The sequence below is a fragment of the Oncorhynchus nerka genome, linkage group LG23 (assembly GCF_034236695.1).
Source record: "Oncorhynchus nerka isolate Pitt River linkage group LG23, Oner_Uvic_2.0, whole genome shotgun sequence".
Taxonomy (NCBI): domain Eukaryota; kingdom Metazoa; phylum Chordata; class Actinopteri; order Salmoniformes; family Salmonidae; genus Oncorhynchus; species Oncorhynchus nerka.
The window spans coordinates 9,428,320-9,538,230 of NC_088418.1; the positions used below are offsets into that span (position 1 = coordinate 9,428,320).

The 109,911-nt window shown below is 46.6% G+C and overlaps 2 protein-coding genes across 2 annotated transcripts; both read right to left on the minus strand.

The window, feature by feature from the left end:
- Window positions 1-36,732: 36,732 nt before the first annotated feature.
- On the minus strand, window positions 36,733-38,286 carry prr18 (proline rich 18). The gene has a single exon (XM_029654711.2). The coding sequence runs from the start codon at window positions 38,077-38,079 to the stop codon at window positions 37,330-37,332; it is 750 nt and encodes a 249-aa protein (XP_029510571.1). The 5' UTR covers window positions 38,080-38,286; the 3' UTR covers window positions 36,733-37,329.
- A 4,934-nt stretch (window positions 38,287-43,220) lies between these two features.
- sft2d1 (SFT2 domain containing 1) lies at window positions 43,221-105,619 on the minus strand. Its single transcript, XM_065007828.1, has 8 exons — window positions 105,419-105,619; window positions 103,073-103,159; window positions 98,865-98,947; window positions 75,580-75,661; window positions 69,930-69,965; window positions 69,547-69,605; window positions 57,905-57,934; window positions 43,221-44,158 (listed from the first exon to the last, which is right to left on the minus strand). Exons 1-8 carry the CDS (start codon window positions 105,482-105,484, stop codon window positions 44,119-44,121), a joined length of 483 nt encoding a protein of 160 aa, XP_064863900.1. The 5' UTR covers window positions 105,485-105,619; the 3' UTR covers window positions 43,221-44,118.
- Window positions 105,620-109,911: the final 4,292 nt, after the last annotated feature.

Sequence of the window (109,911 nt, forward strand, 5' to 3'; positions counted from 1 at the left end):
ACGTGAATTCTAGCGGTCTGTCCTGACATCTCCTGCTGGCTCCAACCCCATCCCGCTGACATCACATCAGGTGCGGAGCGGCTGCCAATCACTGTCAAGACCATATAGCACATCAAGATCACAGTCTCAAATGTCACCCTATTCCCTATATAGTGCACTACTTTTGACCAGAACCATATGGCACCTTATTCCCTATATCAGGTGTTCCCAAACTGGGGTGCGCGCAATGCCGTCGGGGGTACACCAAATAAAAATGTGATTCACATTTTTAAAAAATAATAATAATGTTTCTTCACATTTTCAAACAGTCCATTTAGTAAGGCCCACACTCAAATTGAGTCTATGATTAATAAGTTGGAGCTCTTCTCTGTCTGCATTAACAAGAACAACACACAGGTCTTTCCATCATTGTATGATTTTTTATGTGTGCAAATGAACTCAAGCTTACGGACAAAAGCGAAGCACCTGAGTGACTTGGGTGAGGATTACGCAGGTACTTTCCCGAAACGGATGACACAAACATCTGGATTCGTTATCCCTTTCATGCCCTGCCTCCAGTCCACTTACCGATATCTGAACAAGAGAGCGTCATTTCTGGATAAGGCTGCGCTCAGAGTATCCTGCCTTGGCAAATCGCGCTGTTAGGACACTGATGCCCTTTGCAACCACGTACCTATGTGAGAGTGGATTCTCAGCCCTGATATGAAAACTAAATCCCTGACCAGACTGTGTGTGGAAAATGATTTAAGATTGAGACTCTCTCCAATACAACCAAACATTGCAGAGTTATGTGCATCCTTTCAAGCACACTCTTTGCATTAACCTGTGGTGAGTTATTCTCAATTTTAGATGAACAAATAGGGTTTTATATGTAAGATGGTTAAATAAAGAGCAAAATTACTGATTATTATTATATTATTATTTGTGCCCTGGTCCTATAAGAGCTCTTTGTCACTTCCCACAAGCCGCGTTGTGACAAAAACTCACACTCATTCTTATGTTTAGTAAATGTATTGTATAGTGTGTGTGTGGCAGGCTTAACATGATGGCAAAAAACAACATTTGAGAATGTGCTGACCCTGGGGCTAGAGGGGGTACAGCTGACCCTGGGGCTAGAGGGGGTACAGCTGACCCTGGGGCTAGAGGGGGTAAAGATGACCCTGGTGCTAGAGGGGGTACAGCTGACCCTGGAGCTAGAGGGGGTACAGCTGACCCTGGGGCTAGAGGGGGTACAGCTGACCCTGGGGCTAGAGGGGGTACAGATGACCCTGGAGCTAGAGGGGGTACAGCTGACCCTGGGGCTAGAGGGGGTACAGATGACCCTGGTGCTAGAGGGGGTACAGCTGACCCTGGGGCTAGAGGGGGCAGCTGACCCTGGTGCTAGAGGGGGTACAGCTGACCCTGGTGCAGAGGGGCACAGCTGACCCCTGGGGCTAGAGGGGGTACAGATGAGCTGACCCTGACCCTGGTGCTAGAGGGGGTACAGCTGACCCTGGTGCTAGAGGGGGTACAGCTGACCCTGGTGCTAGAGGGGGTACAGCTGACCCTGGTGCTAGAGGGGGTACAGCTGACCCTGGTGCTAGAGGGGGTACAGCTGACCCTGGTGCTAGACCAGCTGACCCTGGTGCTAGAGGGGTACAGCTGAGAGGGGTACAGCTGACCCCTGGACCCTGGGGCTGGGGGTAAAGATGACCCTGGTGCTAGAGGGGTACAGCTGACCCTGGAGCTAGAGGGGCACAGCTGACCCTGGGGCTAGAGGGGTACAGCTGACCCTGGGGCTAGAGGGGGTACAGATGACCCTGGAGCTAGAGGGGTACAGCTGACCCTGGGGCTAGAGGGGGTACAGATGACCCTGGTGCTAGAGGGGTACAGCTGACCCTGGGGCTAGACAGCTGACCCTGGTGCTAGAGGGGGTACAGCTGACCCTGGTGCTAGAGGGGTACAGCTGACCCCTGTACAGATGACCCTGGTAGAGGGGTACAGCTGACCCTGGTGCTAGAGGGGTACAGCTGACCCTGGTGCTAGAGGGGTACAGCTGACCCTGGTGCTAGAGGGGGTACAGCTGACCCTGGTGCTAGAGGGGGTACAGCTGACTCTGGTGCTAGAGGGGGTACAGCTGACCCTGGTGCTAGAGGGGGTACAGCTGACCCTGGTGCTAGAGGGGGTACAGCTGACCCTGGAGCTAGAGGGGGTACAGCTGACCCTGGTGCTAGAGGGGGTACAGCTGACCCTGAGGCTAGAGGGGGTACTGCTGACCCTGGTGCTAGAGGGGGTACACAGGTGGAGGTTGAATGTTTGAAGGGGTACGGGACTATAAAAAGTTTGGGAACCACTGCCCTATATAGTGTACTACTTTTGACCAGAGCCCTATGGCAACCTATTCCCTATATCATACACTACTTTTGACTAATAGCACACAAGATCATCTTTCATCCATTGCCCAAGCTTTTCGAGAAACGAACCACTTTCCCGTTACAATGTTGACAACGAAGATAACAAGATGAGAACTCAACTCCTCTTCCTGATCTCCTGTAGTGTTCTCTGCAGCTGGATTGGACCACGGTTGTGGTGGTGGTGGTGGTTAACCATAAAACAGAAGTCCTCTTGGTCCTGGAGGGTCTTCAGACAACCATGCCGAGACAACTGGTTCTGAAGGCCCAAGATCTCAGAGTGGAGATAGAGATATAGAAGAGACAGAGATAGAAAAGAGATAGATAGATAGATAGATAGATAGATAGATAGATAGATAGATAGATAGATAGATAGATAGATAGATAGAGAGAAAATATAGAAAAAGAGAGATAGAGAAGAGATAGATAAAGAGGTAGAGATAGAGAAGAGATAGATAGAGAGATAGATAAAGAGAAGAAATAGGGAAGTGATAGAGAAGAGATATAGGTAGAGATAGCGATAGAGATAGAGAAGACATAGACATAATGTACATTAACCATTTGCACATTGTTACCACACTGTATATATACATAATATGACATTTGTAATGTTTTTATTCTTTTGAAACTTCTGTGAGTGTAATGTTTACTGTACATTTTATTGTTTATTTCACTTTTGTATATTATCTACTCCACTTGCTTTGGCAATGTTAACATATGTTTCCCATGCCAATAAAGCCCCTTTATTTGAATTGAATTGATTGAGAAGAGATAGAGATAAAGATATATATAGATAAGTGATAGAGATAGAGAGGAGAAATAGGAGAGATAGAGAAGATATAGAGATAGAGATAGAGGTAGAGATGAGACAGAGATAGAGATAAGATAGAGACGAGATGGAGACATAGAAGGGACGGAGATAGAGAAGAGATAGGGATAGAGAAGAGAAGAGATAGGGATAGAGAAGAGATAGAGATAGAGAAGAGATAGGGATAGAGAAGAGATAGGGATAGAGAAGAGATAGGGATAGAGAAGAGATAGAGATAGAGAAGAGATAGGGATAGAGAAGAGATAGGGATAGAGAAGAGATAGGGATAGAGAAGAGATAGAGATAGAGAAGAGATAGGGATAGAGAAGAGATAGGGATAGAGAAGAGATAGGGATAGAGAAGAGAGAGGGATAGAGAAGAGAGAGGGATAGAGAAGAGATAGGGATAGAGAAGAGATAGGGATAGAGAAGAGATAGAGATAGAGAAGAGATAGGGATAGAGAAGAGATAGAGATATAAATCAATACAGAGATAAAGATAGCGATAGAGATAGAGAAGAGCTATAGATAAAGATAGAGATTGAGATAGAGAAGAGATAGAGAAGAGATAGAGATAGAGAATAGATATCGAAGAGATAGAGAAGATATAGAGATAGAGAAGAGATAGAGATAGAGAAAAGATGGAGAAGAGATGGAGATATAGAAGTGATAGAGAATAGATAGCTAGAGATAAAGAAGAGATACAGAAGTGATAGAGGTAGAGGTAGAGAATTGGGACAATGTGATGGCATTGGGTTGGAGGGCTACGCTAAGCAATTCAGCTAGTATTCTATGCTAGCTATATAAACTGCCAAAGAGCATCAATATCTTATAAACATTACATTATTTAACTTTTTTTTTTAACTAGTCTTATTATCTAATAACTAATGATCATCACGGGCATCATACTGTATGTGTGAGGCTTACCAGGTAGTAGCTGGTTTGAGGAAGAGACCTCAGGTATGTGTTGTCATGGGAGAGAGTAGAACAGGTCAGCTTCCTCAGTTTCTGAGAAAATATACAGATGTAGGACCTTAATTTGAACCAGTTTTCTATAGAAATAAAATGATCCTGCAGCAAAAGGAAATGTGAATTATTATGTGGTTTATCATTAATGGACATTTTTATAGGAGTATATACATTTTTCGTAACTGGAAATATTAAACTTCAGAGTTAAAAACCTACAGGAGGGTATCTCTCCAGGAACAGGGTTGGAGTTAAAACCTTACAGGAGGGTGTCTCTCCAGGAACAGGGTTGGAGTTAAAACCTACAGGAGGGTATCTCTCCAGGAACAGGGTTGGAGTTAAAACCTTACAGGAGGGTGTCTCTCCAGGAACAGGGTTGGAGTTAAAACCTACAGGAGGGTATCTCTCCAGGAACAGGGTTGGAGTTAAAACCTACAGGATGCAGGGTTCGATACCGCAATCAAAAGAGTTGCATTTGCGACCGTTTGACTTGGCAGTGCATCACACATTTTATATTGGTAGCAAGAGTGCCAGTGAATTTATTTTTTAAACTGGTCACGTTAGATTTTGGTTCATAATTTCTTTTTTTATTATCATGATTTATTCAAACAGTAATGTGCAATTGACCAAAAATAAACCACCTTTCTGAGGGGAAATCTATGTGTGTGATTGATGCGCATAAGGCCAACAGTACAGTGCCTTGCAAAAGTATTCATCCCCCTTGGTGTTTTGCCTATTTTGTTGCTTTACAACATTTAAATTGATTTTGTATTTGGATCTCATGTAACGGACAGAAACAAAATAGTCTAAACTGGTGAAGTGAAATGAAAAAAATTACTTGTTTGAAAAAATTATAATAAATAAAAAACGGAAAAGTGGTGCGTGCATATGTATTCACCTCATTTGCATATGTATTCACCCCCTTTGCATTTGTATTCATCTCCTGTGCATATGTATTCACTCCCTTTGCATATGTATTCACCGCCTTTGCATATGTATTCGCCTCATTTGCATATGTATTCACCTCATTTGCACATATATTTACTCCCTTTGCATATGTATTCACCTCATTTGCATATGTAGTCACCTCCTGTGCATATGTATTCACCCCATTTGCATATGTATTCACCTCATTTGCATATGTATTCACTCCTTTGCATATGTATTCACCTCCTGTGCATATGTATTCACCCCATTTGCATATGTATTCACCTCATTTGCATATGTATTCACTCCCTTTGCATATGTATTCACTCCTTTGCATATGTATTCACCCCCTTTGCATATGTATTCACTCCCTTTGCATATGTATTCACTCCCTTTGCATATGTATTCACTCCCTTTGCATATGTATTCACTCCCTTTGCATATGTATTCACACCCTTTGCATATGTATTCACTCCCTTTGCATATGTATTCACCCCCTTTGCATATGTATTCACCCCCTTTGCATATGTATTCACTCACTTTGCATATGTATTCACTCCCTTTGCATATGTATTCACTCCCTTTGCATATGTATTCACCCCCTTTGCATATGTATTCACTCCCTTTGCATATGTATTCACACCCTTTGCATATGTATTCACTCCCTTTGCATATGTATTCACTCCCTTTGCATATGTATTCACCCCCTTTGCATATGTATTCACTCCCTTTGCATATGTATTCACTCCCTTTGCATATGTATTCACTCCCTTTGCATATGTATTCACCCCCTTTGCATATGTATTCACTCCCTTTGCATATGTATTCACTCCTTTGCATATGTATTCACCCCCTTTGCATATGTATTCACTCCCTTTGCATATGTATTCACCCCCTTTGCATATGTATTCACCCCCTTTGCATATGTATTCACTCACTTTGCATATGTATTCACTCCCTTTGCATATGTATTCACTCCCTTTGCATATGTATTCACTCCCTTTGCATATGTATTCACTCCCTTTGCATATGTATTCACTCCCTTTGCATATGTATTCACTCCCTTTGCATATGTATTCACCCCCTTTGCATATGTATTCACTCCTTTGCATATGTATTCACTCCTTTGCATATGTATTCACCCCCTTTGCATATGTATTCACTCCCTTTGCATATGTATTCACCCTCTTTGCATATGTATTCACCCTCTTTGCATATGTATTCACTCCCTTTGCATATGTATTCACCCTCTTTGCATATGTATTCACTCCCTTTGCATATGTATTCACTCCCTTTGCATATGTATTCACTCCCTTTGCATATGTATTCACTCCCCTTAATAAGATATGGTGCAACCAATTACCTCCAGAAGTCACATAATTAGTTAAATGAAGCAAGCTGCAAAGATCCACAGCGGAGATTGAGTATCTGTCCATAGGATCACTTTAAGCCGGACACTCCACAGAGCTGGGCTTTATGGAAGAGTGGCCAGAAAAAAAGCTCTTGCTTATAGAAAAAAATAAGCAAACATTTTGGTGTTTGCCAAAAGGTATGTGGGAGACTCCCTAAACATATGAAAGAAAGTACTCTGGTCAGACTAAATTTGAGCTTTTTGGCCATCAAGGAAAACGCTATGTCCGGCGCAAACCCAACACCTCCCATCACCACCAGAATACCATCCCCACAGTGAAGCATGGTGGTGGCAGCATCATGCTGTGGGGATGTTTTTCATCGGCAGGGACTGGGAAACTGGTCAAAATTGAAGGAATGATGGATGGCACTAAATACAGGGAAATTCTTGAGGGAAACCTGTTTTAGTCTTTCGGAGATTTGAGACTGGGACGGAGGTTCACCTTCCAACAGGACAATGACCCCAAGCATACTGCTAAAGCAACAATTGAGTGGTTTAAGGAGAAACATTTAAATGTCTTGGAATGGCCTTGTCAAAGCCCAGACTTCAATCCAATTGAGAATATGTGGTATGATTTAAATATTGCTGTACACCAGCAGAACCCATCCAACTTGAAGGAGCTGGAGAAGTTTTGCCTTGAAGAATGGGCAAAAATCCCAGTGGCTAGATGTGCCAAGCTTATAGAGACATTCCCCAAGAGACTTGCAGCTGTAATTGCTGCAAAAGGTGCCTCTAAGAAGTATTGGCTTTGGGGGATGAATAGTTATGCACGCTCAAATTCAGTTTTTTCAGTTTTTCTTCAAAGTGGTAGGCATGTTGTTTAAATCAAATGATACAAAGCCCCCAAAAATACATTTTAACTCCAGGTTGTAAGGCAACAAAATAGGAAAAATGCCAAGGGGGGTGAATACTTCGCAAGCCACTGTATATGGCTGTATATGATAATGATAGCCTAAGGGTCTTTGGGTAGATTGAAAGGCAATTGAAAGGTAACTACCAGGCCTTGAATTTCCCGGCTGCCCCCTTGTGTTGCCATAGCCCCCCTTGTGTTGCCATAGCCCCCCTTGTGTTGCCATCACCCCCCACCCCCTTGTGTTGCCATAGCCCCCCTTGTGTTGCCATAGCCCCCTTGTGTTGCCATAGCCCCCCTTGTGTTGCCACCCCCACCCTTGTGTTGCCATACCCCCCTTGTGTTGCCATAGCCCCCCTTGTGTTGCCATCGCCCCCTTGTGTTGCCATAGCCCCCCTTGTGTTGCCATCGCCCCCCTTGTGTTGCCATAGCCCCCCTTGTGTTGCCATAGTCCCCCCCACAAAAAAATCCATGCTTTGTGGATTGGACAGAATATGCACTGAACAAAAAAATAAACGCGTCATGCAACAATTTCAAAGATTTACAGTTCATATAAGGAAATTAGTCAATTGAAATAGATTAATTTGGTCCTAATCTATGGATTTCACATGACTGGGAATACAGATATGAATGTGTTAGTCACAGATAGGTGAAGGTAGGGGTGTGGATAAAAGAAACGGTCAGTATCTGGTGTGACCATCTGCCTCATGCAGAAAGACACTTCTCCTTCTCATAGAGTTGATCAGGCTGTTGATTGTGGCCTGTGGAATGTTGTCCCAATCCTCTTCAATGGCTGTGGGAAGTTGTTGGATATTGGCAGGAACTGGAACAAGCTGTCGTACATGTCGATCCAGAGCATCCCAAACATGCTCAATGGGTGACATGTCTGGTGAGTATGGAGGCCATGGAAGAACTGGGACATTCCAGTTTCCAGGAATTGTGTACAGATCCTTGCGACATGGGACCGTGCATTATTATGCTGAAACATGAGGTGATGAAGGCAGATGAATGGCACCACAATGGGCCTCAGGATCTCATCACAGTATCTCTGTGCATTCAAATTGCCATCGATAAAATGCAATTGTGTTCGTTGTCCGTAGCTTATGCCTGCTCATACCATAACCCCACCGACACCATGGGGCACTCTGTTCACAACGTTGACATCAGCAAACCACTCGCCCACACGACGCCATACACTCTGTCTGCCATCTGCCCGGTACAGTTGAAACTGGGATTGATCTGTGAAGAACACACTTCTCCAGCGTGACAGTGGCCATGGAACGTGAGCATTTGCCCACTTAAGTCAGTTACGACGCCGAACTGCAGTCAAGTCAAGACCCTGTTGAGGACGACGAGCACGCAGATGAGCTTCCCTGATACGGTTTCTGACAGTTTGTGCAGAAATTCTCAGGTTGTGCAAATCCAAATTGTCAAAAAAATGTTGGAGACGGCTTATGGTAGATAAATTAACATACAGTTCTCTGTCAACAGCTCTGGTGGACATTCCTGCAATCAGCATTCCAATCGCATACTGACTCAAAACTTGAGCTGTCTATTGCATTGTGTTGTGTGGCAAAACTGAACATTTTAAGTCGGCCTTTTATTGTCCCCAGCACAAGGTGCACCTGTGTAATGATCATGCTGTTTAATCCGCTTCTTGATATGCCACACTTGTCAGGTGGATGGATTATCTTGGCAAAGGAGAAATGCTCACCAACAGTGATGTAAACAAATTTGTGCACAAAATTGGAGAGAAATAAGCTTTTTTTTGTGCATATGGAAAATGTCTGTGAGCTCATGAAACATTGAACCTTCTCCCGGCTGCCAATCGTCGTTCTTCGAAGCACCTCTCACTCACATGGCTCTCTCCGAAATCTAAATTATTATTAGCCAATACCCGTCACGTGATCGGGTCCTTCTCACAGGCCTTGCAGCTCCGAAGTAGGTCAACAAGTAATGAAGACAGACACATAGGGGAATCAACAGCGTGCTTCCCTTGTGGAATTCTGAGGCACACTTTGAATTCCGAGGCACACTTTGAATTCCGAGGCACACTTTGAATTCCGAGGCACACTTTGAATTCCGAGGCACACTTTGAATTCCGAGGCACACTTTGAATTCCGAGGCACACTTGGAATTCCGAGGCACACTTTGAATTCCGAGGCACACTTTGAATATGTTAGTCTACGTTTACTTTCCCTCAGCCAACAAGACCAGTAACAAACAGCAAAATCACTAGACTGTGTCAATCTACTATCCCCTCATAGTGGATACGTTTACCTATTCTACTGGTCAGATTGTTGTTCTCTCCGATAAATAAATATTCCAAACAGACTCTGGGACAGTTGTGGGATGATAGATCCCAAAATTCATACAATCAAATCAAAAAACTTGAAAAACCAATGAGTCTGATGCAACAGATCAGAATGTTTAACTTAAAATGTTGATAAACTATTATTTATTCATATTATAAGCTCAGCAATGCGCACATGGCAGTAGGCTATACCCACAAATGTTCCATAATGCAATTAGCTGAAAATATCATTCTCAAAAGCTCTGACAGATGGCCTGACAGATGGCCTTAGTACCCTGACAGATTTCCTTGGTACCCTGACAGATGGCCTTAGTACCCTGACAGATGGCCTGACAGATGGCCTTAGTACCCTGACAGATTTCCTTGGTACCCTGACAGATGGCCTTAGTACCCTGACAGATTTCCTTGGTACCCTGACAGATGGCCTTGGTGCCCTGACAGATGGCCTTAGTACCCTGACAGATGGCCTTAGTACCCTGACAGATGGCCTTAGTACCCTGACAGATGTCCTTAGTACCCTGACAGATGGCCTTAGTACCCTGACAGATGGCCTTGGTACCCTGACAGATGGCCTTGGTACCCTGACAGATGGCCTTGGTATCCTGACAGATGGCATTAGTACCCTGACAGATGGCCTTGGTATCCTGACAGATGGCCTTGGTATCCTGACAGATGGCCTTAGTACCCTGACAGATGGCCTTGGTATCCTGACAGATGGCCTTAGTACCCTGACAGATGGCCTTAGTACAGATGGCCTTAGTACAGATGGCCTTGGTGCCCTGACAGATGGCCTTGGTACAGATGGCCTTAGTACAGATGGCCTTGGTGCCCTGACAGATGGCCTTAGTACAGATGGCCTTAGTACAGATGGCCTTGGTGCCCTGACAGATGGCCTTGGTACAGATGGCCTTAGTACAGATGGCCTTGGTGCCCTGACAGATGGCCTTAGTACAGATGGCCTTAGTACCCTGACAGATGTCGTTAGTACCCTGACAGATGGCCTTGGTACCCTGACAGATGTCATTAGTACCCTGACAGATGGCCTTGGTGCCCTGACAGATGTCATTAGTACCCTGACAGATGGCCTTGGTGCCCTGACAGATGGCCTTAGTACAGATGGCCTTGGTACCCTGACAGATGGCCTTAGTACCCTGACAGATGGCCTTAGTACCCTGACAGATGGCCTTAGTACCCTGACAGATGGCCTTGGTATCCTGACAGACAGATTGGGCACCTCTTGAAGGCCAAATGTCCTTGCCCCTGAAATCACCAAATTCTAGGGTTGGTAACAATAAAGTATTCTATGCCAACCTGGCACAATCATGATTATTTGCATCAATCCAGTGGCCATTTGTTTTGGGAAAAGTGTGCTGGAGATACACCTAGAAACACTGATAGCCAAACACAACAGTCTGGGATGGAGAGCACTGGCATGGTGGTGCTCCAGGGACTGGGATGGAGAGCCCTGGGATGGTAGTGCTCCAGGGACTGGGTTGGAGAGCCCTGGGATGGTAGTGCTCCAGGGACTGGAATGGAGAGCCCTGGGATGGTAGTGCTCCAGGGACTGGGATGAGGAGCCCTGGGATGGTAGTGCTCAAGGGACTGGGGGGAGAGCACTGGGATGGTAGTGCTCCAGGGACTGGGTTGGAGAGCCCTGGGATGGTAGTGCTCCAGGGACTGGAATGGAGAGCCCTGGGATGGTAGTGCTCCAGGGACTGGGATGGAGAGCCCTGGGATGGTAGTACTCCAGGGACTGGGGAGAGCCCTGGGATAGTGCTCCAGGGACTGGGATGGAGAGCCCTGGGATGGTAGTGCTCCAGGGACTGGGATGGTAGAGCCCTGGGATAGTGCTCCAGGGACTGGGGGAGAGCCCTGGGAGTGCTGGGGGGGAGAGCAGGGACTGGGATGGAGAGCCCTGGGATGGTAGTGCTCCAGGGACTGGGGGGGGAGAGCCCTGGGATGGACTGGGATGGTAGTGCTCCAGGGACTCCAGGGGGGGATGGGATGGTAGAGCCCTGGGATGGAGTGCTCCAGGGACTGGGGGAGAGCCCTGGGATAGTGCTCCAGGGACTGGGGGAGAGCCCTGGGATGGTAGTGCTCCAGGGACTGGGGAGCCCTGGATGGTAGTGCCCAGGGACTGGGGGAGAGTGCCCAGGGACTGGGATGGAGAGCCCTGGGATGGTAGTGCTCCAGGGACTGGGACTGGGATGGAGAGCCCTGGGATGGTAGTGCTCCAGGGACTGGGATGGAGAGCCCTGGGATGGTAGTGCTCCAGGGACTGGGATGGAGAGCCCTGGGATGGTAGTGCTCCAGGGACTGGGGGAGAGCCCTGGGATGGTAGTGCTCCAGGGACTGGGGGCCCTGGGATGGAGCCAGGGACTGGGAGAGCCCTGGTAGTGCTCCAGGGACTGGGATGGAGAGCCCTGGGATGGTGCTCCAGTGCCCAGGGACTCCAGGGGGATGGAGAGCCCTGGGATGGAGTGCTCCAGGGACCCTGGAGAGGGATGGTAGTGCTCCAGGGACTGGGATGGAGAGCACTGGGATGGTAGTGCTCCAGGGACTGGGATGGGGAGCCCTGGGGGTAGTGCTCCAGGGACTGGGGGGAGAGCCCTGGGATGGTAGTGCTCCAGGGACTGGGATGGAGAGCCCTGGGATGGTAGTGCCCAGGGACTGGGATGGAGAGCCCTGGGATGGTAGTGCTCCAGGGACTGGGATGGAGAGCCCTGGGATGGTAGTGCTCCAGGGACTGGGGGGGGACTGGGATGGTAGTGCTCCAGGGACTGGGATGGAGAGCCCTGGGATGGTAGTGCTCCAGGGACTGGGATGGAGAGCCCTGGGATGGAGTGCTCCAGGGTGGAGAGCCCTGGGATGGTAGTGGGACTGGGGATGGAGAGCCCTGGGATGGTAGTGCTCCAGGGACTGGGATGGAGAGCCCTGGGATGGTAGTGCTCCAGGGACTGGGGGAGCCCTGGATGGAGCCAGGGACTGGGGAGCCCTGGGATGGTAGTGCTCCAGGGACTGGGATGGAGAGCCCTGGGATGGTAGTGCTCCAGGGACTGGGATGGAGAGACTGGGATGGTAGTGCTCCAGGGACTGGGATGGAGAGCCCTGGGATGGTAGTGCTCCAGGGACTGGGATGGAGTGCTGGGGGATGGTAGTGCCAGGGACTGGGATGGAGAGCACTGGGATGGTAGTGCTCCAGGGACTGGGGGGAGAGCCCTGGGATGGTAGTGCTCCAGGGACTGGGGGAGAGCCCTGGGATGGTAGTGCTCCAGGGACTGGGATGAAGAGCCCTGGGATGGTAGTGCTCCAGGGAGCCCTGGGATGGGGGAGAGCCCTGGGATGGTAGTGCTCCAGGGACTGGGATGGAGAGAGCTCCCTGGGATGGAGCCCTGGGATTGGGCTGGAGAGCCCTGGGATGGTAGTGCTCCAGGGACTGGGATGGAGAGCCCTGGGATGGAGTGCTCCAGGGACTGGGAGCCCTGGGAGTAGTGCTCCCTGGGATGGTAGTGCTCCAGGGACTGGGATGGAGAGCCCTGGGATGGTAGTGCCAGGGACTGGGGGGAGCCCTGGGATGGTAGTGCCAGGGACTGGGGGAGAGCCCTGGATGGTAGTGCTCCAGGGACTGGGGGACTGGGATGGTAGTGCTCCAGGGACTGGGGGAGCCCTGGGATGGTAGTGCTCCAGGGACTGGGGGAGAGCCCTGGGATGGTAGTGCTCCAGGGACTGGGGAGAGCCCTGGGATGGTAGTGCTCCAGGGACTGGGATGGAGAGCCCTGGGATGGTAGTGCTCCAGGGACTGGGGCACTGGAGAGCCCTGGGATGAGCCCTGGGATGGTAGTGCCCAGGGTGCTCCAGTGCTCCAGGGACTGGGGGAGAGCCCTGGGATGGTAGTGCTCCAGGGACTGGGGGGAAGAGCCCTGGGATGGTAGTGCTCAGGGACTGGGAGCCCAGGGATTGGGGGGGGAGGCCCTGGGATGGTAGTGCTCCAGGGACTGGGCCCTGGAGAGCCCTGGGATGGTAGTGCTCCAGGGACTGGGATGGAGTGCTCCAGGGCAGCCCTGGGATGGTAGTGCTCCAGGGACTGGGATGGAGAGCCCTGGGATGGTAGTGCTCCAGGGACTGGGGGAGAGCCCTGGGATGGTAGTGCTCCAGGGACTGGGGGAGAGCCCTGGGATGGTAGTGCTCCAGGGACTGGGATGGAGAGCCCTGGGATGGTAGTGCTCCAGGGACTGGGGGAGAGCCCTGGGATGGTAGTGCTCCAGGGACTGGGAGCCCTGGGAGAGCCCTGGGATGGTAGTGCTCCAGGGACTGTAGTGCTCCAGGGACTGGGATGGAGAGCCCTGGGATGGTAGTGCCAGGGACTGGGATGGGATGGTAGTGCTCCAGGGACTGGGGATGGAGCCCTGGGATGGAGCCCTGGGATGGTAGTGCTCCAGGGACTGGGGGGAGAGCCCTGGGATGGTCCAGGGTGCTCCAGGGACTGGGATGGAGAGCCCTGGGATGGTAGTGCTCCAGGGACTGGGATGGAGAGCCCTGGGATGGTAGTGCTCCAGGGACTGGGAGCCCTGGATGGAGCAGGGACTGGGATGGTAGTGCTCCAGGGACTGGGATGGAGAGCCCTGGGATGGTAGTGCTCCAGGGACTCCAGGGACTGGGGAGAGCCCTGGGATGGTAGTGCTCCAGGGACTGGGATGAAGAGCCCTGGGAATGGTAGTGCTCCAGGGACTGGGGGAGAGCCCTGGGATGGTAGTGCTCCAGGGACTGGGCCACTGGGAGAGCCCTGGGATGGTAGTGCTCAGGGACTGGGGGGAGAGCCCTGGGATGGTAGTGCTCCAGGGACTGGGATGGAGAGCCCTGGGATGGAGGTGCTCCAGGGACTGGGGGAGAGCCCTGGAATGGTAGTGCTCCAGGGACTGGGATGAAGAGCCCTGGGATGGTAGTGCTCCAGGGACTGGGGGAGAGCCCTGGGATGGTAGTGCTCCAGGGACTGGGATGGAGTGAGCCCTGGGATGGTAGTGCTCCAGGGACTGGGGGAGAGCCCTGGGATGGTAGTGCTCCACTGGGGGACTGGGGAGTGCTCCAGGGAGAGCCCTGGGATGGTAGTGCTCCAGGGACTGGGGGAGAGCCCTGGGATGGTAGTGCTCCAGGGACTGGGATGGAGAGCCCTGGGATGGTAGTGCTCCAGGGACTGGGGGAGTGGAGAGCACTGGGATGGTAGTGCTCCAGGGACTGGGGGGATGGATGGAGCCCTGAGGATGGTAGTGCTCCAGGGACTGGGATGGAGAGCCCTGGGATGGTAGTGCTCCAGGGACTGGGGGAGAGCCCTGGGATGGTAGTGCTCCAGGGACTGGGGGGGCCCTGGGAGAGCAGGGACTGGGATGGTAGTGCTCCAGGGACTGGGATGGAGAGCCCTGGGATGGTAGTGCTCCAGGGACTGGGATGGAGAGCACTGGGATGGTAGTGCTCCAGGGACTGGGATGGAGAGCCCTGGGATGGTAGTGCTCCAGGGACTGGGGGAGAGCCCTGGGATGGTAGTGCTCCAGGGACTGGGATGCTCCAGGGAGAGAGCCCTGGAATGGTAGTGCTCCAGGGATTGGGGGAGAGCCCTGGGATGGTAGTGCTCCAGGGACTGGGGGAGAGCCCTGGGATGGTAATGCTCCAGGGACTGGGTTGGAGAGCCCTGGGATGGTAATGCTCCAGGGACTGGGTTGGAGAGCCCTGGGATGGTAGTGCTTCAGGGACTGGGGGAGAGCCCTGGGATTGTAGTGCTCCAGGGACTGGGATGGAGAGCCCTGGGGTGGTAGTGCTGGGGGAGAGCCCAGGGACTGGGGGAGAGCCCTGGAACGGATGGTAGTGCTCCAGGGAGGGACTGGGATGAGGAGCCCTGGGATGGTAGTGCTCCAGGGACTGGGGAGAGCCCTGGGATGGAGTGCTCCAGGGACTGGGGGAGCCCTGGGATGGTAGTGCTCAGGGACTGGGATGGAGAGCCCTGGGATGGTAGTGCTCCAGGGACTGGGGAGAGCACTGGGATGGTAGTGCTCCAGGGACTGGGATGGAGAGCCCTGGGATGGTAGTGCTCTGGGATGGGGAAGAGCCTGGGATGGTAGTGCTCCAGGGACTGGGGTGGAGAGCCCTGGGATGGTAGTGCTCCAGGGACTGGGGGAGAGCCCTGGGATGGTAGTGCCCTGGGATGGTAGTGCTCCACTGGGGGACTGGGCTGGAGAGCCCTGGGATGGTAGTGGTCCAGGGACTGGGGGGGGGCACTGGGATGGTAGTGCTCCAGGGACTGGGATGGAGAGCCCTGGTATGGTAGTGCTCCAGGGACTGGGATGGAGAGCCCTGGGATGGTAGTGCTCCAGGGACTGGGGGAGAGCCCTGGGATGGTAGTGCTCCAGGGACTGGGATGGAGAGCACTGGGATGGTAGTGCTCCAGGGACTGGGATGGAGAGCCCTGGGATGGTAGTGCTCCAGGGATGGGGGGGGCCCTGGGAGAGCCCTGGGATGGTAGTGCTCCAGGGACTGGGGGAGCCCAGGGAGCCCTGGGATGGTAGTGCTCCAGGGACTGGGTTGGAGAGCCCTGGGATGGTAATGCTCCAGGGACTGGGTTGGGGGAGAGCCCTGGGATGGTAGTGCTTCAGGGACTGGGGTAGAGCCCTGGGATTGTAGTGCTCAGGGAGGGACTGGGATGGAGAGCCCTGGGATGGAGGTGCTCCAGGGACTGGGGGAGAGCCCTGGAACGGTAGTGCTCCAGGGACTGGGATGAAGAGCCCTGGGATGGTAGTGCTCCAGGGACTGGGGGAGAGCCCTGGGATGGTAGTGCTCCAGGGACTGGGATGGAGAGCCCTGGGATGGTAGTGCTCCAGGGACTGAGAGGGGAGAGCACTGGGATGGTAGTGCTCCAGGGACTGGGGTGGAGAGCCCTGGGATGGTAGTGCCCTGGGGACTCCAGGGGGGTGGAGAGCCCTGGGATGGTAGTGCTCCAGGGACTGCCCAGGGGGGGGAGAGCCCTGGGATGGTAGTGCTCCCAGGGACTGGGATGAAGAGCCCTGGGATGGTAGTGCTCCAGGGATTGCTCCAGGGACTGGGGGAGAGCCCTGGGATGGTAGTGCTCCAGGGACTGGGGGAGAGCCCTGGGATGGTAGTACTCCAGGGACTCCAGGGGGGAGAGCCCTGGGATGGTAGTGCTCCAGGGACTGGGATGGAGAGCCCTGGGATGGTAGTGCTCCAGGGACTGGGGGGGAGAGCCCTGGGATGGTAGTGCTCCAGGGACTGGGCTGGAGAGCCCTGGGATGGTAGTGCTCCAGGGACTGGGGGGGAGGCACTGGGATGGTAGTGCTCCAGGGACTGGGATGGAGAGCCCTGGTATGGTAGTGCTCCAGGGACTGGGATGGAGAGCCCTGGGATGGTAGTGCTCCAGGGACTGGGGGGGAGAGCCCTGGGATGGTAGTGCTCCAGGGACTGGGATGGAGAGCACTGGGATGGTAGTGCTCCAGGGACTGGGATGGAGAGCCCTGGGATGGTAGTGCTCCAGGGACTGGGATGGAGAGCACTGGGATGGTAGTGCTCCAGGGACTGGGATGGAGAGCCCTGGGATGGTAGTGCTCCAGGGACTGGGGGAGAGCCCTGGGATGGTAGTGCTCCAGGGACTGGGATGCTCCAGGGAAGAGCCCTGGAATGGTAGTGCTCCAGGGATTGGGGGAGAGCCCTGGGATGGTAGTGCTCCAGGGACTGGGGGAGAGCCCTGGGATGGTAATGCTCCAGGGACTGGGTTGGGAGAGCCCTGGGATGGTAATGCTCCAGGGACTGGGTTGGAGAGCCCTGGGATGGTAGTGCTTCAGGGACTGGGGGAGAGCCCTGGGATTGTAGTGCTCCAGGGACTGGGATGGAGAGCCCTGGGATGGAGGTGCTCCAGGGACTGGGGAGAGCCCTGGAACGGTAGTGCTCCAGGGACTGGGATGAGGAGCCCTGGGATGGTAGTGCTCCAGGGACTGGGGGAGAGCCCTGGGATGGTAGTGCTCCAGGGACTGGGATGGAGAGCCCTGGGATGGTAGTGCTCCAGGGACTGGGGGGGGATGAGGGACACTGGGATGGTAGTGCTCCAGGGACTGGGGTGGAGAGCCCAGGGATGGTAGTGCTCCTCCAGGGGGGAGCCCTGGGATGGGGGTGGAGAGCCCTGGGATGGTAGTGCTCCAGGGACTGGGGGAGAGCCCTGGGATGGTAGTGCTCAGGGACAGGGACTGGGAGCCCCTGAGTGCTCCAGGGACTGGGATGAGAGCCCTGGGATGGTAGTGGTCCAGGGACTGGGGGGGGGCACTGGGATGGTAGTGCTCCAGGGACTGGGATGGAGAGCCCTGGTATGGTAGTGCTCCAGGGACTGGGATGGAGAGCCCTGGGATGGTAGTGCTCCAGGGACTGGGGGGGAGAGCCCTGGGATGGTAGTGCTCCAGGGACTGGGATGGAGAGCACTGGGATGGTAGTGCTCCAGGGACTGGGATGGAGAGCCCTGGGATGGTAGTGCTCCAGGGACTGGGGGGAGAGCCCTGGGATGGTAGTGCTCCAGGGACTGGGATGGAGAGCACTGGGATGGTAGTGCTCCAGGGACTGGGATGGAGAGCCCTGGGATGGTAGTGCTCCAGGGACTGGGTTGGAGAGCCCTGGTAGACTAGTTAGTAGCCTGACACTTACCCCTGTTGGCGGCCGACTGGTATTACATAACCTCTCTTACCTACATCTCAGTGTGAAAAACTGAATGAAAGTATTGAAAGCAAGAAACAGAATTACCATGTTTGTAAGGTTGTTTTATTAGTGTTTTATAGGGTATGTTATCAGTCCACTGGGTCATACATAGGGTATGTTATCAGTCCACTGGGTCATACATAGGGTATGTTATCAGTCCACTGGGTCATACATAGGGTATGTTATCAGTCCACTGGGTCATACATAGGGTATGTTATCAGTCCACTGGGTCATACATAGGGTATGTTTTCAGTCCACTGGGTCATACATAGGGTATGTTATCAGTCCACTGGGTCATACATAGGGTATGTTTTCAGTCCACTGGGTCATACATAGGGTATGTTATCAGTCCACTGGGTCATACATAGGATGTGTTATCAGTCCACTGGGTCATACATAGGGTATGTTATCAGTCCACTGGGTCATACATAGGGTTGTACATAAATCCTGGTTGGAGGATTCCGGATTTCCTATTTATTCCATCCTGATCCTGGGAGTCTTCCAACCAGGATTTCTGTAAAACCATGGAATTTTGGGAAGGTTACATAATTTGCGAGCCTAATCCTACATGAATAAGATTTGAAGGTGTTTTACCGGTATGTGTTTATCCTCGGTGACTGTTCCAGCTGCCGCAGCACGTCGCTGTATCTCCTGTCTCTGCGTGTGTATCTTATCTCTGAGCATGGCAGAGTATCGATGGTACAGGATGTCTCTGAGACGGTGCATGTTTCTGTACGCCTCTAGATGGCGCTGATGTCCGAGACAACAACATAATCATATCAGAATCAACACCTACAATACTACTGTGTAGATGAATAGAGAAAATTAAACTTTGTGAGACAGAGACAGAAAGACAACCTCAGGGGTTTCGGTTACATATATTTTCCAGTAACATATTCGTACATCATTCATCGTATTGGTATCCTAGAGACAAATGTATTTAAATGTATACAAACGTATGTATTGATTTATCTATGTGGTATATATGAATGGTATTCACCAAGGCTGTATATCTTGGGGTGCCACCAACCTGATCTAGCAGAGCCTGGCGACTGACGCTGTCTGGGTCACTAGCAGCACTCCCAGGGTGATTCTGACCCCCAGGCCCAGTCTCTCTGCTCTGGGTCAACTTCTTCCTCCGACGCTGAGGCCTGTCTTCATTCTCTGCCTGTCTCAAGTCAAAACACACAGAGGTTTGGATGGAAACAGGGTGACTGAGGGGGACTGTCTGTCTCAAGTCAAAACACACAGAGGTTTGGATGGAAACAGGGAGACTGAGGGGGACTGTCTGTCTCAAGTCAAAACACACAGAGGTTTGGATGGAAACAGGAAGACTGAGGGGGACCGTCTGTCTCAAGTCAAAACACACAGAGGTTTGGATGGAAACAGGGAGACTGAGGGGGACTGTCTGTCTCAAGTCAAAACACACAGATGTTTGGATGGAAACAGGGAGACTGAGGGCGATCGTCTGTCTCAAGTCAAAACACACAGAGGTTTGGATGGAAACAGGGAGACTGAGGGGGACTGTCTGTCTCAAGCCAAAACACACAGAGGTTTGGATGGAAACAGGGAGACTGAGGGGACTGTCTGTCTCAAGTCAAAACACACAGAGGTTTGGATGGAAACAGGGAGACTGAGGGCGATCGTCTGTCTCAAGTCAAAACACACAGAGGTTTGGATGGAAACAGGGAGACTGAGGGGGACTGTCTGTCTCAAGTCAAAACACACAGAGGTTTGGATGGAAACAGGGAGACTGAGGGGGACTGTCTGTCTCAAGTCAAAACACACAGAGGTTTGGATGGATACAGGGGGACTGAGGGGGACTGTCTGTCTCAAGTCAAAACACACAGAGGTTTGGATGGATACAGGGGGACTGAGGGGGACTGTCTGTCTCAAGTCAAAACACACAGAGGTTTGGATGGAAACAGGAAGACTGAGGGTGACCGTCTGTCTGAAAGATTCTGAATTGATTCGCATTGTTGATGACTTTGTTAATATCCTTTCGGATGTTCTTTCTATGGCAGACAGACGTAGACAGACAGCACATCATACACATTACAGACATACAGCTGGATGGAAATCAGGGGTCTATCTGTAGCAAACACAGAAGGAAATAGAACTATGGTGTGTTTATGGAATCTCTATAGTCCCAATGATGCTGGACATATTTAGTCATCAGTTCTGTCTTCCAGTGTAGCTCCCACATAATAACCTTCAGACATTGTGTTCTTCTTCCGGCAATTTCCTGTCAAAACTAATTATCCCTCGTTACCCAACCTCAACCTCAGAGGATTTGCCAGATTGCCCACCACTGTACTGCACACGTGTGCGTGTGTGTGTGTGTGCGTGCTTGCGTGACGTGTGTGTGTGTGTGTGTGTGTGTGTGTGTGTGTGTGTGTGTGTGTGTGTGTGTGTGTGTGTGTGTGTGTGTGTGTGTGTGTGTGTGTGTGTGTGTGTGTGTGTGTGTGAGTGCGTGCGTGCGTGCGTGCGTGCGTGCGTGCGTGCGTGCGTGTGCTGCAGCACAGTAGGAATATCATGCTATGTGGAACACAGTCATATTTTATGTAATTTATCAGATCAAATGTTATTTGTCACATGGTTCACCATCTGAGAGAGATTAAGGGGAATGCTTCACCATCTGAGAGAGATTACGGGGAATGCTTCGCCATCTGAGAGAGATTAAGGGGAATGGTTCACCATCAGAGAGATTAAGGGGAATGCTTCACCATCTGAGAGAGATTAAGGGGAATGCTTCGCCATCTGAGAGAGATTAAGGGGAATGGTTCACCATCTGAGAGAGATTAAGGGGAATGCTTCACCATCTGAGAGAGATTAAGGGGAATGGTTGGCCATCTGAGAGAGATTAAGGGGAATGGTTCACCATCTGAGAGAGATTAAGGGGAATGCTTCACCATCTGAGAGAGATTAAGGGAATGGTTCGCCATCTGAGAGAGATTAAGGGGAATGCTTCACCATCTGAGAGAGATTAATGGGAATGGTTCGCCATCTGAGAGAGATTAAGGGGAAAGTTTCGCCATCTGAGAGAGATTAAGGGGAATGGTTCGCCATCTGAGAGAGATTAAGAGGAATGCTTCGCCATCTGAGAGAGATTAAGCGGAATGCCCTCGCCATCTGAGAGAGATTAAGGGGAATGCTTTGCCATCTGAGAGAGATTAAGCGGAATGCTTCGCCATCTGAGTGAGATTAAGAGGAATGCTCCGCCATCTGAGAGAGATTAAGAGGAATGCTTCGCCATCTGAGAGAGATTAAGCGGAATGCCCTCGCCATCTGAGAGAGATTAAGAGGAATGCTTCGCCATCTGAGAGAGATTAAGGGGAATGGTTGGCCATCTGAGAGAGATTAAGGGGAATGCTTCGGCATCTGAGAGAGATTAAGGGGAATGATTCACCATCTGAGAGAGATTAAGGGGAATGCTTCACCATCTGAGAGAGATTAAGAGGAATGCTTCGCCATCTGAGAGAGATTAAGGGGAATGCTTCGGCATCTGAGAGAGATTACGGGGAATTCTTTTGGATACAAACTAATATGACCCCACTATGGAAAAGGGAGATTCTCATGAACATGATGGTGTTCTCCGTTTTACATTTTATATATTTAACCAATATTTAAATCGGCAAGTCATTTAAGAACAAATTCTTATTTACAATGACGGTCTCAGAACAGAGGGTTAACTGCCTTGTTCAGGGGGCAGAACAACAGATTTATACCTTGTCAGCTCAGGGATTCGAAACCTTCGGTTACTGGCACAACGCTCTAACCACTAGACTACCTGCCGCCCCAAAATTGGACTTGTCTACTGATTACTCCTCCACAACAACAACACCATGTGACACAGTGTACGAGTGAACATGAGGTTCAGAGGTTCAGAGTTTATGTGCCCAGCCTGTTGAGGGAGTTTATGGACCCAGCCTGTTGAGGGAGTTTATGGACCCAGCCTGTTGAGGGAGTTTATGTGCCCAGCCTGTTGAGGGAGTTTATGGACCCAGCCTGTTGAGGGAGTTTATGTGCCCAGCCTGTTGAGGGAGTTTATGGACCCAGCCTGTTGAGGGAGTTTATGTGCCCAGCCTGTTGAGGGAGTTTATGGACCCAGCCTGTTGAGGGAGTTTATGTGCCCAGCCTGTTGAGGGAGTTTATGGACCCAGCCTGTTGAGGGAGTTTATGGACCCAGCCTGTTGAGGGAGTTTATGGGCCCAGCCTGTTGAGGGAGTTTATGTGCACAGCCTGTTGAGGGAGTTTATGGGCCCAGCCTGTTGAGGGAGTTTATGGACCCAGCCTGTTGAGGGAGTTTATGGACCCAGCCTGTTGAGGGAGTTTATGTGCCCAGCCTGTTGAGGAGTTTATGTGCCCAGCCTGTTGAGGGAGTTTATGTGCCCAGCCTGTTGAGGGAGTTTAGCACAGCCTGTTGAGGGAGTTTATGGGCCCAGCCTGTTGAGGGAGTTTATGGACCCAGCCTGTTGAGGGAGTTTATGGACCCAGCCTGTTGAGGGAGTTTATGTGCCCAGCCTGTTGAGGGAGTTTATGTGCCCAGCCTGTTGAGGGAGTTTATGTGCCCAGCCTGTTGAGGGAGTTTATGGACCCAGCCTGTTGAGGGAGTTTATGGACCCAGCCTGTTGAGGAGTTTATGGGCCCAGCCTGTTGAGGAGTTTATGTGCACAGCCTGTTGAGGAGTTTATGGGCCCAGCCTGTTGAGCAGCAGGAGTTTATGGACCAGCCTGTTGAGGGAGCAGCATGGACCCAGCCTGTTGAGGGAGTTTATGTGCCCAGCCTGTTGAGGGAGTTTATGTGCCCAGCCTGTTGAGGGAGTTTATGTGCCCAGCCTGTTGAGGGAGTTTATGTGCCCAGCCTGTTGAGGGAGTTTATGGACCCAGCCTGTTGAGGGAGTTTATGGGCCCAGCCTGTTGAGGGAGTGGCCGCATTGTCTCCCCTCACAAAGGCCATTAGAAAAAGACAGGATTTGTCAGTGTGTGTGTGTGTGTGTGTGTGTGTGTGTGTGTGTGTGTGTGTGTGTGTGTGTGTGTGTGTGTGTGGTGAGCAGAGGGTGAATGATGGGGACAGCAGGGTTCAATGCATCATCCATCTGCTTGTCACTATGAATCAATCAGACATAGACAATACGGCCGTCCAACACCACCCACTCAGATTCCAACCACCGTACATTGATTGTGTGTGTGTGTGTGAATACAGTGTGTGTGTGTGTGTGTGTGTGTGTGTGTGTGTGCAGGTGTTGTGTGTGTGTGTGTGTGTGTGTGTTGTGTGTGTGTGTGTGTGTGCAGGGTTCACATGAATGCGGTGTGAGCAGTAGTCACATCTCTGTGACTAATCCTTATCTTCAAAGAACAAAAAAAGAGATGGATGAACAGAACCAGATGATGGAATATTCTGAAGAGTGAAAAGAAGATGACAGAGTACATGCAGAGAGAGAAAGAGAGAGGGAGAGAGAGAGAGAAAGAGAGAGAGAGTGAGAAAGAAATGAATACAGGAGAGAGAGAGGGGGAGAGAGAGAGAGAGAGAGAGAGAGGAGAGACAGAGAGAAAGAAATAGAGCAGCATACAGAGAGGGACAGAGATAGAGAGGAGAGAGAGAGAGATAGGAGAGAAGAGAGAGAGAGGGGGGGGAGACAAAGAGAGAGAGAGAAAGAGAAAGAGAACACATGGATACAGGTGAGCAGCAGGGTTCACATGAATACAGGTGAGCAGCAGGGTACACATGAATACAGGTGAGCAGCATACAGGTGAGCAGCAGGGTACACATGAATACAGGTGAGCAGCAGGGTTCACATGAATACAGGTGAGCAGTAGGGTTCACATGAATACAGGTGAGCAGCAGGGTTCACATGAATACAGGTGAGCAGCAGGGTACACATGAATACAGGTGAGCAGCAGGGTACACATGAATACAGGTGAGCAGCAGGGTTCACATGAATACAGGTGAGCAGCAGGGTACACATGAATACAGGTGAGCAGCAGGGTTCACATGAATACAGGTGAGCAGCAGGGTTCACATGAATACAGGTGAGCAGCAGGGTTCACATGAATACAGGTGAGCAGCAGGGTACACATGAATACAGGTGAGCAGCAGGGTTCACATGAATACAGGTGAGCAGCAGGGTACACATGAATACAGGTGAGCAGCAGGGTTCACATGAATACAGGTGAGCAGCAGGGTTCACATGAATACAGGTGAGCAGCAGGGTTCACATGAATACAGGTGAGCAGCAGGGTACACATGAATACAGGTGAGCAGCAGGGTTCACATGAATACAGGTGAGCAGCAGGGTTCACATGAATACAGGTGAGCAGCAGGGTTCACATGAATACAGGTGAGCAGCAGGGTTCACATGAATACAGGTGAGCAGTAGGGTTCACATGAATACAGGTGAGCAGCAGGGTACACATGAATACAGGTGAGCAGCATACAGGTGAGCAGTAGGGTTCACATGAATACAGGTGAGCAGCAGGGTACACATGAATACAGGTGAGCAGCAGGGTACACATGAATACAGGTGAGCAGCATACAGGTGAGCAGTAGGGTTCACATGAATACAGGTGAGCAGCAGGGTTCACATGAATACAGGTGAGCAGCAGGGTACACATGAATACAGGTGAGCAGCAGGGTACACATGAATACAGGTGAGCAGCATACAGGTGAGCAGTAGGGTTCACATGAATACAGGTGAGCAGCAGGGTTCACATGAATACAGGTGAGCAGCAGGGTACACATGAATACAGGTGAGCAGCAGGGTTCACATGAATACAGGTGAGCAGCAGGGTTCACATGAATACAGGTGAGCAGCAGGGTTCACATGAATACAGGTGAGCAGCAGGGTACACATGAATACAGGTGAGCAGCAGGGTACACATGAATACAGGTGAGCAGCAGGGTACACATGAATACAGGTGAGCAGCAGGGTACACATGAATACAGGTGAGCAGCAGGGTACACATGAATACAGGTGAGCAGCAGGGTTCACATGAATACAGGTGAGCAGCAGGGTTCACATGAATACAGGTGAGCAGCAGGGTTCACATGAATACAGGTGAGCAGCAGGGTACACATGAATACAGGTGAGCAGCAGGGTTCACATGAATACAGGTGAGCAGCAGGGTTCACATGAATACAGGTGAGCAGCAGGGTTCACATGAATACAGGTGAGCAGCAGGGTTCACATGAATACAGGTGAGCAGCAGGGTTCACATGAATACAGGTGAGCAGCAGGGTACACATGAATACAGGTGAGCAGCAGGGTACACATGAATACAGGTGAGCAGCAGGGTTCACATGAATACAGGTGAGCAGCAGGGTTCACATGAATACAGGTGAGCAGCAGGGTTCACATGAATACAGGTGAGCAGCAGGGTTCACATGAATACAGGTGAGCAGCAGGGTTCACATGAATACAGGTGAGCAGCAGGGTTCACATTAAAACAGGTGAGCAGTAGGGTTCACATGAATACAGGTGAGCAGCAGGGTACACATGAATACAGGTGAGCAGCATACAGGTGAGCAGTAGGGTTCACATGAATACAGGTGAGCAGCAGGGTTCACATGAATACAGGTGAGCAGCAGGGTTCACATGAATACAGGTGAGCAGCAGGGTTCACATGAATACAGGTGAGCAGCAGGGTACACATGAATACAGGTGAGCAGCAGGGTTCACATGAATACAGGTGAGCAGCAGGGTTCACATGAATACAGGTGAGCAGCAGGGTTCACATGAATACAGGTGAGCAGCAGGGTTCACATGAATACAGGTGAGCAGCAGGGTTCACATGAATACAGGTGAGCAGCAGATATTTACATATTGGATTCTTGCCACAGATCACTGTAATACATCTGCTGCTGTACATATCAGTCTTAGTATATCTGGTTGGTGTATATAACATAAAGCACATTGCATTTGGTTAACTGATACAATGCTTATTTGGGTAGTTAACTGGGTTCGTCTCGACACTTGTGATTTCTTCTTTTTTAGTTTATTATTATTGTTTTGTTTGTTGACATTGTCAGGATCTAGTAACACAAGCATTTTGTTGTAGCTGCTATAACATCTGTTAAACCGTGTACTCAACCAATAAACTGTGATTTGATTTGATGAACACAGAGAGAGGGTGAAGTCATCTTTACTGAAGAGAGGATGGGGGAGGGGAGGGGAGGGGGTCACAGAGAGGATGGGGGAGGGGGTCACAGAGAGGATGGAGGGGGTGGGTCACAGAGAGGATGGGGGAGGGGGTCACAGAGAGGATGGGGGAGGGGGTCACAGAGAGGATGGGGAGGGGGTCACAGAGAGGATGGGGGGGGGGGTCACTGAGAGGATGGGGGAGGGGGTCACAGTGAGGATGGGGAGGGGGGGAGGGAGGGGGGTCACAGAGAGGATGGGGGGGGGTAGGGGGTCACAGAGAGGATGGGGGAGGGAGTGGGGGTCACAGAGAGGATGGGGGGAGGGAGTGGGGGGTCACAGAGAGGATGGGGAGGGGGAGGGGGTAGGGGGTCACAGAGAGGATGGGGGGGAGTGGGGGTCACAGAGAGGATGGGGGGGGGTGGGGGGTCACAGAGAGGATGGGGAAGGGGGAGGGGAGGGGGTCACAGAGAGGATGGGGGAGGGAGTGGGGGTCACAGAGAGGATGGGGAGGGGGAGGGGGTCACAGAGAGGATGGGGGGGAGGGGGTCACAGAGAGGATGGGGGGGGAGTGGGGGTCACAGAGAGGATGGGGGAGGGGGTGGGGGTCACAGAGAGGATGGGGGAGGGGAGAGGGGGTCACAGAGAGGATGGGGGGAGGGAGTGGGGGTCACAGAGAGGATGGGGGGAGGGGAGGGGAGGGGGTCACATAGAGGATGGGGGAGGGAGTGGGGGTCACAGAGAGGATGGGGAAGGGGGAGTGGGGGTCACAGAGAGGATGGGGGAGGGGGTCACAGAGAGGATTGGGGAGGGGGAGTGGGGGGTCACAGAGAGGATGGGGGAGGGAGTGGGGGTCACAGAGAGGATGGGGGAGGGAGTGGGGGTCACAGAGAGGATGGGGGAGGGGGAGAGGGTAGGGGGTCACAGAGAGGATGGGGGAGGGAGTGGGGGTCACAGAGAGGATGGGGGAGGGGGTCACAGAGAGGATGGGGGAGGGGGTCACAGAGAGGAAGGAGGGGAGGGTCACAGAGAGGATGGGGGGAGGGAGATCACAGAATGAAAAAGATAAGAAAGAGCAGAAGGGGAGACTAAGAGAGAGAGTGTTTCCAGAGGTTACCAAGACAACCGTCTGTCCCTAGCAACAATTTGCCTTGTTTAGGAACAGAACAGGAACACACAGGGTGCATCCCAAATTAAACCCTACTCCCTATGGGTCCCAGTCAAAAGTAGTGCAATTTGGGATGGGTGCAATTTGGGGTGCAATTTGGGATACAACCAAACCACTTGGAACACAAGGATTCTGTAAAGCTCTAAGTTTGATGACGGCTGGTTCACACAGCAGCACAGCACGCTCTCTACTTTACCCCCAGAACAGGACAGAGAGTGTGTGAATAGAGAGAGAGAGAGAGAGAGATCACCTACAGAGAGCTGAACCTGGAGAAGAGTCCCCTAAGCAAGCTGGTCCTGAGGCTCTGTTCACAAACACAAACAGACCCTACAGAGCCCCAGGACAGCAACACAATTAGACCTCAACCAAATCATGAGAAAACAAAAAGATAATTATTTGACACAAAAAAACGGAGAAAACTAGAATGCTATTTGGCCCTAAACAGAGAGTACACGGTGTCAGAATACCTGACCACTGTGACTGACCCAAACTTAAGGAAAGCTATGACTATGTACAGACTGTGAGCATAGCCTTGCTATTGAGAAAGGCCGCCGTGCTCACTGCCCACAAAATGAGGTGGAAACTGAGCTGCACTTCCTAACCTCCTGCCCAATATATGACCATATTAGAGATACATATTTCCCTCAGATTACACAGATCCACAAAGAATTTAAAAAACAATCCAAGTTTGATAAACTCCCATATCTACTGGGTAAAATACCCCAGTGTGCATCACAGCAGCAAGATGTGTGACCTGTTGCCACAGGAAAAGGGCAACCAGTGAAGAACAAACACCATTGTAAATTTTTCCCCTTCATTTCCCCCTTCTGATGACCAGGTGGCGAATCGCATCTCTGCATGTCTGGCAGACATATCAGTGTGGATGACGGATCACCACCTCAAGCTGAACCTCGGCAAGACGGAGCTGCTCTTCCTCCCGGGGAAGGACTGCCCGTTCCATGATCTCGCCATCACGGTTGACAACTCCATTGTGTCCTCCTCCCAGAGCGCTAAGAACCTTGGCGTGATCCTGGACAACACCCTGTCGTTCTCAACTAACATCAAGGCGGTGGCCCGTTCCTGTAGGTTCATGCTCTACAACATCCGCAGAAACGACCCTGCCTCACACAGGAAGCGGAGCAGGTCCTAATCCAGGCACTTGTCATCTCCCGTCTGGATTACTGCAACTCGCTGTTGGCTGGGCTCCCTGCCTGTGCCATTAAACCCCTACAACTCATCCAGAACGCCGCAGCCCGTCTGGTGTTCAACCTTCCCAAGTTCTCTCACGTCACCCCGCTCCTCCGCTCTCTCCACTGGCTTCCAGTTGAAGCTCGCATCCGCTACAAGACCATGGTGCTTGCCTACGGAGCTGTGAGGGGAACGGCACCTCAGTACCTCCAGGCTCTGATCAGGCCCTACACCCAAACAAGGGCACTGCGTTCATCCACCTCTGGCCTGCTCGCCTCCCTACCACTGAGGAAGTACAGTTCCCGCTCAGCCCAGTCAAAACTGTTCGCTGCTCTGGCCCCCCAATGGTGGAACAAACTCCCTCACGACGCCAGGACAGCGGAGTCAATCACCACCTTCCGGAGACACCTGAAACCCCACCTCTTTAAGGAATACCTAGGATAGGATAAAGTAATCCTTCTCACCCCCCCCTTAAAAGATTTAGATGCACTACTGTTCCACTGGATGTCATAAGGTGAATGCACCAATTTGTAAGTCGCTCTGGATAAGAGCGTCTGCTAAATGACTTAAATGTAATGTAAATGTAAATACAACCCATATTTATGTTTATTTATTTTTCCTTTTGTACTTTAACTATATTCACATCGTTACAACACTGTTTATGGACATAATATGACATTTGAAATGTCTTTATTCTTTTGGAACTTTTGTGAGTGTAATGTTTACTGGTAATTTATTTATTGTTTATTTCACTTTTGTATATTATCTACTTCACCTGCTTTGGCAAAGAGAGCGAGAGAGAGAAAGAGAGCGAGAGAGAAAGAGAGCGAGAGCGAGAAAGAGAGCGAGAGAGAGAAAGAGAGCGAGAGAGAGAGAGAGAGAGAGAGAGAGAGAGAGAGAGAGAGAGAGATAGAGAGATAGATAGATAGATAGATAGATAGATAGATAGATAGATAGATAGATAGATAGATAGATAGATAGATAGATAGATAGATAGATAGATAGATAGATAGATAGATAGATAGATAGATAGATAGATAGTGGAGGGACGTGGCAAACAACGCCATGATGGAGATGTCACAAAGGAGTTACATTTACACAACCCTGGTCATTATAAATGGCACCATATTCCCTATATATGGGTTCCTGGGTGGTTCAGTGGTCTAAGGCACTGCTTCTCAGTGCTAGAGGTGTCACTACAGACCCTGGTTCAGTGGTCTAAGGCACTGCTTCTCAGTGGTAGAGGTGTCACTACAGACCCTGGTTCAGGGGTCTAAGGCACTGCATCTCAGTGGTAGAGGTGTCACTACAGACCCTGGTTCAGCGGTCTAAGGCACTGCATCTCAGTGGTAGAGGTGTCACTACAGACCCTGGTTCAGTGGTCTAAGGCACTGCTTCTCAGTGCTAGAGGTGTCACTACAGACCCTGGTTCAGTGGTCTAAGGCACTGCTTCTCAGTGCTAGAGGTGTCACTACAGACCCTGGTTCAGTGGTCTAAGGCACTGCTTCTCAGTGGTAGAGGTGTCACTACAGACCCTGGTTCAGTGGTCTAAGGCACTGCTTCTCAGTGGTAGAGGTGTCACTACAGACCCTGGTTCAGCGGTCTAAGGCACTGCTTCTCAGTGGTAGAGGTGTCACTACAGACCCTGGTTCAGTGGTCTAAGGCACTGCTTCTCAGTGGTAGAGGGGTCACTACAGACCCTGGTTCAGCGGTCTAAGGCACTGCTTCTCAGTGGTAGAGGTGTCACTACAGACCCTGGTTCAGTGGTCTAAGGCACTGCTTCTCAGTGGTAGAGGGGTCACTACAGACCCTGGTTCAGCGGTCTAAGGCACTGCATCTCAGTGCTAGAGGTGTCACTACAGACCCTGGTTCAGTGGTCTAAGGCACTGCTTCTCAGTGCTAGAGGTGTCACTACAGACCCTGGTTCAGCGGTCTAAGGCACTGCATCTCAGTGCTAGAGGTGTCACTACAGGGCCCTATTCCCTATATAGTTCATTACCAATACCCTATGGGCCCTATTCCCTATATAGTTCATTACCAATACCCTATGGGCCCTATTCCCTATATAGTTCATTACCAATACCCTATGGGCCCTATTCCCTATATAGTTCATTACCAATACCCTATGGGCCCTATTCCCTATATAGTTCATTACCAATACCCTATGGGCCCTGTTCCCTATATAGTTCATTACCAATACCCTATGGGCCCTATTCCCTATATATAGTTCATTACCAATACCCTATGGGCCCTGTTCCCTATATAGTTCATTACCAATACCCTATGGGCCCTGTTCCCTATATAGTTCATTACCTATACCCTATGGGCCCTATTCCCTATATAGTTCATTACCAATACCCTATGGGCCCTATTCCCTATATATAGTTCATTACCAATACCCTATGGGCCCTATTCCCTATATATAGTTCATTACCAATACCCTATGGGCCCTGTTCCCTATATAGTTCATTACCAATACCCTATGGGCCCTATTCCCTATATATAGTTCATTACCAATACCCTATGGGCCCTATTCCCTATATAGTTCATTACCAATACCCTATGGGCCCTATTCCCTATATAGTTCATTACCAATACCCTATGGGCCCTGTTCCCTATATAGTTCATTACCAATACCCTATGGGCCCTATTCCCTATATAGTTCATTACCAATACCCTATGGGCCCTATTCCCTATATAGTTCATTACCAATACCCTATGGGCCCTATTCCCTATATATAGTTCATTACCAATACCCTATGGGCCCTATTCCCTATATAGTTAATTACCAATACCCTATGGGCCCTATTCCCTATATAGTTCATTACCAATACCCTATGGGCCCTATTCCCTATATAGTTCATTACCAATACCCTATGGGCCCTATTCCCTATATAGTTCATTACCAATACCCTATGGGCCCTATTCCCTATATATAGTTCATTACCAATACCCTATGGGCCCTATTCCCTATATAGTTCATTACCAATACCCTATGGGCCCTATTCCCTATATATAGTTCATTACCAATACCCTATGGGCCCTATTCCCTATATAGTTAATTACCAATACCCTATGGGCCCTATTCCCTATATAGTTCATTACCAATACCCTATGGGCCCTATTCCCTATATAGTTCATTACCAATACCCTATGGGCCCTATTCCCTATATAGTTCATTACCAATACCCTATGGGCCCTATTCCCTATATAGTTCATTACCAATACCCTATGGGCCCTATTCCCTATATAGTTAATTACCAATACCCTATGGGCCCTATTCCCTATATAGTTCATTACCAATACCCTATGGGCCCTATTCCCTATATAGTTCATTACCAATACCCTATGGGCCCTATTCCCTATATAGTTCATTACCAATACCCTATGGGCCCTATTCCCTATATAGTTCATTACCAATACCCTATGGGCCCTATTCCCTATATATAGTTCATTACCAATACCCTATGGGCCCTATTCCCTATATAGTTCATTACCAATACCCTATGGGCCCTATTCCCTATATATAGTTCATTACCAATACCCTATGCGACCTGGTCAAAAGAAGTGCACTACGTAGGGAATAGGGTGCCATTTGTTTCACAACCACTGGACTGGAGTGCAGAGTGTAGGGACGGCAGGTAGTCTAGTGGTTAGAGTGTAGGGACGGCAGGTAGCCTAGTGGTTAGAGTGTAGGGGCGGCAGGTAGCCTAGTGGTTAGAGTGTAGGGGCGGCAGGTAGCCTAGTGGTTAGAGTGTAGGGGCGGCAGGTAGCCTAGTGTTTAGAGTGTAGGGGCGGCAGGTAGCCTAGTGGTTAGAGTGTAGGGACGGCAGGTAGCCTAGTGGTTAAAGTGTAGGGGCGGCAGGTAGCCTAGTGGTTAGAGTGTAGGGACGGCAGGTAGCCTAGTGGTTAGAGAGTAGGGGCGGCAGGTAGCCTAGTGGTTAGAGTGTAGGGACGGCAGGGTAGCCTAGTGGTTAGAGTGTAGGGACGGCAGGTAGACTAGTGGTTAGAGTGTAGGGACGGCAGGTAGCCTAATGGTTAGAGTGTAGGGACGGCAGGTAGACTAGTGGTTAGAGTGTAGGGACGGCAGGTAGCCTAATGGTTAGAGTGTAGGGACGGCAGGTAGCCTAGTGGTTAGAGTGTAGGGGCGGCAGGTAGCCTAGTGGTTAGAGTGTAGGGACGGCAGGTAGTCTAGTGGTTAGAGTGTTGGACTAGTAACTGAAAGGTTGCTAGATCGAATCCCCGAACCGACAAGGTAAAAATCTGTCATTCTGCCCTTGAACAAGGCAGTTAACCCACTCTTCCTAGGCAGTCATTGAAAATAAGAATTTGTCCTTAACTGACTTGCCTAGTTAAACTCAGTGGAGGTTATCTATTGGTTCCTATCTACACTGGTACTTGCCTAGTTAAACAAATAAAGCTCAGAGATTTGATCTTTCAACCTGCTTTGTATTTTACCCACAACTTCTCTTCAGCATGTATTTTTATCCTGATGAATATGTGAAGCTTATTGCCTCCTCTGACCCAAACAAATGTTTTAGTGAACTTCTTTAGTCAGAAAAATGTTTTAGTGAACTTCTTTAGTCAGAAAACAAATGTTTTAGTTAACTTCTTTAGTCAGAAAACAAATGTTTTAGTTAACTTCTTTTGTCAGAAAACAAATGTTTTAGTGAACCTCTTTAGTCAGAAAACAAATGTTTTAGTGAACTTCTTTAGTCAGAAAACAAATGTTTTATTGAACTTCTTTAGTCAGAAAACAAATGTTTTAGTGAACTCCGTTACCAAGAAAACAAATGTTTTAGTGAACTTCTTTAGTCAGAAAACAAATGTTTTAGTGAACTTCTTTTGTCAGAAAACAAATGTTTTAGTGAACTTCTTTAGTCAGAAAACAAATGTTTTAGTGAACTCCGTTAGTCAGAAAACAAATGTTTTAGTGAACTCTGTTAGCAAGAAAACAAATGTTTTAGTGAACTCTGTTAGCAAGAAAACAAATGTTTTAGTGAACTTCTTTAGTCAGAAAACAAATGTTTTAGTGAATTTCTTTAGTCAGAAAACAAATGTTTTAGTGATCTCCGTTACCAAGAAAACAAGGCATATGAGACAGCCCCTGATTGGTTGATAGTTTGGTTGGTTGATAAGTAATAATAATGATAATAATGATAATTTCATTCATAAAGTGCATTTCTAAAACCCAAGGCACTAAAAAGACGTTAATAATAATAATAAGTGTTTTACCGTTTTGCCACCACTAGATGGCAGGTATGTTTCCAAGATGCAGGGAAGGTTGCTTGATTGGTGGATGTCTTTACACTTTGACTTCATCGTGATCCAATCACAGTCAACCTTCACATTGAAACGGGTTAACAATATAATTTATAAGTACGCTAGTGTAATTACAATGTAGGTACACACTATTTCTACATGGTACTACAGCCACCTGTTAGCAGCTTTCTCAACAATTTAAATCATTTCACAAAGGATATTACACGATAATCTTTTTAAGTTAGCTAACACTTAAAGCTACAAACTTTTAAAAACAAATTCAACTCACCGGGGGTTGGGTTCAATTCCAGTAAATTCAGGAAGTAAACTGAAATTCCAATTCTCTTCAATGAGGAAGATTTGGAAATTGAATTTGGTTAACTTTCTGAATTGACAGGAATTTCAATGGAATGGAGGCCAACCCTGCAGCTCACAGCTCTCACTTACCCCTCTACCTCGAACAGCCAGTCAGAATGTTATGAGTCCCTAGACTAGGGTTTTTACACTCCTCCCTCAGTAAAACTCAATGGTTGCCAAGTTACACAGAACAATGTGAACCACAACTTCATTTTTTTTTTTTTTTTTTTACCTTTCAGTCAATTCCAAGTCTGACTGGCTGTCAAGGTTCTACTATAAGCTGCAGTGTTGATGAAAGAAAGTACTTTCTGTTCACATCTATTTACTTATAAAATAATAGGTCTAGTCTCCGCAGACTTGTATCTGAGTTGAGACTAGTATTTGGTCTAGTCTCCACAGACTTGCATCCTAGTAGAGACTAGTATTTGGTCTAGTCTCCACAGACTTGCATCCTAGTTGAGACTAGTATTTGGTCTAGTCTCCACAGACTTGCATCGGAGTTGAGACTAGTATTTGGTCTAGTCTCCACAGACTTGCATCCTAGTAGAGACTAGTATTTGGTCTAGTCTCCACAGACTTGCATCCTAGTTGAGACCAGTATTTGGTCTAGTCTCCACAGACTTGCATCGGAGTTGAGACTAGTATTTGGTCTAGTCTCCACAGACTTGTATCCGAGTTGAGACTAGTATTTGGTCTAGTCTCCACAGACTTGCATCCGAGTTGAGACCAGTATTTGGTCTAGTCTCCACAGACTTGTATCTGAGTTGAGACTAGTATTTGGTCTAGTCTCCACAGACTTGTATACGAGTTGAGACTAATATTTGGTCTAGTCTCCACAGACTTGTATACGAGTTGAGACTAGTATTTGGTCTAGTCTCCACAGACTTGCATCCTAGTTGAGACTAGTATTTGGTCTAGTCTCCACAGACTTGTATCTGAGTTGAGACTAGTATTTGTTCTAGTCTCCACAGACGTGCATCCTAGTTGAGACTAGTATTTGGTCTAGTCTCCACAGACTTGTATCTGAGTTGAGACTAGTATTTGTTCTAGTCTCCACAGACTTGCATCCGAGTTGAGACCAGTATTTGGTCTAGTCTCCACAGACTTGCAACTGAGTTGAGACTAGTATTTGTCCTTGTCTATCTAGTGATGTGCCTTGTATCATAATATGTATTACAGCCTAAGCTACCTCCAGGTAGGATGGACACTAACTATCTGCCTATAGTTCTCACATGTCCCAACAAATGTATTCAATCGGCAGATATTGTAGCCTAACAATGTGGGGGGGCAACATAACTTTCTTCTCGGGAATTAAACGAATCAGACTATTAAGCTATTCGCGTCAAGAAATGCCTTAGCCGATGATATAATCCTGTATCAGCATGACATTACACAAGTGTCGTAGCAGCAATGACCGGGGTTAACTGGTCTGTTTAAGACATGTGTATATAGAGTGGTTGCCATGATACGAACAGGCCCTATTCAATAAGCCATATTCACTGGGCTGTTTAGAGTGTCCCTTCTCTCTCTCTCTCTCTAACAGCAGGCGTGCACCAATCCTCTCTGAGCAGCGCACCCGATCAGTTCTATAACAACCGTATAAGGCCACAGGATGTCCATGCATTGGCGGTGGCTTTATAACAACAACGGAGTGATGTATCCGATACGAAAACATTCAAATACATTTTGTTCAGCTGGAAACCCAGTTGATTGACATAAGCCACTAGACATATTGATTAAATCAACGGCTTAAAGACCTAATAGCATTAATGTGTGCACTAGCCTAGGCCACTAGTCCGACTCCTTAGTAGGCTAATGCTTCTGCATTTGTCAGCGGGTGCTGTGCACGAGAGCTCTCTGACAACCCCGATTAACACACATTCTCATAAGAAGCTTATCTAGTTAGCGCCCCAAAATGACTCAAAAGTAGCATATACAAGAAACCTTGTGAAACCTAAGCTTTCAATGACGTCTGAGCCATCGAGTCATTCTTGACTTTTGACTTGTTGATCGGGCAGAACCAATCGCCATTGGTTACAGTTGTCATCATAGCTACAGACCTTCATTCAAGGACTGGATACAGGATATGTCTACCATTTGGATACATAGCGGACTAGAAACTGAATTTGCCTAATTTGATTTGCATTGGGTTTATTGATCACTAAACTGCCAGGGTAATGTATACACTAATGAAATAAGTCAAATGATCAGTGCATGTAGATTGAAAACATTTTTTACTTCATACAAATGGCATAAAAATGTCAGGGTAGAAGGAAACATTTGAGCTGATACAAACCCCCCCATAATAAATAAGGTAGGCCTACAAATCAGATCCACCTCCACAACATTTTTTCTTTCATTTTACAGACAGTGCAACAAAAAAAAACAGGTGCATCTTCTGAGAGGTGCACCCAACAACAACAACAACAAACGCACAAAGTAACCCTGTCGTTGCCGTTGACAGCTATTGTTCTTGGACACAAAGGTAGAGGGTCCTTGGATCGCAGGCGGCTCATGCCAACCAACGGATAAAGGCGCCTCAATAAAAACATAAGCACGTGCAAAAGAAGAGAACACAGGATTTTGACAGTGTCAACATGAAAGGCTATTCAATTCAGACATCATTAGAATTATTAGAATAGTACAAAAAAACATTCCCATGTGTGTGGAAACAGTGTTCGCCGTGCGTAATGGTGAGCAGTGTCAGTGGATAGGCTACTAAGAATCCATATATTTTGTGTAGGCTACAATGTGCAATGTTCCTAGCTTGCCTTGTCACATCATATTAAAGTCTTATAATATGATAAGCATTCGTCAACAGCTTTTTAGGTGCGGAAGGGTAGATAGTTTGTCCACTTTCCCAAAAGCAGCAGCACTTTCCACTCCTTTCAGCCATTCTTTGCATTTCCTCACCACCGTCTCGTCCACATCGCCATCTTCTTCTTCGTATTCCACGTCATCGTATTTATACTGATCATTTAGTAAAGATATTTTGACTATGGTTGTAATGTCCTCTGCGTGTTCCAGATTGGCGACGGGAATGGTCGAGCTTTTGGAACCACCTTGAGTCCGTTTGGATGGAAAGACTCGCCTGTGCCGAAAGTCTACGGACACACAACCCTTCTGCTGTTTGGCTAGCATCTGTTTTTCTAAGCTGCGCTTCTGAATAACGAGAATGGCCTCCGGTGTGAGGCTCAGAGAGAATTGAATCTTCCTTTCTTCTCCTGCCTCGTCCTTTCCTATGGAACTCCGCGAGGACTGCTTACCCCGGTCCCGGTGCGTGGTGGATTCCACGGAGCTGTAAAGCGGAACGCTCTCGCACGAGTCTTGAGATTGTTTGGGTAAAGTTAGCCAGGAGCTCTTTAAACCTTCCGTCTCCTGAATCGGGAGTTTAGTTTTCTGTTGTTGGGGTTTTCGCCCCAAATTCCTCAGATTGGCCGTAGTCCAAGACTTCGAGATCTTTTCCTTCTCCGAGTCTTTTTCCTCCGTCTGTTTCTTTTTCCTAAACAGCTCTCTCCCGGGAGAAGAGATTCGTTGATGGAGATTTATCGGCGGAAAAGGCATTATTGGGATTTAAAAGTGATCCGACCACAAAAGCAACGTCTTCTATTAAACAGAACAATACTTTTAAACTCGAAGACTGTAAATAAATATACTGTTTTCCAATTGCATTGTCCGATCAAGTAAAAATGAGGTATCTTGAATGCCGTAATGAGCAACAGCGGTATAATCCGTTTTGTAATTCAACTGGTGTGAAGATGCGGGTTGTCTGGTATTTATAAGGCTCGTCCGTGGGAGGCGTGTCCACGGAAAGAGCGGAGGAGCGGAAAGGCACGCGACTAAACAAAGGGCAACAACCGTAAAAAAAAACAAGCGTGGCTTCTGCGGTGGCCTTTAGGATAGTGATGTCATTCATTCCACGTAGTACTTTAAATGTAACAGTATCCTTGTTGAATGTAAAAAAAAAAAAACGTTGAAAAAACTGACCAATAACATGACAGTCTTACTATTCCGGGGACTGATGTTACAGGGCTGACGTCAATTCCCATTTACATTTCACTAGAATGTTCACCATTTTTCCATTCAGTTCATCCACTGAAATTAACATTTAAACCCAAATACATTTGATTAAAGAAATAAAGAACACACACACAATATTGTTATAGCTATTTATAATTTACCAGTGACAAATGTCCATTTGCCTAGTCTGTCTGGTATAGATCCATCTGCCTTTTCTCTGTCGAAACCTGATTGTCAATCGTCTAGGGATATATATTATATATTAACGAATTAGGGATGAAGTGTATTGACTGTTTCGACATCAATAGTTTCGAAATCAATTTTGAATAAATAGTGAGCAAAATTCCATTTCATTCAGAGGTATAATATTGTTTTCAGAGGCTCAAAGCGTATTCTCTCGAAGGGTGTGCTGCAATACGTTCTGTCGGGGTCTTAGTTAAACCCCTGGACATATTACCTCAATGACCTCAACTAACCTGTACCCCCGCACACTCATTTGCACCCCAGTATCTCTACTTGCACATTCATCTTCTGCACATCTACCATTCCAGTGTTTAATTGCTATATTGTAATTATTTCGCCACTATGGTCTATTTATTGCCTTACCTCCCTAATCTTACCTCATTTGCACACACTGTATATAGACTTTATATTGTGTTATTGACTGTGTTTGTTTACTCCATGTGTAACTCTGTGTTGTTGTTTGTGTCGCACTGCTTTGTTTTATCTTGGCCAAGTCGCAGTTGTAAATGAGAACTTGTTCTCAACTAGCCTACCTGGTTAAATAAAGGTGAAATAAAATAACATTTAAAAAAAACACGGACTCGGTACCGGTAACCCCTGTATTTAGCCTCGTTATTGTTATTTTGTGTTACTTAAAACCTTTTTTTTGTTTTGTTTAGTTAGTAAATATTTTCTTAACTCGTATTTTTCTTAAAACTGCATTGTTGGTTAAGGGCTTGTAAGTAAGCATTTCACGGTAAAGTTGTATTCGGCACGTGACAAATAACGTTTGATTTTATAGGGACCATTTTTGGTATGTAACGATTGATTCTTGACTAATATAATTTATAAATGGCTCACGAGCATAGTTTAACTGTCATACCCCAGCAGAACCCAAACTTAAACAAAACATGATTAAAACTATAATTTTGATATAATGGATGGTCAGACCTTGCATCCGTTGCTCTGTCTATGAATTTGAGACTGGTTACATTTCTCCATCCCTCAACTTTTTACTCAAAACAGTGGCGGGGATTAGGATTGTTGTTGTTTCAACAGCTGATTGGCCCTTTAATTCTATGCCATTGGCTTCTCACATATATTGATCTGCAATAGCCAGTCCTACACACTGTTTTGTTTTCCATTTTGTGTGAATCATTTCTCAATTATAAAAAGGTACATTGTTTGGCTATTTCCAGTAATATGTGACCAGAACCGACTTTGAGCGAGACCAGCAGTAGAGATTCAGGACACACATTCAGAACAAGTCATGATCACAATACAAGACAACGAGTAATGATCTGCCTAGTTAAATAAAACAAACTAACAAATACAACACAAATAATAATTTAGCACAGAAATGTTCTTTATTTATTTAACTGTCACTAACCACATACAGCAGATAAAAAAGCTGATGATCGCATGAGTTTAAACGTGGAAAGACAGTCTGGCTGGGGTGGGTGGGGGTCACAAACCTGATTACTGTATTGAGTTGAGATTTTTCTCTCTTGTCCTCCTAGTCAACTTCTTCATGCACATTCACTCTCAAAGAAGCTAAACGAAACCAACAACTGTCCTTCCTCTATCCCAAAGAAAGGAAATGGTTTGGTTCAAACCAACGGGATATCTCACCAGATCAAGGGGTTTGGTTCAAACCAACGGGATATCTCACCAGATCAAGGGGTTTGGTTCAAACCAACGGGATATCTCACCAGATCAAGGGGTTTGGTTCAAACCAACGGGATATCTCACCAGATCAAGGGGTTTGGTTCAAACCAACCGGATATCTCACCAGATCAATGGGTTTGGTTCAAACCAACGGGATATCTCACCAGATCAAGGGGTTTGGTTCAAACCAACGGGATATCTCACCAGATCAAGGGGTTTGGATATCTCACCAGATACCAACAGGATATCTCACCAGATCAAGGGGTTTGGTTCAAACCAACGGGATATCTCACCAGATCAAGGGGTTTGGTTCAAACCAACGGGATATCTCACCAAATCAAGGGGTTTGGTTCAAACCAACGGGATATCTCACCAGATCAAGGGGTTTGGTTCAAACCAACGGGATATCTCACCAGATCTGGGGGTTTGGTTCAAACCAACAGGATATCTCACCAGATCAAGGGGTTTGGTTCGAACCAACGGGATATCTCACCAGATCAAGGGGTTTGGTTCAAGGGCTGTGTTGTTGTTGTTTTGTTCTCAAAGTTATCATAATTGAATGGACAGAAACAGACTCACATTCACAACAACAACAACACAAAAATTGGTCCTCCAACCAAAGAAAGGACATGAATAGAGATGTAGGTTTACTCCCTCTCCCAGATGACTCTGATAGTCACAGTGAGCCTAAAGCTTAGCTGAACCCCCTGCCAAGCAAAGTCCCTGTAAATGAGTCCCAAATGGTGCCATATTCCCTATATAGTGCACTACTTTACACCATGGCACGTAGAGTATCCCATCGGGTTCTGGTCAAAAGTAGTGCACCATATAGGGAATAGGGTGCCATCCATTTGGGATGCATACTGGAACTAGTGCTACTGAAAGGAGATGTATTTTTATATTAAAAGCCTGATCCATGATCACACTACTAATGAAACGTTATAGAATTCCATAAGACTGGGTATGTGCTGGGTAAACACCATAGGCACCGATCACGTACTCCCGATGATAAAATATGGTTTAACATAGAAAGGTTCTATGCTCAGATAGATGTCATCCCTAAAGAACCTCTATTAAAAACTATGAACCTTTACGGTTCCTTATATAGAACCCCAAGCAAACATTTGTTCCGAGTGTATAAAGAAAGCACCTCGAGATGGATGTTTAAAAACCTGTGTGTTAGGTCGAGTAGAGCTACATAAAGAAGCGAACAGATATGTCTAAGAGTACCACACGAAATAACACAAAAGATTTATGACACATCTTAAAGGTTTGTTGTGGTTTTTCTTAAAAGAGCAAATGAAGCGTCTCTCCTCACCTAGAGCTTTCTCTCTTTGTTGTGGGTTAAGGCCACTCATTGTATTGGGGCCAAGGGTCTAATCCAGGAAAAATCCCCTCCTCCCCTTTAAACCATATCACCTCTGACAAGAGAGGCGTGGAGGCAGACCGACCAGGGTGTCCTGTGACACTACCGTCTGAAATCCCTCATTACCACAATGGACCACGTGACCATGGATGCTCCCGTTGGGAATACGGAGGAGGAGGATCAGCAGAGGGGTAATTCCTAGTTCCCGTGGTTGTCGTAGCAACCACATCCTCCTTTCAGAATCCCATCCAGAGGGCTCCATCTTATTCCGATAGTTGTGGGCATTGTGTGGTTAATTCTAAATCTAAACATGACAATAGCATTGGTCCCAAATCTGTTTTCTCTTCCAGTCCTTGCCATATATATATATATTTATTGTGACAATGACCATAGACGTTGTGAAGACAGCACAAATGGCTAGAGATGGCACCAGGCGGTAGTGTAGTAGGTAATTAGGTTAAGATTACACAGAACAGAAGGACGGAAGTGAATGAGTCAGAAGGTCTCAACTGCATCTTAACTAGAGAAACAAAGAGAGCTCATTTACAGGCAATTGGGCTTTGAGCTGAAGGACTAAGAGAGGAGATGATGCATGTCACTCACTGCACACATGTTGATCTGGGTCTTGTTCAGTAGGCATCAAACGGAAGAAAACATATTGAAATGGAGAGGGATTTGTCCAATAAGAAATGTCATTTTTTTTCCCTCCCCAGTTGCAAAGCATTGTGAAACATTTTGCACTAATGAACACCAGCCAGTGGTACAGTAGCTCCTTTCCCTTTGTTGTCCTTGGCTGAGAAAAGCCAAGAGAGGGATGTGGGTTTAATGTGATGTGATCGTCTGTCTGTCTGTCGCCCCAGGCAGGGCACGCCAGGATACTGTAGTTATCCATTAAGAATTTAGTAACATAACACAATCAGCCACATTACTTACATGTCACTGACTTGGACACATGGGGCGAGGAGATACAATGTGTTTCAAGGATTCACTCACATACGCATGGTTGCACACACACACACACACACACACACACACACACACATGTCCTCTGCATTTTAGGAAATGAAGAACACACCCACACACACACTCTACATATAAGCGTGATACCAACATTTAAAGGACAATTCCACCCATAAACTATCTTTTGGTATTTGTTTCATTGTTGTCATATAGTCCTAAAAATGTTTTTCTTTTCAGCAATCAAGTTTTCAAGATATGTAACCTTTAAAATACAGAAATCATCCCCGTATGAAGCATTTTGCATTATACAATGCTGCGTTTGACATATCTTGAAAACTTGATTGCTGAAAAGAAAAACATTTGTAGGACTATATGACAACAATGAAACAAACAAAAACAAATACCAAAAGATAGTTTATGGGTGGAATTGTCCTTTAAGGCCGAACTAAGTTGGAGAGCAGTTTCAAAATGAAAACATTTCTTCATTTTATTCATCAAAAAATAGACAGTCATATTCCATTCTTCTGAAGACGGAAAACGTATGTTAAAATATCATCAAATCGTATTGTCATGAGACAAAATACAAAGTAGAAAAAGGTAAGGCATTGAGTTGTATTTTCAGTTTTACAAGCATCATATTGCATCATATTGTAAAATGTCTATAGATCTTTCCCTGCTCTGAACGAAACGAGATATAAAATAGGTCTACTTGCAGGATAGGGGTCAATTCGAATTGAAGGCAGTCAATTCAGGAAATAAATTTAACTTGCAATTCAAGAATTGAAAAAAAAAAGAGGCATATTTTAATGACTTCTCAATAAACTGAAAAGTAAAAGCTATTTATTTTGAGAGTTGTAAAATGTTTTCATTTTAAAATTCAAAGTCACTTCCTGAATTGACTGCCTTCAATTCCACTTGACCCCAATCCTGTCTTTTTGGATGATATAAATTTTTAAAAATTATTAAATATTTGAATTTCAAGCATTCACCTCTCTCTCTCGCTCAACAGAAGCATAAACACACTTTAAACGACAGACCTAATCTGAGAGTAACAAATAAACAAAAAGGTTAAATAAGCATAAATCAGGGTCAATTCAGGAAGTAAACCAATTCCAATTCCAAATTTCAGTCTACTTCCTGAATTAACCCCAACCCTCATAACCATAATATGAATAAACATTAGTTTCAGATAACTGCTAACATGATTATACAACTATTGGAAATATTAAATGATTCACAGTATCAAAACAGCAATGAAAATGAAAAATACAAATACAAAATATCTCTCCGTTGTCTTTGCATATTTGGGACCGGTCTTGTGATTTCATAGTATTTGAACCCAGGCCCGGGAGAGCACTGTCCGTTCTCTAACTCAGACAGCTGTTGAAAACCTTTATCACTGCATCTCTGGAGAAAAAGGAGAAGACAGGGGAACAGAAGGGGAGAATAGGTCATACATGACAACAAATATTTCACGATCAATCCAATATCAATCTTTATGATCAATACAACATAGTAGGTTATCGCTGTTGTCTGATACAGTAGGTTATATCTGCTGTCTGATACAGTAGGTTATATCTGCTGCCTGATACAGTAGGTTATATCTGTTGTCTGATACAGTAGGTTATATCTGTTGTCTGATACAGTAGGTTATATCTGTTATCTGATACAGTAGGTTATATCTGCTGTCTGATACAGTAGGTTATATCTGCTGTCTGATACAGTAGGTTATATCTGCTGTCCGATACAGTAGGTTATATCTGTTGTCCGATACAGTAGGTTATATCTGTTATCTGATACAGTAGGTTATATCTGTTATCTGATACAGTAGGTTATATCTGCTGCCTGATACAGTAGGTTATATCTGCTGCCTGATACAGTAGGTTATATCTGTTGTCTGATACAGTAGGTTATATCTGCTGTCTGATACAGTAGGTTATATCTGATACAGTAGGTTATATCTGCTGTCCGATACAGTAGGTTATATCTGTTGTCCGATACAGTAGGTTATATCTGTTGTCCGATACAGTAGGTTATATCTGTTATCTGATACAGTAGGTTATATCTGTTGTCTGATACAGTAGGTTATATCTGTTGTCTGATACAGTAGGTTATATCTGTTGTCTGATACAGTAGGTTATATCTGTTATCTGATACAGTAGGTTATATCTGCTGCCTGATACAGTAGGTTATATCTGTTATCTGATACAGTAGGTTATATCTGTTATCTGATACAGTAGGTTATATCTGCTGCCTGATACAGTAGGTTATATCTGCTGCCTGATACAGTAGGTTATATCTGTTGTCTGATACAGTAGGTTATATCTGCTGTCTGATACAGTAGGTTATATCTGATACAGTAGGTTATATCTGTTGTCCGATACAGTAGGTTATATCTGTTGTCCGATACAGTAGGTTATATCTGTTATCTGATACAGTAGGTTATATCTGTTGTCTGATACAGTAGGTTATATCTGTTGTCTGATACAGTAGGTTATATCTGCTGCCTGATACAGTAGGTTATATCTGTTATCTGATACAGTAGGTTATATCTGTTGTCTGATACAGTAGGTTATATCTGTTGTCTGATACAGTAGGTTATATCTGCTGCCTGATACAGTAGGTTATATCTGTTATCTGATACAGTAGGTTATATCTGTTGTCTGATACAGTAGGTTATATCTGCTGTCTGATACAGTAGGTTATATCTGCTGCCTGATACAGTAGGTTATATCTGATACAGTAGGTTATATCTGCTGTCTGATACAGTAGGTTATATCTGATACAGTAGGTTATATCTGATACAGTAGGTTATATCTGTTATCTGATATAGTAGGTTATATCTGATACAGTAGGTTATATCTGATACAGTAGGTTATATCTGTTGTCTGATACAGTAGGTTATATCTGCTGTCTGATACAGTAGGTTATATCTGCTGCCTGATACAGTAGGTTATATCTGCTGTCTGATACAGTAGGTTATATCTGCTGCCTGATACAGTAGGTTCTCTTTTAATACAGTAGGTTATATCTGTTGTCTGATACAGTAGGTTATATCTTAACACAGTAGGTTCTCCGTTATCAGATATAACCTACTGTATCCGATAACAGATATAACCTACTGTATCAGACAACAGATATAACCTACTGTATCAGACAACAGATATAACCTACTGTATTAAGATGTCTGATACAGTAGGTTATATCTGTTGTCTGATACAGTAGGTTATATCTGTTATCTGATACAGTAGGTTATATCTGCTGCCTGATACAGTAGGTTATATCTGCTGCCTGATACAGTAGGTTATATCTGTTACAGTAGGTTATATCTGCTGCCTGATACAGTAGGTTATATCTGCTGCCTGATACAGTAGGTTATATCTGCTGCCTGATACAGTAGGTTATATCTGATACAGTAGGTTATATCTGCTGCCTGATACAGTAGGTTATATCTGCTGCCTGATACAGTAGGTTATATCTGCTGTCTGTTACAGTAGGTTATATCTGCTGTCTGATACAGTAGGTTATATCTGTTGTCTGATACAGTAGGTTATATCTGTTATCTGATACAGTAGGTTATATCTGTTGTCTGATACAGTAGGTTATATCTGTTGTCTGATACAGTAGGTTATATCTGTTGTCTGATACAGTAGGTTATATCTGCTGTCTGATACAGTAGGTTATATCTGTTGTCTGATACAGTAGGTTATATCTGTTATCTGATACAGTAGGTTATATCTGTTGTCTGATACAGTAGGTTATATCTGTTATCTGATACAGTAGGTTATATCTGCTGCCTGATACAGTAGGTTATATCTGCTGCCTGATACAGTAGGTTATCTGCTGCCTGATACAGTAGGTTATATCTGCTGCCTGATACAGTAGGTTATATCTGCTGCCTGATACAGTAGGTTATATCTGCTGTCTGATACAGTAGGTTATATCTGTTGTCTGATACAGTAGGTTATATCTGTTATCTGATACAGTAGGTTATATCTGCTGCCTGATACAGTAGGTTATATCTGTTGTCTGATACAGTAGGTTATATCTGTTGTCCGATACAGTAGGTTATATCTGTTGTCCGATACAGTAGGTTATATCTGTTGTCCGATACAGTAAGTTATATCTGCTGCCTGATACAGTAGGTTATATCTGATACAGTAGGTTATATCTGTTGTCTGATACAGTAGGTTATATCTGTTATCTGATACAGTAGGTTATATCTGTTGTCTGATACAGTAGGTTATATATGTTATCTGATACAGTAGGTTATATCTGCTGCCTGATACAGTAGGTTATATCTGTTGTCTGATACAGTAGGTTATATCTGTTGTCTGATACAGTAGGTTATATCTGTTATCTGATACAGTAGGTTATATCTGCTGCCTGATACAGTAGGTTATATCTGTTGTCTGATACAGTAGGTTATATCTGTTGTCTGATACAGTAGGTTATATCTGTTATCTGATACAGTAGGTTATATCTGCTGCCTGATACAGTAGGTTATATCTGCTGTCTGATACAGTAGGTTATATCTGTTGTCTGATACAGTAGGTTATATCTGTTGTCCGATACAGTAGGTTATATCTGTTGTCTGATACAGTAGGTTATATCTGCTGCCTGATACAGTAGGTTATATCTGATACAGTAGGTTATATCTGCTGTCCGATTCAGTAGGTTATATCTGCTGTCTGATAAGTCGCTCTGGATAAGAGCGTCTGCTAAATGACTTAAATGTAAATGTAAATGTAAATGTTATATCTGCTGTCTGATACAGTAGGTTATATCTGCTGCCTGATACAGTAGGTTATATCTGCTGTCTGATACAGTAGGTTATATCTGTTATCTGATACAGTAGGTTATATCTGCTGCCTGATACAGTAGGTTATATCTGTTACAGTAGGTTATATCTGCTGCCTGATACAGTAGGTTATATCTGCTGCCTGATACAGTAGGTTATATCTGCTGCCTGATACAGTAGGTTATATCTGCTGCCTGATACGGTAGGTTATATCTGCTGCCTGATACAGTAGGTTATATCTGCTGCCTGATACAGTAGGTTATATCTGTTATCTGATACAGTAGGTTATATCTGCTGCCTGATACAGTAGGTTATATCTGCTGCCTGATACAGTAGGTTATATCTGCTGTCTGATACAGTAGGTTATATCTGTTATCTGATACAGTAGGTTATATCTGCTGCCTGATACAGTAGGTTATATCTGTTATCTGATACAGTAGGTTATATCTGCTGTCTGATACAGTAGGTTATATCTGTTATCTGATACAGTAGGTTATATCTGTTATCTGATACAGTAGGTTATATCTGCTGCCTGATACAGTAGGTTAAATCTGTTATCTGATACAGTAGGTTATATCTGCTGCCTGATACAGTAGGTTATATCTGTTATCTGATACAGTAGGTTATATCTGCTGCCTGATACAGTAGGTTATATCTGTTGTCTGATACAGTAGGTTATATCTGCTGCCTGATACAGTAGGTTATATCTGCTGTCCGATACAGTAGGTTATATCTGCTGCCTGATACAGTAGGTTATATCTGCTGTCCGATACAGTAGGTTATATCTGCTGTCCGATACAGTAGGTTATATCTGCTGCCTGATACAGTAGGTTATATCTGCTGTCCGATACAGTAGGTTATATCTGCTGCCTGATACAGTAGGTTATATCTGCTGTCCGATACAGTAGGTTATATCTGCTGTCCGATACAGTAGGTTATATCTGTTGTCTGATACAGTAGGTTATATCTGTTATCTGATACAGTAGGTTATATCTGCTGCCTGATACAGTAGGTTATATCTGTTATCTGATACAGTAGGTTATATCTGCTGCCTGATACAGTAGGTTATATCTGTTATCTGATACAGTAGGTTATATCTGCTGCCTGATACAGTAGGTTATATCTGTTATCTGATACAGTAGGTTATATCTGCTGCCTGATACAGTAGGTTATATCTGTTATCTGATACAGTAGGTTATATCTGCTGCCTGATACAGTAGGTTATATCTGCTGCCTGATACAGTAGGTTATATCTGTTATCTGATACAGTAGGTTATATCTGCTGCCTGATACAGTAGGTTATATCTGTTATCTGATACAGTAGGTTATATCTGCTGCCTGATACAGTAGGTTATATCTGCTGCCTGATACAGTAGGTTATATCTGTTATCTGATACAGTAGGTTATATCTGCTGTCTGATACAGTAGGTTATATATGCTGCCTGATACAGTAGGTTATATCTGAATAATTTGCCTGAACAAAAACAACAAAATAATGATGAAAGTAATAGTTATAATTCAGTCATTTATTTATTCCCTCATTCTAGTATTTCGGGTTTTAAAGATGGTTTTCGTACCCACCACAGGCCTTTTACCTTGCTGATAACAATTCCCGTATATATCTCATCTGGAAAGTTGCTACTACAGTATCGCTATTACATTAATCCTTTGTTGTTTTGGGCGTGGCTCATGCATATTTAATGATGTTTTGGCGGGAAAGTGACGCCCCCACCCCCCTTAACACTCCAGGTATTGGAATGATGAAGCGTCACAACCATGCATCGCCATGGCAACAGCAGAAAACGGTCCCCTCCATCTCGCCCCCCCCCCCTCATTCTTTCTTCCTCTGTGTCAACTGCTCTCTCTCTATCCCCTATCCATGTGTTGCTAAGCAGACTTCACTTTCCTGCCACCCTCAACAGCTACTGGAGGAGAGGTGAAGCTGAACCAGCTAAGGTTAAAAGGAGAGAGGGAGGGATTAATCATAACACAGACAGACAGACAGAGAGAGAGAGAGCGAGAGACAGAGAGAGAGAGAGACAGAGAGGAGGCACAAGATGGTTGGTGGAAAAGACTGGTGACTCTCATTGTGATTCTCTGATTTGCAGTGAGCTCATCCCCCTTCACATAAAGACACACTGCCCCTTATACACTCCACCTCCTTCCCATCTTTCCTCTACAATGAAAGCAAACACACCGCTATTTTAGCACCCGGCTTCCTAAAAACACACCACATAAATAAATGATAATTTACTGAAATGATGAAACACCTGCGCAACACACTACTCCAGGATACCCCAGATAAACCGCACCTTAAATAGCACCTTATTGCCTAGGATAACCTATGGGCCCTGGTCAAAAGGAGTGCACTAAATGGGGAATAGGGGGCCGTTTGGGATAAACAGCATCTTAGATAGCACCTTATTGCCTAGGATAACCTATGGGCCCTGGTCAAAAGGAGTGCACTAAATAGGGAATAGGGGCCGTTTGGGATACAACCCATAGTAACCCCAGCTGAAGTTTAGAAAGAGCAGATGCAGCAGGTTTAACCAGGGACTGGGGAGAGCCTCCCCCGAGAGGGGATATATATATACCTATATATAGTATCAACAGAGTAAAACACATTAAAGGATCAGCTTGGGCTACATTAGTGTTGGGAGTGATGATGTGGTCAACACAGACCAACACCAAAGTTAGCATGACGGACCACACAGACTGGAGAGGGGAGGAAGTACTGTGGAATTAGGGGAAGTACTGTGGAAGTAGGGGAAGTACTGTGGAATTAGGGGAAGTACTGTGGAAGTACTGTGGAAGTACTGTGGAATCAGGGGAAGTACTGTGGATTTAGGGAAAGTACTGTGGATTTAGGGGAAGTACTGTGGATTTAGGGGAAGTACTGTGGATTTAGGGGAAGTACTGTGGAAGTACTGTGGAATTAGGGGAAGTACTGTGGAATTAGGGGAAGTACTGTGGAATTAGGGGTAGTACTGTGGAATTAGGGGAAGTACTGTGGAATTAGTGGAAGTACTGTGGAATTAGGGGAAGTATTGTGGAATTAGGGGAAGTACTGTGGAATTAGGGGAAGTACTGTGGAAGTACTGTGGAATTAGGGGAAGTACTGTGGAATTAGGGGAAGTACTGTGGATTTAGGGGAAGTACTGTGGATTTAGGGGAAGTACTGTGGATTTAGGGGAAGTACTGTGGATTTAGGGGAAGTACTGTGGATTTAGGGGAAGTACTGTGGAAGTACTGTGGAATTAGGGGAAGTACTGTGGAATTAGGGGAAGTACTGTGGAATTAGGGGAAGTACTGTGGAAGTAGGGGAAGTACTGTGGAATTAGTGGAAGTACTGTGGAATTAGGGGTTAATTTCTGTAAATAACAATTTAGAATGGTAACTCAAATAAATCATGCATTATGTTATTCAAAGGGAGGGAAACGGCACCAGTTGGGATGTGGGTTAACCCCAGCTGTCAATGCAACAAAAAAAGGACGTTTAACTGCCTCACCTGGTTAAATAAAGGTAATTTAAAATAAATAAATAAAAGGTGAACATTACGTTCGAAAGGGAATACTTTAAAACATCCCATAATCGAAATATTACTCAGCCTGCGAAATAACAAATGAAAACAACAGAACACCAGCCTAAATAAAAAAAACAGAGAATACCAGTCTAAATGAAAACAAAAGAACACCAGTCTAAATGAAAACAACAGAACACCAGTCTAAATGAAAACAACAGAGAACACCAGTCTAAATGAAAACAACAGAACACCAGTCTAAATGAAAACAACAGAGAACACCAGTCTAAATGAAAACAACAGAGAACACCAGCCTAAATGAAAACAACAGAGAACACCAGTCTAAATGAAAACAACAGAACACCAGTCTAAATGAAAACAACAGAACACCAGCCTAAATGAAAACAACAGAACACCAGCCTAAATGAAAACAACAGAGAACACCAGTCTAAATTAAAACAGAGAGCACCAGTCTAAATGAAAACAACAGAACACCAGCCTAAATGAAAACAACAGAGAACACCAGCCTAAATGAAAACAACAGAACATCAGCCTAAATGAAAACAACAGAACATCAGCCTAAATGAAAACAACAGAATACCAGTCTAAATGAAAACAACAGAACACCAGTCTAAATGAAAGCAACAGAGAACACCAGTCTAAATGAAAACAACAGAACACCAGTCTAAATGAAAGCAACAGAGAACACCAGTCTAAATGAAAACAGAGACCACCAGTCTAAATGAAAACAACAGAGAGCACCAGTCTAAAGGAAAACAGAGAGCACCAGTCTAAATGAAAACAACAGAGAGCACCAGTATAAATGAAAACAACAGAGAGCACCAGTCTAAATGAAAACAGAGAGCACCAGTCTAAATGAAAACACAGAGCACCAGTCTAAATGAAAACAACAGAGAACACCAGCCTAAATGAAAACAACAGAGAACACCAGCCTAAATGAAAACAGAGAGCACCAGTCTAAATGAAAACAGAGAGCACCAGTCTAAATGAAAACACAGAGCACCAGTCTAAATGAAAACAACAGAGCACCAGTCTAAATGAAAACAACAGAGAGCACCAGTCTAAATGAAAACAACAGAGAGCACCAGTCTAAATGAAAACAACAGAGAACACCAGTCTAAATGAAAACAACAGAGAGCACCAGCCTAAATGAAAACCACACAGAGCACCAGCCTAAATGAAAACCACACAGAGCACCAGCCTAAATGAAAACAACAGAGAACACCAGCCTAAATGAAAACAACAGAGAACACCAGCCTAAATGAAAACAACAGAATACCAGTCTAAATGAAAACAACAGAACACCAGTCTAAATGAAAGCAACAGAGAACACCAGTCTAAATGAAAACAACAGAACACCAGTCTAAATGAAAGCAACAGAGAACACCAGTCTAAATGAAAACAGAGAGCACCAGTCTAAATGAAAACAACAGAGAGCACCAGTCTAAATGAAAACAACAGAGAGCACCAGTCTAAATGAAAACAGAGAGCACCAGTCTAAATGAAAACAGAGAGCACCAGTCTAAATGAAAACAACAGAGAGCACCAGTCTAAATGAAAACAGAGAGCACCAGTCTAAATGAAAACAGAGAGCACCAGCCTAAATGAAAACAGAGAGCACCAGTCTAAATGAAAACAACAGAGCACCAGTCTAAATGAAAACAACAGAGCACCAGTCTAAATGAAAACAGAGAGCACCAGTCTAAATGAAAACAGAGAGCACCAGTCTAAATGAAAACAGAGAGCACCAGTCTAAATGAAAACAGAGAGCACCAGTCTAAATGAAAACAGAGAGCACCAGTCTAAATGAAAACAGAGAGCACCAGTCTAAATGAAAACAGAGAGCACAAGCCTAAATGAAAACCACACAGAGCACCAGCCTAAATGAAAACAACAGAGACCACCAGCCTAAATTAAAACAACAGAGAACACCAGTCTAAATGAAAACAAAAGAACACCAGTCTAAATGAAAACAACAGAACACCAGCCTAAATGAAAACAACAGAGAACACCAGTCTAAATGAAAACAACAGAGAACACCAGTCTAAATGAAAACAACAGAGAACACCAGTCTAAATGAAAACAACAGAGAACACCAGCCTAAATGAAAACAACAGAACACCAGCCTAAATGAAAACAACAGAGAACACCAGCCTAAATGAAAACAGAGAACACCAGTCTAAATGAAAACAACAGAACACCAGTCTAAATGAAAACAACAGAACACCAGCCTAAATGAAAACAACAGAACACCAGCCTAAATGAAAACAACAGAGAACACCAGCCTAAATGAAAACAGAGAGCACCAGTCTAAATGAAAACAGAGAGCACCAGTCTAAATGAAAACACAGAGCACCAGTCTAAATGAAAACAACAGAGAACACCAGCCTAAATGAAAACAACAGAGAACACCAGCCTAAATGAAAACAGAGAGCACCAGTCTAAATGAAAACAGAGAGCACCAGTCTAAATGAAAACACAGAGCACCAGTCTAAATGAAAACAACAGAGCACCAGTCTAAATGAAAACAACAGAGAGCACCAGTCTAAATGAAAACAACAGAGAGCACCAGTCTAAATGAAAAAACAGAGAACACCAGTCTAAATGAAAACAACAGAGAGCACCAGCCTAAATGAAACCACACAGAGCACCAGCCTAAATGAAAACCACACAGAGCACCAGTCTAAATGAAAACAACAGAGAACACCAGCCTAAATGAAAACAACAGAGAACACCAGCCTAAATGAAAACAACAGAATACCAGTCTAAATGAAAACAACAGAACACCAGTCTAAATGAAAGCAACAGAGAACACCAGTCTAAATGAAAACAACAGAACACCAGTCTAAATGAAAGCAACAGAGAACACCAGTCTAAATGAAAACAGAGAGCACCAGTCTAAATGAAAACAACAGAGAGCACCAGTCTAAATGAAAACAACAGAGAGCACCAGTCTAAATGAAAACAGAGAGCACCAGTCTAAATGAAAACAGAGAGCACCAGTCTAAATGAAAACAACAGAGAGCACCAGTCTAAATGAAAACAGAGAGCACCAGTCTAAATGAAAACAGAAGCACCAGCCTAAATGAAAACAGAGAGCACCAGTCTAAATGAAAACAACAGAGCACCAGTCTAAATGAAAACAACAGAGCACCAGTCTAAATGAAAACAGAGAGCACCAGTCTAAATGAAAACAGAGAGCACCAGTCTAAATGAAAACAGAGAGCACCAGTCTAAATGAAAACAGAGAGCACCAGTCTAAATGAAAACAGAGAGCACCAGTCTAAATGAAAACAGAGAGCACCAGTCTAAATGAAAACAGAGAGCACAAGCCTAAATGAAAACCACACAGAGCACCAGCCTAAATGAAAACAACAGAGACCACCAGCCTAAATTAAAACAACAGAGAACACCAGTCTAAATGAAAACAAAAGAACACCAGTCTAAATGAAAACAACAGAACACCAGCCTAAATGAAAACAACAGAGAACACCAGTCTAAATGAAAACAACAGAGAACACCAGTCTAAATGAAAACAACAGAGAACACCAGCCTAAATGAAAACAACAGAACACCAGCCTAAATGAAAACAACAGAGAACACCAGCCTAAATGAAAACAGAGAACACCAGTCTAAATGAAAACAACAGAACACCAGTCTAAATGAAAACAACAGAACACCAGCCTAAATGAAAACAACAGAACACCAGCCTAAATGAAAACAACAGAGAACACCAGCCTAAATGAAAACAGAGAGCACCAGTCTAAATGAAAACAGAGAGCACCAGTCTAAATGAAAACACAGAGCACCAGTCTAAATGAAAACAACAGAGAACACCAGCCTAAATGAAAACAACAGAGAACACCAGCCTAAATGAAAACAGAGAGCACCAGTCTAAATGAAAACAGAGAGCACCAGTCTAAATGAAAACACAGAGCACCAGTCTAAATGAAAACAACAGAGCACCAGTCTAAATGAAAACAACAGAGAGCACCAGTCTAAATGAAAACAACAGAGAGCACCAGTCTAAATGAAAACAACAGAGAACACCAGTCTAAATGAAAACAACAGAGAGCACCAGCCTAAATGAAAACCACACAGAGCACCAGCCTAAATGAAAACCACACAGAGCACCAGCCTAAATGAAAACAACAGAGAACACCAGCCTAAATGAAAACAACAGAGAACACCAGCCTAAATGAAAACAACAGAATACCAGTCTAAATGAAAACAACAGAACACCAGTCTAAATGAAAGCAACAGAGAACACCAGTCTAAATGAAAACAACAGAACACCAGTCTAAATGAAAGCAACAGAGAACACCAGTCTAAATGAAAACAGAGAGCACCAGTCTAAATGAAAACAACAGAGAGCACCAGTCTAAATGAAAACAACAGAGAGCACCAGTCTAAATGAAAACAGAGAGCACCAGTCTAAATGAAAACAGAGAGCACCAGTCTAAATGAAAACAACAGAGAGCACCAGTCTAAATGAAAACAGAGAGCACCAGTCTAAATGAAAACAGAGAGCACCAGCCTAAATGAAAACAGAGAGCACCAGTCTAAATGAAAACAACAGAGCACCAGTCTAAATGAAAACAGAGAGCACCAGTCTAAATGAAAACAGAGAGCACCAGTCTAAATGAAAACAGAGAGCACCAGTCTAAATGAAAACAGAGAGCACCAGTCTAAATGAAAACAGAGAGCACCAGTCTAAATGAAAACAGAGAGCACCAGTCTAAATGAAAACAGAGAGCACCAGTCTAAATGAAAACAGAGAGCACCAGTCTAAATGAGAACAGAGAGCACCAGTCTAAATGAAAACAGAGAGCACCAGTCTAAATGAAAACAGAGAGCACCAGCCTAAATGAAAACCACACAGAGCACCAGCCTAAATGAAAACAACAGAGACCACCAGTCTAAATGAAAGCAACAGAGAACACCAGTCTAAATGAAAACCACACAGAGCACCAGTCTAAATGAAAACAGAGATTTAAACCAAGAGGTTTGGGGGACAGAATGATTTGCTGGCAGAAACCAGAAACCTGTGAGTCTCTAAGAACTGATGTTCAATAAAAGAATGGAAATACGGAACACAAGGACTGAAGGGTTCTGACACGGGTCCCAACAACGAGCCTACCTGTGGGTTAGACGTAAAACAACCATCTATTCCTTCTATCAATTTATTCCATTTCTACGCTACAGTTACACTTCCTCTAGTCTATACAGTAATGTACAGATTCAGTATGATAGGAGTGGAGAGGCTAACGTCCTTAAGTCTCCCCTCTCCGCCACAGAAACGTACGTGAGACAGTAGGGGTGAAAAGATGCTCAAACCTTCCACGGCAGGGTAGCCTAGTGGTTAGAGCGTTGGACTAGTAACCGGAAGGTTGCAAGTTCAAACCCTCGAGCTGACAAGGTACAAATTTGTCGTTCTGCCCCTGAACAGGCAGTTAACCCACTGTTCCTAGGCCGTCGTTGAAAATAAGAATTTGTTCTTAACTGACTTGCCTAGTTAAATAAAGGTCAAATAAATAATAAATAAAGGAGAGAAACCTCTAGCTCAGGCTAAACAAGCCTTGCCTTTATTCCTAAGGAGGTGTACGGGCGGACACCAGGGTGGGGGAGGGGGAAGAGACTCAATTTGTCTGTGTTTAATTCTCTCCTTTACCAAGACAGAAATCACCACTAAAGTCAACTCTCAGGGGGTTCAGGCAGAGCTTAGCGCTGACGATATTATGAAGGCTAGTCAAAACAAACATACAAACATGTTTTCAATAATTATATTTTACCGTTAATATAAAGCATTGGTAGAGCTGGGGAGGGAGGGGGGGGGGGGGGGGACTGAAACAACAAGCTGCCATCTGCGTGGAGAGCTGTGATGAGCTCTGTGGGTTGAGGGCTTTGTCCTAAAGGGCACTATGTTCCCTATGTAGTGCATTACGTTCCCATAGGCCCCCTGTAGGAAATAGGGAGTCTTTTAGGATGCACCCTGGAGGGGATTAGCACCATATGGTGGAACCAAACAGCAGGGTGTGTAGAAGTAAATATAAAACCTGTTTTTTATTTTTTTTTATCAGGGATCAGGGAGTGTTTGTGTTTAGCTCAGCAAAGAATTGTACCATTTGTAGATGGACGGCTGCTGCTCTTAAATTTAAATGTCAGTGTGTGTGTGTGTGTGTGTGTGTGTGTGTATAGGATTGTCATTATCCCTTCACTTGGTCCACAAGGTTTGTGTCAACTAAACAACATGTCTACTGGATCACATTATGACAGAGCCTCGCGTCACACAACCAGTCAGTGAACAGGGGAACGTGGCAGCACTGAACGCCAAGTTGTTCTGTGTAGTAAAACTAGAAGCAACACTGTAATTCATAGTTCTCACATTGTTGTTAGCTTTATACCAAAGTACACGATATAAGTAGCAGCTTTCCTCCGTGCTCCAGACCTAGCCTGCAGGGCACAGGGTAACGAGTAGAGTCGACCCACTGGGATCCACACATCACACCAGATGACAGGAACACAGTCTTATAACCAGGGACCACTAGAGGTATAGGAACACACAGTCTTCTAACCAGGGACCACTAGAGGTATAGGAACACACAGTCTTCTAACCAGGGACCACTAAAGGTATAGGAACACACAGTCTTCTAACCAGGGACCACTAAAGGTATAGGAACACACAGTCTTATAACCAGGGACCACTAAAGGTATAGGAACACAGTCTTCTAACCAGGGACCACTAAAGGTATAGGAACACACAGTCTTCTAACCAGGGACCACTAGAGGTATAGGAACATAATCATCTTACCTGGCAAATGGAATGTAAGAGATGCTGTACCTGAAAGAGACAAAAAAAACAAGATATGACACAGGTATATATATTATAATACACAGGTATACTACACAGGTATATATATTATAATACACAGGTATACTACACAGGTATATATATTATAATACACAGGTATACTACACAGGTATATATATTATAATACACAGGTATACTACACAGGTATATATATTATAATACACAGGTATACTACACAGGTATATATATATATACACAGGTATACTACACAGGTATATATATTATATTATACTACACAGGTATACAGGTATACTACACAGGTATATATATTATAATACACAGGTATACTACACAGGTATATATATTATAATACACAGGTATACTACACAGGTATATATATTATAATACACAGGTATACTACACAGGTATATATATTATAATACACAGGTATACTACACAGGTATATATATTATAATACACAGGTATACTACACAGGTATATATATTATAATACACAGGTATACTACACAGGTATATATATTATACTACACAGGTATACTACACAGGTATATATATTATACTACACAGGTATACTACACAGGTATATATATTATAATACACAGGTATACTACACAGGTATATATATTATAATACACAGGTATACTACACAGGTATATATATTATAATACACAGGTATACTACACAGGTATATATATTATAATACACAGGTATACTACACAGGTATATATATTATAATACACAGGTATACTACACAGGTATATATATTATAATACACAGGTATACTACACAGGTATATATATTATAATACACAGGTATACTACACAGGTATATATATTATAATACACAGGTATACTACACAGGTATATATATTATAATACACAGGTATACTACACAGGTATATATATTATAATACACAGGTATACTACACAGGTATATATATTATAATACACAGGTATACTACACAGGTATATATATTATAATACACAGGTATACTACACAGGTATATATTATAATACACAGGTATACTACACAGGTATATATTATAATACACAGGTATACTACACTACCATTCAAAAGTTTGGGGTCACTTAGAAATGTCCTTGTTTTTGAAAGAAAAGCCCATTTTTTGTCCATTAAAATAACAACAAATCAGATATACAGTGTAGATATTGTTAATGTTGTAAATGACTATTGTAGCTGGAAACGGCAGATTTTTTAAATGAAATATCTACATAGGCTCATTATTAGCAACCATCACTCCTGTGTTCCAATGGCACGTTGTGTCCAAGTTTATCATTTTAAAAGGCTAATTGATCATTAGAAACCCCTTTTGCAATTATGTTAGTACAGCTGAAAACTGTTGTCCTGATAATAAAACTGGCCTTCTTTAAAACTAGTTGAGTATCTGGAGCATCAGCATTTGTGGGTTCGATAACAGGCTCAAAATGGCCAGAAACAAAGAACTTTCTTCTGAAACTCGTCAGTCTATTCTTGTTCTGAGAAATTAAGGCTATGCGAGAAATTGCCAAGAAACTGAAGATCTGGTGCAATGCTGTGTACTACTCCCTTCACAGAACAGAGCAAACTGGCTCTAACCAGAATAGAAAGAGGAGTGGGAGGCCCAGGTGCACTACTGAGCAAGAGGACAAGTACATTAGAGTGTCTAGTTGGAGAAACAGACGCCTCACAAGTCCTCAACTGGCAGCTTCATTAAATAGTACCCACAAAACACCAGTCTCAACGTCAACGGTGAAGAGACGACTCCGGGATGCTGGCCTTCTATAGTATAGTATAGAATCAGGTAGCCTATATTATAATATACAGGTACAGTGCCTTGCAAAAGTATTCACACATGTTTGGCCTATTCTGTTGCATTACAACCTGTCATTTAAAAATATTTTTAATAGGATGTCATGTAATGGACATACACAGAACAGTCCACATTGGATGAAGTGAAATGAAAAAAGAAATATTGTTCAAAAAAATTCAAATAAATTCTAAATGGAAAAGTGGTGCTTGCATATCTATTCACCCCCTTTGCTATGGAGCCCCTAAATAAGACCTGGTGCAACCAATTACCTTCAGGAGTTACATAATTAGTTAAATAAAGTCCACCTATGTGCAATCTAAGTGTCACATGATCTCAGTATATATATATATATATGAGATCATGTGACACTTAGATTGTAACAGAACATTATATATATATATATATAAATAAATAAATAAATAAATAATGTTCTGTTCTGAAAGGCCCCAGAGCCTGCAACACAACCAAGCAAGGGGGACCACTATGAAGACCAAGGAGTTCTCCAAACAGGTCAGGGACAAAGTTGTGGAGAAGTACAGATCAGGGTTGGGTTATTTTTTTTTTTTTAAATGGAACGAATATGGCACCACAACAAACCGGCCAAGAGAGGGCCACCCACCAAAACTCACGGAGCAGGCAAGGAGGGCATTAATCAGAGAGGCAACAAAGAGACCAAAGATAACCCTGAAGGAGCTACAAAGCTCCACAGCGGAGATTGGAGTATCTGTCCATAAGACCACCCGGTCTGAAAAGAACTAGACTCGCTCAGGCCATCTCCCTGGAGGTGTGATCGGTATTTTCTACAGATCATATTGAAAAGTATGACCAGAGGAGTATAATCATCAGACCCAATGTGAATGGACTCTTTCCCATTACATAACATGAAGAGAGGTGGGGTCAATATAGAAACAATAGTTTACCTTTATTTAACCAGGCAAGTCAGTTAAGAACAAATTCTTATTTTCAATGACGGCCTAGGAACAGTGGGTTAACTGCCTGTTCAGGGGCAGAACGACAGATTAGTACCTTGTCAGCTCGGGGGTTTGAACTTGCAACCTTCCGGTTACAAGTCCGCCGCTCTAACCACTAGGCTACCCTGCCACCTCTACACTCTAACCACTAGGCTACCCTGCCGTCCCTTCACTCTAACCACTAGGCTACCCTGCCGCCTCTACACTCTAACCACTAGGCTACCCTGCCGCCTCTACACTCTAACCACTAGGCTACCTGCCGTCCCTACACTCTAACCACTAGGCTACCCTGCCGCCTCTACACTCTAACCACTAGGCTACCCTGCCGCCTCTACACTCTAACCACTAGGCTACCCTGCCGCCTCTACACTCTAACCACTAGGCTACCCTGCCGCCTCTACACTCTAACCACTAGGCTACCCTGCCGCCTCTACACTCTAACCACTAGGCTAACCTGCCGCCTCTACACTCTAACCACTAGGCTACCCTGCCGCCTCTACACTCTAACAACTAGGCTACCCTGCCGCCCCAATAGACTAACTCATCATGAAAAGACCAGTTTGTCTCCCAGCTATATGAATAATAATAAAACACAGTCTTATAACAAACAGATTAACAAACCAAGCAGAATAACAAAGCTTCAATGTGGCTTAAGTCTTGAATCCCCCCCCCCTCCCAATATTATCACAAAGATAAAGACAAGACAGAGATAATGACATTCACTGCCTGCACTGAGACTTTCAGAGGAATTACACCATTTTAATAGAGCACGTTACTGTCCTTAAAGAGATAGTTTGAGATTTGTGCAATTAAGCCCTGTTTTTTTCTCTACTTACCCAGAGAGAGTCAGGTGAACTCACGGATACCATTTGTACGTCTCTGTCTATGTCGCAGTTTGAAAGAAGTTAAAGGTAGTTTCTGGAGCCATTGCTAACTGGCGTTAGCGCAATAATTAGAAGTATACAGGAGTAGAGAGCATGCTAGATGCTCCTGTAGACTAGACTCCCGGTCATTGCGCTAAACTCTGGGTGAATTGGGGGGGGGGGGGGGGGAGAGCTTAAATTGCCAAAACTATCCCTTTAATAAATGATGCCTGGCCATAACAAGAGGATTAAATCCTGGTTATTGAGACAAGCTGAAACCTAATGGAGTGGCCTGGGAGAGAGGGTTGAGGATTTTAAATACATAATCATCATCATCAGGAAATTACTTTTAAGAGGCTCAAATATAATCTCTTTTGTGATGTCATGTTCAGGTTGTATACTAGTTGTAATGTGACGTTTTGTCAACGTGGGCTGTTCCCTGAGGGGGTGGATACTAAACTCAGCAAAAAAAAGAAACGTACTTTCACTGTCAACTGCGTTTATTTTCAGCAAACTTAACATGTGTAAATATTTGTAAGAACATAAGATTCAACAACTGAGAAATAAACTGAACAAGTTCCACAGACATGTGACTAACAGAAATGGAATAATGTGTCCCTGATCAAAGGGGGGGGGGTCAAAATCAAAAGTAACAGTCAGTATCTGGTGTGGCCACCAGCTGCATTAAGTACTGCAGTGCATCTCCTCCTCATGGACTGCACCAGATTTGCCAGTTCTTGCTGTGAGATGTTACCTCACACTTCCACCAAGGCACCTGGAAGTTCCAGGACATTTCTGGGAGGAAGGGCCCTAGCCCTCACCCTCCGATCCAACAGGTCCCAGACGTGCTCAATGGGATTGAGATCTTCGTGGACATGGCAGAACACTGACATTCCTGTCTTGCAGGAAATCACACACAGAACGAGCAGTATGGCTGGTGGCATTGTCATGCTGGAGGGTCATGTCAGGATGAGCCTGCAGGAAGGGTACCACATGAGGGAGGAGGATGTCTTCCCTGCAACCCACAGCATTGAGATTGCCTGCAATGACAACAAGCCCAGTCTGATGATGCTGTGACACACCGCCCCAGACCATGACGGACCCTCCACCTCCAAATCGATCCCAAGTACAGGCCTCAGTGTAATGCTCATTCCATCGACGATAAACACGAATACAACCATCACCCCTGGTGAGACAAAACAGCGACTCGTCAGGGAAGAGCACTTTTTGCCAGTCCTGTCTGGTCCAGCGATGGTGGGTTTGTGCCCCTAGGCAACATTGTTGGTGAGGACCTGCCTTACAACAGGCCTACAACCCCCCAGTCCAGCCTCTCTCAGCCAGGCGGAGCACTGATGGAGTGATTGTGCGTTCCTGGGGTAACTCGAGCAGTTGTTGTTGCCATCCTGTACCTGTGATGAGGTGTGATGTTCGGATGTACCGATCCTGTGCAGGACTTGTTACATTTGGTCTGTCACTGCGAGGACGATCAGCTGTCCGTCGTGTCTCCCTGTAGCTCTGTCTAAGGCGTCTCACAGTACGGATATTGCAATTTATTGCCCTGGCCACATCTGCAGTCCTCATGCCTCCTTGCAGCATGCCTAAGGCACGTTAACACAGATGAGCAGGGACCCTGGGCATCTTTCTTTTGGTGTTTTTTTTAGAGTCAGTAGAAAGGCCTCTTTAGTGTCCTAAGTTTTCATAACTGTGACCTTAATTGCCTGCCGTCTGTAAGCTGTTAGTGTCTTAATGACCGTTCCACAGGTGCATGTTCCTTAATTGTTTAAGGTTCATTGAACAAGCAGGGAAACAGTGTTTAAACCCTTTACAATGAAGATCTGTGAAGTTATTTGGATTTTAATTTAATCATCTTAGAAAGACAGGATCCTGAAAAAGGGAAGTTTAAAGGGGACGTTTAGTTGTAATATTACAGTGTCTTCGGAAAAGTACTCAGACCCCTTTACTTTTCCCACATTTTATTACATTAATCTTATTCTAAAACGGATTAAATTGGTTTTGTTCCATAAATCTACACACAATAACCCATAATGACATCATAATACCCCATAATGAGAAGGCAAAACCAGGTTTTTAGAAATTAAGGCCATCGGGTTCTTGGTCACCTCCCTGATATAGGTCCTTCTCACACCCCAATTGCTCAGATTGGCCAGCTGACCAGCTCTAGGAAGAGTCTTGATGGTTCCAAACTTCTTCCATATAAGAATGATGGAGGCCACTGTGTTCTTGGGGACCTTCAATGCTGGGGACCTTCCCCAAATCTGTGCCTCGGCACAATCCTGTCTCGGCACTCTACGGACAATTCCTTTTGACCTCATGGCTTGGTTTTGCTCTGACAAAAACCTTATATAGACAGGCGTGCGCCTTTCCAAATCATGTCCAATCAATTGAATTTACCACAGGTGGACTCCAAGTTGTAGAAACATCAAGGATGATGAGTGGAAACAGGATGCACCTGAGCTCAATTTCGAGTGTCAAAGCAAATGGTCTGAATAATTATGTAAATTGGCTATTTATGTTTGAAATTATGTATACATTTGCAAAATGTTCTAAAAACCTGTTTTCACTTTGTCATTATGGGGTTATTGTGATGTCATTATGGGGTTATTGTGATGTCATTATGGGGTTATTGTGATGTCATTATGGGGTATTGTGTGAAGATTGATGAGGATTTTTTTCAATTCAATTCAATTCAAGGGCTTTATTGGCATGGGAAACATGTGTTAACATTGCCAAAGCAAGTGAAGTAGACAACATACAAAGTGAATATATAAAGTGAAAAACAACAAAAATTAACAGTAAACATTACACATACAGAAGTTTCAAAACAGTAAAGACATTACAAATGTCATATTATATATATATATATATACACAATGTACAAATGGTTGAAGGACACAAGATAAAATAAATAAGCATAAATATGGGTTGTATTTACAATGGTGTGTGTTCTTCACTGGTTGCCCTTTTTTCGTGGCAACAGGTCACAAATATTGCTGCTGTGATGGCACACTGTGGAATTTCACCCAAAAGATATGGGAGTTTTTCAAAATTGGATTTGTTTTCGAATTCTTTGTGGATCTGTGTAATCTGGGGGAAATATGTCTCTCTAATATGGTCATACATTGGGCAGGAGGTTAGGAAGTGCAGCTCAGTTTCCACCTCATTTTGTGGGCAGTGAGCACATAGCCTGTCTTCTCTTGAGAGCCATGTCTGCCTACGGCGGCCTTTCTCAATAGCAAGGCTATGCTCACTGAGTCTGTACATAGTCAAAGCTTTCCTTAATTTTGGGTCAGTCACAGTGGTCAGGTATTCTGCCGCTGTGTACTCTCTGTGTAGGGCCAAATAGCATTCTAGTTTGCTCTGTTTTTTTGTTAATTCTTTCCAATGTGTTAAGTAATTATCTTTTTGTTTTCTCATGATTTGGTTGGGTCTAATTGTGCTGTTGTCCTGGGGCTCTGTAGGGTGTGTTTGTGTTTGTGAACAGAGCCCCAGGACCAGCTTGCTTAGGGGACTCTTCTCCAGGTTCATCTCTCTGTAGGTGATGGCTTTGTTATGGAAGGTTTGTGAATCGCTTCCTTTTAGGTTGGTGTTAGAATTTAACGTCTCTTTTCTGGATTTTGATAATTAGTAGGTATCGGCCTAATTCTGCTCTGTGTGTGTTTTTTGCCAATTTTAACCGCACACTTGTTGTTTGTGTACATGGATTTTATAATGTCGTATGTTTTACCCCCAACACCACTTTCCATCAGTTTGTATAGCAGACCCTCATGCCAGATTGAGTCGAAGGCTTTTTTGAAATCAACAAAGCATGAGAAGACTTTGCCTTTGTTTTGGTTTGTTTGGTTGTCAATTAGGGTGTGCAGGGTGAATACATGGTCTGTTGTACGGTAATTTGGTAAAAAGCCAATTTGACATTTGCTCAGTACATTGTTTTCATTGAGGAAATGTACGAGTCTGCTGTTAATAATAATGCAGAGGATTTTCCCAAGGTTACTGTTGACACATATTCCACGGTAGTTTTTCTCGATTGAATCCATTTCAGAATAAGGCTGTAATGTAACAACATGAGAGGAAGGGGAATACTTCTGTTTTGTTAACGTGGGCTGTTCACTGAGGGGGGGTATGATAGAAAAGGGTATCAATACAGAATACGGTATTAGAGTATCAGACAACCAACTAACTTCCTCATGAGAACATCCAGATCAATGATTAACCATTTGGATAATATATTCTAGTACGTTTGGCATCTCATTTGAGCATCTGAGAAGTGAGCAGGAATTCCTGTTCCATTCTGACTAATAGGCCTGTTTTAGACCGTCTGTGTCGGTCAATGGACCGAGGGGGGATTGTTACAGGAAATACACTCCCACACACAGACAGGTCTGAGTGCGTGTCGGAGTGCGTATGTGATGTACTGTGCCAAGACGTGCGTGTGTGTACGCCTGGTGGTTGCCAAGGTGATGTCTATCAGACTAGGACAGGCATGCACCACACAGTGGAGAGAGAGGAATGTGACATCTATCAGACTAGGACATGTCACTATCATCTCTCACTGTGGTACATCTACCAGACTAGGACAGGTACCACAGTGAGAGAGGAAGGTGGCATTTATCAGACTAGGACAGGTACCACAGTGAGAGAGAGGAAGGTGATATCTATCAGACTAGGACAGGTACCACAGTGAGAGAGAGGAAGGTGATATCTATCAGACTAGGACAGGTACCACAGTGAGAGAGAGGAAGGTGATATCTATCAGACTAGGACAGGTACCACAGTGAGAGAGAGGAAGGTGATATATATCATACTAGGACAGGTACCACAGTGAGAGAGGAAGGTGATATCTATCAGACTAGGACAGGTACCACAGTGAGAGAGGAAGGTGATATCTATCAGACTAGGACAGGTACTACAGTGAGAGAGAGGAAGCTGATATCTATCAGACTAGGACAGGTACCACAGTGAGAGAGCGGAAGGTGATATCTATCAGACTAGGACAGGTACCACAGTGAGAGAGAGGAATGTGATATCTATCAGACTAGGACAGGTACCACAGTGAGAGAGAGGAAGGTGATATCAGACTAGGACAGGTACCACAGTGAGAGAGAGGAAGGTGATATCTATCAGACTAGGACAGGTACCACAGTGAGAGAGAGGAAGGTGATATCTATCAGACTAGGACAGGTACCACAGTGAGAGAGAGGAAGGTGATATATATCATACTAGGACAGGTACCACAGTGAGAGAGGAAGGTGATATCTATCAGACTAGGACAGGTACCACAGTGAGAGAGGAAGGTGATATCAGACTAGGACAGGTACCACAGTGAGAGAGAGGAAGTTGATATCTATCAGACTAGGACAGGTACCACAGTGAGAGAGAGGAATGTGATATCTATCAGACTAGGACAGGTACCACAGTGAGAGAGAGGAATGTGATATCTATCAGACTAGGACAGGTACCACAGTGAGAGAGGAAGGTGATATCTATCAGACTAGGACAGGTACCACAGTGAGCGAGAGGAAGGTGATATCAGACTAGGACAGGTACCACAGTGAGAGAGAGGAAGGTGATATCTATCAGACTAGGACAGGTACCACAGTGAGAGAGGAATGTGATATCTATCAGACTAGGACAGGTACCACAGTGAGAGAGGAAGGTGATATCAGATTAGGACAGGTACCACAGTGAGAGAGAGGAAGGTGATATTTAATTTTTTTTATTTTACTAGGCAAGTCAGTTAAGAACAAATTCTTATTTTCAATGACGGCCTAGGAACAGTGGGTTAACTGCCTGTTCAGGGGCAGAACGACAGATTTGTATCTTGTCAGCTCGGGGATTCGAACTTGCAACCTTTCGGTTACTAGTCCAACGCTCTAACCACTAGGCTACCCTGCCGCCCCCATATCTCAGTAGGTTGGAATGACAGCTAGACACACACCCACACACAATCAATATGCAAACATACACGCCTCTATACAAACCTTTCAACATCTACATGCAAAAACGTCAACAAGTGCTTTTTGCGTCCTGCTTTCCAGCATGTACATTTCATTGACCTGCAAGTGATCCTGCCAGTCAGGTTGTATCCAGGACAGGCAGGTATAACAGTACAATAACAGTCAGAGATCCTGCCAGTCAGGTTGTATCCAGGACAGGCAGGTACAACAGTACGATAACAGTCAGAGATCCTGCCAGCCAGGTTGTATCCAGGACAGGCAGGTACAACAGTACAATAACAGTCAGAGATCCTGCCAGTCCAGGACAGGCAGGTACAACAGTACGATAACAGTCAGAGATCCTGCCAGTCAGGTTGTATCCAGGACAGGCAGGTACAACAGTACAATAACAGTCAGAGATCCTGCCAGTCAGGTTGTATCCAGGACAGGCAGGTACAACAGTACGTGCACAGTGCACGTCTAAGGGTTTACCCATGTACTGGATTCAGCATACGCACGAGCCCAGTGAGCCAATCAGCTGGCACCAAGTCAGCTCTGCTCTCAACCCCCCCCCATCAAGTGAACTGCAGTCTGGTGATAAGTGAGCAATAGAAGACTGTGTAGGTGTGTTATGACATCGTGCAAATGTACCAAAGGAGGAAAAGTTTACCAGCACAGACGTTGCAGATAGCGTGTCTCTTTTGAAGAAGGTTGATTGTGATACATTTGCGGCCAAAGATATTGACATCTTTCACTTTCCATAAATAATTACCAATTTTTTTTTGAATTTGACAAACACTTCTGGTCTCCACACATTCCTTTGGATTTTCCAAACTGCTGAATCAATTATTTATTTTTTAGGGGGGGGGGGGGTTGCAAAGCCTTAATAACTGCCAACAAATGTTTCTTGTAGCACCTTTCTACTGACAACTTGGCCCACTCTTCAGCAGCAAACGGCTCTAATTCATTAACGTTTGAGGGGTTCCCTCCACCAAAGGCTGTTTTCAGATCTTGCCAGAATGAGAGGAAGGTGACCTCTGGGGGGCTCGGAGGTCATGAGAGGAGGGTGACCTCTGGAGGGCTCGGAGGTCATGAGAGGAGGGTGACCTCTGGGGGCTCGGAGGTCATGAGAGGAGGGTGACCTCTGGGGGCTCGGAGGTCATGAGAGGAGGGTGACCTCTGGGGGCTCGGAGGTCATGAGAGGAGGGTGACCTCTGGGGGATCGGAGGTCATGAGAGGAGGGTGACCTCTGGGGGCTCGGAGGTCATGAGAGGAGGGTGACCTCTGGGGGGCTCGGAGGTCATGAGAGGAGGGTGACCTCTGGGGGCTCGGAGGTCATGAGAGGAGGGTGACCTCTGGGGGGCTCGGAGGTCATGAGAGGAGGGTGACCTCTGGGGGGCTCGGAGGTCATGAGAGGAGGGTGACCTCTGGGGGGCTCGGAGGTCATGAGAGGAGGGTGACCTCGGAAGTTCTGAGGTACTGGTGCACTTCACAAAATAGATGGCATCATGAGGTAGGAAAATGATGTGGATATATTGAAGCATCTCAAGACATCAGTCATCAGTTAAAGCTTGGTTGCAAATGGGTCTTCCAAATGGACAATGACCCCAAGCATACTTCCAAAGTTGTGGCAAAATGGCTTAAGGACAACAAAGTCAAGGTATTGGAGTGGCCATCACAAAACCCTGACCTCATTCCTATAGAAAATGTGTGGACAAAACTGAAAAAGCGTGATCGAGCAAGGAGGCCTACAAACCTGACTCAGTTACACCAGCTCTGTCAGGAGGAATGGGCCAAAATTTACCCAACTTTTTGTGGGAAGCTTGTGGAAGGCTACCCGAAACGTTTGACCCAAGTTAAACAATTTAAAGGCAATGCTACCAAATACTAATTCAGTGTATGTAAACTTATGACCCACTGAGAATGTGATGAAAGAAATAAAAGCTGAAATACATTATTCTTTCTACTATTATTCTGACATTTCACACTCTTAAAATAAAGTGTGAGAGGATAGTGTTACTTACCATGTCATTGCTAAGAACTGTAGAATGCAGAAGATGATGGCCAGTCCCTTCTTTTGCCACTACAGAGACAAAACCAATCTCATGTCTTTTGTCAAACAGCTGTGTTGTAGATTTGTTATAGTGCACATGGCAGCGTTTCCCAAACTCGGTCCCGGGGACCCCAAAAGGGTACAAGTTTGGGGTTTTGCCCCTAGCACTTACACAGCTGATTTAATTAATCAACTCATCATCAAGCTTTGATTATTTGAAATCAGCTGTGTAGATTTATGGGCAAAAAAAACAAAACATGCACCTCTTGGGGTCCCCAGGACTGAGTTTGGGAAACGTTGGGTTAGGGTCATAATGTAGGCTACTGAACTGTTTAGAGGCTTTCAGATACTTACCCAGAAAACTGCACAAAGAGTCAAAACGAGACAGAGCTGGAGGCAGAAAGATAAAAACAAAAGTAAACCTTCTGAATATTGGTTAAATTAACATATTATCTATTCTACTGTGATTAACGCATCATTTGATTCATGTGTAATCTACTGTGAGGGAATTACTTCAAATCACCACTCTGCTTTGTGTGTTTTGACTTGCCCTAACAGCAGATCAACCTTAAAAAGAGTAACTGACCCTAAAAAAAAACTTTTTTTTTTTAAATTAGAAAACAGCCTATTTGGCATCCCAAAGTTGACTACGAAATGTAAATAGGATAATTTTGACCCAAATTTACCACAGGTATTACGATCAAGTCGCGTGCAGTTACCACAGGTATTAGTTTTGTGAGACTTGTAGTTATGTCTGTGTCAGAACGTAATTGAAGGTTTGTTTCAATCCTGCCCACATGTCCACAGCTGGCCGCACACAAGTAATCATCAATTCAGAGTGCAACTGCACACGACCTGATCGTAATACCTGTGGTAAATTTGGGTCAACTTTGGATATCCCAATGGGGCTTGTTAGCGACCATTTGTAAATTACACAATGTACATGGGACATTATATTAAAATGACAATATCTCCAAATTTCAACGACTTTTTCAAATTTCAACTACGAATTTCAACCTCAAACCAACTATGCAATGTAGAAATTGATATACAAGTGTTTAAAGCATTTAATTACAAAACTAAAAAAGTGTGGAACATGAAAATATTGTGTCTTTTAAAATGGTGTAATTTATAGCCCCGGAGATGGGCTATCCAAAGTCAAACTACCTTTGCCACGGTCGTACACCAGCCGGCTGAAGCTAATTGGCTAAATAATTTGGCTAACTCTTCCCACCTGCGAACACGCACGAGACACCCACAACGAACAACACCCTGGACCCAACTCACGTTTGAAATAAAACATGTCTGCTAGCATTTCCTAAATCAACCAAATCTAAAACAGGAGGACACATCGGGAGTTACATTCACTCTTTAAGTTGTCATTTAAAATGTTTAGACTTATTCAGTCATGGAAAAACTAGTGTCAGTCTGTCTTAAGGCAGTGTCCGTCTGTCCTAAACTAGTGTCAGTCTGTCCTAAGCTAGTGTCCGTCTGTCCTAAACTAGTGTCAGTCTGTCCTAAGCTAGTGTCCGTGTGTCCTAAGCTAGTGTCCGTGTGTCCTAAGCTAGTGTCCGGTGTGTCCTAAGCTAGTGTCCGTCTGTCCTAAGCTAGTGTCCGTCTGTCCTAAGCTAGTGTCCTTGTGTCCTAAGCTAGTGTCCTTGTGTCCTAAACTAGTGTCCGTCTGTCCTAAACTAGTGTCCGTCTGTCCTAAACTAGTGTCCGTCTGTCCTAAACTAGTGTCTGTCTGTCCTAAGCTAGTGTCCGTGTGTCCTAAACTAGTGTCCGTCTGTCCTAAACTAGTGTCTGTCTGTCCTAAACTAGTGGCAGACTATCCCTTGAGAACAGAAGTATCATGGAACACTAAACCAGTGTCCGTCTGTCCTAAACTAGTGTCCATCTGTCCTAAACTAGTGGCAGACTATCCCTTGAGAACAGAAGTATCATGGAACACTAAACCAGTGTCCGTCTGTCCTAAACTAGTGTCCGTCTGTCCTAAGCTAGTGTCCGTCTGTCCTAAGCTAGTGTCCGTCTGTCCTATCCCTTGAGAACAGAAGTATCATGGAACACTAAACCAGTGTCCGTTTGTCCTAAACTAGTGGCAGACTATCCCTTGAGAACAGAAGTATCATGGAACACTAAACCAGTGTCCGTCTGTCCTAAACTAGTGGCAGACTATCCCTTGAGAACAGAAGTATCATGGAACACTAAACCAGTGTCCGTCTGTGCTAAACTAGTGTCCGTCTGTCCTATCCCTTGAGAACAGAAGTATCATGGAACACTAAACCAGTGTCCGTCTGTCCTAAACTAGTGGCAGACTATCCCTTGAGAACAGAAGTATCATGGAACACTAAACCAGTGTCCGTCTGTCCTAAACTAGTGTCCGTCTGTCCTAAGCTAGTGGCAGACTATCCCTTGAGAACAGAAGTATCATGGAACACTAAACCAGTGTGTCCGTCTGTCCTATCCCTTGAGAACAGAAGTATCATGGAACACTAAACCAGTGTCTTAAAGGAGATATACATCCAAAATGCATCATACTGTGACATTTTGTGTTTTCAAAGTTTAAAACTTTATTGCAGGGGGGGGGGGTGCAAAAACATACGTTTGCGTTACTTTAGCGTTACGTTAGCGTTAGCTTCCCTATTTTGAAAGTGGGGATGCAGCTTCTCTGTTTGCTGATATCGGCATGCTAGGCTTAAGGGGCCGCTGTGTAGAGGAAAAAACGGACTAAACCTAAGCATTAATCTAGCTAGACAATCACGTATCATCACAGTCGTAGTAAATACAACCTGTCCTCAAGGTAGCTAGGTGAGATAAATCACGTATCATCACAGTCGTAGTAAATAAACCCTGTCCTCAAGGTAGCTAGGTGAGATAAATCACGTATCATCACAGTCGTAGTAAATACAACCTGTCCTCAAGGTAGCTAGGTGAGATAAATCACGTATCATCACAGTCGTAGTAAATAAACCCTGTCCTCAAGGTAGCTAGGTGAGATAAATCACGTATCATCACAGTCGTAGTAAATAAACCCTGTCCTCAAGGTAGCTAGGTGAGATAAATCACGTATCATCACAGTCGTAGTAAATAAACCCTGTCCTCAAGGTAGCTAGGTGAGATAAATCACTTATCACAGTCGTAGTGTGACGTAGAAGTCCGTCACTGGCCGCGGGCAGCATTTGGTTCTTTAACGCACACACATATTCATCACTCCTCCCTGCGCCATTATACCATAAGTTAACAATGTGGGTCGACACACAAATTAACTTCTGTCTTGGTGCATGCATTTCACACTTGTCAATGTTCATATTTGAGAGATACAATAATTATTATACTTGTCGATGTTGTGGATGAGCGCATTGTTTGTTTGTTCTGTTCCTCCCTCTCCATCTCTGTAGCTTCCGGGTATGCTGGAAAAGGACCCGAGCTAAGGGAATTGGGTTGGCTTTATAGTGCCTGTCCCAAATGGCTCATTAATGCATATGGGCATATTGAAAGATATTGTCAGTAGTGATGTAATGTTGTAAATGTTATGTTGTGATATTGTTTAAAACCGTGTTGCAATGTATATCCTTTAGTATGTTTAGTTCATGGAAAATGTAGGTTTGTATTGTTAATTGATTAATTAATTAGGGTTAATTGTTCTGAGGGGAGGGGCTAGCCCTACAAAAGGAGCCTCTCTTTCAGTCATGAGGAGGCAATTTTGGATTGAGCTGTGGATGGGGCAGCATTGTTTTTAAGCTGTCCCATAAGGTAGACGTTGATGGCAGTACTGTTGTTTTTTGTTCCGGAATCACTTGTAAATAAACACCTTTGCACAGAAGAACTTTTGCGGCTCCGCCATCTTTTTATTTTGATAGAGGTTAGGTTATCCAGTTTAGCCTTCTGGCCTACTCTACGTGACACGTAGTAAATAAACCCTGTCCTCAAGGTAGCTAGGTGAGATAAATCACTTATCATCACAGTCGTAGTAAATAAACCCTGTCCTCAAGGTAGCTAGGTGAGATAAATCACGTATCATCACAGTCGTAGTAAATACAACCTGTCCTCAAGGTAGCTAGGTGAGATAAATCACTTACCATCACAGTCGTAGTAAATACAACCTGTCCTCAAGGTAGCTAGGTGAGATAAATCACGTATCATCACAGTCGTAGTAAATAAAACCTGTCCTCAAGGTAGCTAGGTGAGATAAATCACGTATCATCACAGTCGTAGTAAATACAACCTGTCCTCAAGGTAGCTAGGTGAGATAAATCACGTATCATCACAGTCGTAGTAAATAAAACCTGTCCTCAAGGTAGCTAGGTGAGATAAATCACGTATCATCACAGTCGTAGTAAATACAACCTGTCCTCAAGGTAGCTAGGTGAGATAAATCACGTATCATCACAGTCGTAGTAAATAAAACCTGTCCTCAGGTAGCTAGGTGAGATAAATCACGTATCCGTAGTAAATACAACCTGTCCTCAAGGTAGCTAGGTGAGATAAATCACGTATCATCACAGTCGTAGTAAATACAACCTGTCCTCAAGGTAGCTAGGTGAGATAAATCACGTATCATCACAGTCGTAGTAAATACAACCTGTCCTCAAGGTAGCTAGGTGAGATAAATCACGTATCATCACAGTCGGAGTAAATACAACCTGTCCTCAAGGTAGCTAGGTGAGATAAATCACTTATCACAGTCGTAGTAAATACAACCTGTCCTCAAGGTAGCTAGGTGAGATAAATCACGTATCATCACAGTCGTAGTAAATACAACCTGTCTTCAATAAAGCAGCTCTCAGCAAAGTCAGCCCGAATGAGAAAAGCTGCTGTGGGATTACCTACTATGATCGTTGTATGCGGTTGTTTAACTTAACATTGGTTGACAAGGACATCTGTGTATGTCCTTTTATAAAATGTCAATCTCATGTCAATTTTATTTGTTACTAAACCTCTATTTAAACTAGGCAAGTCAGTTAAAGAACAAATTCTTATTTTTACAATGACGGCCTACCCCCGGGCCAAACCCGGACGACGCTGGGCCAATTGTGCGCCGCCCTATGGGACTCCCAATCACAACCGGATGTGATTCAGCCAGGATTCGAACCAGGGACTGCAGTGCCTTAGACCGCTGCGCCACTCGGGAGCAGTGGAAGCAGAAGCTAGGCTTTAAGCAGACGCTAGGCTATAAGCAGAAGCTAGGCTATAAGCAGAAGCTAGGCTATAAGCAGAAGCTAGGCTTTAAACAGACGCTAGGCTATAAGCAGAAGCTAGGCTATAAGCAGAAGCTAGGCTATAAGCAGACGCTAGGCTATGCGCAGAAGCTAGGCTATGCGCAGAAGCTAGGCTATGCGCAGACGCTAGGCTATGCGCAGACGCTAGGCTATGAGCAGACGCTAGGCTATGAGCAGACGCTAGGCTATAAGCAGACGCTAGGCTATAAGCAGAAGCTAGGCTATAAGCAGACGCTAGGCTATGAGCAGACGCTAGGGTATGAGCAGAAGCTAGGCTATAAGCAGACGCTAGGCTATAAGCAGACGCTAGGCTATAAGCAGAAGCTAGGTTATAAGCAGAAGCTAGGCTATGCGCAGACGCTAGGCTATGAGCAGACGCTAGGCTATAAGCAGACGCTAGGCTATAAGCAGACGCTAGGCTATAAGCAGAAGCTAGGCTATGCGCAGAAGCTAGGCTATGCGCAGACGCTAGGCTATGAGCAGACACTAGGCTATGAGCAGACACTAGGCTATAAGCAGAAGCTAGGCTATAAGCAGAAGCTAGGCTATAAGCAGACGCTAGGCTATAAGCAGAAGCTAGGCTATAAGCAGAAGCTAGGCTTTAAACAGAAGCTAGGCTATAAGCAGAAGCTAGGCTATAAGCAGAAGCTAGGCTTTAAACAGAAGCTAGGCTATAAGCAGACGCTAGGCTATAAGCAGAAGCTAGGCTATAAGCAGAAGCTAGGCTATAAGCAGAAGCTAGGCTATTTAACAGTTGAATACGTGGATGTGCAGTAGGTAGTTACCAACACAACACAGGTGGCTATCAGTCTGGTCGGTTCAAACATTCTCTTCAGCTGCTTCACGGGTCCCATCAGGAAACAGGTGCTGCAGACAGATAACGCAAAACACACTGGTTACAACATAGAAATAATGCCTAATAGATTCTAGATTTAAGATTTCTAGATTTCAATAGACAACATATTGATCACACAGGCCCAGAGAAACAATTTTTTGTTAAAAAAAAACTACGGAAAATAAATGTATGATGATAGAGACCTTTATTAAAGGGGGAATCTGGGATTCAAACAACAAACCCGCCCCACCACTTTTTCGGTATACAGCTGAGCGATTTAACCACTCGCAAATGTGGAGACGGTGCAATTATTGCAAAGGACTAACCATCCGTGACATCAAGATGATTGTTGAATCTTGTTTTGAGGCTATACAGTGTTTGTTTACAATCCCATTGTTTACAAACAATGGAGTACTACAATCTTATATTTGGGGGAGTGATGGAGTAAGTAAGACCGTTTGAACTAAGCTCACGAGTAATTTAGAATATACTCTTCAAGAATCAAAATGGCTATATAGATCACTCATTTGAGTCAATAAATAGATGTAACAATCACAGATTCCCCATTTTAAAAACAGGGAGAAAAAAAATGGCTATTTACATAATTGACAAGCAAAACAAATACATTGTCATTTCAACGGTGTGAATAGATATTCTGTGGCGGGTTATATAATAAGCCATCTATTATTGGCTACAGCTTGTAAGGACATTACATGGAACACAGTCACATTTAAACCCACGTACAACAAATCCCCACCCCGTCTCCCTATCATGATCAGTCATCAGTATCATTTGTTAAGCACCCACCCTTTTCATTTCCAGCTCTGATGGGATCGATTTTTTGAGTGCATCTGTCATCTTTATCAAATCATCACTTCCTCCCACCTTTCCCTCCCCCAGCTCTAGAGAGATGCATCCACCTGACCTACGACCCCGCTTTCACACAAAGACCCTGGAGAGATGGATCCACCTGACCTACGACCCCGCTTTCACACAAAGACCCTGGAGAGATGCATCCACCTGACCTACGACCCTGCTTTCACACAAAGACCATGGAGAGATGCATCCACCTGACCTACGACCCCGCTTTCACACAAAGACCCTGGAGAGATGCATCCACCTGACCTACGACCCTGCTTTCACACAAAGACCATGGAGAGATGCATCCACCTAACCTACGACCCCTGCTTTCACACAAAGACCCTGGAGAGATGCATCCACCTGACCTACGACCCCGCTTTCACACAAAGACCCTGGAGAGATGCATCCACCTGACCTACGACCCCGCTTTCACACAAAGACCCTGGAGAGATGCATCCACCTGACCTTCGACCCCGCTTTCACACAAAGACCCTGGAGAGATGCATCCACCTGACCTACGACCCCTGCTTTCACACAAAGACCCTGGAGAGATGCATCCACCTGACCTACGACCCCGCTTTCACACAAAGACCCTGGAGAGATGCATCCACCTGACCTACGACCCCGCTTTCACACAAAGACCCTGGAGAGATGCATCCACCTGACCTTCGACCCCGCTTTCACACAAAGACCCTGGAGAGATGCATCCACCTGACCTACGACCCCGCTTTCACACAAAGACACTGGAGAGATGCATCCACCTGACCTACGACCCCGCTTTCACACAAAGACCATGGAGAGATGCATCCACCTGACCTACGACCCCGCTTTCACACAAAGGCCATGGAGAGATGCATCCACCTGACCTACGACCCTGCTTTCACACAAAGACCCTGGAGAGATGCATCCACCTGACTTACGACCCCTGCTTTCACACAAAGACCCTGGAGAGATGCATCCACCTGACCTACGACCCCGCTTTCACACAAAGACCCTGGAGAGATGCTTCCACCTGACCTACGACCCTGCTTTCACACAAAGACACTGGAGAGATGCATCCAACTGACCTACGACCCCGCTTTCACACAAAGACCCTGGAGAGATGCATCCACCTGACCTACGACCCTGCCTGCCACCTCTCCATCTAGCCCAAGCCAACTGAATGCGTCATCTTCATCTTGATGGCGCTGTGTGTCAGTGTGTGTGTGTGTGTGTGTGTGTATGTGTGTGTATATGTGTGTGCCCGTGAATGCTCATCTGAGTGGGCTGTGTGTTTGCAGAGCATCACATCCGTCTATCTGTGACTGGTGACGCAAACAGGCTCTCAGACAGCCACGGGGTGAAGTGGAGTGATGCCGAGGTAGAGGAGGGAGGAGAGGAGAATGGAGTGAAGCTGAGGGGAAGGAGAGGATGTGGAGTGGAGGTGAGGGGAAGGAGAGGATGTGGAGTGGAGGTGAGGGGAGGAGAGGATGTGGAGCTGGAGGTGGAGCTGGGGGAGGAGAGGATGTGGAGTGGAGGTGAGGGGAAGGAGAGGATGTGGAGTGGAGGTGAGGATGTGGAGTGGAGGTGAGGGGGGGAGGAGAGGATGTGGAGTGGAGCTGAGGGGAAGGAGAGGATGTGGAGTGGAGCTGATGGGAAGGAGAGTATGTGGAGTGGAGGTGAGGGGAGGAGAGGATGTGGAGTGGAGCTGAGGGGAAGGGGAGGATGTGGAGCTGAGGGGAAGGAGAGGATGTGGAGCTGAGGGGAAGGAGAGGATGTGGAGCTGAGGGGAAGGAGAGGATGTGGAGCTGAGGGGAAGGGGAGGATGTTGAGCTGAGGGGAAGGGGAGGATGTGGAGCTGAGGGGGGAAGGAGAGGTTGTGGAGCTGAGGGAAGGGGAGGATGTGGAGCTGAGGGAAGGGGAGGATGTGGAGCTGAGGGGAAGGGAGGATGTGGAGCTGAGGAAGGGGAGGATGTGGAGCTGAGGGGAAGGGAGGATGTGGAGCTGAGGGGAAGGGGAGGATGTGGAGCTGAGGGGAAGGGAGGATGTGGAGCTGAGGGGGAAGGTTGTGGAGCTGGGAGGAGGTGGAGCTGAGGGGAAGGGGAGGATGTGGAGCTGAGGGGAAGGAGAGGATGTGGAGCTGAGGGGAAGGAGAGGATGTGGAGCTGAGGGGAAGGAGAGGATGTGGAGCTGAGGGGAAGGAGAGGATGTGGAGCTGAGGGGAAGGAGAGGATGTGGAGCTGAGGAAGGAGAGGATGTGGAGGAGCTGAGCTGAGGAGGAGAGGATGTGGAGCTGAGGGGAAGGAGAGGATGTGGAGCTGAGGGGGAGGAGAGGATGTGGAGCTGAGGGGGGAGGAGAGGATGTGTAGCTGAGGGGAAGGATGTGGAGCTGAGGGGAAGGATGTGGAGCTGAGGGGAAGGATGTGGAGCTGAGGGGAAGGAGAGGATGTGGAGCTGAGGGGAAGGAGGGAATGTGGAGCTGAGGGGAAGGAGAGGATGTGGAGCTGAGGGGAAGGAGAGGATGTGGAGTGGAGCTGAGGGGAAGGGGAGGATGTGGAGTGGAGCTGAGGGGAAGGGGAGGATGTGGAGCTGAGGGGAAGGGGAGGATGTGGAGCTGAGGGGAAGGGGAGGATGTGGAGCTGAGGGGAAGGAGAGGATGTGGAGCTGAGGGGAAGGAGAGGATGTGGAGCTGAGGGGAAGGAGAGGATGTGGAGCTGAGGGGAAGGGGAGGATGTGGAGCTGAGGATGTGGAGCTGAGGGGAAGGGGAGGATGTGGAGCTGAGGGAAGGGGAGGATGTGGAGCTGAGGGAAGGAGAGGATGTGGAGCTGAGCTGGGGAGAGGATGTGGAGCTGAGGGGAAGGAGAGGATGTGGAGCTGAGGAAGGAGAGGATGTGGATGTGGAGCTGAGGGGAAGGAAGGAGAGGATGTGGAGTGGAGCTGAGGGGAAGGAGAGGATGTGGAGTGGAGCTGAGGGGAAGGAGAGGATGTGGAGCTGAGGGGAAGGAGAGGATGTGGAGTGGAGCTGAGGGTAAGGAGAGGATGTGGAGTGGAGCTGAGGGTAAGGAGAGGATGTGGAGTGGAGCTGATGTGGGGGAAGGGGGAGGATGTGGAGCTGAGGATGTGGAGCTGAGGGGAAGGGGAGGATGTGGAGCTGAGGATGTGGAGCTGAGGGGAAGGGGAGGATGTGGAGCTGAGGGGAAGGGGAGGATGTGGAGCTGAGGGGAAGGAGAGGATGTGGAGCTGAGCTGAGGGGAAGGAGAGGATGTGGAGCTGAGGGGAAGGAGAGGATGTGGAGCTGAGGGGAAGGAGAGGATGTGGAGCTGAGGGGAAGGAGAGGATGTGGAGCTGAGGGGAAGGGAAGGAGAGGATGTGGAGCTGAGGGAAGGAGAGGATGTGGAGCTGAGGGGAAGGAGAGGATGTGGAGTGGAGCTGAGGGGAAGGAGAGGATGTGGAGTGGAGCTGAGGGGAAGGAGAGGATGTGGAGCTGAGGGGAAGGGGAGGATGTGGAGCTGAGGATGTGGAGCTGAGGGGAAGGGGAGGATGTGGAGCTGAGGGGAAGGGGAGGGGGAGGATGTGGAGCTGAGGGGAAGGGGAGGATGTGGAGCTGAGGGGAAGGAGAGGATGTGGAGTGGAGCTGAGGGGGGAAGGAGAGGATGTGGAGTGGAGCTGAGGGGAAGGATGAGGATGTGGAGCTGAGGGGAGGGGAGGATGTGGAGCTGAGGATGTGGAGCTGAGGGGGGAAGGAGAGGATGTGGAGCTGAGGGGAAGGAGAGGATTTGGAGCTGAGGGGAAGGAGAGGATGTGGAGCTGAGGGAAGGAGAGGATTTGGAGCTGAGGGGAAGGATGTGGAGCTGAGGGGAAGGAGAGGATGTGGAGCTGAGCGGAACGAGAGGATGTGGAGCTGAGGGGAAGGGGAGGATGTGGAGCTGAGGATGTGGAGCTGAGGGGAAGGGGAGGATGTGGAGCTGAGGGGAAGGGGAGGATGTGGAGCTGAGGGGAAGGGGAGGATGTGGAGCTGAGGGGAAGGAGAGGATGTGGAGCTGAGGGGAGGGAGAGGATGTGGAGTGGAGCTGAGGGGAAGGATGTGGAGCTGAGGGGAAGGAGAGGATGTGGAGCTGAGCGGAACGAGAGGATGTGGAGCTGAGGGGAAGGGGAGGATGTGGAGCTGAGGATGTGGAGCTGAGGGGAAGGGGAGGATGTGGAGCTGAGGGTAAGGAGAGGATGTGGAGTGGAGCTGAGGGGAAGGAGAGGATGTGGAGTGGAGCTGAGCGGAACGAGAGGATGTGGAGCTGAGCTGAGCGGAACGAGAGGATGTGGAGCTGAGGGGAAGGAGGGGATGTGGAGCTGAGGGGAAGGAGAAGATGTGGAGCTGAGGGGAAGGAGAGGATGTGGAGTGGAGCTGAGGGGACGGGGAGGCTGAGGGGAAGGAGGAGAGGAGGGAAGGGAGGATGTGGAGTGGAGCTGAGGGAAGGAGAGGATGTGGAGTGGAGCTGAGGGGAAGGAGAGGATGTGGAGCTGAGCTGAGCGGAACGAGAGGATGATGGAGCTGAGGGGGGAAGGGAGGATGTGGAGCTGAGGGGAAGGAGAGGATGTGGAGCTGAGGGGAAGGGAGAGGATGTGGAGTGGAGCTGAGGGGAGGAGAGGATGTGGAGCTGAGGGGAAGGAGAGGATGTGGAGTGGAGCTGAGGGGAAGGAGAGGATGTGGAGTGGAGCTGAGGGGAAGGAGAGGATGTGGAGTGGAGGTGAGGGGAAGGAGAGGATGTGGGGCTGTGCTGAGGGGAAGGAGAGGAAGTGGAGTGGAGCTGAGGGGGAGGAGAGGATGTGGAGCGGAGGGGAAGGAGAGGTTGTGGAGCTGAGGGGAAGGAGAGGATGTGGAGCTGAGGGGAAGGAGAGGATGTGGAGCTGAGGGGAAGGAGAGGATGTGGAGCTGAGGGAAGGAGAGGATTTGGAGCTGAGGGGAAGGAGAGAATGTGGAGCTGAGGGGAAGGAGAGGATGTGGAGTGGAGCTGAGGAGAAGGAGAGGATGTGGAGCTGAGCGGAACGAGAGGATGTGGAGCTGAGGGGAAGGAGAGGATGTGGAGCTGAGGGGAAGGAGAGGATGTGGAGCTGAGGGGAAGGAGAGGATGTGGAGCTGAGGGGAAGGAGAGGATGTGGAGTGGAGCTGAGGGGAAGGAGAGGATGTGGAGTGGAGCTGAGGGGAAGGAGAGGATGTGGAGTGGAGCTGAGGGGAAGGGGAGGATGTGGAGTGGAGGTGAGGGGAAGGAGAGGAAGTGGAGTGGAGCTGAGGGGAAGGAGAGGAAGTGGAGTGGAGCTGAGGGGAAGGAGAGGATGTGGAGGTGAGGGGAAGGGGAGGATGTGGAGCTGAGGGGAAGGAGAGGATGTGGAGCTGAGCTGAGCGGAACGAGAGGATGTGGAGCTGAGGGGAAGGAGGGGATGTGGAGCTGAGGGGAAGGAGAGGATGTGGAGCTGAGGGGAAGGAGAGGATGTGGAGTGGAGCTGAGGGGACGGAGAGGATGTGGAGTGGAGCTGAGGGGAAGGAGAGGATGTGGAGTGGAGCTGAGGGGAAGGAGAGGATGTGGAGCTGTGCTGAGGGGAAGGAGAGGATGTGGAGTTGTGCTGAGGGGAAGGAGGGGATGTGGAGTGGAGCTAAGGGGAGGGAGAGGATGTGGAGTGGAGCTGAGGGGAAGGAGAGGATGTGGGGCTGAGAGGATGTGGAGCTGAGGGGAAGGAGAGGAAGTGGAGTGGAGCTGAGGGGAGGAGAGGATGTGGAGTGGAGGGGAAGGAGAGGATGTGGAGCTGAGGGGAAGGAGAGGATGTGGAGCTGAGGGGAAGGAGAGGATGTGGAGTGGAGCTGAGGGGAAGGGGAAGGATGTGGAGCTGAGGGGAAGGAGAGGATTTGGAGCTGAGGGGAAGGAGAGGATGTGGAGCTGAGGGGAAGGAGAGGATGTGGAGTGGAGCTGAGGGGAAGGATGTGGAGCTGAGGGGAAGGAGAGGATGTGGAGCTGAGCGGAACGAGAGGATGTGGAGCTGAGGGGAAGGAGAGGATGTGGAGCTGAGGGGAAGGAGAGGATGTGGAGTGGAGCTGAGGGGAAGGATGTGGAGTGGAGCTGAGGGGAAGGATGTGGAGCTGAGGGGAAGGAGAGGATGTGGAGTGGGGGAGCTGAGTGGAGCTGAGGAAGGAGAGGATGTGGAGCTGAGGGGAAGGAGAGGATGTGGAGCTGAGGGGAAGGGGAGAGGATATGGAGCTGAGGGAAGGAGAGGATGTGGAGTGGAGGTGAGGGGAAGGAGAGGAAGTGGAGTGGAGCTGAGGGGAAGGAGAGGAAGCTGGAGCTGAGGGGAAGGAGAGGATGTGGAGCTGAGGGGAAGGAGAGGATGTGGAGGTGAGGGGAAGGGGAGGATGTGGAGTGGAGGTGAGGGGAAGGAGAGGAAGTGGAGTGGAGGTGAGGATGAGGATGTGGAGGTGAGGGGAAGGAGAGGATGTGGAGTGGAGGTGAGGGGAAGGAGAGGATGTGGAGTGGAGGTGAGGGGAAGGAGAGGATGGGTGGAGCTGAGGGGAAGGAGAGGATGTGGAGTGGAGGTGAGGGGAAGAAGAGGATGTGGAGTGGAGCTGAGGGGAAGGAGAGGATGTGGAGTGGAGGTGAGGGAAGAAGAGGATGTGGAGTGGAGCTGAGGGAAGGAGAGGATGTGGAGTGGAGGTGAGGGGGAGGAGAGGATGTGGAGTGAGTGGGAAGGAGAGGATGTGGAGTGGAGGGGAAGGGGAGGATGTGGAGTGGAGTGGAGGTGAGGGGAAGGAGAGGATGTGGAGTGGAGGGAGGTGGGGAAGGAGAGGATGTGGAGTGGAGGTGAGGGGAAGGAGAGGGTGTGGAGTGGAGGTGAGGGGAAGGGGAGGATGTGGAGTGGAGGTGAGGGGAAGGAGAGGATGTGGAGTGGAGCTGAGGGGAAGGGGAGGATGTGGAGTGGAGCTGAGGGGAAGGGGAGGATGTGGAGTGGAGCTGAGCTGAGGGGAAGGAGAGGGATGTGGAGCTGAGGGGAAGGGAGAGGATGGGGAAGGAGAGGATGTGGAGCTGAGGGGAAGGAGAGGATGTGGAGCTGAGGGGAAGGGGAGGATGTGGAGCTGAGGGGAAGGGGAGGATGTGGAGCTGAGGGGAAGGAGAGGATGTGGAGCTGAGGGGAAGGAGAGGATGTGGGAGCTGAGGGGAAGGAGAGCTGAGGGGAATGAGAGGATGTGGAGCTGAGGGGAAGGAGAGGATGTGGAGCTGAGGGGAAGGAGAGGATGTGGAGCGGAGCTGAGGGGAAGGAGAGGATGTGGAGCGGAGCAGAGGGGAAGGAGAGGATGTGGAGTGGAGGTGAGGGGAAGGAGAGGATGTGGAGTGGAGCTGAGGGGAAGGAGAGGATGTGGAGTGGAGGTGAGGGGAAGAAGAGGATGTGGAGTGGAGCTGAGGGGAAGGAGAGGAAGTGGAGTGGAGGTGAGGGGAAGAAGAGGATGTGGAGTGGAGCTGAGGGGAAGGAGAGGATGTGGAGTGGAGGTGAGGGGAGGAGAGGATGTGGAGTGGAGGTGAGGGGAAGGAGAGGATGTGGAGTGGAGGGGGAAGGAGGATGTGGAGTGGAGGTGAGGGAAGGAGAGGATGTGGATGTGGAGGTGAGGGGAAGGAGAGGATGTGGAGTGGAGGTGAGGGGAAGGAGAGAGGGTGTGGAGTGGAGGTGAGGAAGAAAGAGGATGTGGAGGGAGCTGGGAAGGAGAGGAAGTGGAGTGGAGGTGAGGGGAAGAAGAGGATGTGGAGTGGAGCTGAGGGGAAGGAGAGGATGTGGAGTGGAGGTGAGGGGGAGGAGAGGATGTGGAGTGGAGGTGAGGGGAAGGAGAGGATGTGGAGTGGAGTGAGGGGAAGGAGAGGATGTGGAGTGGAGCTGAGGGAAGGAGAGGATGTGGAGTGGAGGTGAGGGGAAGAAGAGGATGTGGATGTGGAGCTGAGGGGAAGGAGAGGAGTGGAGTGGAGGTGGAGGGGAAGAAGAGGATGTGGAGTGGAGCTGAGGGGAAGGAGAGGATGTGGAGTGGAGGTGAGGGGGAGGAGAGGATGTGGAGTGGAGGTGAGGGGAAGGAGAGGATGTGGAGTGGAGGGGAAGGGGAGGATGTGGAGTGGAGGTGAGGGGAAGGAGAGGATGTGGAGTGGAGGTGAGGGGAAGGAGAGGATGTGGGAGTGGAGGTGAGGGAAGGAGAGGTGTGGAGTGGAGGTGAGGGGAGGGGGAGGATGTGGAGTGGAGGTGAGGGGAAGGAGAGGATGTGGAGTGGAGCTGAGGGGGAAGGGAGGATGTGGAGTGGAGCTGAGGGGAAGGGAGGATGTGTGGAGCTGAGGGGAGGAGGAGGGGATGTGGAGCTGAGGGGAAGGAGAGGATGGGGAGGAGGATGTGGAGCTGAGGGGAAGGAGAGGATGTGGAGCTGAGGGGAAGGGGAGGATGTGGAGCTGAGGGGAAGGGAGGATGTGGAGCTGAGGGGAAGGAGAGGATGTGGAGCTGAGGGGAAGGAGAGGATGTGGAGTGGAGCTGAGGGAATGAGAGGATGTGGAGCTGAGGGGAAGGAGAGGATGTGGAGCTGAGGGGAAGGAGAGGATGTGGAGCGGAGCTGAGGGGAAGGAGAGGATGTGGAGCGGAGCAGAGGGGAAGGAGAGGATGTGGAGCGGAGCTGAGGGGAAGGAGAGGATGTGGAGCGGAGCTGAGGGGAAGGAGAGGATGTGGAGCGGAGCTGAGGGGAAGGAGAGGATGTGGAGGCGGAGCTGAGGGGAAGGAGAGGATGTGGAGCGGAGCTGAGGAAGGAGAGGATGTGGAGCGGAGGTGAGGGGAAGGAGAGGAAATGGAGTGGAGGTGAGGGGAAGAAGAGGATGTGGAGTGGAGCTGAGGGGAAGGAGAGGATGTGGAGTGGAGGTGAGGGGGAGGAGAGGATGTGGAGTGGAGGTGAGGGGAAGGAGAGGAGTGGAGGTGAGGGGAAGGAGAGGATGTGGAGTTGAGGGGAAGGGGAGGATGTGGAGCTGAGGGGAAGGAGAGGATGTGGGAGGGGAAGGTGGAGGTGAGGGGAAGGAGAGGATGTGGAGTGGAGGTGAGGGAAGGAGAGGATGTGGAGTGGAGGTGAGGGGAAGGGGAGGATGTGGAGTGAGGAGGTGAGGGAAGGGGAGAGGATGTGGAGTGGAGCTGAGGGGAAGGGGAGGATGTGGAGTGGAGCTGAGGGGAAGGGGAGGATGTGGAGTGGAGCTGAGGGGAAGGAGGGATGTGGAGCTGAGGGGAAGGAGAGGATGGGGAAGGAGAGGATGTGGAGCTGAGGGAAGGAGAGGATGTGGAGCTGAGGGGGAAGGGAGGATGTGGAGCTGAGGGGAAGGGAGGATGTGGAGCTGAGGGGAAGGAGAGGATGTGGAGCTGAGGGGAAGGAGAGGATGTGGAGTGGAGCTGAGGGGAATGAGAGGATGTGGAGCTGAGGGGAAGGAGAGGATGTGGAGCTGAGGGGAAGGAGAGGATGTGGAGCGGAGCGGAGCTGAGGGGAAGGAGAGGATGTGGAGCGGAGCTGAGGGGAAGGAGAGGATGTGGAGCGGAGCTGAGGGGAAGGAGAGGATGTGGAGTGAGGGGAAGGAGAGGATGTGGCGGAGCTGAGGGGAAGGATGTGGAGCGGAGCTGAGGGGAAGAGAGGATGTGGAGCGGAGCTGAGGGGAAGGAGAGGATGTGGAGCGGAGCTGGGGAAGGAGAGGATGTGGAGGGAGCTGGGAGGGGAAGGAGAGGATGTGGAGCGGAGCTGAGGGGAAGGAGAGGAAGTGAGGGGAAGGGAGGTGAGCTGAGGGGAAGAAGAGGATGTGGAGTGGAGCTGAGGGGAAGGAGAGGATGTGGAGCTGGAGGTGAGGGGGAGGAGAGGATGTGGAGCTGGATGGGTGAGGGGAAGGAGAGGATGTGGAGTTGAGGGGAAGGGGAGGATGTGGAGCTGAGGGGAAGGAGAGGATGTGGAGTGAGGGGAAGGGAGGTGAGGGGAAGGAGAGGATGTGGATGTGGAGGTGAGGGGAAGGAGAGGATGTGGAGTGGAGGTGAGGGAAGGGGAGGATGTGGAGTGGAGGTGAGGGGAAGGAGAGGATGTGGATGTGGAGCTGAGGGAAGGGGAGGATGTGGAGTGGAGCTGAGGGGAGGGGGAGGATGAGAGGTGGAGCTGAGGGGAAGGAGGGATGTGGAGCTGAGGGGAAGGAGAGGATGGGGAAGGAGAGGATGTGGAGCTGAGGGGAAGGAGAGGATGTGGAGCTGAGGGGAAGGGGAGGATGTGGAGCTGAGGGGAAGGGGAGGATGTGGAGCTGAGGGGAAGGAGAGGATGTGGAGCTGAGGGGAAGGAGAGGATGTGGAGTGGAGCTGAGGGGAATGAGAGGATGTGGAGCTGAGGGGAAGGAGAGGATGTGGAGCTGAGGGGAAGGAGAGGATGTGGAGTGGAGCTGAGGGGAAGGAGAGGATGTGGAGCGGAGCTGAGGGGAAGGAGAGGATGTGGAGCGGAGCTGAGGGGAAGGAGAGGATGTGGAGCGGAGCTGAGGGGAAGGAGAGGATGTGGAGCGGAGCTGAGGGGAAGGAGAGGATGTGGAGCGGAGCTGAGGGGAAGGAGAGGATGTGGAGCGGAGCTGAGGGGAAGGAGAGGATGTGGAGCTGAGGGGAAGGAGAGGATGTGGAGCTGAGGGGACGGGGAAGGGCTTAAGGTGGAGCAGGAACATTATTAAAGCCTTTAACCACGTTTCCATCCACAGTTTTAATGCGCGTAAAGTCATACCGTATATAACAACATGACAGCTACAACGTAAAGTCATACCATATATAACAACATGACAGCTACAACGTAAAGTCATACCATATATAACAACATGACAGCTACAACGTAAAGTCATACCGTATATAACAACATGACAGCTACAACGTAAAGTCATACCGTATATAACAACATGACAGCTACAACGTAAAGTCATACCGTATATAACAAAATGACAGCTACAACGTAGTCATACCGTATATAACAACATGACAGCTACAACGTAGTCATACCGTATATAACATGACAGCTACAACGTAGTCCTACCGTATATAACATGACAACTACAACGTAGTCCTACCGTATATAACAACATGACAGCTACAACGTAGTCATACCGTATATAACAACATGACAGCTACAACGTAAAGTCATAGCGTATATAACAACATGACAGCTACAACGTAAAGTCATAGCGTATATAACAACATGACAGCTACAACGTAAAGTCATAGCGTATATAACAACATGACAGCTACAACGTAAAGTCATAGCGTATATAACAACATGACAGCTACAACGTAGTCATACCGTATATAACAACATGACAGCTACAACGTAAAGTCATACCGTATATAACAACATGACAGCTACAACGTAAAGTCATACCGTATATAACAACATGACAGCTACAACGTAAAGTCATACCGTATATAACAACATGACAGCTACAACGTAAAGTCATACCGTATATAACAACATGACAGCTACAACGTAAAGTCATACCGTATATAACAACATGACAGCTACAACGTAAAGTCATACCGTATATAAAACATGACAGCTACAACGTAAAGTCATACCGTATATAAAACATGACAGCTACAACGTAAAGTCATACCGTATATAACAACATGACAGCTACAACGTAAAGTCATACCGTATATAACAACATGACAGCTACAACGTAGTCATACCGTATATAACAACATGACAGCTACAACGTAAAGTCATACCATATATAACAACATGACAGCTACAACGTAAAGTCATACCGTATATAACAACATGACAGCTACAACGTAAAGTCATACCGTATATAACAACATGACAGCTACAACGTAAAGTCATACCGTATATAACAACATGACAGCTACAACGTAAAGTCATACCGTATATAACAACATGACAGCTACAACGTAAAGTCATACCGTATATAACAACATTACAGCTACAACGTAGTCATACCGTATATAACAACATGACAGCTACAACGTAAAGTCATACCGTATATAACATGACAGCTACAACGTAAAGTCATACCGTATATAACAACATGACAGCTACAACGTAAAGCTACAACGTAGTCATACCGTATATAACAACATGACAGCTACAACGTAAAGTCATACCGTATATAACAACATGACAGCTACAACGTAAAGTCATACCGTATATAACAACATGACAGCTACAACGTAAAGTCATAGCGTATATAAAAACATGACAGCTACAACGTAAACAGGTACAATTTTCTAAAATAGCGACAGAATTTGTTCGACATGGTGGGATCTTTTTGTGTCTGTAAAATGAACAGTGCGAGAAATAGAGGTGAAAATTCCTTCAAGTAAGTGTAGTGGTGGCTGTTGCATTCTGGTAAATAGTGTCATCATCATCAGGAAAGTGGACTGTATAATCTGCTTCCTGCTGTTTAGGGAGAGGCAAGATCTATTTTAAAAAGTCCACTTTAAATATCTTAGTTTTTTAACTAGCTCATCAGTATGTTTTTTAAAAAATGTTAAATCCTTTGTCAATCCAAAAAGCCCAGATATGTATAGGCGGGAACCTGATGATTGGGGGGGGGGACCATTCAATTAATAAATATGAGGTCCAATTGAAACATTTCTGTGAGAATTTTGTGGGAACACGAGTGATCTAGAACCACAGGTACATCATGAACTAGCTAACCTGGGAAAAGTGCAGAGTGTGTGTGTGCGTGTGGGAGGGAGGGGGGAGGGGGGGGGTTCTCAGGCAGACAAGATTTTCCAACAGAGCCCGTTTGAGTAGTAGTAACCGTTAAAGTCACCATTACATAACCATCATATGCTGAGGGGCTTGTGAGCCTAAATATTATACAACGTGGCACTTATTAACCTGCATAGCCGAATATACACATTGATTGAAAAATGACAAGTCTGAGCACTTCCACTTCCTGTGTGGACATACTAGACAAAAGCCCTGTCTGTGCTGCAAATGGCACCCTATTCCCTACATATGTGCCCTGGTTAAATCTAGTGCACTACATTCCATTTGGGACAAAGGCCCAGTGTAAACATGACACCACTGTTTGTGGTTAGGAACAGTAACCAGGAGTTAACACACACGAGACACTGTCCCCCAGTCTGTTTCACACAGCATTGTCGCTGCGTAAACACACACGAGACCTAGTTAAGCTGCAGCTGGCCCAGAACAGAGCTGCACGTCTTGCTCTTCATTGTAATCAGAGGGCTGACATTAATACTTTTCATCTCTCTTGGTGAAGAGTTGAGGAGAGACTGACTGCATCACTTGTTGTTTTTCTTAGAAACACAAATGTTTTGGAAATTCCAAATTGTTTGTATAGTCAACTTACACACAGCTCTGACACGCAGTTATCCCACCAGACATGCCATCAGGGGTCTTTTCACAGTCCCCAAATCCAGAACAAATTCAAGAAAGCGTACAGTATTATATAGAGCCATTACTGCATGGAACTCCGTTCCATCTCACATTGCTCAAATAAACAGCAAACCTGGTTTCAAAAAACAAATAAAGCAACACCTCACAGCACAATGCCTCTTCCCAATGTGACCTACTGGTTGTGTGTATGTACTGACATGTATGTGGAACTGATAGATGCGCGCGCGCGCACACACACACGTTAATGTTTTTAAAATGTATGTAAATTGTAAAGTCTTTTGTCTGTAATGCCTTTGTTGTTGTGTCGGACCCCGGTAAGACTAGCCCCGGTAAGACTAGCCCCGGTAAGACTAGCCCCGGTAAGACTAGCCCCGGTAAGACTAGCCCCGGTAAGACTAGCTGTTGCCATTGGCGTAATAAATTCTAATATATATATTTTTTTTAAATGACACCTGAAACAAAGAGACGTGAGAGTTTCCTGTTAGTCACAAAATTGACACTGTGTCAATCTGTCAAGACAGCCACACAGACAGCCATACACAATGTTGAGACGACATCTGTCTGTGACTGTAATAACTAGAGGTCGACCGATTATGATTTTTCAACGCAGACACCGATTATTGGAGGACCCAAAAAAAGCCGATACCGATTAATAGGATGATTTTTTTATATTTATTTGTAATAATGACAATTACAACAATACTGAATGAACACTTATTTTAACTTAATATAATACATCAATAAAATCAATTTAGCCTCAAATAAATAATGAAACATGTTGAATTTGGTTTAAATAATGCAAAAACAAAGTGTTGGAGAAGAAAGTAAAAGTGCAATATGTGCCATGTAAAAAAGCTAACGTTTAAGTTCCTTGCTCAGAACATGAGAACATATGAAAGCTGGTGGTTCCTTTTAACATGAGTCTTCAATATTCCCAGGTAAGAAGTTTTAGGTTGTAGTTATTATAGGAATCATAGGACTATTTCTCTCTATACCATCTGTATTTCATTAACCTTTGACTATTGGATGTTCTTATAGGCACTTTAGTATTGTCAGTGTAACAGTATAGCTTCCGTCCCTCTCCTCGCTCCAACCAGGAACACATCGACAACAGCCACCCTCGAAGCAGCGTTACCCATGCAGAGCAAGGAGGACAACCACTAAGGCTCAGAGCGAGTGACATTTGAAACGCTATTAGCGCGCACCCCGCTAACTAGCTAGCCATTTCACATCGGTTACACCAGCCTAATCTAGGGAGTTGATAGGCTTGAAGTCATAAAGAGCGCAATGCTTGAAGCATTGCGAAGAGCTGCTGGCAAATGCACGAAAGTGCTGTTTGAATGAATGCTTACGAGCCTGCTGGTGCCTACCATCGCCCAGTCAGACTGCTCTATCAAATCATAGACTTAATTATAGCATAATAACACACAGAAATACGAGCCTTAGGTCATTAAAATGGTTGAATCCGGAATCTATCATTTCGAAAACAAAACGTTTATTCTTTCAGTGAAATAAGGAACCGTTACATATTTTATCTAACCTTCAATGTTATGTTATAATTATGTACAATTCTGGGAAATTAATGACGGCCTTTGTTAGGAATAAATGGACTTCACACAGTTCACAACGAGCCAGGCGGCCCAAACTGCTGCATATACCCTGACTGCTCGCACGGAACGCAAGAGAAATGACAATTTCCCAAGTTATAAGAAATGCATGTTAGCAGGCAATATTAACTAAATATTCAGGTTTAAAAATATATACTTGTGTATTGATTTTAAAGAAAGGCATTGATGTTTATGGTTAGGTACATTGGTGCAACGACGGTGCTTTTTTCGCGAATGCGCTTGTTAAATCATCACCTGTTTGTCGGAGTAGGCTGTGATTGGATGAGAAAATAACAGGCACCGCATCGATTACATGCAACGCAGGACACGCTAGATAAACTAGCAATACCATCAACCATGTGTAGTTAACTAGTGATTATGTTTAGATTGATAGTTTTTTTACAAGATTAGTTAAATGCTAGCTAGCAACTTACCTTGGCTTCTTGCAGCCCTCGCGTAACAGGTAGTCAATCTGCCGCGCAGGCTCCTCGTGGAGTGCAATGTAAAGCAGGTGGTTAGAGCGTTGGACTAGTAACTGGAAGGTTGCAAAAACAAATCTCCGAGCTGACAAGGTACAAATCTGTCGTTCTGCCCCTGAACAGGCAGTTAACCCACCGTTCCTAGGCCGTCATTGAAAATAAGAATTTGTTCTTAACTGACTTGCCTGGTTAAATAAAGGTTTAAAAAAAATTATATATACACACACATTTTAAAAATCGGCAAATCTGTGTCCAAAAATACAGATTACCGATTGTTAGGAGAACTTGAAATCTGCCCTAATTAATCGGCCATTCAGATTAATCGGTCGACCTCTAGTAATAACCAATCAACCAAATGAATTTTAGCACGCAGAAGCACAGTGGCATGGAAACACTACCAAATAAAGGAAGAAACTTAAAGAGGAACCAGGCTCTGAGGGGAGGAACCAGGCTCAGAGGGGAGGAACCAGGCTCAGAGGGGAGGAACCAGGCTCAGAGGGGAGGAACCAAGCTCAGAGAGGAGGAACCAGGCTCAGAGAGGAGGAACCAGGCTCAGAGAGGAGGAGAGGAGGAACCAGGCTCAGAGAGGAGGAACCAGGCTCAGAGGGGAGGAACCAGGCTCAGAGGGGAGGAACCAGGCTCAGAGGGGAGGAACCAGGCTCAGAGGGGAGGAACCAGGCTCAGAGGGGAGGAACCAGGCTCAGAGGGGAGGAACCAGGCTCAGAGAGAAGGAACCAGGCTCAGAGAGAAGGAACCAGGCTCAGAGAGGAGGAACCAGGCTCAGAGAGGAGGAACCAGGCTCAGAGGGGAGGGCTCAGAGGGGAGGGCTCAGAGGGGAGGAACCAGGCTCAGAGGGGAGGAACCAGGCTCAGAGGGGAGGAACCAGGCTCAGAGAGGAGGGCTCAGAGAGAAGGAACCAGGCTCAGAGAGAAGGAACCAGGCTCAGAGAGAAGGAACCAGGCTCAGAGAGGAGGGCTCAGAGAGAAGGAACCAGGCTCAGCAGGCTCAGAGAGGAGGAACCAGGCTCAGAGAGGAGGAACCAGGCTCAGAGAGGAGGAACCAGGCTCAGAGGGGAGGAACCAGGCTCAGAGGGGAGGAACCAGGCTCAGAGGGGAGGAACCAGGCTCAGAGGGGAGGAACCAGGCTCAGAGGGGAGGAACCAGGCTCAGAGAGGAGGGAACCAGGCTCAGAGGGGAGGAACCAGGCTCAGAGAGGGGAGGAACCAGGCTCAGGCTCAGAGGGGAGGGAGAGGAACCAGGCTCAGAGGGGAGGAGAGGAACCAGGCTCAGAGGGGAGGAACCAGGCTCAGAGGGGAGGAACCAGGCTCAGAGGGGAGGGGAGGAACCAGGCTCAGAGGGGAGGAACCAGGCTCAGAGGGGAGGAACCAGGCTCAGAGGGGAGGGCTCAGAGAGAAGGAACCAGGCTCAGAGGGGAGGAACCAGGCTCAGAGGGGAGGAACCAAGCTCAGAGGGGAGGAACCAGGCTCAGAGGGGAGGAACCAGGCTCAGAGGGGAGGAACCAGGCTCAGAGGGGAGGAACCAGGCTCAGAGGGGAGGAACCAGGCTCAGAGGGGAGGGCTCAGAGAGAAGGAACCAGGCTCAGAGGGGAGGAACCAGGCTCAGAGGGGAGGAACCAGGCTCAGAGGGGAGGAACCAGGCTCAGAGGGGAGGAACCAGGCTCAGAGGGGAGGAACCAGGCTCAGCTCAGAGGGGAGGGCTCAGAGAGAAGGAAGGCTCAGAGGGGAGGAACCAGGCTCAGAGGGGAGGAACCAGGCTCAGAGGGGAGGAACCAGGCTCAGAGGGGAGGAGGGCTCAGAGAGAAGGAACCAGGCTCAGAGAGGAGGAACCAGGAAGGAACTCAGGAGAGGGGAGGAACCAGGCTCAGAGGGGAGGAACCAGGCTCAGAGGGGAGGAACCAAGCTCAGAGGGGAGGAACCAAGCTCAGAGGGGAGGAACCAAGCTCAGAGGGGAGGAACCAGGCTCAGAGGGGAGGAACCAGGCTCAGAGGGGAGGAACCAGGCTCAGAGGGGAGGAACCAGGCTCAGAGGGGAGGAACCAGGCTCAGAGAGGAGGGCTCAGAGAGAAGGAACCAGGCTCAGAGAGGAGGAACCAGGCTCAGAGGGGAGGAACCAAGCTCAGAGAGGAGGAACCAGGCTCAGAGAGGAGGAACCAGGCTCAGAGAGGAGGAACCAGGCTCAGAGGGGAGGAACCAGGCTCAGAGGGGAGGAACCAGGCTCAGAGGGGAGGAACCAGGCTCAGAGGGGAGGAACCAGGCTCAGAGGGGAGGGGAACCAGGCTCAGAGGGGAGGAACCAGGCTCAGAGGGGAGGGCTCAGGGAGGAACCAGGCTCAGGGGAGGGCTCAGGGAGGAACCAGGCAGGCTCAGGGGAGGAACCAGGCTCAGAGGGGAGGGCTCAGAGGGGAGGGCTCAGAGGAACCAGGCTCAGAGAACCAGGCTCAGAGGGGAGGAACCAGGCTCAGAGGGGAGGAACCAGGCTCAGAGGGGAGGAGGCTCAGAGAGGAGGGCTCAGAGAGGAGGAACCAGGCTCAGAGAGGAGGAACCAGGCTCAGAGGGGAGGAACCAAGCTCAGAGGGGAGGAACCAAGCTCAGAGGGGAGGAACCAAGCTCAGAGGGGAGGGCTCAGAGAGAAGGAACCAGGCTCAGAGGGGAGGAACCAAGCTCAGAGGGGAGGAACCAAGCTCAGAGGGGAGGAACCAAGCTCAGAGGGGGTGGGGCAAAGATTCTTATGACTTTGGGAAGAATCTGTTTAGAAGCCTCTTGGACCTAGACTTGGCGCTCCGGTACTACTTGTCGTGCGGTAGCAGAGAGAACAGTCTATGACGAAGGTGGCAGGAGTCTTTGACAAATTTTAGGGCCTTCCTCTGACACCTCCTGGTATAGAGGTCCTGGATGGCAGGAAGCTTGGCCCCGGTGATGTACTGGGCCACAATGTTAGCTAGCTTGTGTTGTGGTAGTGTGACAATGGAGAAGGCTGCAGCAGCTGTTATCAATTTCAAGGTGGATGTTGTTGCTAATTTGTTAGCATAACCCTTTTCAAGATTAACTTTCAAACTTGGTTAACAAATTAACATCATCTGGTGAGTGGCACTGTTTTTTTGTTGCTGCTAGCTATCTCTTTGAAAATAATGAAACATTGTTGCATTTTAACTTTAGATCACCGGTTAGTGTGATGAATGACTCCTTGCTGACCCCAGTCCACCTGGTCGTGCTGCTGCTCCAGTTTCAACTGTTCTGCCTGCGGCTATGGAACCCTGACCTGTTCACTGGACGTGCTACCTGTCCCAGACCTGCTGTTTTCACCTCTCTAGAGACAGCAGGAGCAGACCTGTTGCACTACAACCACTGTGATTATTATTATTATTATTATCTGACCATGCTGGTCATTTATGAACGTTTGAACATCTTGGCCATATTCTGTTATAATCTCCACCCGGCACAGCCAGAAGAGGACTGGCCACCCCTCATAGCCTGGTTCCTCTCTAGGTTTATAATCTCCACCCGGCACAGCCAGAAGAGGACTGGCCACCCCACATAGCCTGGTTCCTCTCTAGGTTTCTTCCTAGGTTCTGGCATTTCTAGGGAGTTTTTCCAAACCACCGTGCTTCTACACCTGCATTGCTTGCTGTTTGGGGTTTTAGGCTGGGTTTCTGTACAGCACTTTGTGACATCAGCTGATGTACGAAGGGCTTTATAAATGAATTTGATTGAATGTGATAAAAATATATTTGCAATGGGAAGTAATAGCTGGTTTGTTAACTTCATTTTGTACATGAAATGGTTGTGCTTTTGTATCGGTATGATTCCATGGGGCCTACTGATTCCATGGGGCCTACTGATTCCATGGGGCCTACTGATTTCATGGGACCTACTGAAGTGAATGGGATGCTTATTCTTTACCATGAACTGATGCTAGGTGTGACTTCTGTCTCCTGTCCATATTCCCGTCCATCAGCCCCGTCCATCAGCCCCATCTATGTGTTTGACCAAAATGGTCTCTCCTTCAGCACCATGGAGTGCAGTTTATTACGGTCTCTGTCTGTTCAGCACCATGGAGTGCACAGTTTATTACGGTCTCTGTCTGTTCAGCACCATGGAGTGCACAGTTTATTACGGTCTCTGTCTGTTCAGCACCATGGAGTGCACAGTTTATTACGGTCTCTGTCTGTTCAGCACCATGGAGTGCACACGGTCTTTGTCTGTTCAGCACCATGGAGTGCACAGTTTATTACGGTCTCTGTCTGTTCAGCACCATGGAGTGCACAGTTTATTACGGTCTCTGTCTGTTCAGCACCATGGAGTGCACAGTTTATTACAGTCTCTGTCTGTTCAGCACCATGGAGTGCACAGTTTATTACGGTCTCTGTCTGTTCAGCACCATGGAGTGCACAGTTTATTACGGTCTCTGTCTGTTCAGCACCATGGAGTGCACAGTTTATTACGGTCTCTGTCTGTTCAGCACCATGGAGTGCACTGTCTGTTCAGCACCATGGAGTGCACAGTTTATTACGGTCTCTGTCTGTTCAGCACCATGGAGTGCACAGTTTATTACGGTCTCTGTCTGTTCAGCACCATGGAGTCAGCACCACACGGTCTCTGTCTGTTCAGCACCATTACAGTCTCTGTCTGTTCAGCACCATGGCAGTTTATTACGGTCTCTGTCTGTTCAGCACCATTATTATTACGGTCTCTGTCTGTTCAGCACCATGGAGTGCAGTTTATTACGGTCTCTGTCTGTTCAGCACCATGGAGTGCACAGTTTATTACGGTCTCTGTCTGTTCAGCACCATGGAGTGCACAGTTTATTACGGTCTCTGTCTGTTCAGCACCATGGAGTGCACAGTTTATTACAGTCTGTCTGTTCAGCACCATGAGCCTGTCACCTTTGATATGACACCAGTGTTGTAGATATTTGTGACAGTTGTGTAAACACAACCCATGATAGTTTGTTTTGCTGGTGGCATTATTTTATGCTGTGTGTCACATGTTGTGTCAATACCGGTTCTGTCTCTGTGTGTACGGCAGCCCGAAGAGCAGCCAGGTCTGTTTGAACTGTTCGAACACATTAAAAGTGATGTTATGTAGATTATTTAGTTTGAGACAATGTGTTAGTAGAGTCCTGGTCCCTCTGAAGACCTAGGTCCTATAGTCATGGTTCGCCACTGTGTACAAGTACACCCGCTGGACAGGACGCTATTCTGTCACAGGCCCTTACCCACAATCCATCTCCTTAATGCTGAGTGCCAAGCTGAGAGGTATCGGGTTCCATTTTTTTTGTTGAGTCTTTGGTATGACTTGGTATCTTGGAGAGTCACATGTGATATGTTTATCTGACAGCTCAACTCTGGATTCTTAGATAACGAACTAAAACCCAACAAACCTGTTCCACCATCAGTGATTCAACCCAACACATTACTGCACAGCATGTCCTGAACTATGGAAACCCTATACCACAATGAATCCTAGAAAGCTGCCCATTGTGTCCAGGACAGTGAGCGCATAGGGCCACATGTTTGGTCTGTGATCCCTGCGGGAAGTGAACCTACGATCTTGGTGTTTGTTAGTGTCATGCTCTTACCTACTGAATCACACAGGACTACTACACGAAGCTCAATAGGGAAACCCGTCCGCCGTGCTTCTGTTCTGTCTCAACATCTAGAACAACTACTGCATAGTAGGGCAGACCAACCAAGGGGTCTTACTGACACCTGAACCATAGAAATAGAATCACTAGAACAGGAACCAGATTTCTTTCTAATTACATGATTGGAACACCCCCTCGACAACGAACTCAATGGACACTAGGGCAGCTACTGACTGACTGACTGCTACTGACTGACTGACTGCTACTGACTGACTGCTACTGACTGACTGACTGCTACTGACTGACAGCTACTGACTGACTGACTGCTACTGACTGACTGACTGCTACTGACTGACTGACTGCCTGCCTGCTACTGACTGACTGACTGCTACTTACTGACTGCCTGCTACTGACTGACTGACTGACTGACTGCTACTGACTACTGACTGCTACTGACTGACTGACTGCTACTGCCTGCTAGCAGCAGTCAGTTTCTTCCTAGGTTTTGGCCTTTCTAGGGAGTTTTTCCTAGCCACCGTGCTTCTACACCTGCATTGCTTGCTGTTTGGGGTTTTAGGCTGGGTTTCTGTACAGCACTTTGAGACATCAGCTGATGTAAGAAGGGCTTTATAAATACATTTGATTAGATTTGACTGACTGACTGACTGCCTGCCTGCCTGCCTGCCTACTGACTGACTGCTTGCCTGCTACTGACTGACTGACTGACTGCTACTGAATGACTGACTGACTGCTGCTACTGACTGACTGCCTGCCTGCTACTGACTGACTGCCTGCTACTGACTGACTGACTGCCTGCTACTGACTGACTGACTGCCTGCTACTGACTGACTGCCTGCCTGCTACTGACTGACTGCATGCCTGCTACTGACTGACTGACTGCCTGCTACTGACTGCCTGCTACTGACTGACTCCCACCGACTCCCACCGACTCCCTACCGACTCCCTACCGACTCCCTACCGACTCCCTACCGACTCCCACTGACTCCCTCCTACTGACTCCTCCCACTGACTCCCACTCCTACTGCCTGCATTCCAAATAGGTGATGGGACAGGCAGATGAATAATAGTCTGGCATCCTAAAGTCAAGTTAGATGGAACTTACATTTCCTCACAATACATTTGAATTGAAGACATTTCCTTTCTAGGCATCTCTTGAAATGTAATTGTAACAAGTATATGCATTGTACATTAAGTGAAGCTTAATGGAAAAAGCTTTGTCTTTAGCTCTGGCAAATCATGAATGAATGAATGACTCACCTGGAGAGTGCAGCAAGGTTACCTAGTGTGTAGAACACAGCAAACAGCTTGGTGCCATTGGGTAAGAACAGCAGTGCAGTGCCCTGGATGAAACACACACAACATGAAATCATAACCATGTCCCCCTAGGCATCATCCTACCATCAGTCTGATCTGAACCAATCAGATCATTTCCACTGTCTATCATCATAACCATGTCCACCTAGGCATCATCCTACCATCAGTCTGATCTGAACCAATCAGATCGTTTCCACTGTCTATCATCATAACCATGTCCACCTAGGCATCATCCTACCATCAGTCTGATCTGAACCAATTTTTTTATTTTTTTATTTTACCTTTATTTAACCAGGCAAGTCAGTTAAGAACAAATTCTTATTTTCAATGACGGCCTGGGAACAGTGGGTTAACTGCCTGTTCAGGGGCAGAACGACAGATTTGTACCTTGTCAGCTCGGGGGTTTGAACTCGCAACCTTCCGGTTACTAGTCCAACGCTCTAACCACTAGGCTACCCTGCCGCCCCAGGGCAGTTTCCACTGTCTACAAAACTCCTGGAAGACAAGAGGAGAGGTAAGAATTCCAGGTTACATTGATCTATTTGGTAAATATCAGGTAGTTCAAATGTTTAAAAATGCTAATCTTTGTATTGCTTTTGTATTGCATTTTCAACTTAAATTGCACAGTTCCCTGAAATAATGTGACACTATCGCCACCTAGTGGTAAAACCCCATATCAATCTCCACACTGACTTCCTGGTTCACAAAAACAGGATCCTTGACTCATTTAGGTTTCTTTTTTGTTGTTGATCATATAGGCTAGGGCTCTCAAACCCTGTAGAGCTACCCTCCTGTAGGTTTTAACTCCAACCCTGTAGAGCTACCCTCCTGTAGGTTTTAACTCCAACCCTGTTCCTGGAGAGCTACCCTCCTGTAGGTTTTAACTCCAACACGGTTCCTGGAGAGCTACCCTCCTGTAGGTTTTAACTCCAACCCTGTTCCTGGAGAGCTACCCTCCTGTAGGTTTTAACTCCAACCCTGTTCCTGGAGAGCTACCCTCCTGTAGGTTTTAACTCCAACCCTGTTCCTGGAGAGCTACCCTCCTGTAGGTTTTAACTCCAACCCTGTTCCTGGAGAGCTACCCTCCTGTAGGTTTTAACTCCAACCCTGTTCCTGGAGAGCTACCCTCCTGTAGGTTTTAACTCCAACCCTGTTCCTGGAGAGCTACCCTCCTGTAGGTTTTAACTCCAACCCTGTTCCTGGAGAGAGACCCTCCTGTAGGTTTTAACTCCAACCCTGTTCCTGGACAGCTACCATATTGTAGGTTCACTCCAACCCTAATCTAGCCCCCTAAATTGAATCAGCTTAGTCCCAACCGGGGTTGGAGTGAAACCCTACAGGAGGGGTATCTCTCCGGGAACAGGGTTTGGAGAGCAGTGATATAGGCTATTGTCTCCTTGTGGAAGACACCATTGTGTTCAACACCAACCTTACCTCCTGTGATCCAGCTCCTTATGAAAGCATGGAAAGAGTAATGGAGAATAAAAATGCAGGATTAATAATTTAACACATTCCCCAACTAGGCCTAAGGAGGATCGATGATGAATGAGGATTTATATTTTATTTGTTATATAAATCAAACTGTCTTATGTCCACACAACTTAACTTACAGCCTGCAGGTTTAATGACCTGTTACAAACATTCATGAACCTTAATAAATAAAATATTAAAATGGTGTTATCCAAAATATAACATTCTGTTGACTCATGAGTTGAGGTCTTCCGTTGTGAATGGCTCTCATCAGTGTTAAGAACATGGTGTGAATAATCAGTAGAGCTGTTACCAGGACAACTGTTCTGTCAGCAGGCCAGCCCATAACCACACTAACAGAGACAACTGTACTGTCAGCAGGCCAGCCCATAACCACACTAACAGAGGGGACAACTGTTCTGTCGGCAGGCCAGCCCATAACCACACTAACAGAGGGGACAACTGTTCTGTCAGCAGGCCAGCCCATAACCACACTAACAGAGGGGACAACTGTTCTGTCGGCAGGCCAGCCCATAACCACACTAACAGAGGGGACAACTGTTCTGTAGGCAGGCCAGCCCATAACCACACTAACAGAGGGGACAACTGTTCTGTCGGCAGGCCAGCCCATAACCACACTAACAGAGGGGACAACTGTTCTGTCAGCAGGCCAGCCCATAACCACACTAACAGAGGGGACAACTGTTCTGTACCTGGTATCACATTGTGTTCTATTGTAGTGTACAGCCATCACCGGTATCATGCTGTGGACAGAGACTCGTTCATTGAGGTCTATAGCAGAAGGGAATATACTGTACACTGTACATGAGGACATGACTCTTATGAGAAAGTGTGGATGGAAACAGCTGTGGGCATTGGAAGGGAAGGCGGAATGTGCAAACGCATATGAAAACAGACAGAGAGATAATAAGTCCTTCCTGTATACTACATGACCTAAAGTATGTGGACACCTGCTCGTCCAACATCTCATTCCAAAACGATAGGCATTAATATGGAGTCGCCCCCCCTTTGATGCTATAACAGCGTCAACTCTTCTGGGACGGCTTTCCACTAGATGTTGGAACGTTGCTGCGGGGACTTGCTTCCATTCAGCCACAAGAGCATTAGTGAGGTCGGGCACTGATGTTGGGCGATTAGGCCTGGCTCGCAGTCAGCGTTCCAATTCATCCCAAAAGGTCAAGTTCTTCCACAACGATCTCGACAAACCATTTCTGTATGGACCTCGCTTTGTGCACAGGGGCATTGTCATGATGAAACAGGAAAGGGCCTTCCTCAAACTGTTGCCACAAAGTTGGAAGCACAGAATCATCTAGAATGTCATTGAATGCTGTACTGTTAAGATTTCCCTTCACTGGAACTAAGGGGCCCGAACCTTGAAAAACAGCCCCAGACCATTATTCCTCATCCACCAATCTTCACAGTTGGCACTATGCATTTGGGGAAGGTAGCGTTCTCCTGGCATCCGCAAAACTCAGATTAGTCCATCGGACTGCCAGATGGTAAAGAGTGATTCATCACTCCAGCCAACGCTTGGCATTGCGAATGGTGATCTTAAGCTTGTGTGCAGCTGCTCGGCCATGGAAACCCATTTCATGAAGCTCCCGACGAACAGTTATTGTGCTGACGTTGCTTCCAGAGGCAGTTTGGAACTCGGTAGTGAGTGTTGCAACCAGGGACATACAACTTTTACACACTACGCGCTTCAGCACTTGGTGGTCCTGTTCTGTGAGCTTGTGTGGCCTACCACTTCAGGGCTGAGACGTTGTTGCTCCTAGACCTTTCCACTTCACAATAACAGCACTTACAGTTGACCGGGGCAGCTCTAACATGGCAGAAATTTCACAAACTGACTTGTTGGAAAGGTGGCATCCTACGTTGAAAGTCACTGAGCTCTTCAGTATGGGCCATTCTACTGGCAATGTTTGTCTATGGAGATTGCATGGCCATGTGCTTGGTTTTATTAACCTGTCAGCAATGGGTGTGGATGAAGTAGCCAAATCCACTCATTTGAAGGGGTGTTCACACACTTTTGTATATATATAGTGTATAACAAGAGTGGCTTTACTGAAATGTCAACAACTCATAAACTCTCATGAAACTGTCTGAGTGGTCCAGACAGTGCTGGTACCACAGTAAATATAAATAAGGAGTATGCCTGAAATAGACACAAGTAAAAGGCCTAAATAGGCCAGGGCCCGTATTCATAGTCTCTCAAAGTAGTGCTGATCTAGGATCAGTGTCACCTACTAAAGTACATGAACAGTGTGGGACATGTTCCTAGATTAGCAGCACTTGTATAGAGTGTATTGGGGACTCCCAAGTATAGAGCTAAAACAGCAGGATAGAGGTAGAGTCAACTTTAGTGACCTGTCAAAACAGGCTCATGAAGACTGCCAGTCTGTTTCAGGGGCTTTGGACCAAACAGGAAGTACAAGGCATCATGCTGAGACAGTTTCTTAATAGCCTAGAGGCCCTTGCCTGTCTCAGAGTAGTACTGATCTCAGATCACTTTTGCCTTTTAGATTATAATGAATTAGATTATATGGACAGGGGAGACCTGGTTCTATCCCATATGTAGAGTACAGCCAGGGTCAAAAGTAGTGAGGGGAAAGGGAGTCATTTCAGACTCACTATAATACTGAAATAGGGCGAAATCTCACCAGTATGGAGCACAGGATCCCTGAAACGAAGCATATGACGAACCACTTCAGCCGGGTGCTGTAGCTGAGGGTCGAGGCATCCAGGACCTGAGGAGAGAACAATGGTAGGATGTCACAAGACAGACAGGCAACGACCCAAGGCACAGACCCAGGGACCCAAGGCAAGCACAGACCCAGGGACCCAAGGCAAGCACAGACCCAGGGACCCAAGGCAAGCACAGACCCAGGGACCCAAGGCAAGCACAGACCCAGGGACCCAAGGCAAGCACAGACCCAGGGACCCAAGGCAAGCACAGACCCAGGGACCCAAGGCAAGCACAGACCCAGGGACCCAAGGCAAGCACAGGGACCCAGGGACCCAAGGCAGGGACCCAAGGCAAGCACAGCACAGACCCATGGACCCAAGGCAAGCACAGACCCAGGGACCCAAGGCAAGCACAGACCCAGGGACCCAAGGCAAGCACAGACCCAGGGACCCAAGGCACAGACCCAGGGACCCAAGGCAAGCACAGACCCAGGGACCCAAGGCAAGCACAGACCCAGGGACCCAAGGCAAGCACAGACCCAGGGACCCAAGGCAAGCACAGACCCAGGGACCCAAGGTCTCTCTTCCTACTGATGCTTCTACCATGCTGATCAGTGGCAAAGGACAGAGAGAAATAGAAAAGGTTGACCTATTTGAACACACAAAAACAAGACAACTAATATAACATATCTTTAGAACTTCTATGACAGCAGCACTAATCAATCTTTGCTTCTGATGCCACGTGACAGGAAAAAGAAAGCCATGGTTTCACTGTAAATCAGCTGAGCAGCACTGAACTGGTTTGAACCCATGCACTGTTTTGAAGTGTCGCTAGTCTGGGAAATGAACACACGTGAATTCATTAGATAAAGGCGGACTTCTTGTGGGACAAAACCATGGTGTCCTTATGAAGGCATACAAAGAGCAGTGTTGCATACAAATACACAGGATTAAATTATAAGACATTGTTAGCTATCACAGCCATACAATTACATATATGATCAATGTACTAGCGAGCTAGCATGTGTGTCGTGAACAACAACAGTAGAATCGGTGGTTCGCCTTCAAAATAAAAGTCCTCCATTGAAACTGACGCAAACGGATAGAAATAGTGGAATCATACCACAATTGGAATAGATAACGCTAAACAAGGTTTGAATGTTGTTATATACATTTAACAAAATACAATTATTAGTTAAGTTTGACCCCAAAAACGTTTTAAAGACATGTTTTCATTCTGTCATGATAAAGAGTATTGTGTTTATATGGGTGATAATTGTTTTTATTTAATCCATTTTGAATTCAGGCTCCAACAACAAAATGTGGAATAAGTTAAGGGGTATGAATACTTTCTGAATGCAGCGTATGCACTGTACAGACTAACCTATGAAATGGGGTTTCAGCCTACTCCGTGACACGCACAGAACACGACGATGCAGAGTTTACACAAATATTAGCGTCTAAGCTCTTATTGCAAGACATTCATATTGCACTGAATAGTGAGGTAATTTCCCACAGTCAAAAGTCCTGCAATAAGAGCTATGAGGCTAATAGTTGTGTAAATGCTACATAGTTGTGTTCTGTGGGTGTCATGGAGTAGGCTGAAAACCCATTTCATCGGTGCCCAATCCAAAGGTTAAGCAGTCCAGTGCATATTTATTTGATTTAACCTGTATTTATTATTGGTAGGGGGGTTATAAAAGTATGCCTCCAATGCAATTGTCAATTCAAATACATCCCCAGTCTGATTTCAACTGACTTTCACACATTTTTTTCCCCTCCAAATGAAGTAACTGTCTTTTGTTGAATTGATTTAACATTCCAACCTTGTTTAGCATTATGTAGTCCAACTGTGGCATGTTTTCACAAATGGTATCCGTTTTCATCAGTTTCAATTGAGGACTTTTATTTTTGAAGACAAAAACCGCCGAGTCAAATGTTGTTCACGACACACTGGTCTAGCTACCAAACTATCTCAGCACAGTCGACACATATGTGAGGTGTATCAATGACAATAAGGTGCAAAGTGGTAGCTGAAATACTCGTGACGAACAACATTTAAATTATGCTTTTGATGTGGTTAACGGAAATGCACCGTCACTCAAAACAAACAAAATATATATAACCACTCGATTCGTCATGTGTCAAGCCAAGGTTTTGCGTTGGCAAGCTATCCGGGATCCTTGGGACGTCCCTATCCCAAATTAAAGTTGCAATGTACAGGGTAGGGTTTAAGTAAGGGTCACGGGGTTAAGTTTAAGGTAGGGACATCAGGTTTCATCATAGCACTGACTGAAAGTACGACGTTCTTGCTGTGTTACCTGCGCCGTGAGACCCGTTTCCTCGTTGTCTTCTCGCCCCCCCATCATACTACGAAGCTTGTCCATCGTCGATAATAACTATTTATGTGGATTATTATTTGTTCGTAGCTAAATGAGCTAGCTAGACAGCTAAACTAAAATGCAATGCTAGATTGTCTAGTTAGCTAACTTCCTCCGACTTCACAGATGGGCGTATCTATGTAAAACTACGTATGCTACCCAGGCAGCGCGACATAGAGTTTAAAACTAGATGTTCACTTCCATGAAAAATATTGGTGGTGTTCTTTACAAATATTTTTGTTTTAGTGGAAGAAGTTTCAAATGTTTTACTTAAGACAATTAGTTACATTTAATCCAAGTTACATTGAATAAAATAATTGATTTATTTGACAGACTACACTATCGACCTTATTACTTTAGATTGTTGGGCAGTTAGAGCACATTATTTAATCACAAATAACTACACTCAGACTACTAAACTTGTATACACTCTCCTACTAGATTACCACGGTATATGCTAACTGTAATAACAAAGTACAGAAGACAAGGAGGCATTGTTGAAGTAGTGTTCTGATTTCAGATTTGAATATCAGAGAATTAGACCAAGGTGTTAATGAACCCTTTACCTTTTTATCTACAACACCTTGTTGAGAAAAGTGGTCCAGGTAGCTGATTTATATCAAAAGTCACATTGTTTACTCATTATTTAATGCTTAGAATGTGCTCCCCATTGTTAGAATTTGACAGTTCTGAAAAGTTGAATTACAGTTTAACTGTGGAAAGTTATCTAAACTAGGGTGTGTTTGTAAATTCAGAGCTTTGTCTGTTTTTTTTAAACATTTCGCTCTAGGATAATTCAGAGCACACACTGGACGAGTCGGGTTGATCAGAGCGATCCGACCTCATAACCGCACCCAAGCTAACTGGCTAAAATTGGCCAGCTTGCTAGCTACTTCCAGACACAAATGAGAGAACACCTGACTCTGACCATTTTACTCACCCTAGCAGAATTGGTCTGGCTTTTTTCATGTTATCTAGAGCATTGGTGACTGTAACTGTGCTGCTGGCAACAATTACGTTTTTGTTCTGTTTCCTATTGATTGGTGGTAGATATTTCTGTTATTCTGATTTGAATAGCAGAGAAGTAGACCAAGGTGTCATACTCTTTAAGAGCTAGTCCAGGTTAGCCTAGAATCCTACTCTAGCCGCAAGTTTTCTGTCCAAAAACGTTCATTTAATAGCAACTGTTTCATATGAAGAGAGTGGCCGGGAATACTCTGTTACTGCAGATGCTGCATTTTGGTTTCCCATGTTCTGTATTGGATCCAAAGCTAACACCCAAGGCAACTATTCTAACTGGGAGCATGCTATCGATAGAACCAAAGGATTTGCTAGGGACACATCAAGCAAGGAGCATTTGTAATGCACTGCACTGTGGAAAGAAAACTGTGATTTATTCAGTTGCATTCATATAGGCTGTTTGTAATAGGTGAATTACCCTATCTATCTTGTAGCCTATATTCATTACCAAATAGGCCTTGCTTTACTGTGTCGGACGCTGTCCATTATGCTGTTACAGTGGAGATGGGATACAGATTTCACTTCAAAAGCACTTAATGGAAACGGAAATTAAACTAATGTTTATTGTGGTATAGCGTGCAGGGGGGGCTGTGGAGCCATATTATCCCGGATACACTTATGGAAAGGGGGGTAGACTCTGCACACGGAGCTAGCTGGAGCTCGGCAGTATCATCGCTGCTGGGCTTGGTGGCGGCCTCGGTGGTGTAATTTCATTTCCATCATGGCAGATTAGCTGGTTAGCGCTAAATAGGCTAATAACAATAATGCCTTTTACTGCTAGCTAAGAAGCTAACTGAACTCTGTAGTGGTGGGGCGTGAGGCAGAGTTGAGTGAAGCAGCTTCAACTGTAAACTTGAATCGTCCTTCTAAATCTAAATCAAATATTAAAGATGGAAGCATATCTTTATTCATGTAGCCTTTCACGTTATTCACATAGCCTACCACAAATCATTTGTTTATATATATACATACACACACACTACTGTTCAAAAGTTTGGGGTCACATAGACATGTCCTTGTTTTAGGAAGAAAAGCACATTTGTTGTCCATTAAAATAACATCAAATCAGAAATACAGTGTAGATATATTTAATGGTGTGTCAGGATTTGGCCAGGATTGTTCCGGTTTTGGCCACTAGATGCCCCCATTGTGCTTTTTGACCCTTTTGGTTTCCCTTGAATGTATATAAACCCTTAGTTTTCCTCAGTTCTTTGCTCTGTGATTGAATGTTAGCACCCAGCGATGCTGTGAACATGTGTTGCTCCAGTTGGACTCTCTTGTGGTCCTCTGTTTTTGTTCTCGTTTATTTATTTTTGATTATCTTTTGAGGCTTTTTCCTGCTGTACCTACCACCTTGTGGATTTACCTTTTGACTTGGAGGATTACCTTTTCTCTTGGATTTATATTTTTGCCTGAAGATCTTTCCTTTTTACTTTATTAAAACACCGTCTCAAGTACAGCTGTGTCTGCCTCATCTTCTGCGTTCCGCTGACTATTAGTGGCTCAGTTTGACTTTCTCACACCGGAGACCCAAGTTCGTAACCGGGTCTTGACAGAAGGGCTCTGTTTCTGTCAAGACCCGTTTACGAACTCGGTTCTCCGGTGTGAGAAACATTACTTGTGTCATGCACAAAGTATATGTCCTAACTGACTTGCCAAAACTATAGTTTGTTAACAAGAAATTTGTGGAGTTGTTAAAAAACGAATTTTAATGACTTCAACCTAAACTTCCGACTTCAACTGTATGTATGGATATATTGTGACATCTATATGGTTATCAAAATGAGTTATTTCTTGTGTAGGCTGCTATTCTACTTGAAATAAAATCATGGGAGGGAAAACATTTGCGGCTGTGGAGTAGGAAACACATCAGGCACATCGACACCGGTGCACTTGTCACCGGCTTATCATTTATCGTGCAGCCCAATCAGCCCCCTAAAACGGTCTTGAGTTGCAACAAATCTTCCCAATTAGCAGATTCGCTTTCCATACACCCACTTCTTTCGTCACAGACACGTGCCCATACTCCGGTCAACCATACCTTGGCTGTAGCTATCCATACTTGGCAAGAGACCGTAAAAAAATAGAGGAGAGCTGCGATGTCATCTCTCAGAGCAGTCACCCCTCAGGGACTCACTGCTGTCACCTCTCAGTGCATCTTTCAGGAAAAGTGGACTTTTCGAAACAAACCATATAAGGAGAACTGGAGGTTTCGAAAGGTGCCAATCAGGACGTCCGTTTGGGTTATCAGACTAACGTTAGTCATGGTCTGCAGATTGGACAATAATCCATTTCAGTCATGCAGAAGAAAAAAAATGTATATTCACTCACTCTGAGCTGTGTCTTTGAAAGTTACCAACAGGTAGCCATGTATGTTACATTACTTTTTTCGTCAATGTTAACGCTAGCTAACGTTAGCTACCGTAACGTATAGAAAATCCATTATTTTTTACAATGTATTACTTATTGTTGAATATTTGAAATAATAATAATACTTGAAATATCAAGTCAAAAAGAAGTGTCCTCTCACTGTCAACTGCGTTTATTTTCATTAAAGTTAACGTGTAAATATTTGTATGAACATAACAAGATTCAACAACTGAGACAAACTGGACAAGTTCCACAGACATGTGACTAACAGAAATTGAATAATGTGTCCCTGAACAAAGGGGGGTCAAAATCAAAAGTAACAGTCAGTATCTTGTGTGGCCACCAGCTGCATTAAGTACTGCAGTGCATCTCCTCCTCATGGACCGCACCAGATTTGCCAGTTCTTGCTGTGAGATGTTACCCAACTCTTCCACCAAGGCACCTGCAAGTTCCCAAACATTTCTGAGGGGAATGGCCCTAGCCCTCACCCTCTGATCCATCAGGTCCCAGATGTGCTCAATTGGATTGAGATCCGGGCTCTTCGCTGGCCATGGCAGAACACTGACATTCCTGTCTTGCAGGAAAACACGCACAGAACGAGCAGTATGGCTGGTGGCATTGTCATGCTGGAGGGTCATGTCAGGATGAGCCTGCAGGAAGGGAACCACATGAGGGAGGAGGATGTCTTCCTTGTAACGCACAGCGATGAGATTACCTGCAATGACAACAAGCCCAGTCTGATGATGCTGTGACACACCGCCCCAGACCATGACGGACCCTCCACCTCCAAATCGATCCCGCTCCAGAGTACAGGCCTCGGTATAACGCTCATTCCATCGACGATATATGCGAATCCAACCATCACCTCTGGTGAGACAAAACCGCAACTCTTCAGTGAATTGCACTTTTTGCCAGTCCTGTCTGGTCCAGCGACCGTGGGTTTGTGCCCATATGCGACGTTGTTGCCGGTGATGTCTGGTGAGGACCTGCCTTTCAATAGGTCTATAAGCCCTCAGTCCAGCCTCTCTCAGCCTATTCAAGAC

Excerpts from the sequence above, each read along its gene's own strand:
- prr18 (XM_029654711.2), bottom strand. The coding sequence starts at position 38,079 with ATGCCTTTTCCGCCGATAAATCTCCATCAACGAATCTCTTCTCCCGGG.
- sft2d1 (XM_065007828.1), bottom strand. The coding sequence starts at position 105,484 with ATGGACAAGCTTCGTAGTATGATGGGGGGGCGAGAAGACAACGAGGAA. Across the intron at positions 103,160-105,418 it reads AAACGGGTCTCACGGCGCAG|GTCCTGGATGCCTCGACCCT; the intron begins GTAACACAGCAA and ends TTCTCTCCTCAG. Across the intron at positions 69,606-69,929 it reads CTCTTTGTGCAGTTTTCTGG|TGGCAAAAGAAGGGACTGGC; the intron begins GTAAGTATCTGA and ends TTGTCTCTGTAG.